General features: G+C 40.0%; 2 protein-coding genes across 4 annotated transcripts; one reads left to right on the top strand and one right to left on the bottom strand.

Annotated features, from left to right (window-relative positions):
- The first annotated feature begins 31,038 nt into the window (after nt 1-31,038).
- On the top strand, nt 31,039-59,671 carry SLC18A2 (solute carrier family 18 member A2). Of its 3 annotated transcripts, none has more exons than XM_065066899.1 (16): nt 31,039-31,219; nt 31,510-31,658; nt 33,238-33,589; nt 41,261-41,319; nt 42,891-42,974; nt 45,451-45,543; nt 45,978-46,067; nt 46,176-46,219; nt 46,295-46,355; nt 51,330-51,425; nt 54,274-54,352; nt 54,588-54,639; nt 55,055-55,118; nt 56,145-56,264; nt 56,553-56,686; nt 58,113-59,671. In XM_065066899.1, exons 2-16 carry the CDS (start codon nt 31,538-31,540, stop codon nt 58,221-58,223), a joined length of 1,560 nt encoding a protein of 519 aa, XP_064922971.1. In that variant the 5' UTR covers nt 31,039-31,219; nt 31,510-31,537; the 3' UTR covers nt 58,224-59,671. The 3 variants fall into 3 exon arrangements, with proteins under 3 accessions (XP_064922971.1, XP_064922973.1, XP_064922972.1); XM_065066901.1 differs by lacking the exon at nt 31,039-31,219 and adding an exon at nt 31,225-31,358; XM_065066900.1 differs by lacking the exon at nt 31,039-31,219 and having other exon boundaries at nt 31,381-31,658; nt 33,266-33,589.
- Nucleotides 59,672-61,574: 1,903 nt separating this feature from the next.
- On the bottom strand, nt 61,575-120,896 carry PDZD8 (PDZ domain containing 8). The gene is made up of 5 exons (XM_021295471.2): nt 119,846-120,896; nt 101,492-101,614; nt 96,219-96,321; nt 67,376-67,538; nt 61,575-66,202 (listed from the first exon to the last, which is right to left on the bottom strand). Exons 1-5 carry the CDS (start codon nt 120,742-120,744, stop codon nt 64,008-64,010), a joined length of 3,483 nt encoding a protein of 1,160 aa, XP_021151146.2. The 5' UTR covers nt 120,745-120,896; the 3' UTR covers nt 61,575-64,007.
- Between the last annotated feature and the right edge of the window lie 23,283 nt (nt 120,897-144,179).

Below are 144,179 nucleotides of genomic sequence, written 5' to 3'. Positions count from 1 at the left end.
TCCTGCTTCTCCGGGTTTTATCTTGTGATACGCCTAACATTGCCAGCACTAGTAAGAACTGCTCTTTATTTCATTTGACTTGTTTCTCTCATATCAGTGAGATCTCATTTATGAAGAGAGATTAATCTTGAATTCATCTCCTATAGATTTCTCATTGATGTGGTATCTTGATACCTTCACATTTTCTTTATGGACTTAGGGAATTTTGTCTGGACTTGCAATAAGGATTCTGCACAACATCATTCTAGTTATGACCAAGGGATGGCAGTAAACAGCTTTCCTTCATATAGAACCTGTCAGTTATGGGAGATGAAAATGTATTTTATAGGAAGAGAGAGAAAAAATCACATCACCGTGACCCTCTATAAAATGATGGTGCACCTGCCTCTTGAATACAATGCACAGATTTGGCCCTTTATCTTCATAGGATATGTAAAATTGGAAAATGTTTATAGGCCAGGTGAAAGGATGAACAAAGATAGGAAATTACTTCCATATGAGACACATAGAGTAGGTCTCTAGTCTGGAAAGAGGCAAGAGACTGAAAGAGAAATGTGTAACATCACAAGGGCGTGGAGGAATGGAATGATGGAATGATTTTTAAACATCTTTCATTATGAAAGTTAGGGCTTTCAAATGAATTTTGAATGTGGCAGATTTAAGAAAAGAAATGTAAAGAAGAGAAAATGGTACTTCACACAACACATTAGATCACATTAGATCAATGGGAGATTGGACAAAATCATAAAAAGAAAAACTTGGAAAACAATTAAATACAAATATAACAATTCGGGCTCAATAATCACTAAGTTCCAAATTGGAAGATGAGGAGCAAGAATCTCTATAGACTTTTCTTTCTTTGAGTTCTTCCTTTGCAACCTGCCATCTCTCAGAGACAGAATACTGGTCTTCATGGTGTTGTTCTGGTCTGATTTCAGTGCATGTAATGCACCAAAACAGATTCTTTCATAGCTAACAAAATATTCAGTACGTCTAATTTCTGAAGAGATGTTTAGTTTCACATTCGCATGCAAGGCAGACAAACCAGCACGTTCTGATGCTGCAAAACATATCACAAAAAAATGTGATTTAGGCAACACCTTACAACCAGCCTGCAGCAAACACAATGCAGTCATTTGTCTTGTGTTGTGAACCAAAAGGAGGGTGGAGAGCTGGACGACCACCCAAATGTCAGGGATAAAAAGGCATTTTTGTCTCCTAATCAGGTGCACTGAAACACTGGTCCCACACAAACAGGGATATACGGCCCTGATTTTGTTATTATCAAGGCTGGAAGCCTGTTCCTCTGAGGATGGAGCAGGATGCAGCAGTGTTGAGCTGGCAGTGACAGCAGCAGTTCAGAGTGCACGGCAGGATCTGAAAGTAGCTCAGTAAATACAGCCACAGACTTAATGAAAATGAAACAAAGTAGTGTACAGTGTCTCATTTAGTGAGCCTCAGGCATAAATATTTATGAGTTGACTGCTCTTATCATGGCTGAAATCCTAGAAGAATTCACTGCCTTTGCCCCAGAAGTTTTTATTCAATGAAATTGACGTGGAAATCAGCTTTGCTTGCATCAAAGCCATACAAAATATGGCTTTTCATAACTTTTTTCCATCACATGCTGCATGAGATGGTGGATTAGCTGTGAAGAGCTTCATGGAAGAACTTTTCTATCAGGAAAGAAGTGACTGATGGGGAAAGAGTTGCTTGATGTGTAACCCACAAAGGATATGAGTTATTACTGACCCAGCTGGAGATCTTTACAGATCAAATGCGCTTGACGCTGAAGGATGGTGGATCAATCACTCCTGATTGGGCCAAGATGGCAGCTGTCACAAGCACTTAGGAGTGGTGAGGAGGGTATTGCTGGTGTGGGAATTACAGAGGGAGGAATGGAGGAATGAGAGGAAGGGGTGGAAAATAATTTTGGGGTAGAAGGGTTAGAGGGAGAAAATGACAGCAACACAAAGTAAGGAGACGTCGTCTGTAAGGACATACATATGGCGAAGAAATGCTTGAGAGACTGAAAATATGGTGAGAGCTGGTGCCTTTGGCCTGGGGAAGGTTTGTGCAGCCAGCCCATGGTTGGAGAATCCTTCTTAGATCAGCACGGTGGTCGTGGTTGTTGGGCTCCAGCACAGGTCTTACCATCAGCAGCCATGGGGAGGGCAGAAGAGTCTGTGCAAGGAACCTCCTGAGAGATAAAACAGTGGCAGAAAGAAGATACAGCGATTGGACTAAAAATCCATTAATGAAACCATCAGAAATATTCCTCTTATTCTCTGCTTTGTCATTTAAAGAATGAAAACTCATTCAGAAGCATCTTTCACATGAGCAATATGTCTGAGGACTCAGGAAATTCTTAATGGGATGTAGGACTTGTCATCTGTGTGCCAGTAGTTCAGATGTAGTCCAGATTTTAGTGGGCTCAATGTTAATAACATCTGATAACACTTTGATGGCCTTTATGCTTTTTCAACTCGTTCCAGGTGGAGATGCACCCACATCACAAAAACACTCTCAGATAATGAATGCTAATAGCACGCGTGGAGGCAAAGGCTGAGATTCCAGCTGAGAGGAGTCCCTGCAGTCCCCTTTGCTTCCAGGTTCCCAGCATACCTTGTGATCTTAATTTCCAGACCACAGGGTGCATCAAATGTAGCATGTGTAGCTGTTGCACGCAATGCAAGTGTTTGTGAACCCAGAATGATGGGACTTGTTATTATCCCTGGTTTTCCTATACAGAACACTTCAATTTTTGTTCTTAGTTTTATTTTAATTGTTATTTTTATTTTCATTTTCAGGTATTATTATTATTGATTATTATAAATAATGTATTATTAATATAGTGTTAACGGTTATTATTGTTGTTATTATTAAGCATCTCCACAGGCTGTACTCAGCTGTTGTGCCAGGACATATTTTATCCTAAGTCCAACCTAAAGTATTATTAGGCCACCTTTCCCTTTCTTCTTTACCTTATGTACTACATTATATGGTAGATAAAAAAATGTTTCTCGGGCCATACAAAATGATAACCTACATTACACACAGACCAAGGGAGATCAAGTTGCTCAGGATAAATTTCCATTATCTTTGTCGAAGTACATAGGCACAGACGGTGACAGAAATACTCAAGATTTGCTCCATCACTCATAGCAAGTAATAGCTGCATGAAGACAACAGATCTCTCAAATATGAGGCCAACATTTTTTGGATAGTGGCCCGAGGTCCAAGTGCAAACCTTCATGGGCAATGAAGTCTGTGAACGCATTGCTTGTGCGTGCCAATAGCTGGTTGTCTGCACGTGGTACTCATTAGAGACTTTTAGGAAGTGCTTGGACAAATGTTAGTTGGCTTGTGAGCTCATGGTTTTGCATGTGAATCTAAGCCTTTTTTTTTTCTTTGAGTTAAAAATTCAGTCTCTCAGTAGATAAAAACTTAGTCCTTTCGAGGTTAGTTCAGCCCTTTTCAAGCTAATGAAGCTCCCAGTGTCTTGGCACAGCTAGAATCATCCCGACATCGAACTTGTGCATAAAACTATATGTCTGTGCATTTTCAAGAGGTACCAAAGGCCAGAGGAAATTGAAACAAATGGGCAAGAAGGGAAGAGAAAGTAAAGCAAGAAGAGTAGAGATTTGACAGTGAAAAATTAATTGCTATGTTAAGCATCTACTGATGAGAAATCAGTTGTCTAAAAACATTGACTCATTACATTATCTCCTTCCACAAATCCTGTGTGAACAGGAAAACTGAGAGAGAAGACACCACAAAATCAGCATATAAAATTGCCAACGTACTTGATGCGCTGCTGGAAGGCAGTTATTTGATCTGCCGTGCGATGCAGACTGTCATCATGCTCTCTGATCAGTGCCCTGCAGGGGAAAGCCACCCCTTTGCTGTCTTTAGTCACGTGTGACAAAAAGATTCGAGTAGTTGTGCCAGAGCTGGAGGTTGAGGCCCTGACTGGAAGTATAAGACACTTGCATTCTACAATTTCCCCACTTCATAGAATTCAGTGTATGTATGAAGCCTTCTGGCCACCAGCTTGGTATGATATTATTTAATTTGGTTTTAGGCTGGTTTTCTCTCACACAAACATCTAAAGTCACAGGAGAATATTGACTGCCTAGATTTCACTGATGCTTAACGGATAGTTTTCCAAGGACACTTGCCAGCCAAAAGCACACTGGATGATAGAGCTGGCTGATGTCCGGATGAAAACTTCTGATGACGCTTAAAAGAAGACTGAAGGAAACAGAAGTTTTAAATATATAATAGCAGTGTTTTCACAAGATGTTCTCAAAGCAAATTTGAATTTGTAGGAGGATTTTTTGGCTAAATTGCAAAATGTTAATGGTCAAAAAAGGACTTCAAGGCTTTAGCAATTTTGTCTTTCTGAGACAAAGAAGGGAAGGGCCTGAAAGATAAAGCTCTTTGTGATCCTCCCATCCTGTCACTATAGCTCCAGCTTCTCTCACAGAGACAGTGCCATGTCAGGTCACTCTGCTGATGAAACAGAATTGGCTTTCTCCAGGGTTGATTCCATATCTCCCAGGGAAAAAGCAAACTCTGGTTTAATCTACTTCAGACAAAGCAATATGTGATGTTCTTCTTGAAAGATGCTTCTCAAACAGTTTAAATAGTCTTATGTCCAGAGAGCTTTGTAGTTACTGGGAAGAAAAAAAAAAAGGCAAATGAAGGCTCATGAACTTTGCTTGGAGTTTAAGAGCAGGACGTGATTTGCTGTACTAAGATATACTGTCTGGGTCTGTAAATAAGAAGTACATGCTAGGGCTAACATTTGACAGCCAAGAGCAATTCTTTTCTCTCTGCTCTGAAACAGAAGCTATGCTGCCAAATTATTTTTACAGCAATTTGCTATACCAGTGAAACAAATACATTTTGTGCTCAAAGAGATTAAGGACTGGCATGTATACACGTTTTTACTTTATAGAAAAGCCACTTCAAATGCTACCTAAGAAGCGGAGAGCTGAATTCTGATCTTCTTGAAATCCGTGGCAAAGCTCACAGTGCCTTTAGTGAATCAGGTTTGGAAACAAGAGACAAATCTAATATATGTTGCCATGAATCCCTTTGATCCTGGTTTTAGAAGGCCTGTTTCATGCCTAAACTGCCATATCATGGAAAGTTCTAAACGGGCTAAATTCCTGATGGTTGATGCTTGTCTTCTCTTTTTCTGGTGAAAAGGGTGGCTATTTTTCTTCCATATCAGCAGTGACCCGCAATCAGGACATGGTTGTAGACTCTGGAGACAGGGAATCTTCTAAATGAAGAAAAAACAAGCTTTTCTTGGCCAAGAAGAGACAGACATTAAGATGTGTCTTGTACCTAAACCAAGCACTCTTGTGGTTATTCATTATTTTTCCCTTGGCCATGTTTTGTCCTTGGCTTTGGGCAGAGCTCCCCATCTCGGTTCCCAGCAATGGTCCAGCACGTCCTCGGGTCTCCAGGCATCCGAGACGCGTGATGTGCTCCCTGGGGCACCAAGGCTCACCCTGTGATGGGCCAGAGGTTCACTTTGTCCTTGGAAAAGCACGGAAATTCCCTCTGTTGGCCTTGTTTTCCACTGAAAGACAATAGGGAAACAGAAGCCCAGATATTCACAGTGCTATAAACACAGCAACTAAGGAAGTCATTTAACTCAGTCTCCAGGCAATTTTAAAATAGATTTTAGGGATCATATTCAAGTAAACACTTTGACCAACCCTTGAGCTTAATTGAAACCCAGTGTTTTTAAAATCAAGCATTTTATTTTTTTGTTGTTTATAAGCTTTTACTGATGGGAACAGGAAACAATGTTAGAAACTGTTCTCAGTATTTTTACTGTTTGGAAAATGGTGTCATAAAAAATCATTAGGGAGTCTGTTCCTGTAAAATTCTCCAGTCAGAAGGATTTGAAATGGTTGACTTTGGTAAAAGCTTCTTAGATCTAAAAATCCCACCTGCTTTTTAGTCTGAAAAGCATCACTGAGGAGCTATATAGCCTTTCAGAGTAGCTAAGTTACAAATAAGGAGCTCAAAAAATTTGGGCCCTGATTCTGATTTAACTTGCATCCATTTCAGAAGGAAGCAGCTCTGTCAAAGTCAGCAAAATCATTAAATTACAAACCCAGCATGGGATTAGAGTCAGACTCCTTGAATTCTGTTAATAATTATTATTGCTGGTGTTTATTATTTTTATTATGGCAGTTCCTTGGAGCATCTTACACAAGGACCTTAAGTACCCATCCTTTATCTTGGAGTCTCTAGCTGCACGCCTGCCGCAGCATGCGTCTCTCACTGGAACTAAAGCAGAGCTTATCGCTTCCTGCCTGTGCTGGCTAAGCAAGAAAGCAAAAATCTTTATGGCAAGTGTACAAATATGTGTCACAGGGTGATTGAGTAGGTCTGTGAAGCAGCTGCGGTATATTTCAAAAAATAAGAAACCTAGTGAAATAGGAGCCATGAACGCAGAAGCCTCATGCAACCCAACGTGATTTCATGACAAGGAAAGCCCGGTTGTCCTATTCCAGCTGTGTCACTTGACTCTACCAGCTGTGGTCCAGCTCATGGGCACTTGACCCAACCAATCAATCAGTCGATGCCTGACCAATGCATTGGTTTTGGGTGTTAGCATTTATAGATACCTATTGTGATCTCTACATAAACCTCTTGGAAGATTCCTGTAAATGTTAGGAAAAGCATGAGGTTGTCAGTCTCAGTTGTTAATTTAGCATTCAGCAATGATATAGATAGTTCTTGTTCAAGGTGCTTATAGCTACCTGGAGAGGTGGAAGAGCAGAGTAACCAAACACAGCAAGAATTTCACAAGCACAGAGTGAGTAAAACACTTTTCTCTTCTCTGGAGTGGGGAAAGAGAAATGTGATAAACTTTCAAAACTCCAAATAATTGAGCACATTTTATGAAACTGGACTAGAAGGCATGTATATCAGATAGGTGCTTATATAGAAGTGTTTATGGTAATATTATTGTATTGTAAAGATCATGTGATTTATAGCAAGACAATTGGTACTCATGAGTCCATGAGCATCACTTGTTCGCAGATGAGCACTGCCTTTGCACTGAGCTGGAGCAGGTGCAGGAAAGACATCAGTCAGGAGACCAACCACACTTGAATGTTTGTTATTTGGTGAGAGGAGACAAAGAGAGCTTGACAGAACCTCAGGGGAGGAGATATGTTTCAATTCACAGCCTGCCTGGCTCACTCTGTGATGCATATGTCAAAACTGGGCAGGAATATGTTAAACTGGGAGACACCTTCATAATAAGTCCCAGAGCCTTATAAACTTCTAGTGCTCATGAGCTCAGCAATTTCTGTATCTACATATTGAGCATAAGTTCTGCACTCCTGTAGGGTTCTGGTCTCTATGTTACTGGATGTGTCTTCCAATGATTTATCAGCACACTGTCCTTGTGGGTGCAGGAACTCCCATCTCTGTTCTATGGTTTTGAGGAAGTTTCTTTTGGAGAGGAAACAGAGGAATGGATAGACGAAATGATATTGCTTAGGGTTTGAATGCAAATATGGTGGGTGTTCATGTGAGCTTTGACATTCCGATGTCCTTCTGAAAGGAATCTCCCTGTGTAAAAAATGCCACAAGAGTATCTGCTTCTGGAGCTGGGGTCTTTGGTTACGGGAGGATGCTACCTGCCTTGCAGGTGAGTTACTTCCAAACCTTGCCTCCATTCTCATCTTTATGTGCCCTGTGACTGCTCCTGCTTCTGGATACTCAGTTTACCTTCTCTTCCCATGGCAATAAAAACGGAGGTGTCATAGTGTACTGTTATCTACCAAAACACTTTAGGAATGTCTGATTCATCATTCTTTCAGCTGAGAGCTCCTTAGCACACATGGGAGCTGTTGCTTCTGCCAGGCGGAGGGCAATCTTCACAAGGACACTGGAAACAAATAGGTTATGGCAACTAGTAAGTGCTTGAAGTCCTAGAAAGGCTTTCCAAGTCGGTGCTTATGCTCTGACATGTCTCAAAGACTATGTCTGAGTGGAGGATATTATTTGCAAAGACTCACTCTAGGTGATTTAGCAGGTCATGTGCTTACTTTGTAACATAAATGGAGTCATAAATATTAATAAGTATCTGGAGTCCTTGCCTAACAACTCTGTGCTAAGCACTATTTTTTTGACCTCAGCTTTTCTTTTTGTTCTGGAACCGGAGACTTTGGTGGAGACAATCCGCTAGGGAGGGCTGGCAGGCTCTTTGGGGTACCAGGGACCCCAACCCACTGACAGTATGCTTGTGTTTACAGACAGCACTTGTGGCTTGGTGGCTGGTTCTTGGAAACTCATTGACATGTGGTCATCATCAAGATGCAAATCTCAGCTGTTACCTCTGCCCCCCCAAAAGTTTTACATTTCCAATTGTCCTGAGGGACAGAACTTGTTTTCCTAATGGGTAAAGCTATACTTTCTATAGGTACCATATTGTCTTGATGAATGAATCTTTTGTGTGTGAAGACATCTATAGGCATCCATTAAATATAACCTGGAACTTTGCAGCCAAGCACCTCTCTCTCAAAGCTTCCTGGATGCTTTGCATCCTCTGACATGATTCAGCCGGGTGTCTGTGGTGAGAGGAAAAGATGCTCCTTGCATAGCTCAGGTAAACTCCCAAACTCACAATGACAGACACCAATTGCAAAACTCTTATTTTCTTCAAAGAAAAAACAAAGACCTTAAATGTGACCCTATCCCTGAATAATGCAGCTCCTGCCATTTCAGTTGTACTGCTAAAGTCCTGGGAGATGTCTCAGTGCATTTCAAAGACAATACTGTCATTTAAGCCAGTGGAATCAAGGCCTTTAATTGCCCTTTTCTCTGTAATTGTGTGTGATTTCCAACTACAGGCACTCCCTACATCTGCCTCAGTGTTCATTGCAACATTAATATGTAAAGTCATTCAGTGGAAAACAATACACAACAATAATACTCTATATTTCATATAGAGTATAGAAATAATGCTCTATATTTCATGAGTATCTTTCCAAACCTCCCTCAAAGCTAAGCAGTCATAATTATTTTATGAAGTGGGGCGAGGAGGGACGTGGAGGAGTGAATGGCATGAGGTCACCCATTGGCAGGGCTCCAGTAAGCTTCCAGCTCTGGGCTTCCAGTCCTTGAGCAGAGTTACTTCATCTCATAAAATTCATTTTTTAGTCCTTCTGAGTGCTGGACTCAGGGGTTCTTAGTTAACATTTCTGCTCCCTAGCCTAGACAAAGTTGGAGGAAAGAAAAGGAGGGGAATGACAGGTCATGTCTCATTGAGTTGACCTGAGAATAACCTGGAAACAGGGGATGCGGCAAATAGAGGTGGTTCTCCTGAGACAGGGGCACTGCTTCCAGACTTCCACCCTGACTTCAAAAGAGGAGGACCAAACACACTCATGCCTGAATCTGGGTGTCCCAACACAAGCCATCCTGGTTTTGGATTATGTTTTTCAGTATTACGGTTGCCACTGAAAAATACTAAAAATGTATTTATGGAAAATGATATTTCCCTTTTCTTCCTAGGGATGTCTTTTTCTTTCCATTCTTTAATCTGTAAGAATGATACTCTCTCTGTAACGTCCCTTTCACCATTCCATGTGTCTCTGGAGGAAAGTAAAACTGTTCTTAAGCAAAATGAAGAATGTGTAACGATGATTATGGTCTGACCTCCATAATCTCGGCCCTCAGAAGTGAGGTTGAACTGATGCCTTTTTTGGTAGTATTGTGGAATAACCGTCCTTCTGTTTTCCTTTTTTATGGATTCTGGTTTTTGTGCTTTTAATAGTGATAATATTAAATAAAAGTTGGGGGGAAAACGAATTTATGATTTTAAAACGATCATATTAGTGTAGGTAAGTTTGGTTTTTGCATTTCTTGTGTTCCCTTAGAGTACGATTGCAAGCGCCTTGTCTGTATTTTTATTCTTCAGGCTTGCTGATCATTTGGGCTGTGCACAGAAAATCCCTTTCACTCGTTACCTTAAGCCACTAGATGGTGCAACCAGACCTCGTTCCTTCGGGAGGCCAAACCCCATCGCCCGCACGGCTGGAGCTGGAGGGGCTGCCGGGGGGTGGCTTCAGTCGATCTTCCCGTTTGATCCAACACTGACACCGCCTTTGACACCGCCCCAGGATCGGGTCCTGCACGGCTGGTGTCCATCTGCTTTGGCTACCAGGGAATGACTTCGGAAATCTTGTGTAACATTAGGGACAAGGTTCTTTGCATAGGAATAGTGACATTTTCAAGTGGAAACTTTAGAACGAGTAGCAGTTGAATAAAGTTTAGGAAGGAAAGAATAACAAAGTACTTAAACTTTACATAGAAAAGTCCACCTGTTATTAGTTTTAAAGTGAGAAATGACCACAAAGGTCATTTACTGTGATGCCCTACATCTAACTACAGAGAACACAGATTTTAGGATGCTACTCATTAAATTATTATTTTAACCTTTCTTTTAGACAAAAATATATAGGATGCATCGAAACATCTCAAATTTCTTAATCATGGCCATATGAGTGTGTAAATTGAGGCACAGAAATCTTTAATCTGTTCAGCAGCTCAGGGCCAGAACCAGAAACAGCAGTTGGGTCTGTTGACTCCATGGTGGTGCTGACCCGCCCACATCTCCCCAATCCCTCTCCTGTTCCTCAGATGGTGAAAAAAGAGTTTCCTCCAGTGGAACCTGGAGATCGCTGCCCACAGCAGGGACAGAGGAGGTGACGAGGTGCCTGTTCATTAGCCAGACCCACCAAAACCAGACCCACCAAAACCAATATGTGAGGCAGACACAGAAAACCGAGGTCTTTGCAACTCTTGTTCATGTGTGAGGAAGGCTGAGAGAGGTACAACCATTGCCGCATAGCTCTGTGTGTTACAGGGAGAACCACTGGCTGACAGAAAGAAAACATGATCCAGAACTGGGTACTTTCTGCTCTATTTTTTATTTTGCATCACTTCGACTGAATGACCTCAAGCAAATTACAACCTTCCTTTGCTTCATTTGCCCTCATCCATTGAAGTGTGGTAATAATACCTTTGAGGACTGTGGCAAGGCCTAATATGCTGTTTGTTCAGCACAGGATAAAAGGTTTAATTAATACTGGAGAGCAAACTAGATTCTAATTCTTTGTTCTCAGAATTGATCTTTACAGGCCTTTCTAGTATTAGAAAATGAACACGGACAACATCTCAGACAGAAAGACTTATTTTGAAGCTTTTCTGTCTTAAAATTACAAAAAAAAATGGGCACAAAAAGGCAAAACAAACCACCTCACATCACACTAAAATAATGGTCAAATCAAACCCTAACAGTCAGAACAAGAAGACAGTCACATCATCAGGCATACCCTGTGTACAGCTCATGGTGGAGGACAGATAATCACCTCAGGAGTTCAAAAGAAATGTGTTTCTTATCATTTCAGAATTAGAAACTGAGCAAGAAAGGAGGTTTATTTTCTTAGAACAATAGTTTTCTCAAAATAAAGAAGCTGCAGGATCTCACCCTTTCTGCTTTCTGGAAATAGCTGAGGAACAAAGCTAATATGAGGTGGATGGGAATATGGTTACCCCAGGAGTATTTTTTGGACCAGGAGTGCACTTGAAAGTGACTCTCCTGCTTGTCCCCACTTGCTGCATTTGGGTTTGCACCCCAGAGTGGACAGGTGGATCCCTGGTGAACTGCAAGGTGCTCACCAGGAAAGAGCCCACAGCACTTCCATTGCTGATGGCTGCTGTGTTGACAGGAGCAAACCAGACTTAATCCAAAGTAAAACCCCTGAAACACAGACAGGATGGACAGGAGTCCCCATTTCCAGCTGTGCCACCCTGCAGATCTGCTCCTGCTGTGCTGCTTTACTTGATAACACAGACATGCAGTAACTGATGATGAATCCTGTTGGAAGCAAGGTCCAGGAGACTACCCTCTGAAGGTGATTACAAATGGTGATGTTCATCCTACCTAACCGGGCTGACAGGAGACAGAGGCATGTAGTCTGAGTTATATCAAGATCTCCTCTGCTGTGAGGGGAGAGAAACAGGCATTTCCAACCCATGTCTCAGCCCAGACATCTTCCTTCTTAATGGATAAAACCATGTGAGACTTTTCCATGCACACATTCTGGGAACCAGCTATGCTAAGACCATGATTTGATGTTGTAAAGTGCTGAGCATTGGTTACATGGCACTTACAGTCTTGTCCCTGCCTTGATTTTTCCTCCCTTACCCTTCCATCCCCCAACCCATCCAGCCCACCCCTGCCCAATGTCACCCTACACAGCTTGTTGTGGTGCTTCTGCTTGTGCAGCTGAGCTGGGAGCCAGATTAGCGAATGAGTCCAGTTGAACTATACTCCAAATGCAGAAGTTTCCTTTTCAGGCAGACCAGTTCCTCCATCCATTTCACACCACACACAAGAAAATGTCTTGAGGGGATGACGTTCTCACCACTAACCCTTAAAGCTGGTGTAACCATTGAGCACTTATAAATGTCACATAGCAGTCTGAGGATGAAATCTGTCATCTCTACTCAGTTTTTACAGTGAAATAATACCCCTGTGATAGCCCCCTCCATGCACACAATGTCTTTATTCTACTTTGGAGTCCTGGTCTTTGTTGGAAGCCTCCAAACATCATTTTTTGCTTTACAAGTTATCTCTGAAGCAAACTCATTTCCATCCCACCACAAGCAGTGATTTTCCTATTCTGCAGCTGGTCAATATTTGAATTGGCAAGAAGGTGGGTGTTCCAAAGGACAGATAATCTTTTGTTTGTTCTCTTCCCACCTTGCTCATACTCAGCCCAGACTTCTGCTTAAATGTCGCCAGTATCTCTTATTATTACTATTTTTAGTAGAATTTAAGTTTCAATGGTAGGGGCCACAGGGCCTGAATTATTTCAACTTATAGTCTTGGTAGCATGGCTGATTTTAACTACGTGAGGCAGATCTGATGTAAATAACACGAAATGTCAGCTCCTGCACCATAGCCCCATCCCAAAATAACACTGACCTTACCAGCCCTTTAAATGCTGCCCCGGCCGCTGAACTTTCCCTGCCCTGAACACAAGAGGAAATATAATGTATGGGGAAATATAACGGCTGCCAGCAATGGCAATAAATACATTGTGGATGGCTCCGTTGAAATTGGGAAGGTAAAGGAGATGTTAACCAGCGGCAACATGCTCTCGAGTGTCATTCCCGGGCCACGGAGTCCCGCGTGTGACCTTGGAGTACCTTTCCGTGATGTGGGGGGGAAACAGGCACAGGTCCTGCCTGTAACCCCATGATGCCTCTCTTGCCCCCCCACAGCCTGCACGTTTGCGGGATTTCTCTGTATTTGCTTCAGAAAGCTGGGACAGGGCGGATGCTGAACGTGCAGAGCGAACACAGTGGCCACCATGCTCCCCAACACCCATCCTCCCCACCTGCCTTTTCCTTTCTCCCCCTCGCCTCCCCTTGAGCAAATCTCACATCGGTTCACCCAGAAACCCCAGCAGAAATTACTGGTGCTTAGAGCAGCCTGAACTTGCCAATGAAGGCTTCAGAGACTGAGGAGAGCGATGGAGACCAGGGCGGCACCAGCTGCTGTGCCGACCAGGCTGCTCTGCAGATCCAGACCCACATGGAAGGGCGAATACTGACCCAAATTCACCTCCCCGACACAGATTTATCACTCTGGGCTTTGTCAACATCCCCATTTATGTTTGCACAAGCTGTATCTATGACTCTGTGATTCGGAGCTGCAACAGGACACATTTTGCCAGGCAGTGGTTATCGTCAGATAACAGTAAAAGAAAACAGAAGTGCAGTTCATACACAGGGGTTTGTACGTGTACAGAAAACAAAACCGAGTTTTAATTTTGCTATCTGCCCAATGAATGTTGCTTATTTTATCAGAAATAAAAAAGTGGACATCACTAAAAAAAATGCTTAAGAGTTATATCGAAGGAAGCAAGTTATTTTGGTGAATATTCATTAGCATTTCTCAATTAATTTTTTTCAAACAAACACAAATTTTAAAAAGAGCAACGTCTGTTCCCTAAAGGTACCATTTGAACACCTACCATCAAAGCATGGTGCTTTAAATAGTTTCATATATCCATACACAATTCCTGACAAGGCTTAAGTGACCCAGAAAGGAAATGTTTAACATTTAAAAGATGTCTTTGTTTCTGTTTATTGATCTCCTCTATACACTTCAGACCCAGTTCTTATTCTGTTTCCACAAGTTCTGTATATAGAACTGACAAACAGAAACAGAAGCGTGTTATCTATGTAGTCAAATAGACGTAAATCACATAGACAAGAGTTGATAATATCAGCAGGCATTAACACTGAATGGCTTATTGTCTCATAAACAAATTCAAATTAATTACAGTGTTTGATAAATATCAAGAAGGTGTGCTCTGCCTGTGCAATATCCACAAGGAGAAGTTCCAACCAGAGAATATTGCTTCTGTTTTTGTAAATATTTAAAATATAGCACTGCTAAATGGTTGATAGAAGTACTGTTTGTACTTAGCAATTCATATTCAGTTTACAATGGAATAAACTGCTCAGCTTGGTGCTCTCAAACAGAGCGGTGTTGCTAATAATAGTGATAAATCCCTAATGTTGTATTATTATGGTATCTTTATGGAGGTAGCTTGCAGAAACCCCAGTCCAGGCCTAGAAGACCTTTATGTTGTGCACTGCACAACTAAATAATATAAAGGTAAGGCCTGTCCCAAGTAGCTTATAATCTTCATCAAGCAGCAGAGAGGCAGGGAGAGTGACAGGAAGGAGCACAAGGGAAAAATGGCATCACCTAACCATCAAGCAGGCAGCAGCTTCTACCTGCTAGATGTTCGCCTGCTTGCCAAGATTTTTGTACTCAGCATAGGCTGAAAGGGGACAACACTATTTCTTTAATTCTTCTTTGGAGAATGCCTTTGGTGTCAAGAATAACAGGAAAGAAAGCACAAGATATTTCTTGAAACCATCACAAAATCTGAGCATCAGCAGCAGAGTGGAAGCATCCTGGTGGCACAGGAGCACCCAAGGACACATCTTTTAGACGAAGTTCTTAGGGACATGGTTTAGTGCTAGAGTTAGGTTAGGTTACAGTTGGACTCGATGATCCTGAGAGTCTCTTCCAACCAAAACGATTCTATGATCTTCACCCAGGCTCTGTGTCCACCTGCAGCAGCGAGGTTCCCTTTGTTACTCATGGACGTGACCACTGCACTTCCCAGCAGGTGCAGTAAATGCGATTAGTTGCCATGGATATCGATCCTGCCTTTAGAGTCTAACTTTGAAGTTGTTTTGGGTTATTTGGAAAACAAAGATGTACCATGATTCTTTGCCTTAACTATGATTGCAAATTATTTCTTTCATCCTTGATTCTCCCTTTATTACTTTCCTTTCTCTCTTTTATTTATTCTTGTGAAGAGACAGCCCATGCAAATATTGTGATTTGAAAGTATAGGTGATGGAGGCAAACTATTGAAAGCTCCTTTCATGTAGATGCAGGGTCTTGCAGAGCTAAATTAGAGGTCATTTTTTTTTTTGCAAAAAGTGGAAGCTGGAGTACCTGATTATTTTTGACAAAGAGAAAGCAGATGGGAAGAAAAACATATAATCTTTAATAACAGGTGAAATCAGAGGGATGTTCAAACTATGTTTGCATTCAGACTGAGACTGGGAACAGTCCAGAATTCAGAAGGTGCCCAGCTCATAGAAAACCAAGGTTTATTTACAAACACCTGGAGTTTGGAATTTCCAGAACTCATGAAGTTCACAGAAGCTTGATTCTCAGATCCTTGGCTTGGGTCTCCTCTCTTTGAAAGTGTGTGGGATCTGCTGCAATATACTTACATGACAATCTAAGAAGATAAAGAAAGAAAATAAAGTTTCTAGAATAACAGAAGTGTACTTGTTAGCTTAATGGAAGAGAAGATGCGGTGCTCTGTGAGATAATTTTGCATCCAAAAACTGCATCGAACGACCAAGGCTGCATTTGAATGACCCCAATCCAAACAAAGCATTATTTCACTATAGCCAGATGGCTGAGAGTGTGTTGTTTAATATTTAACACGAAATATAGCAGAAGGATGTGAGGGCTTTTGCAGTTACAAAGAAGGAAAGAAATTCCACTGGTTACCCTCGGGCCTGATCGATAGCCCTCTAGAAAAAGAGAAAAGCCTCTTCAGAAATAATGTTACTTACAGATTTTTTTCTACTGTAGATGCATGGTAGTGGTGTCCAGTAGATAGAAAAGAGGATGGGGAAATTTAGAGATAAAAACAAAGGTGTGGGCAAAATGCAGGCTGATCACTGAAACCTACATTTTCAAAAGAAATATGTAATTTTGGAAAATTATTGGTAACAGATATACAAAGTTGAACAACTATGCTCGTTAATATTTTGGTGCTTCATATTTTTTATCAGAAGCTTTTTATTATGGTAATTGTTCATGAGGTACTATTTCAATCATCCGACATTTCCCAAAAAAGGATTTTTAATGAGACTACCAGGAAAAGTTATTGGGAAAAACATTATTACACAGAAGCCAATTATCACCTTCATCAGTTCTTCACCTTCCTTACTGTAGGCGATCAAGATAGTTAATTATAATGATAATTACAGTCACAGACATAATTTGCAGCTTTCAGTGGATATATCTAACCCGGATTCCTCAGAGTGAAAAAGGCACAGAAAGAGAAGGAAAAAAATGCATTGAGATTTTTACTTATTTTAAAATCTAAAACCTTTTGTCCCCATATCAGAGACTTAAATAATGAACTAGACCAGACCAGCAGAGAAGATACTCATCTTTAGTACAAGTTTCTGTGCTGCTCTGTCCATTTCCATTTAAATCCAGGGTATGCCCTCAAAATGGTCAAAATGGGATTTATGCTTTAAATCTGTGTATAATTCTCGTGTGAAGCATCTGTGGTGCCTGGATTTCATCTCAATAACTGTAGTAATTTCTGAAAATGCAAAGCCTGCTTTCTTTATGTAACAATTTCCTTTGATAAAAATCAAACAAATGTAGCCTGTAAACCTGCAAGTGCTATTCTTGTCCATAACTTCACTCATATGATAGGAGCCCCTGGAAGCTAAAAATCAAGCAACTGTGTGCACATATTCATCAGCATAGAGCCATAAAGCTCAGTAAAGGACCTGAAAGTTGAAGGGAAGAGGTTATGAAAATGTGTCTCCATTAATTTAAGCAAATAAAGCAAACAAACTTTTTGAAAATGAAGATGAGGAAATCAGATAATGAATAACTATAAAGGCTCATTAGAACTTAGACGTGCTCCACTCAAATATGATTATGCTTAATATGATTTCATCAAATGTCACTGACGAGCTGGAAACTCATAATGATGAAACACTTTTCGCTCCTTCTGCCCTTCAGTGAGAAGGTCTCATGAGGCGTTATAAATATTGACAATGACTGACTCTTCCTGCAGGGGAAAATCTGGTGACTGGTAAATGTGGATGCTTAATCTAATCTAATACACAGCCTGGCCAGCGTCACACGTTGAGTACAAGATCAAGCCTCTTGACCCTGCACTGTATCGCTCAGCCGTGGTGTCTGCATCCCTCTCATCTACAGAAACCTGCTGCTGCCTGGACCTTGCTCCAGCACCCCCACATCAGCCGTAGATGGTCTGCAGGTTGACCTGCCGTACTTGGCACATGAGATCCTGGAGCAGAAGAGGAGCAGTGATGCTGTCCCATGCCTCTGATAACACACTGCTGGCAGGCATTTAAGCAGGTGGGACCTCTGGTGATGCACAGAGGTGGGATGGTATAATTCATCTCCACTTGTGTTATCGAATGCACATCTCATGTCTCAGGATGCTAAACATGTGTCAGATCTGAATATCTAACTGTGGAATATCCCTCCCCCAAAATATTTAAACTTTTCAGTGCTTAACTAACCTGTATTGTATCAAAAACTTCAATTGTGGTGAGCTGCCATGGAAAGCAGAGGAACTAGAGTGATTTACGACCACGGAAGAGCTGGCCCCGAGTATTTCATATGAAATTCGCTTTGTTCACACAGAAAAGCTGAAGGGGAAATTATATAAAATTGTCTATGTTATATAAAGTTGTATAAAGCTGGGATTTTATGACAAATAAGATATTCCATGCCACAGAAACCTGATTTTACATAACTTCTCTCCTTTTCAGAAAGGCAGTTATGTAGTAAAAGTTTAATACCCTTGATGTCATGCACAAGGAATCCCTTCACTCCCTTTGTAGAAACATTCTCCCACTCACAGGCTCTTCCCTGGATAAAGATGGATGTACTGCAGATTTTCAAATGCAGCATTCAGCAAATCACGGTTTTCCATTTCATGGCTTCTATGGTCTTATCCATCATGTTGCATTCTGCTATATCAAAGAAAAAAAAAATCCCCTGTTGCCAAACGAAGCCTTTTGAAGGCTTCCAGGGAAAGCTCTGGGCTCATCTTAGTTTTTACAGTTCATGGCTTCTCAGTCCGAACAAATGCATCTTTGGACTCAGTAGTAGCTTTACTATTTATAATCATGTTTTCAAAATGAAAGGGTTGAATTGCTCCTTCCCCTGACTCTAAGAAGCAACTTGGTACCACTTGTTGGCTCCCAATGATCAAGTGGAACCTCATGTGACAGATGCTGCAAATGCCCTTCTCCAGGAGAGAAAGCCATGAGGGCCCTTGCTCAACTCTTTTCCCACCAGCCTTGAGGCTGATGGAAGCATTTTCCTTGGTGATCCCACCTGCCTTACACCTCCGCACCCTCTTTCCCACATGCAAGACACAACTAATTAAGATTTCTTGCCATTATATCCATTAATTACTGGTTCATTGACCATCTGACACCATGGCAACTTCACTCCTCTTTCACAGTAGTATCAATATTTGAATACAGTGGCAAGAGGGGAGGCATACAAGGAAATATGAGTGTAAGAAAGCATTTTATTGAGCTGCTTTCCCCTGGAATATCCATGGAAATCCTCTAGCCTATGTACCACACAGAGTTCAACTTAGGACTCCTGTGGCCCTGAGAAGCTGTCACTGAGAGCAGATCTATCACCCTGGGAAAGATTTGGTCCTTAAAAGAGGAATGTCACACAAAAACGTGCAGCAAGCTCGCCAACAGCCAGAACTTTCTTCACTGCTTGGAGCCTCTGGCTCATGTTTGCTTTCTCCCTTCCTGAATGCATTTAAAATAGCTTCTGCTGAGCCAGAGTTCATTAATACTTTTACTCCTTGTGTCCCCATGGAGAATATCAAGAAAGATATCAGGGAAAGCTCGGTCAAGTGTGCTGCTACATAAATGTGCAGTTGCAACGCATATATTACATGAGGTTTCACATCTCTTTGTAAAGTAGGGTTGAAAATAAAACTACAGAGCACACTTTATATATACAATGTACCCACACCCACACATACTAATGTTTATATAGAAATGTGACATTACACATCCATGCTCATGGGCCCTTGCACATACTAAGCAGAATTATCTATCGCATTGAGACTGCACAAGGCTTACAAAAGCTCAAAACACAGACAGAATATAGGAAGTAGTGCAGCAAATTTTGGTGGCTTCCAACATAAAACGGTAACCTTTGTTTTTCAGTTATGTCAGCACATACCATACATGATGTATATGGACAAATCCTGCTATAGCTAATGGAAATATATCTATTAGCAGCACCAATTTATTCTCTTTTGATTTTTTGATTCTATAAAGCAAAATAAAATAAGAAGCAAAGCAGGCTTTATACCAAGGGAAATGCAATTTTGAATTTGAATGCATGGAATCAGTTTTCAGCATTGATCAGGAAAGTATAATGTGCTCAGTGTTTTGGGGGTTGATTAGTCTGTAAGACAGTGCAGTGCAATCAGCACAGTCTTAAGTTTGCCATTGGTGGTTCTTGTAGACCATGGAGCTAATTAGCCCCTCTGAAATTCCTGCTTGATCCCATGTGGATTTCTTTCTGAAAAAACTCAGAAAGTCAATATAAAATTTCTGGTTAGTGCTTTACATCTCATGTTTGCTCTTTATTTTTCAGTGTAGAATCAAGGAACAATATCACAGCCTTGAAGATTATTCACATGTTACACTTTGAAATGCATATGTTATTCTGATCTTTACTATTGCTGCCCTTAATAAGAAAAAAAGTAAAGGGTTTGTCATGCTTTGATTTTCTGTTGCTAATGTCTGTGCTGAAGAAAAAAGGATTTGTGAGCATCCCAGCATTTGTACCTTCAGGTCCAGGCTGAAATCACCACCAAGCACATGAACACTAGTGATGAAAACACTCTGTATTTCAGATCTTCAGAGAAACCAACAACTCTGCTTACAAAAGATCTAATGGTTGTACACCAGAGTCCTACTTTCTACTTATTCCTTTATCACTTCTTCCTTTTCCCCTTTCACCTCTTCCCCTGCCCTGCTTGCAATGTCCATAATTCACACACGCTATCTCAGGGGCTTTCTGTGAACAACCCTTGCAAAAATACTTTCTGCCAACTGCAGCCCAGACGCGCTGTCTCCGAATCAAGTCTTATACCCATGTTACAAACTCACTCTCACAATAATTTTCTTAGCAGGCTGACAACATGTTTTGTCTTCATCTTCAGATGCAAAAAATTACAGGCTGTGAAATCCCTCTGTGTCGTTCCCTCTGCTAGTGGTAAAGATCTGCCGGAGCTGAGTTCCCTTCCAAATGCGTAAACTGGGCTCCTCAGAAATACTCTAGCTAACTCTGCTCTAACCAGCTACCGTTGGATTATTTCTAGGCATTAAAAAGATTTTCTTCAAACAAACACATTTAGGATTTTCTAATAGCAATTTAAACCTAATCTGAGAATGTCTGGAAGTAGAAAATGACTTCTACATGCTGAGGATAGTGTTCCATTACCAGTAATTTATTGTCTTTAAGAGCATCATTGGAACATTTATTGACACAACAAAACACAGACATTTCTGGTTTATTGTAAAATCTCATTGCACTCAGCCATTTGTGACTAAGCACAGAAGTGTAATTTATATTCCCAGGCAGGGTTTCCTGTTTTTCCAAGTGTGTTTAGACTTATACGAAGATTGTATAATTCAAGAGACAAAAAAAAATCTCCCATTGAAAACAAATGCAAAAACGTAAGCACTCTTGGTAGAAGAAAATCGAGTCAGATCTTTAAAAAGGAACTTGGCTAAAGAAAGTTACAACAGCATTTCCAGCATTGTATGCAGACATCTAGGAAATTATGACACATTTGATGAAGTGAAGTATTTCAGTAATTCTAGATAATAATGGTGTTTCTGTCTATTAAGAATTATAATTCAATAAGCTAGGCTATAAACTTAGTTTGTGTCTATTTGCTTTACTCTAGGACAGATATTCCAGAGAAATGTAATTATTATTAAAAGGTTAAACAAGAGAACACTGTTGGGCAACATTTTAAAAAAATACTTAAATACATATTATTATTGCTAGCACATTTTAGGATCCAGTCTTGCAAATTCATGTCTTGAAGTCAGGGATTATATGTCTGAGTAACTACTAAGGCTGTGCAAGCATTAGAGCAGAAACCTTCCCTCAATTTCCTCTGTTAGCAACCGGCGAGGGAAGTCCCTGGATGGTTTTAAGCTACTTCAGATGCCTTCCAACATCCAGATGTTATTCTTGGTGTCTAAGAAGATGCTGAGTGATTCACATGTGTAGCTGAGGGCTTGTGCACCCCACATCACTGGTATTTTACTGCTGCAGACAATGTGTTTGCCACCATTTCTCGGCTGTCTATGACCTTCCTTTTCCCCAAAAACCCAGGTTCTGCAGTGCGAGTGGCTTGCTTCCACCCCAAATAGCTGGTGGTGCCAACCCAAAAAGCACAGGTTGATTTTCAGCAGCTGCTCAGATCTGCCTGTCAATTAATCTTGATTTTTGTCAGTCCATAAAGCTAGCAGAAGATTTTACTCTATTTCAATACTCCCCTTAGTTTCTCATATATTAATCCAGTGCTTCTGGAAACAAAACCTTACATATTGGATGCAAATGAGATGATCAGCTCTTAATGAGACCTGTAAAATTCAGTTCTGGATCCTCACTTTCCCAGAGTCCCATTAACACATGGATTTTGCAGTACAAATTAAGATCTTGGTACAATATTCAGAACAAACTCAGAACCAATTTTTGTAAGAATTCAGAGATGTCCAGTGTCAATTTTTAACCTTCAGAGACAGCTGTGTGTATTTTGTTAAATGTATTTATTTCTTGGTACCCTTTCTCCGACCAATCTACCCTTCAACCTGACCTTTATCATCTTGCAAAAGGGAAAACCACTGACTTTATATTTGTCTGGGAAAGCCACATTGCTCCTACTTTCAGAGTTGCACCTCCCTTGTTTTTTTCTGATGCTCATCAGAAATCTTCTGGCTTGTGGCCAGATGGTTTTAAATAAAAGAATACAAGCCGGTTATTCAGTGACACCCTTCATGGAAGACTTGAAAACATAACTTATATACATTAACCAAAAATGCTGTGGAAGGCTACAGGAGATTGAGTAAGGACTCTTACATGTTATACTGAGGGAGCAGGTGATTATATTTTGGGTTTATGGCTCGTTCCAAGTCATATGGGTTAGTGTAGAGAGAGGCAGCCACAGAGGGCAGTTCAGGCTGCAGAAAGCACAGCTGCCCTCTGAAAGCGCCCGTCACCCTTCCCTGAGCTCTCAGAGAGCCCAGAAGGGAAAGATGAAGGTGGTACAAACCTCTTCTCTTCTCTTCTCCTGCCATCTCACCATTCCCATAGGACCGAAATATTTTATCTAAGACCTTATCTTTCTGCAAAACGATAGAGATTACCTCCAGACCAGGCAGTTAACATTTCTAATTGACTGCATTTATATATAACATATTACGTACGGGTCTGAAGAGGTTTTATTTATGCCAGCAATGTAAATAAGGCCACACAAAAGCTTTTCATCTCTCAGCTAATCTAGTATCTTTGTTTCTGTATTATGGTTATTTGTTTTCTCACAAGCTCTGAATGTTTCTTTGTGCTCTTATCCAATAATTATTTTATTAGAATCCATAAGGCTGTTGCATCAGCCCAGCATATTCAGCCCAGGTGTTGCTAAAATTGTAATCTGTGGGAAGCAATCACAGCATTCGGCAGCCTGCAGATCATGCCTGCTCTGTGTGGTCAGTTTGTTTTTCATTATGAATTTTCCACGGGGTTTAATCCAGGATAATATATTTAGAGGTAGGTCTGGCAGGCAATTCAAGGATTTTAGGGTGGATTAACTTTCCACAAGGGGTGGGATTTGCTCTTAAATATTAATTAAGCAGGTCAACTTTTTGGATCTGGTTCCACAAATTGATGATGCTGCATTTGGGGGATTCTACTGTAACAGCATAATTCTTAAGCATGGAAAATGAAACCTTAATTTATTTTCATGACACTTAACTCATCTTTCAGAAAGACAAAGTCACAGCTTGGTTTAACCTTTTTACACAAGCAGAAGCCACCTGTGCAAAAACTGCGTTAAAGAACCAGGAATAACTCCACAATAAGTCCCAGGCATCCCATCGCTTGGTATAATAGCCCTGAAGTGATCACTGTGCCCTTGTGATGTGGGGTGCTGTCAGGTGCCAACAGCACCCACCCACCACATGGGAACCAGGGATCCCTCATGATAGTGCTCTTGTATTGCTGAGCCAGCCAGCAGGTCCTGAAAATGTTTGTCTTGATCATGCTGGAGGACTTTACAGTGAACAGGCTGTCAGGAAAAAAGCAAGCATGAAAATCCCCAACAGGAGAACCCAAACTACCACCTGGCTAAGGGTTTTACTAAGCCAGGACCCCTGGTACATCTTTCGGGGTCTTGTGACACACTGTGCTTTATTGTGACAACCCAGCAACTGAAATAAAATGCAACGAACAGGCAGAAGTGCTTCTTCATATGTTTTACCCTTCTGTCTCTCTTCTCTTTGGTTGCATGTCTGTCTTTGTGTGAAATGGAGGTTTAGAGATCTATGGGAAGACTGGAGCCGTCTCCTGACAGTTTCAAACATACGGAGGAAGAGGAAAGCCTTCCCTGGCCATCAGCTGTTTCCTCCTGCTGGAGGCAAATGTTTCATGTAAGGATCTTTGCTAAATCTTTACTTATGTCTTGAATGTATAGAGATACTTGGGTTGAGTTCAAGAACTCAGGACTGTTCCCTGTAACTGATCCAAGCCTAGAAAAAGCATTTCGATGCCCAGCAATCCTGCTTTATATGTTTCCACCTCTGCAGTTTCACCTCTTGTGTTTCGATACTTTTTTGGCTTCACGATTGTTGCCGTCTTCGAGCATTTCCCTTCTTCTACCTACAGCACAGCTGATGGTGAGTTCATGTCCCACTTCACACTTGCCTCATCTCGCTTTAGGATCTCTTTTGCTGCAAAACTAATTGGTGCTAAAGCAGGTAATGAGTTACATGCCAGCAGAAGCAAGTTGAATCCACCTTCTGATGTACAGCTCTGCTGTGGCAAAGGGCTTAAGATGTGTGTGAAAGCTGGCTAATCTTTTAACCAGTAGACAAACGTTAAAGGTTAACAACTACTTAAACCAAATTGATCTTAAGGCTCCCTGTACCCTTCTGGGTTACAGCACAGGCTGACACCTGGGCTGAAAAGCAGGAAGGCATTTGCCTCTGAAGCCCGGTCACTGAAGCAAAAGCTACTCCTTCCTTCCCCCCAGCCTGCTCACCCTCTGCTTTGCCTTCAGACATCTCAGAGCATGGGGCTCATGCATCATTACCCGAGTATCTGATGCACAGTGGCATCTTACGCACACACACATATACAATGCAGGCACACACACATGCGACCATTTATGTGCGTATAGAATCATAGAATGGTTTAGAAAGGGACATTTGAAGCTCATCCAGTGCCACCCCTGCCATGAGCAGGAACATCTTCACCCAGTTCAGGTTGCTCAGGGCCCCGTCCAGCCTGTTCTGGGCTGTCTCCAGGGATGGGGCATCCACCACCTCCCTGGGCAATCTGGGCCAGTGTTTTACTGCCCTTATTGTAAAAAATTTCTTACTCATGTCTAGTCTGAATCTCCTCTCCTATATTTTAAAACCATCTACCCCTTGTCCTATCACAACAGGTCCTGCTAAACAGTCTGTCCTCATCTTTCTTGTCGGCCCCTTCTAAGTACGAAAAGGCCACAATAAGGTCTCCATGGAGCTTCTCTTCTCCAGGGTGAACATCCCAGCTCTCACAGCCTGTTCTCATAGGAGAGAATATTTGTATAAATACAAACATATAACACATTCTTATTACTATCCATATTTCTTAATATATGGAGGTCACAGTTTGTGCCTGGAAGGGACTGTGTTTTCTTGCAAAGCCACCTAAAAGGCACCATTTTCAAAAGACATGTAAGCAGTCAATATAAACACAATTTACATGCAATGAGTGAATTCCTCTAAGCTTCAGGGACAGGAAAGATTTTTTGTCAGATGCCTTTTAGTTTGAGACAGATTTCTGAAGAAAATAATTAGGTTTGTAAAACTGAGGCCAGCATGTCTTCCCATTGATCACGGAGTTAACAGCGGGTTGCCCTGAGGGTTGTGTTCACTGCAAACAGAATACCAGCTTGGAAAGAACAGAAAAAACAAGGCATTATTTAGCCTGATTTTTTTTCAAGCTTTTAATGTGCTTGGCAGACCCTCTTTTACTGTCAGAGCAATGAAATGTGTCAGAGTTAGATCTCACCACCACTAACCTGTGGCCAGTAATACCAGAGTGGTTAGAAAAAGCCTGTTATGGAAAATGCTAAAAATAGCTTCCCTGGGCATCTTGCAGCACAATGGGTCTCCAGACAGAACCTGAGGAGACTCACGTTAAATGCTCAGCATCACACAGCTCTTGCTAGTGCTTCCTCTCAGGAAGGAAAAATATTCTGGGTGCAAAAAGCCAGCAGAAGAGGATGATGTTGTGGGGTGTGGGACTGAAGGGGACTGTCCTTCCCTCCTCTCGTGTCGTGGACAGGCAATAGCAACACAGCTCGGGAAGACAGGAGGAGAAATCAGGGACAGTGCTGGTTCCTGACCCCCCCTTTATCAGTCTGGGGTTTCTTTAGGTTATATTTGCAAGCAAGTCTAAAAGGCAAGGATGTACATCTGAGGCATACCAGGAAACCATTGCACTGATCAAGCATTGCTGGTGTTTGTTTTGTCATTACTTTAGCGGCTGTACCCATACATAGCTAAATATTTTCCCATATATAGCTAAATACCATTCTCACACTGTAACATGCTAGCTTAAGTATTACAGGCTTAGCTTAAGTATTACAGTCTATGCGTTTTCTTCAGGGGTTTAGATAAGGAGCAGGTTAACCAGTGATTTTTTACTCAACCACTTCTCTAACTCCAGAACAGCCAAATAGCCAAGTGGTTTTTTTTCTAATCTGAACAGCAAAATAGCTTAAAAAGTGAATTTTAAAGGAGAGGTGTTGTGCTGCAAAATAAAATTTCTCAGTTCGGAAATTCTCTAGCTTGTTGTTGGTGGTGAGTTTTATTGTGGTTGCTTTGTTTTGTATTTTGTTGGCTTATTTATTTATTTATTTTATTTTCCAGTGTGAATCGAACAGAGAAAACCTGAAGGGACTGTACCTCAAACTGCTGCTGCTACTTGTGTGTATAATATTAGTTCAGAATAAGTGACGTAACTTGAAAAACTTTGCTTTTAAACAGGTTAAAATATTTACTGCATAGAGATAGCCTATGCCATTATGTATTGTGGTCCAGGGTCGTCTCTATGACACATCTGTATGTTTGCTGAAGTCTATCACCTCCCATAAACACCACAGCAAAGCGTCACCTCTTTATCTTCATCTCCATCTCTCTGCCTAGTCCTTTTCCACTACAGCCTTCCTACATCTCTAAAACGCCTGCAACTCCTGTGGCTTCTTGGTGTGTGGGAAAATGGCTGCCCTGTGTTCCTACTTTAAAATTAACATTGTTGTTTCTGTGCAAAGCAGAGCGAGTGATGTTTTGCTTCTTTTTAGCAGAGGCACAGCAGCTCTGTGATACCTTTTCTTCCCCTACACACCCTCTCTCCACCCTGAGCCTTTCTAGCTTTAAAGATGAACCCCTCATAGTCTCAGACCTGGTTAACACACACAGACTTGTTCAGCTAAAGAAATGTTTTGCATTATAAATTAAGTGATAAGCGACCCTCTTAAAAGCAAAATTTCTCTATTTTTTCTCTCTCCTCTGAACATTACCTGCCACAGTGAACAATCCTATATCTAGAAATATATGCATTCACAGACAGACTCACTGTAGACTATATGGCAGAAGATTGAAACACAATTTATATCCTAAATGCCTGGAGGAAAGGAGATGCATTATTCAGTAGAACTAACTACCACGTGGTTTTACTGAGGAGTAATTAGTAGCATGGCTGTTAGGCACAAAGCAAAAAAAGTCTTGAAAGAGCTACAAAGGCTGAAAAAGCTGACTAAGTATATTACTCATTATTAGTAAAACATAAGCTGCCAGGTATGTCTTCCAACTAAAATTGTAAGAATTATTTATAGCAGGAATTTTCCCCAATAGCAGTAAGTGCAAATGACTAATTAATACAGAAAGCAAAGATAATTATTAATTATTGTAAATTAAACTCCAAACACTAAAAATAAATGTAAATCTTAAAAAGAGACAGCTTTAAAAGGGGTTGCTTTTCCCAAAGAAGCCAGCAATGTAGTGCATTTCTCAGTCTTGGTGGTGAGAAGCAGAAGGGTCCTTTCCTAAATTTCAGCACTTAAGGAACTTGTGGGCAAAGCAGCAAAATGTCCCTTCTCCCTGGTGCTTGTAACATTGTGCTGCTTCTCACGGCAGCATCCAGGATGTCTTGTCACAGAGGAACTTTCAGCTGACGTCAAAATGTTGACTGCTAAGCAGCAGTGTTCCCCACCATCATTTCCAGGCTGGTGATCATTTGCGGTAGAATCACATGTGAGTTTATGGCTATGTTATTTATTTGCATAGCTCACCTGGTTACACAAAGGTGATTCTCTGCATTCAGTCTGCCAAAGCCCAAGAATCACATAACAAGTTAAAACATTTTTTTCATCCACCAGTTATATGATGCTTTGTGCCTTCAGCCCACGTCCTAATGTCTTGGGGTGTTTCACTCAGAGGGAGATTTTATAAGTCCACAAAATTTTGTCTCCTAAATAAATATATGCTTTTGGAACCAATTTCGGAGGTCATAAATATTTCTTATTTAAAAATATCAAAGGGATAATATTATTAAATCTGGGTATAATAAGCATGCATATACTTTAAAGAATAGATAAATAAAAGGTGGAGACTTAACAAAGGAACTGGAGCTGACTAGCAGTTTTCAAAGCATGAAATTTTGCTCAGTTGTTCTGTTGAAAGCTCAAAATAACAACTGGAAAAAATCCCACAGCTTTTCTTCCCTCCTTTTTGACCAATTAACAATTAATTAATTAACAATTATATCATAGTAAAGAGTTCAATAGGAAAACCAAATAATCAGCAGCTGTGGCCCTACTACTTTTCTGCTTGTTCTCCAGTAGCCACAAATGTCACTGATTACAAATAAATAAGTATTAGTGAAGAAATAATTATTTGCCTGAATACAAATAATTACTTGCCTAAGCAGCAAACCTAGCAGGTTCCTGACTTGCTCACTTCCTAGAGGTGACTACAACTTAATCAGATAGATTAGTATAGCAATTGTATCTGTGCATGAGTGGGTATCTTCACATGCAAATATGTTCAAATTGTCTCATGGTTATCCATGCTAATAGTGCAGACATGATTTTGCATATATATTTTACCATTATTTATCAAACAGTCGGTTGGCTGAAAGCAAGAGAGATGGGGACAGTAGAAAAGAGGAGTGGTGGGAGGTCCAGCAAAGCAAAGTGGCCAGATGCTGTCAGTGTGAGCATCAGCACCACAGTGACAGGCGGTGAAGAGGGGAAGTTCCAAGAGAAGGGTCTGGAGGGGAGGCAGGAGGAAGGGGAGGTTCACCTTGTCACACAGGTGATGCAGAGAGAAGTAAGTTGTTTCTAGAATCATGTCCCTCATCAGAAATGACGGAAAAGCATTTTATTTCTCTCCACATCTGCTTTCTGACAGGTGACAGAGCCACCAGCACTGCTGTCAGTTAAACCTCCTGTGAAATGCTGGGCATACAGAACACCCAGACCCAACTTTTCCTGGTAGAATATTGTTATTGGCATTTCACCGACACATGAACAATCTTAATGCTGCTTCTGCTGCTGATCAGAGCCAGTGTTCCCCTTCTCCTATTGCACAAGTTCTCAACTTAGCGATGTAACTCATTGAATAAACACCTTCAGGATCTGATACTTGGAAGATGAAACATTTCTCCCCAGTTTGGTACAGTAGATCATACTTTTCTATTTCCTCCGCTACAGCAACAGAAGCTCTGTTTTGGAATTTTGATTTCAAACACAATTGTGCCCAGGTCCTGAAGTTGCTGGTTAAGAGAGTTTGGAAAAGACAAACTGTTTGTAAGCCATCATTCAAGAATCAATAGATTATTAATAGCCTTGGGTGATATCTGTCATGTACCAGTATAATAGGTCTCATATAAAAATAATATATTGCGGACTTGTCAAATAAAATCAAAGCTACCTATATGCAAACAAGGGAGAGATATGCTATCAGCATATCCTTTCCCACTTTCCATCATTTTTAGAAAAATCTGTGTGTAATCTATAACACACTGTACTGAAAATTTAGTCCCATTCCCAAGGCCTGTTAAACTTCACCCAGAGATGGATTAGGACCTAAGAGAACAATTTAGATCATACATGTTTATCTTTTACTGTTACTCACACTGGCAAAATTCCACAGTATAAATGTCTTTCATTATTCCTGAAACTGGGTGTTTGCAGCATGAAATGTGTGCTGCCACAGAAGCACCAGCATAAGTTTGAACATCGCTTCAGAAGAAACCTGCATTAGTAATGACAACGAATCACATTGAAAATGGACACCACTGAAATGGTTAGCACATCCAGCAGGCAATGGAGTGGAAGAAACTGTTTGTATAGTGACAATGTCACCAGCTTCAGTCTGACGTTTGGTTCTGGGACCATTAAACTCATAAAGAGACTCCCCTCACATTCAGGGGGCTTTACCGAAGAGAAGCTGCCAAATTAATGTATACATGATAAATGCTTTCAAACCACCTGCAAAACGAGGGGATATTTTTCAAGTTTTACATGCTTCTGCATGACAGGAGGGAGACGGACAACTAAGTGATGCATTGTTTAGAAGCAAAGTGCTTAGTTTATATTTAACTAATAATTAATAGGTGTATTGTAAGTAAGAAACTAAACAATTATAACTAACATCATCAATTATTTCTTAGTACAGATGTATTTCAAAATTTCCAAAAATTGTAATGCATATGTAATAATTATGTGAATATAAGCAATCCAGTCACTGGAGCACTTACGGAGGATGATCCCTGGTGTTCCCCAGTGCTGATAAAATAAAGAATGCTGCTTAACAGTATAATCGACTCTGCTGTTAAGTTTATTTCTCCATTTCAGTACCAAAAGTGAAGCTCAGTGAAGAGAGCCAAGTAAAGAACAGTTCACGAAGTTCAGTGTCGACTGACTAAAGTACTGTATTATGTGATATGAAAGCCGATGTTTAAAAAAAAAAAAAAGGCAGATCTTTGTTAAAACGTGTTTCTTGATTAGCTCAACACAGTTAATCTCTTTTCTAACACAGATTGAGAAGAAAAGGAATTCATAACGATGGCAAAAAAAAAAGTGCCACAGGCTGGGTACAACACTTGGGAGTCTCTGCAGAGCAAGCAAGAAAAACGAGCAAATTAAATGCCGAATGGTGCAAACTCCTCATTTTAAGAACAGAATCAGTGGCACCATTTCCGTTTGGTTCCTCATGCTGCCCGCGTGTTGAAGCACATGAGCAGTGACTTTTTACCCTTCCCTCTGTGTACCTGTTTCGGCACATCTGGCTGGGCACACAGCGGTGTTGGCGCAGCCCAGAGCTGCGGGCAGGGAGGAGCGGGCAGAGAGCCGCTGCGGGCAGAGAGCATCGCTACCCGGGGAGGGGACAGGAGGGGGTTTCCCCCCCTGCGCCGCTTCCAGCGCTCACACGGGGAGCAGAGGTGCCTCCTCCTTCTTCTCCTCCTTTTCCTCCTCCCCCTCCTCCTCCTCCCGGCTCCTGCCCTGCCGGCTGGCAGCGTGCGGCTGGCCGGGGACCTGCCCGGGAGCCGGGAGGAGCCGGGCCGGGCTGTGGGCAGCCGGGTGCGGAGGGGCGGGGAGCGCGGGGCGGGGCGCGGAGCGGAGCGGGGCCGGGGGCTCCAGCGCCCACAGAGCCACCGGCAACCCCGCGGAGCTGCCGCCCGGGGTCCCCGCCTTGTCCCCGTCACCCCTAATGGCCTTTGTCTCTCTGCAGCGGCAGCCGGCGGCGCAGGGACGGGGACATGGCTTGGGGCGAGCTCAGCCCCCTCCGCTGGCTCCGGGAGAGCCGCCAGTCCCGGAGACTCATCCTGCTCATCGTCTTCATCGCCTTGCTCCTGGACAACATGCTGCTGACGGTAGTCGGTAGGTAGGATGGGTTTTGTTTGGGGTTTGGTTTGTTTTCTTTTTTTTTTTTCGTTTTTTATTTTTCTTCCGATTTACTCCAGAAATAATCTCCGGTGACAGATGTACTCCCTGGATGCATGGTTAATGCATTCCAACCGAACATTTCCAAGCACTGATTTTTTACTAAATGAGAATGATACTCTAGGTGCTGCAAACGCTGCTATACACATCAAAATCTCGCTTTTATTTCTATGTTAATTGCAGGAATGGTATAAAAAAGTCTGTCTTTTTTTTTCTTTTTCCTACTAAAAGCCACCGGCACTTCACAGAACAACAGATAACAGTATTTTTAGCCCATCATCATTTTTTCTCCTGTGGTCATGTAACTGAAACAACAGGCTAGATAATGCTGGAGATGCCTGTTTCCTTGTGATAGTTCGTCTTTACCCTATGCTGGTCTTAAAATGCTAGGTTAGTAAGAAAACTATCTGACTGGGTTTTAAGAAAAGTCCTTCTATAAGTTGGTTTAATAAAATAACCAAGTTTTGATCAAAGTTGAAGATGCAACTTTTACTGGCTTCAGATGCATAGTGTCAAGTCTTAGGAATCTACTGAAATAAAATACTTGGATATTTTTCACCGGTAGTTTTTGAAGTCCTCATATTCAAATGTGCATACGGACATGAATTTTAATAAAATGGTTAAGAGAATCAAGGGGTTCATGGATGCACACAGACATACGCATGAATGCACATGCTTCTCTCAAAAGTGAATCAGGCTGTCCAGAGCTGCCTGTTGGATGTTACATGTATGCTACAAGCCCTAGAAATTATGGTAGTTTGCAGACTTATTGAAAGGAAGAGATAGATCCAAGACAAGGAGGGGCAACTCTGTCACTAGTGTTAAATTCAATAAACCTGATATCTGCTTCTACAGATTCTGAAATGCAAATTTCTGAGATATGTATTAATCCAATTAAATTTCAGGTAAGATGCTAAAGCATATAAAGCAAGCCCCTTCTGGATGATCTTTTCAATGTAAATTTAAAACAAATGAGGTATGCAAACATCAGTACATTAGTTCTGATTACTTAATATAAGAGTGCTGTGTTAGGGCTGCTGTTTACCAATAATTTTGTGGTTTATTTTAGAAATGTGTTTTATTACATTTCAAATATTTTGGTTTAACAATGGTTTCAATGCTTTTCTCATCGTTTATGTTTTCACAATCTAATAAATGGATTTGTGCAGTCACACGACAAAGAGGCTCTTCAGATGTGGGTTTTGATACTTTTATTTTGTTTTCTGACTGACGTTTGTATGGAAAAACTTGTATTTATCAAAACTGCCAAAAAATAAAGACTAATGCAAAAGAACTTTTGGTTTTAAACTGCACTTTTGAGTTATCGGTGTGATTTTTCCCATGAACAAATGCGTATTTTTGTTCTGTGTTTCCGGTGTTCAAAATTCTTACTAGTGTGCTGTGTAGGAAAGCCTTGTATTTCCTAATCAATGGCAAAGCAAACAAGAAAATTTGGTGATTCCCTTTACAAATAACCTGATAGTAAGATGCCAATATATTCTATTTGTTTTTCCAGTGCCAATAATTCCCAGTTACCTTTACAGCATCAAACATGAGAAAAATGCCACAGAAATCCAGACTACTAAGCCTAACGCGGTCTCAACAACGATGGACAATTTTCAGAGCATCTTTTCCTACTATGACAACTCCACGATGGTTACTGGAAACGAATCTGATAAGACACAGCCCAGAGAGTTGCATCATACTCAGACAGAACAAATGATAGTAAATGTGACTCCTTCCCCGTCTGATTGCCCCAAGGAAGATAAGGACCTGCTGAATGAAAACGTTCAAGTCGGTCTCTTGTTTGCTTCAAAAGCAACAGTGCAGCTAATCACTAACCCCTTCATAGGGCCGCTGACAAACAGGTATGTTATTTCTGCTACGTGACTCAGGATTTTGTATTGATGTTTTAGTCTGGACTAGTATCTCAAGCGAAGTATCTTTAATTCTATTGTGGCCCTGACTTCTGGCTGCCTTGCTTTATCTGGAGAAATAGTTTAGTGAATTACATTTGATGAACACGTCTTTTAAACGCCTACACCCTTTCCAAAATAAATTAGTAAGCTGCACATAAGCCATTTGATACATTCAATATCATACGTTTTTCCTTCAGCTCCTGAGGTCTCTGGTGCTTATAGAAACTTTTCCCTGGTGTTGAAATTTCTTCAGTACAGCTCTACTGACTCAAATGGTGCTACAGCTCAGTATTTACAAAGCACTGTGAATTGATGATGTATTTGTTACACCTGCGTTAGGCAAATGTGATATTGAAGCTGCAGGTGGGGCTCAGACCCCTCCCTTGCTCTCACAGAGACTCACAGCTCTTAGTGCCATTTGGTGTTCACCAGTTTGGAGTCACTTGAGGTAAGAATCAGTAGGAAATTCATGTGGACTTGAGTGAAAAATGAAAAAGTGTGAAACTTTGCTGATGCCGTATTCAGTGGATCACAGATTTCCACCAGTGCATGAACTAGCACAGCCTTCAAATTGTTCTCTCTAAATTCTTACATATTTATGATACCTGAAAGAAAATATGTTTAAATGGTACATCATAGAGAATCTACCTGAGCCAGGATCAAGGGTGTAAGGACCAATGTCAATGACTTATAACCCTTTTTCCTCAAAATCTAAGCACTAATGATGTATTCATAATATCATTTAAATTTATGTTATTAACACTTAATTTAATGTTATTGTTAGTGTTTTATGTAACTGCTCCCCACAGAAGCTCTCCCAAACCAAACAGATCAATCTCTGCAGGAAATAAACTCCAATAAAGTCCAGTCAGGTCACTAATTTTCATATTTCTTATTGAAACTATTTTTATAAAGAAGAAATTTTCCTTTCAGAAAACAACATGCTGCAGAAGTTTCTCCTTGTAAAACACTTTTGTTTCAGCAGTCAATGCTTATCAGGTGTGGCAATAACCAAAACAACCAACACCTTTTAGTGCTACATATTTCAGGTTTTGAAACCAAAACTACCTTTCTTAGATTTTACAGTTTATATATATTGCCTGAGTGTTTAATTTCAATCTGATAGAAGAGTGACCAACTGAGGGTTAAGTGGTGGTTTGAGGCACAGTGCTATGAATTCAAAAACCTGTATTCAATCTGTGGAACTGATCTATATACAAAAGCTTTAAGTGAGATAGACCGTTTCATTTCTCTCTCATTTCACCTTATCTCCTGCTGCATACCACCTACACAGATATAAGTACGCCATTGCAAAATTACTTTTCCACAAATATTGCTGTGAGTTGAGAACGAAACTAGATTTTTATTACCTGGATTTTCTGTATTGTTTTGTAAGGATGTGATAGCTCATCCACAGGCAAAGTAACATAACATCAAATAATATTTTCACAGTAGCTCTCTAGGTATTTTTCTAGATGTTCCTAAATGTCTAAATTATTGCCCTACTTATATTTACTTTGTTAGTATAAACTATTCCACAACCTGCCAAGCCAGGAGAGAGGCAATGGTAAGTTATTGATGGCTTTTTTGATAGTGCAGTTACATCATAGTGGAGACGCAGTCTCTGCTGTTGCTTGGGCTGTTGCTCTGCCTAAGGCAGAGGGTGCCTATCCGGTCGATGTCTCTCCATGTTCCTGCGCGTTTTGGGACTGGAGCCTGGTGCTGCCTGTGCTGAGGCGTGGGGTGAAACATCTCCCCCAGATCTGGCTGTGGGGCTGTAGATGTTCTTGTAGCATCTCCCTTTGCTGTTAGGAGCAGGGTGGGCAACTGTGTTCAGTTTTGGGTCCCTCACTACAAGAAAGACACTGAGGTGCTGGAGAGAGTTCAGAAAAGGGCAATGAAGCTGGTGAAGGGTCTGGAGCACAAGTGTGATGGGAGCAGCTGTGGGATCTGGGGGATTCAGCCTGAAGAACAGGCTGTTCTACAACTACCTGAAAGGAGGTTGTAGCATGGACAGGGTTGGTCTCTTCTCCCCAGCAACAAGCAACAGGACGAGAAATGGCCTGAAGTTACTCCAGGGGAGGTTTAGGTTGGATATTAGGAAAAATTTCTTCATGGAATGGGTTGTCGGGAATTGGAACAGGCTGCACAGGGCAGTGGTGGAGTCACCATCCCTGGAGATGCTTCAAAGACATGTAGATGAGGTTCTTAGGGACATGGTTTAATGCCAGTGTTAGGTTAATGGCTGGACTCGATGACCTTGAAGGTCTCTTCCAACCAAATGGTTCTATGATTCTACGAACATTAGTGCTGTGAGCTGAAATTTCCTGCTGGAAACCTCCTATAGGTTTATTTTCACATGGGATTGAGTGTGTGACCACAATCACAGGGGCAGGTTTGCGAGCTCAGACGCCCAACAAGTGAGAAAAGAAAAACAAGAAGTGCATCACCCCTGTGTCTTGTGCTACTGATTCTTCTCTCATACAGCAGAAATGAGTACCTTAGTGGAAAAGTGGCTTGAAATTAGATTTAAGGACTACTGGTTTTCTTTCATGCATTATTTGTTTCTTGGTACCAAGATCTGCCTTTCTTCTGAGAAATGTTTAGTGGAAAATATCAGTTAACACATTTATCAATTAACTGTAAAAGTCCTTGGCAAAAATCCCTCCTAAAGTTGACATTTCTTAATAACAATGTGTATATGATAAGTTAAAAAGCAGCGTGAAAATTGTGATTATTTAAATGAAACCGAAAATATCTGAGTTATCATTACAAAGACTCTTCCTTACCACTGATAAACTGTTTAGTGATAATCGTTATTGCCTTTACTACTTTTGCAAAATTTCATCAAAATACCGCAGCTCAAGGAGAACTGGTTGCTTAGTTCAAGATTAGTGTACTCAGTTTAAGATGCCCAGTTGGTTTCTTTTTCAAATAGGCAGCACACTGTGTTCGTGGTTTTTATTTTTCAGTCAAATATAGTTGTTCAGGAGCAGTTTAGATTTTTAATGGAGTACAGTTACTGGCTTTCAGTGTGCACTGGCTTGGAGTGCTTGAGTTTGTACAGGATTCAAGAGGATGCTCTATTCATATAAGTCTATGCGAATAACTATTCTAGGTTTTCTGGAGTTTTGTAGGCTGTTTTTTCCCTTTCTCTGTAGCTACTGGAGATGTAGATTTTCAAAAACAAATTTCAAAATTGGCTCGATTCAATAAGTCAATTCAGCTGAAAACATTTCTTATTTCAAGCACAGCTCTTTCATCAGAGTAACATACAAAACACACAGCTGGGTTAGTGAACCGGTTCGTAACTCGTGTAACAACACAATTTACCTTTCGTCTAACAAAGTTCTAGCAAAGAAAATGTTAGATGATGGCTTTGCAGTAGGATGTGACCACACGCTTCCCACTGTGTCACAGTTTCAGGGCAGAGCTGATAAGATTTGGTGACTCAGATGCACATCATGTTTTTGCTTGTGGTGAAATTGGTGAGAAACTGTACAGATAGCACAGCACTTGACACAGGGCACTTTGTGAGGAGGGTGTATTGGCAAAGGGAGATTGAAGGCTCTGCCTAATCCTTTCCAGCAAAGAAAATGAGCAAAAGGCTGCTGTGTTCTCTAACACAAGCTGATTTTCTCCATTAATTTTTCAGGCTCTTACCAAGCTCTGTGAATGGGGCTGTGAGTCCAGCTGTGCTTGCCCCACAATCCACTGGAGTCAATGAATGGCTCCCCTGCCATGTGTCTCCCTCCCTTCATTTGTCAGTCTGAAAAAAAAAAATAGCTTCAACCTCATGCTTATCTCTGTGAGGACTCAAAAACAATTAAAAAATGAACAGATCATCATTTCACCATCATTTTAGCAAGAAATCAATGGATTTGCAGCACTGTAATGGATGGATAATTAAGCTCTAATCATCCACAGCTGCTAAACTGGTCAGTGTAACCTTTATTTTACTGCTGCACAGGACCTGTCAATTGATGGTCTTATTGTAGGTTAACCTCATTAATGGGTACAATCCACTTCCAAACAGTCCTGCAATCTGAGGTCAACATGGCACTGAAAATGAGTTATTTAGGTGTTCTCCATCAGTGGCAGCCTTTCCTCTCCCTCCTTCATCTAATGACTTTGGCTTTTTCAGAAGTCAGCAACACTTGTAGGAAGCACTTCTAACTCTAGGTAGCCTTGATGAAACATGCTGGACTCTGCTTCAGATTGTCTTCAAGGGTTTTGAAAGGTGTGCCTGAGAAAATGGCACACTTGAGCATGGTAACAAGAAAAAAGAACAGAGATGAGAGGCTGTAGTATTCTTTTGTGTTACACACATGCAGAAGAACAAAGTGTAGAGGTAACTGTAATGGAGCATATCATGTCACGTCATGGCCAAGAAGTAGAAACTGCATATCCATGTGTTTCATGTGGCAAGAACATGAACAGCATAGGACCAAGGGACAGTCACTGAATAGTTGGCTGTTACAGGTAGTGCTTCTCTTTTTTGTGACTATTTATGTTATATAGTGTAATTATTCTGACCAACAGAAGCTTCCAGTTTGTGCTCTCTGATATCTGTTGGACAGATCAGGGAATGCAGCTGTAGATTAGACATTCTTGGTAGCACAACTGCCAACTAATTAGTGCTGCTATTTCAGGAGGAGGCAGGGTTTGCTAAGATTATGCAGGAAAAGACAATCTGCATATCTGAATGTCAGCTGGAAATGGGAAAGACTGTCCTCTGAGCAAGAGGAGACTTCCAGAGGTTCAGCAATCTCATGCAGGGGCAGCACACTGGAATTGGGCATCTCTAAATTGTGGGTGAACTGTCAGGCAATTTTTAGCTTTTCAGAGGATTATAATTACTTGTTTAATTCAGAACAAATATGCATGTCCTGTGCTGACCTGTATACCTTTGCATCATCTTGTATGATGGATCACTGGCAGTGCAGATGTTGGCTGAAAGGACTAGATGTGCCCACATGGATCTGGTTCTGAAATTATTAATTTCTGCATGGAGGAAAAGGTGCATGTTAGACCTTGGTATGTGTGATGAAGCATCATGGTCTGCTGGGCAGCAAGAGTAAGACTGAGCTCTGCTCCAGTTCTGCCCTCATCACCCTCTGCTGAGTGTCACTTCACACCTTGCTGGGACCCTGTTTGTCCAAGATGAAGGAGGAATAATACTTGCAGCTGCAAAAATTAAGAATGCCTTAACAGCATGTTATTAAGCACTAAAAGTGACTTCCAAAATGCTTGTTTTCTTACAGCTTTCAACCACCAGAAACTTTCCAAGTGTAGAATGCCTTCTGGAAGGCTAAAAATCTGCATCAGCTTGATAAAAGTATCATTTAGAACTAGTATGACAGCCCTTCTCTTTGTTTAACTCAGTAATGTTTATGGAAGATCTCATAGCTCGTGTCTCTGGTCTAGTGATAGAAACATGAATGTAGGAGCTACTTTGGATGGCATTTGTTTTCATGCAAATGACTGAATTTTAATTGTGTATTTGTAACAGAAATGACTTGCTATCTCATGGCCCCTGTGTCTACTCTAAGAATTGCTTGATTTCTGTACTGTAATCAGACTTCTCCTTCCACAATGCCCACCTTAAATACCTCTGGGGTGGCCTTGGCAGACACAACACTACTTCATCTTGCAATGGAAGAAGGCACAAGGTCATTCAGTGTTTGCTTTCATAGTACCGCAGAGGAAGACAATATTGCTCACCAGCAGCAGTAGCCATATCCACAGTTGTTGTTTTTTTAATCTGTACTTCTATCAGGGCTTTCTTTAATTGAAAAATTCAAAATCAAAGCAATTATGATCAAACTCTCTGTGGTCTATTCTGCCTGAGCTCTCCGGGAAGTGCCCACCTCAGCTCTGAGGCAGCAGATGGTAACAGAAGAGAATAATATGTTATTTCCTCGTGTACTTAGAAACATCAGAGAAGATCAGCATCCCATTGTGTAATACCTACTATACACATAGTAAGAGAAGAGACAGGCTTAGAAAAATCATCCGCTTTAAATAAAGTAGACAAAAAAGGTAGTTGTATTCTCTGACGGGCCAGATATTGAGGTGCAAATAGGTTAAAATTATTATCATAAGGTCACAGGGGAAGTCTGATAGTGCCAGGGTTTTAATTTGCTTTGGAGAAGTCGGTCCAGTTAAGTAACCATAAGAGTAACTAGTCTTCTTTGTTGGGTATTTCTAACACCCACTTACAAATTTCAACTACAAGAATTAGCACACTACAATTTTGTCGTATTTTTAATGTAGTGATGATATTTAAGGCAAAATTTTTCCACCCGCTCTTTATTAGAGATTTCTGCGACATGTATAAATGTGCATGCTAGGCTTCTTTAATTCATAAAACTCAACCAAATGTTAAAATGAGATATTTAATGAACATCGAGCTTTGCACTTCAAAAAGTTCTTCATTATCCATGGTCCTTAATTATATAAAAATTAAATTAGCAAATAAACAAAGCTTAGAATAATTAGGCTAGTTTACTTCTATTAGGACTGCTATAGTTAAACATTTTTAAAAAAAGAATTATAGACTCTTTCATTATCTGATAGACTTACTTAAGCCAATACTGCCTGTATAAATGCCCAATACTGTCAAATCTTTAGAAACTGAAGTCAATCAGTACTCCTTTGAAAAGCATCATCCATTGCTGAAGAATCTGGCCCTTAAATAATACAAATAAATTGAAATAATACAAATCAAATGCATGGTTAAAGAGTTTGTTCATTAAATAATACAAATACATTTAAGATGCAGAATATTATCAAGAAGAGGCTGTGAATAGAATGTGTTGAATAGAATATACAGACTGTCTTCAGACCCACCTGGGTATGGGTTTTGATTCTAGGGCAGATTTTTAACACTGTGAAAAACAGTATATTGTGAATTTTTTTGTTGAAATTTGATTTTTAGCTGCCAAAAACATGTGTTTGCCTGCCAGACAGAAAATCATTTATTTTCTAGAAAATACTTATAGCAACCAGGTGTTTCTACAGGCTGTTTAGAGTCCTGATGGAGAAGTGGGCTGATGAAGAAAGCTTTGATCTGCTCCATTTTTACTCCTACACATGGAAAGCAAAAATATTCTCAGGTTCTTTGGGACTCTTCCAGTGCTCCTGGCTGAGGGAAAACTCCCAACAAAGCTGATGACAAATTTTCCCAGTAAAAAAGCCTTTGATTTGACCATGTCTCATTACAGTCATTGTCTTGTGAGGATGGAAACAGATAAGCACTGAAACACTACTGGGATATTTCACAGCTCAGACAAATCTTCCCTTCTCAGATCCTTGGAAACCCCATGGCTGCTCAGAGATACTTTATTGGGTACAGTTATGGTGGAACAGGGCAATCAGATTCTAATGAGAGGGATTTCCAGGGATTTCAGATATAAAGTCTGGTGTGCCAGAAGAAAAGGCATCTGTAACATGAACAATTTGATCATGTGGTATATATATATATATAAATGTATATATTTCAAAGCCTATCAAGGAACTACAGGTGGGTTTTTTTGCAGTGTGTGTGCTCACGTAAATCTAACTCAAAATGTCAGTGACACAATCCCAAGAAACGTTAATGTTCATTTTGTTTTCCAGAATAGGATACCAGATCCCACTGTTTGCTGGCTTCTGCATCATGTTTGTGTCAACAATCAGTAAGTGTCTGGCCCAGATGCAACTTTTAAATAAATAATCTATAATAATAATCACTAGGAATTCTTCTTGTTGATGTAGAGGGACTGATTTCCAAGGGAAATTTAAGGGTAGCTGCTCCATGTGTATAGTGGTGCTGATGAGATCTGACAAGTACACTCTTACAAATGTGCTCTAAGGAATTCATCACCTTCCATCCCACCTTAGCAGGTCTCTTCCTCACCTGAACCTTTCTTGCAGGTTCTTGCAATCTGAAGCGGTGCTCAGACAGTTTTAATAAACTGATGGCAACGGGAGGGCGATCAGCCATGAGAAGGCTGTTTTGCAGGGTCCTTAACAACTAGATATCATAAGGGCTTATCGGAAAGATCATGAGGTTGCAGTGGCTCATGAGTAGAACATGAGTCAACAGTATCATCGTGTCGCTAAACATCGCTGTGGGATGCGCAAACAGGAGCACAGCCCGCGAGTCAGCTGAGATAATTCGTCTGCTCTAATGGCACTGATAAGGCTTCAGCTGCTGTTTTATGTTCAGTTTTGGCATGGCACTTGAAGCAGCGGCCCAGGTGGAAGGAGTACAAAGGAGAACATCAAGGACCATTAGAAGCTTGTGAGAAACAGCGAAAGAACTGGGTCTGCTTCAGAAGGCAGATGTAAGACACATCAGAGCCTATGAAAAAAAGGAGGGGAACAGTTTTCCATGTTCACTGTACCTAAGAGAAGGAATAACGAGCTCAAAACTCTATCATCAAGGGGACTGAAGTGCCAGAGAAGATTACCTTGTTTAGAGTCACTGACAACTCCGCATTTTAGGAACACATTAGACTAATTTTGGTTGGGATGGAGATTAGAATAGTAAGCCTAATTCATAGCAGAGGGGAGTATTGTTGATTTGCTGGCATACTTTCTTCCTTTTTCCCTGTCCACATGGGTAGGCAGTTTTGTAACAGCTGGTGAAAAGCCAGAGAGGCACAATGCTGCAGGGCAGGTGGATCTTGGTTTTAGTTGGTGTGTAACAGCTTCCCCCAGCTATAAACTATCTGGAAAAATTCCTTAGGTGGCCAACAGATTGGAGCTTTAAAAATATTTTAAAAACTCACTGTAGATTTAATGATACTGACCATGACACAGGCTCTACAGAGGTGTGCTTGTGCTTCTGGGACACTCTGCTTTCCAGTGTTGTGGGTGGGGAATTTAGTTGGAACTTCAGACTGGGCAGCCTCAAATGAAGGAGCACGGGGAGACAAGGCTGGGAAGAAAGGTCTTAGTGCTCCTTCTGTGTGCTGCTGAATCAGAGCGGGATGTAATCAGATTCTAAGTAATTAGTTAAAACTGCTTGTGTGCTTGAAGTCAGTGTTACCAGGAGGCTTAGACACCTGGGAGCAATTCAACACTGACACATCTAAATGCAATAAGGGAAAATAATGCAGTTAGCATTGAAAGTGGCACAAGTCACTGTAATCGCTTGAATAAATTGCATGAGTTTTTTTGTGATTGTTTCAAGAAATCTTAACTTTTTAACCTAGTTACAGTTAACCTAATTTTAAAAAATTATCTCTGTTTTTTTCTGTAGTGTTTGCCTTCTCAGGAAGCTACACGTTACTGTTTATTGCCAGGTCCCTTCAAGGAGTGGGTTCCTCTTGTTCTTCTGTGGCAGGTAAGAGAGGATAGGATACAATACAGATAACTGATTCTATCATTTTTAGTAATCTTCTAAATTGTGCTTTGCCTGCTGTTTCAATAATTAATATAAAAGTATTCAATTCAATCAGGTTCCCTACTTTTTCTGTCCCTTTCATATAAAGTAGCTCAAAAGCAAATGTCTCTTCAGACTTGCTTGGTATTTGGGTTGTGGTAAGGTACAGCACTAAATGAACTGCACTCTCCCTGGGATTTCTGTATGTGCGTCTTTAACATTTTAAATTCATTTTTAGCCATTTTAAAGGTCATCAGGAACTTATGTTGGTACTTCTTATAGTAGGGATAGCAGCTCTGCCTGTTACTGAAATTTCTGTTATAAAATGTTGTTTTCAAGGACTCACCATGCTGTCTGCCTGTTTGGACTGAGGTTACCTCTACTAGATTTCCAATGCAAGGTTATAAGTTTTTAATGAGTAGGTGAAATGCGGTATGGGTTTTCAGCCCAAATTATTCAACCATTTCTGAGACCGAGACTAGAGAAAATATGGGGTTTTTTTTAATGTCAGAACATTTCACAATCTTTCCTTCGAAAAATTCTCTGTGATGGCAGCAGGAATAACAGTTTAGCTTGGGAGGGGAGGTTAAAAGAGCTTTTTTTCAAGAATGTGTCTTTTGGCTTCCTCAGGAAAATTCCCCCTCCCCAGCTGGCCTGGTCTTTAAGCAGGGTTCACACACACTCCATAGAAACATAACAAGAATTTGGCAGCTGGATTCTTTGTAGGTTCCTTTTGCGAGGGTTTTGCTCCAGCAGCCCACATCTGGGCAGCTGGAGAGATGGAACACCCCAGGCTGAGCTTTTGAACTGGGAGCAAGAAGCAAATTATGCCTAAGATGGGTTTTAAGCTGTGCAGCAAGCACTAGTTAGGCAGAGATATTTAAATGTGGGTGAGAAATGGGAAGAGCGAGGCTGCAGCAAACCGAGCAGGCAGGGGCTGTGATGAGGAGCCAGGGATGGGGAAGACAAAGACAAGCAGGAGAGGTAGAGAGAAGGAAATCCATGGTTTTTTCTTTGCACAAGTTGAGGTTACAAGTCAAACTTTCCAAAGGGCAGTCATGCCAGAATCAAAATGATTTTTCAGCTTTGAGTCAGTCCCTGTGCAAGTATGTACTTTGAGATACAGTTTTTAGATGAGTACCTGGCTTTTTTTTTTTTTTTTTCCCACAAACAACCTGCAAAATAGAGCAGAAAAGGCCAAGAGATCACCTAGTGCACCCCCTTCCTGAAGGCAGGATCAGCTTTCTATCTGTCATTCCTCATGCACACTTGACAGACATGTCCTCAGAAGCCTCCAGAAATGCCCTCAGCATCTGGCTTTGTGCTTAACCACTTTTACTGGCAGGATGTTTTTTCTGATATCTCATGTAAACCTATTTCTTCTTCCCATACTTGAGAGAACAGGAAGAACCATTTCTTTTGTTTTATCTTTGTGGCTCTTTTTCATATTGCAAGACTATTATCACATCTCACATCAGCTTTCTCCTCTCTGGTTTTAAAATGAAAGTCCTGCAGCTGTTTCTTAGATATTTTTCTAAGCCTTTGCTCACCCTCATTGCTCTTCTCTGGACAGTCTCCAGTCTCTTCAACTGTTCATGCAAACAATTTGATGTCACCCACAATTTTCAATAAGCATATTAATCCACACAGGACATCTCTTCTTTTGATGCACATGTTGGATTGTATTCACTTCATGATCAATCATGCAATATTTTTTTACTTTTCTTTGTAGTCGTGGACCTTATTTACTGAGTCCTACTTAAACCTTGATTTGAAAACAGAATTATTAATTTCTGTGAGGAGTCTTCTGCAGGATTTACATCTACAGTGCCTGAGTGCTTCACAAAACCACAAATGAATTAGGCTTCATGTTTCCTTTTGTGAAATGAAGGTTCATTATCAAACGCAGAAGTGAGGCATGTGAAGACAAAGGTCAAAAGAATCTTTCCATTTTGGATGCTGTACTTAAAATACTCATAGTAATCAGCTCTGTGCAAAACCTGTCCCTGGCCACAGCTGTAGCTGTGAGTGGTCACCAGAACTTTGTGTCAACAGCCCAGAGTATGAATAACAGATGGGGAATACCTGTCAAAAGCTCTGCTTCACCCAGTTGAAAAGCATCATCTAAAAGCTCCGTGACAAAGTCAGGGACAAAGAATCTAGTAAATAAGGGCATTATTAAGTTATATGAATAATACCATACAATAGAACAAGGTCTTAGAATCCATTTACATTGCCAAACCACTTTTGCTTCAAAGTGAATTCTACAAGGAGGGAATATACACATTTATATTTATATATATACAGACACTTGTTGCCATCTTTGTATAATATTTAGTAGGGCTGGCAAATGATGACCATAAACTGGACTACACAGCTGCCTAATTTTGCATTGTATATTTTTCTTTTCTTTTTCTTTCCCTTTTTTTAAATTTAGGGATGGGCATGCTCGCCAGTGTATATACAGATGACGAAGAGAGAGGCAACGCAATGGGAATTGCACTCGGAGGCCTTGCTATGGGAGTATTAGGTCAGTGAGATGGAGGCTTTGCTAGCAAGAGAAACCACCTCCAGCCTTCCCTAAATCATGCACTTGCGATCCAGGAAAGCAGCAGAGGAGTCTCATCGAGTGCCATGTTATTGTAACGTCTCCTGATTAGATTAATGGTGCACGTTAAGAACAGTTTTTTCCCACAGCAACACGTTTCTTATGTGGATACATATGTCAGGCACAAATCTCAGATACTTGCTTTTTGTTTACTTGGAAGAATATTTTGGGAAGTGAAGAATATGGTTATTGTCATGATCAATGAGATCAATGAGCTATGTGTTTAGCGTTTTGTGGTGGTGGTGGTGTTTGCTTTTTTTAATTGAGCTGTTTGGTCACTGGGTGCCGCAGCAGGATGCCCAAACCCTTGCAGAGGATGTTTGTTCACATCTGTGTCCTTTCTTTCTCCCTGGCAGTGGGCCCACCTTTTGGGAGCGTCATGTATGAGTTTGTGGGGAAGAGTTCTCCGTTCCTGGTGCTGGCAGCACTTGCCCTCTTAGATGGAGGTCGGTAAATACAAAGAGTCAATATTGCCATGTAGAACATCCTTTTCATATTTCTACCACCTAACCCGCTCCTTGATGAAATGTTACAGTATTGATTTCTTTTCGCAGCTGTTCAATTATTTGTTCTGCAGCCATCCAGAGCACAAGCAGAAGTGAGTATTAACATAAAACATTCTAGGCAATGGATGACACTTTGCTTTTCCTAATCCCAGGCTTTTGTTTCATAGAGTCAGAAGGGAACACCATTGCTGACACTTTTGAAGGACCCATATATCATTATTGCAGCAGGTACCGGATCCTTTATCTTTTTCTTTAAACCATCTGCTGGTGTTATACCTGGCACTCTGGAATGCCTCAGGCTGAGCTGATTTAACAATATTGTCATTTGCTGTTTTCAATAACTTGAATCTCAAAGAAAAAAACCCAATCTGTTGGTAATACAATATGAATATACCAGTAGAAACATAATAGGCAGAAAGTTTGATATGTAGACGTCTTTCCAGCTGAGATGACAGGAACCACCTGTAGCTGCTTGCTAAGGCAATGACATGTGGCCATGAAACTATCTCTGAGGCAAGTGAATAGGGCCAAGGCTTTTGGAGGGAGGGATTTTCAGTTTTCGGATCACAGGTAGGCACAGGGAAGAACACTGAACTTTGTTTCTGTTTGAAGAGGGAGTTTGGTCTCCAGAGCATGGATTATATTTCAGAAAAGGTCTGTTTTGAATAGTGTTTGGAATTACATATATCATTTGTCTAATGAATATTTCTGTCTCAAGGGAAGTTTGCTTTTTTGCATTGCATTTTGTTGAGTATTTATTCTGAAATCTGTAATTAAGCCTGACCCTTTTAAGTGTTCACAAAATACCTGAAAACAAATAAGTAATGTTTTTTACAGTTTGGTTCCTTAGTGCTAACCTTCTCATCCAACAAAGCAATTCTTCCAGGCTTTTTTGGGTTCTCTGATTCTTGGTGGTCTTAGGGAATTACCATTCCCCTAACTCTTTGACGAGACACTTGGTCAAGCTGTCTGTGAAGTTATTCAAACGCCTTCGCTTGAGAAAATCTTGAACCATTAGAAAACCCTGCTGTAGAAGAAACGTATTTGAGTAGCAAAGACAGTACCTGTCATAAGAGCTCAGATCTATCATTCCTCTCATTCGGTACCTTGGCTCTTAGTGTTTACAGCAGGTGCTGCAAGGTGAGATTCATCTAACATTATTCTCCAGTCTCTCCTTTATACGCTGTCCTTGCCAAAGTCTAATCTGTGACAGAACTTAGTTTACATCACAAAATGTGACAAGGGGAGCAATTTTAAGTGGTACTTTGCTTGACTAAGACTTATCCACTCATGCCAAGCTAGTCTTAGCCAAGGAGGAAAAAAGGTACCAAGGGCCATGATGCCACTATTTTGACCATATCTGAAGTCTGCTGAGAGCAGGGATGGGCTTTGTTCCCACTTTTTAACACATCTACGTGGCATTTAATTTCTGCAGCTATTCTCTTTTCTGAAGCAGTTTTTGCTGATGTTACAGGGCTCTGTACAGCAGGGCTGCACAAACAGTCTCAGGGCAGCATAGTGAGGAAGATTGAGAGCTGGTTATCCTGGAATCAGGACAGTGTGTGTCAGAGAGACCTCACCTTGACTGCTGTGGCGCTTTTCCACTCCTTGCACTGCCAGTGCCTCCTGTTTCCCCTTCCCATCTTCAATCCAGAGTGGCTGGGCAAGAGCAGAGGAAGGGAAAGGAAATATGTACAGAGAAGCAGAAACATAAAGACCTTCTCTGCATCCACACAGGATGACTTGTCTCCCTCCCACCAGGCATCAGCACCCAAGATAAAAGAAAGTCCCTGTGGTGGGATATTGGAGGGGTCAGGTGCAGCACTCATGGTCTTTGCCTCCCAGGACAGACTTTGACAGTACAGATGATGCTGATGTTCTCTAACCTCAGCCTCTTATCTCCCTGCTTTATTTCCCTTGCACACCGAATTTGGTCTTTTCAGAGATTAATACCAAATAACAGCTATAAATTCAGCCTTTTATCTGACCTACCAGTGTCCAAATGCAGCTTTCTTGATGCACCAGGAATACACTGTTTAAATTTTAATTCCTTCAGTTGGGAAGTTGTTGCTTTTTACAGTGAAAAAGGTCTGAAAATTTCATTTGCTCTCCTTCACCTCAAGGAGTTCCGTGTTTTCCTTGATCTGTTTTCTAGGATGGGAACTTCTGATCCTGAGATTTACAGGGAAGGGTGGTCAAGCAGGTGGTTGGGCCAGTGGAGTTAGCTCCGTGCTCTGACACCTTGAGGCAATCAGTTGAGGCATCATGCCACATTTCTCCATATCTAAGCCAGGATAACACATCTTCTACTTCACAAGGATGCTGTGAACGTAAATGTCCCACACTGTGTAGGACGTTCAGATACAACGATTAGGGAGAAGGTTAAAAGTCCCATTGGGTTTGCAGTGCTCAGGAAGATTAGAGGTTTTGGATGGCTTTTAAGACATTTAACGACCTAATTAAAATACTGACTGTGGGCTGGCTTGTTAACCACAAGTAAAAAACAGGGATATTTTAGGCATGCTGCAAATGGACTAACAGTTTAAGTGTTTCTTGCTCTGTTGATTTAGGTACACTAATTTCATGGTATAAATTCAGATTCAATTTCCTGAGCGTGCGTCACACACTTGAGTCATAATTGTATTCTCAAAGCACAAGCACTTTCTGACCGATTTTGCTTATCTATAGGACAATATTAGTCTTTAACACAAGATGTCTTGAACTCAAACATGAGGTTCCTCTCTCTCTGAAAGTGTGGATTTTTCCCTTAATAACCCATGTTGCCTTTGAGTTAATAATGTTGACTGTCACGTCCACTCACCAGTCCAGGTGGGGAGGTTACGAAGACGTGGGCATCAGGAGGATGGGACCAGATGATATGGCAAACTTGTATGAAAACCTCTGTAAGAGAAAGGAAATATGAGCAAATATAGACTCTGCCTTCTATGTGGATTGTGTCAGAGGTGATGCTTCAAAGTCAGTGCCATCAGTATTCTCTGAAAAGAAATGTGACTGACACTTTTTGCCATTGCTGGTTGGAGCTCAGTGAATGAAGTAAGTCACTGTCATTCTTGCAGCCAGACCTCAGTGGCAGAGATTAAAGAAACACCAGATGATACCAGCTGACAAAGTTGCATGGACAGAAGAATTAGTTTAAATTACCAGATGCAAACCCCGGAGTTCAGACAGATATTATGATGAGCACATGGTTTCTTGAGAAGGGTTACAACAGCTTTTTCATGGAAAAATACCAGTGACGTCTACAGCACTCTGCCAGGAGCTGAGTGGGTTCTCAGCTGCCGAGGTGGGATCCAGCTGGAAGGTTGCAATTCCACACCTTTTGGCCCATGTAGGACACTAAGTCTAATTTAAAGAAAAAACTATAGAGGAACTTATGCCCTTGAGATGTGGCCATTTAAAGAGAGGTCCGTGCAAGACAGAGGAAAAAAATAATTTATCTTCTTTTGGGGAAACTTAAGGTAGCACAGTCTTTATTGGACTTTGCCCTGAGTTTGCAGAGTACCAGCTCAGGCCTTCACTTTTCACTTGGGGTACATCCTAAATATCTGAAGTACCCCTATCACCACATACCTGAGTACTTTGGTAAGCTCTGATGATGCTCCCTGACCTAATGAGAAGCAGTTATGACACACATGCTCATACCCACCTGTTTCTCATTTCTTTGTGAAACTTGTTAAGAGCAGGACCGTTGCTATTTAAGCCATTTCTGCTAGGATGCTCCTGCTTCCTCTGGCTGCACTTTGTGTGGCTTGAAATGTGGTTTTTCTTTCCCAACACTGAGGAAGCTGCTTGAGCGTGGCTGATTTTGGCTCGGAAGAGGGCAGCCCTGAGGTGTTTAACTGAGGCTCCTCACAGCCACTGCGCTGGTGGGAGCTTGCAGCAGAGTGGAAAGGTTGGCTTTAGATCTAACCTTTCATCTTTAAGGTAAAGCAGCGCTGAACTGTTGCCACTTGCCCCAGGAAGGGAGTGAGCCAGCTAGCCTGTGAGTTCATTTTAGGAATCATAGATACACAGTCTAATATATTCTGACAGGTTTGAGCAAGGAATGACATCAGTTGCTCCTTTTGTTTTGAACTGTATGATGAAGAACTTGTTCCATGAAAATAACGTTTCTCTGACTGCAGAAAAATTGGGCTTTTTTCTTAAAGAAACAATCTCTGAAATTTAGAAAAATTTCTAGACTCTTACAGACATTATAAACATTAGGGAGAAAAGCGGGAGCACAGGCTTGAGGTTGTCGCTTCTAGCAGTGACTTCCAAGCTCCCTTGAAAATGATTTTGTAAGGGATTAGCAGAGGCAATGTGTTGCTCTGCATTAAGCTTTGACTGCCTCAGGGTCTTTTGATCAAGTGGAAAAGGCGTTTTGAATCCAAAGAAATACCATTGAGTTAAATAATCCCTGCACTAAAGTGAAGTGCGCTACTGAGGATAGAGGAACTTGACACAAACCCAGCGGAGTCTTGATCTGCAGGCAGTGGCACAGGGCAGAGCTGAGCCGTGGGCAAGACTGAGTCAGCACTTCCATCTCTTGTTACCCTCTGTGTCTGGGTGACTAAAGGTCCAGAAATTCAAAAGAGATCTGGAAGCATTTGAAATTCATAGGGCTGGGCAAGCTCAGCCAAACCTACGCTTTGCAGCATGGATTTAACTGGCTGCTAGCTAGAGGATCTCGACGTGAAATTCCCTTTTGCAGGGTACAGACATCTCTGTGGCTGCCTCTTGGTATTTTTAGGATCGGGGCCACCACATCTCATCATCGTCATTCTCAGATGGTGGAGGCACAGGGTCAGAGCCAGTGCCTGTTACACAAGAGGGCTCTGGTTTTGCCCCAGGAGACTAGATAAAGACCAAAAGATCATAGTTTTAGGTAATCATTTGTACAACAGTCAGACCTCCTGAACTTCTAAATGTCATCAAGCTCACTGCAAACTTTCACATTATGAAAATAGCTTAACCTTTATTGTAGAATTTCTAGGAGAATAACAATATATAGAAGGTTTTCTTCAGTGATTTTACTTTCTGTTCTATTTAACATTAATCAGCAACTGATGCATGAAAAATAGAACTGTAAAAAGTGCAATGATTTACATAAAGTCATCCATTCTCTGCATGCCTTTTTGTTCACGGTCAAAAGAAATAATTACTACTACTTTTTTTTTCCCCTCCCTTTCTTTCTCTAAGGATCAATCTGCTTTGCAAACATGGCTATTGCTATGCTTGAACCAGCTTTACCCATCTGGATGATGGAGACCATGTGCTCAAAAAAATGGCAGCTTGGTAAAGTACAGCATATTTTTTGCATCTCTATATTTTATCTAATGACTGTCTTAATTCTGGTGCTGTTAAAGATGGTCTCCTTATGCTTCAGGGTGTATTTTTTTTTAACTGTCTTTAAATTGCCAGTGTTGTACCAGTACAATTGCAAACATTGGTCTGTAAGAAAAGTAGGTAGTGGATTGATGTTATTGCAACTGAGGCTCCAATAAGGGGCAACACTTGCATTGCAGGGAGAAATAGATGGAGGCAGCCATGGCACTGGGCTTGTCCTGCCTCCTTCAGGAGCCTCAGCAGCAAATCTGGCAGCGAGTGTTGACTGTGAGCTGCAGAGCCAGCCCAGTGGGGCAAAACGATGTGTTTGGGGTTTTTCTCAGAGGGTATCCTTCCACAGTTCCAGCTTTGAATTGCCAGAGGCTGGCACCCACAGAAACCTGCAGCAGGGCCCTGTGTTTGGTGCAGAGCATGTCCATGCCAACACATGCTCCTTCCAGGGCTGTTCCTGGTAATGTGTGGAAAAAGGATGGACTTTACTGGAAATGTAGCCACCAAGGGCATGAGGAGCCCTTGAATCTGAAAGATTTGACATCCTTTCAGTGATTACTTAGTCATCCCATGCAACAGAAAGCAATGGGCGAGCCCCAATTTGGACCACGTTATAACCTGTAACATGGTCTTGGGAAAACTGTCCACAGGCAAACTGGGAATGTGTTCTGTGTATCGGGTTAGACTAGACACTAAAACTGGGGTAGTTTGTTTTTTTTTTTCCTCTTGTTCTTCTCAAAAAGAAAGCAAGAAAGAAAGATGGACTGCAAAATGGACTGACTTTGAGTGTGGGGCTGTGTGCAGTAGGTTGATGTGAATTGTCCTGGCTGGGAGGTGGCTGTCGTGTACCACAAGGTGTAGTGTTGATCCTCTGTATCTGTCTGACTGATGTTTACCCTTTTAATAGTTTGTAGAGAAGAGTTGTTACCATTACAAACACAAAGCATATTTGATAAAGACTATTCTGGATTGTGTCATTTCATTAGGGTATTTTTTAATATTGATATGTGGCATTTGAAAGAAACTGAAAAATTCTTCATGAAAATTATGTGAGCATCCGACTAATAGCCCTACTATCTTAGTGCAGGTGTCCCTGTGCCATAAAGCAAGCACAAACCTTCGTTCTTATTAATGCAAACCCAGGTCTAGAGTGGCCATATCTATCAGTCCTTGATGTGCTGCTGTGCTGTTGAACATGGTAATAAGTGCTAGCCTGTAATATAGCAAAATTAATGCACAAACTTAAGCATTTTAAACCCCATGAAGAAAAAGAAAGATTGCTTATCTACCTCCCTCACTAGAGCTTCATATTGCTGGTGCAACGGAAATGAGATTTGGAAATCTCTTCATTGAACAGAGGTTCCTTAAAGAAAAATACCCATTTTAAATAAAAAATGATATAAATAGTTTACTCCATTATGCTTTGTCTGATTTGACAGCATTAATTAAAAATTTTAAGCCTCTTAAATTATTCCTTGAACTGCAGGGTTTTAAGCAAATGATTATACAGCTGTTTGAAGCGTGGTCTGCAGAAGGTCTAAAGAACCTTAATTTGATCAATTAATGTTACTGTGCATAAAGCTTATTTGGAATATTGTGGTTCTGCTTCAGTATACTCCAGCTTACACACCAACCTGCAAGTCTTATTTAAAAAGGCTTTACAGTATTTTTTTTTCCTCGTCATAAAGGTCTGCTGTATGTGACCATTTGGGCACATGTAAAAAGGGAGCTCCAAGCAGTACCAAAGTAGCTGCGGTTACACAGGTGAAAATGTTTCCCCAGCATCACCACTGTAACTCACAAGGATTTTAATCACAGGATATTGCTGGGCTAAAAATTACCTCTCTCTTTTTTTTTTCCTTATGAATATCAGAGAGATAAGAAGGAAGATGGATAGGCAGGAAATGAGAAAATCTGTGTTGCCTTGGTGAAAGATGAGGAGCATATACACTTAAAGGAAATGGTTTGATCATGTACCATAATGTCCAGGCTGCTTTCTAAATCTGAATTATCTGATTTAACAGTGACCAAATGGAGGGATTGTCTTGGCATGTGCTAATTTGTCAGGCTTTCTTAGCTTGTCAGGTTTCTCAGTTTTATTTTTCTTAAGAAGATGATGAATTTAATGGGAACAACAGAAATATTTCCCTTCCTCTGCCTCTCGATATTTTTATTTTTCTTCTCCTCGAGGGCAGCCCCTGTTCTCACACACACCTGCATCCTCCTCCGTGCTGTCCCTTAGTATTTCATAGAACCATTTTTGTTGGAAAAGACCTTTAAGATCATCGAGTCCAACCTTTGACATTTCTCCTCTGGCTGGGTCCTGCTCTGCAGCTCCTGTGTGAGAGGATGAATCCTCAAACACAGATTGTAATTGAATTTTAAGCCCAAGAGGGGGACCGTGACTTGCAAAGCCACAGCAGCTGTCCTGCTGTCCCCTCCTCCCGGGGGATCCCCCACCCCTGACCATTTTGGGCATCTGCTCCCTAAGCCACGCAACCAAGAAAGAGTCACTTTCCTTGACTTGTTGCTCTTTGTTGTTCCGTCCCCTCTCCCACACCAGTTCTTGTAGCTGATGCTGTAAAAACGCTTTTCAAAGGCATCACATCACTCCTGCATTTCATAGATGATGTCCTTAGATTTCATGAAAAGGCTGCAAGAAACCGGATATTTGATTTTTTTGGGCTATGCACAAAGACTCTATTAGATGTGTTCAAATCAAAATCACAGCATCTGGAATTTATTAGTTTCTTCTAACACTTTGATAAAGTCATTGCTGATAAAACGTCTCGTTCATATTTTTCAGGTGTTGCTTTTCTTCCAGCTAGTATCTCTTATCTCATTGGGACTAATCTTTTTGGAATACTTGCGCACAAAATGGGAAGGTATGCTTAATTTAAAAATACTAATAATCTTTCAGTCTGTTCGTGTACCATTTCCAGGGCAGTTTATTGATGATGGAAATTATTAAAGTTTGTTCTATAGTAGTGAAATCACTTTTTAAAGATGTCGCTACCTTGGTTGTAGCACTTGGCACTGCAGACATGACTTTGAAACATTGAGGATCAGTCCTAACATCTCAGTATCACCCATCTCTGAGTGACATCTCTTTTTTGACAGGTGGCTTTGTGCTTTACTTGGGATGCTAATCGTGGGAATAAGTATTTTATGCGTAAGTAGAAGATCATATATCTTTCAGACCATCTAAATGTTAATGCGTTCACCTTCAAATACATGCCTTCCCATGAGATTCTGCTGAAGTTTCTGCTTTATGATACATTATTAAACAATACGTAGTTAATAGGTTCCAGATCACTTTTGAGTGCTTTCGAATTTCAGTGCTTTAATTATTTTGAAGGAAGGCTGGATTTGAAAGGAGGATGATCCTTTTTTTTGAGCTGTCATTCAGCAGTTTATTCTTGCTCATAATAATGTGTCAGTAGCCCAGAACAAGAATCAAACTCCTAACTTGCACATCTGTACCAAGTGTCCCAAAATTACTCTGATAATTTATCTTAGAAAAAGAAAACTAACCTCATTAGCATGTGCAGTGTGACTTAATTAAATGCCTGAAATTTCCTTTATAGGTACCGTTTGCTAAAAACATTTATGGACTTATAGCACCAAATTTTGGAGTTGGATTTGCCATAGGTAAGAAAAATTACAATGATTTCTTACAGTGTGTTACTTATGTAGAAATGCTTTTATATGAAGTTACATGGAAAATCAGTTTTGTTGCCATTCCGCTCTGACAGTAGTAAAGCCTGAGCTGTGGCCCAAACTGGTAGGTAAAGCAAGGACTAAAGGACGGTGCCCAAGCTGCTGTTAGACAAGCTGGATTCCAAATTCTGCCCAGAATTGCTCCCTTGACCTAAACAAATCTTGCAAACTGTCCATGAGTTTTGTTCCTTGTTTTCAGAAAAAAAAACAACACACAGCTCAAGACCCAAAGTCTTTCCTGTTGTAGGAAATATTTAAATAGATATTTTAATAGAAAAACAACAAAACAACAAAACAAAAAAACACAACAACAACAACAACCAAAACCACAAACAAACCAACCAGAACAGTCTCAATTTATTTTTCACCAAATCAGGATTCCCAAACCCACACACGTGTTCTGGAGCATCTTCAAGCACGAGGGATGCGTAATTACAAGTTACAGGCACAACTGCAAACCCCCAATATCTCGGCAGTTTTGTCAGCTGCCTTGTGCTGTTTCTTGCTAGCAATGCAAGTGTGGCTCAAGAGACCTGGTCAAATCACTGTAAATAATCTTGATTGACTGGAGGTTAATGCTGTCTTTTAGGCCTACAGTAAGTGTAAGTTCATACAAAATAATTTTCCCCTAAATGAAAGGTACTTGGTTGGTGATGAGAAAAAGGAGCCTTTGCAGAGACACTGGGAAGCGGCTGATACACTCTAAGTTCACATCTCTCTTGTCCTACGTCACATGTATACATCTATACATGTCCAAATGTGCCCTCAGACACACTAAAGACCTTATAAAGAACGGATAATACAGTCTATTTTAAGATTAATATTTTGCTTATTAAAGAACAAGCATCCCTTTAGTTGCGTTTGCATCCCTTTCAGGATGTACTTGGCCAAAACATTAAAATAAAAAACAGAAAAGGCGGTATTTTCCTGAAATATGTTTCCTTCCCTCACGACCAGGAATGGTGGACTCCTCCATGATGCCAATTATGGGCTACCTCGTAGATCTGCGCCATGTGTCCGTCTACGGCAGCGTGTACGCGATAGCTGATGTTGCCTTTTGCATGGGCTTTGCCATAGGTAAGTCTGGCCTTTTCCTGCCTATAATGCACTGATAGTTAAGAGAAATATGCTGAGATGGTTGGGGTGAGTCCCAGTGGCACCTGCAGCCTTTATGAGCTGGGGTGGTTGTTTCCTGTAAGAAATCAGAAGCAGAGGGTAAGGACACAGAGAATTAAAAACGTCTTCACATTCCTCAAATCAATTTGTAAAGTGGGAGTTTTGTATCTAAAATTACTGTTGTTTAAAGTGACTGCTGAAAATTTTATGTCTGAGCAGTATTCAGAAAAAGCGTCTTATTTATATAAGGTCCTTCTGCCGGTGGTGCCATTGCAAAGGCCATTGGGTTTCCATGGCTCATGACAATTATAGGAATTGTGGATATCCTCTTCGCTCCTCTGTGCTTTTTCCTTCGAAGTCCACCTGCCAAAGAGGAGAAAATGGTAAGCATAGCGTGGTTCCTTTAGTTTGTTGTTGTTACGCATCTTTGCTTTTAACTTCCCCAAAATGGGACCAGCAGAGTTTATTTCACCCTCCTGCATCGCCTGTTTTCTTCATGGTCTTCTACAGTATATACGTTTTCCTCTATACCTTATAGTGTGTACAGTATATACATTTTTTTAATATGTTCTTCCTCTTCTTTGCTTCTCCGCACAGATCAACCACCCTTACAAATTAATGGCTTCTCTTATCCTATCTGTACCACAGGTCTTACCCTGACTCTTTCTTTTTTAATATAATTTAATTTTCTAGAGCAGGCAGTAGAGCCCAGACACCGTATAAGCATCTGTATAAGGTGTATATGGTGTATACGAATGATGTTTGGCCAAGTCCCCAATCTTGCCCAGTCCCCTGCAACCTGCAGTGGGTATTGAGGAATGTTTTCCCTTTCACACAATGTCCTTTATCTGCTCCCCAACTCTGCTGTGACAAGACTTGCTGTTCCTATAGATTTATATCAGGTCAGGCTCAAAACCCCCCTTACTGCAGGAGGGGACCCATTGAATTATTCCCTATTCATTCAGCAACCAGACATTCATTCAGCTCCTGAAGGAATTACAAGGCAGCACAATCCCTGTTGTGATTCCAGGGTTGGAAAAGTCTTGGAAAGCAAAACCAAACCTTTGCTGCAACTTCTGCCACCGCCTGTAGGTTTTGCCTACCCAGCACTTCTTCCTTGCTCATACTGAACGAGGTTGACTTGGGTGTAAACTGTAGTTACTAAATTTTAATTGGGTGAAAAGAAAATGTCACTCTGCCTGGCCATAGTGTTACTGTGCAGGGCACATCTCTGCAAGGGAAGGCCAGAACGTGCTGCTCACGCTTTGTATGGGCAAGAGCCGAACAGAAGGTGCAAAAAAGAATCTCGCTGAAGTAGTGGCATATGTGAGGCCAGAGACCTTTTGTTTTGCACATATTTGGACTGTAGAGTCCCTGAGATTCCAGTTAATCCATCCTCATAACCTTTGTAGGCTACACTGATTTATTTTTTGTTTTTAACACTGACTAAGGCTGAGGGAAAGAGATTAAAAAAAAGCTGCTGTTGTTTGCTTGGAGATATGAAGTTTATTGTGTGCTTTCCTGCTCACTGACAGGGTTGCACATGTAACACAGTAATTGCCAAAGGGACAGCATCTATCCCCATTGACTAAACACCTTCCACACTGTCTGTGCCCCCCAAAATAACTTGAAATGTAAAGTGGCATTGAACTGATGTCCTGTTTCTTTTGGGTTTGAAGAGTCAAAAAGAGGGACCCCATTTTGTGTTCTTAATTAACTAAAAAACAAGCTTAATCACACTCAACATGAAAAAAGTGAGGGAGTTAAGCTAAGCAGAAAAGTGAATATTCACGCTCTGTTTTCTTCCAGGCAATACTCATGGATCACAACTGCCCTGTGAAAACAAAGATGTACACCCAGAACAACATCCAGTCCTACCCCATGGGCGATGAAGAAGAGGAATATGAAAGTGATGAATAACGTGAAAAAGCCATATATTTTGGTGTACAAAATGCAGTGTTTCATGTGAAACATCTCATCCAGAAATAGGTTTTAGTTGTACTGTACATTTAATAGTGAAATGGTCAAAAAAACCAAAGGTATATTATTCATCACCCATGGTTATAAAGCAGACTGCTAGCTGCCTTATAAGGGAGGGAAAAGCTTTTATAGAGGATTTGTATAGTGTTAATCTTTATTTTGTGTATTTAATTTTATTGAATATTACACTCTATTTTTTGATTAAATGTGTAGTATAAGTCTGTATAAACATGTGAATTTTAACTATTTTTCAAAGTCAACTCATTGACAAGGTATTTCATATTTTGGTTGGAGTCATGAGTTACTGGCAAAAGCTTGGTCTGTCTTATCAAATTAAAAGGAAAAAGAAAATAAGCAAAGCTCAAACTGTCCAATTTGCACCCATCTAAACTGTACCCTTGCAAGTAAATCCACAGGAGCTGAAGGCTGGAATTCACTATGAGGTTTTTGATCAACTTCAGATCATCTATTAGTAAAGTAAAAGGCAAATATTTCCTGATTTCAAAAGTGAGCTCTCCTTGAAGCACTGGGGGAAGTAGTATTCTGAGCAGATGAGTCTATAGCTATTAGTCACTACCATTTAATGAAGTTTAAACTAACCACTTGTTTAATATGAAGCCCCCAACCAACCACACAACATCAGGTAAACGAGTAGGTATGAATGCTCCTTTCCCATCCAGAGGAAAAAAGAACAGCATGAAAATAGTTTTTGTTATTTCTGTATTTTTAATCTTTTGTTTTTAACATAACTTTATTTTAGATGCATCTTAAGTGACTGGTTAAGAAAAGCTGCAGTGTCACAGCATTTAGTCTTAGCATGTACTGAAAAACGATAACTTAAGCAGTTCAAACAAAAACCAATTTTACATGTATTTGCATACATACCTAGAAATTCAACATATATTTCTTTTTTAAAAAATGAATTAAAATATCAACTTTGCTAAAAATAATGAAAAAAATGACCAATATTGCCAATATTTCTTACCATTGGGGGCCACAGCCTAACACAGGAAAGGCAATGATGTGTTAGGCAGCCCCAATCTGCACTGAGAAAAATCAGACTTGGAAAGAAAGAGGTTTAAAAACAATCCCAGTGTCCTTATCAACTGTGGTGTACCTTTTCATTTGTCAAATTAAAATCTTTATGTGCCTTCTTTCATGTAATTGCAGATGTTTCATGTACTACAGCATAGATATTATGTTTACACATAGTTTTGTAAAGTATACATACTAGAGTCAGAGAATATGAAAAAATATAGTGGATCAGAGTTCAAGTATTGCTTTCTCAATAATTATGCATCCAGACCACATTAAAGTTATGTAAAAGAAGTCCATAATCTATTGTAATAAAGTAAAAACAACAATAAAAACTCCCCCTCATGATTTGCCTTATGCATTGTTGTTTACTCTATATTAAGGAGGTAAAGGCCAACCACTATTTCAGGTCATGGGAAAAGATTCCTCAGTTCTAGTCCATTTGTAACCCAGGACAAACATTTTCATTCCAGTTCATAAACAGCTGCAACTGCATTAAGCAAGTGTGGTATCTTCCAAAAATCCACCTGGTATGTGGCTGCTGGTCTGAGATTTAACTTTTGGGAAAGAGATAAGGCCAAATGTGCAGGACTGGGGACACCCCTGTATATAGGCTGTTTCAAAATGATGGACACAGTTTGATAACCCTACACTGCTGAAATTGAGTTCGTCTTCTTGAAACATCCCGTATTGTTTAAATAAGGGTGAAGATTATGACAAAAAAGCATAAGAGGCTTAAACGGTGCAAAAGGCCCAGCAATACATCCTGTGGTTGACTTGAAAAATCCACTTACAGATGTTTGTAGGGGTGTATCTTCAATTCTTTTGAACAAAACAGATGGAAATCCTCCCTGCAAAGCTGGGAGGGGTTGGGAGACAGACATTAAATACAGTATATGTTGAGTACTTCACTGCCCCTGAATAAGTAACAATTGCACATATCACTGGTTATTTACATTAAATTCAGACTGTAATGTTGTACAACGCTCAGATACTTGAAACTTTGCCTCAGAAGAAGTTATTTTACTTAGCTTCACTGAACACTTTTGGTCAACATCAACTTGTTAATCCAACTAAGTTTGATATACCAATGTTAGAATTCTAAATTATCACACAACATGTTCATTAATTTGCCAGGTGATTAATAAATGTACTGCCTAAATTCACAAATACAAAAAGAATGCAAACATAGCAATTTATATATATTAAAAGGCACAGAATGACTTACTTCATGGCTTGGCTTTGTGCTTTTGAGCACATCAAAATTAAGGAAGAGTTCCCATTAGTCTGCAACACCAAACGAGCACGAGGAGGCCCTAGGACAGAAGAAATGATCACGTTCCTCTTCTGCATATGAAGCCTGGTTTCCACTGGGGCCTCACAGACCAGTACCTGACCCCAGTTTGCCCAGTAAAACCAGAAGACAGAGTTAAGTGCCACACACCCCCATGTTGGGACTTTGTACACCACCCCCACCCCAAAAAAAACCACCACCATCTAACAGTTTTTATACATTTTAGATTTTCTGTGTCATTAAGGAATAAGTAATCAAACACAACCCCTTTTTTCCTGACAGGGAATAACTTTAGTCACAGGAAGTAAAACAAAATTGATTCTTTCATATTTTATATATTCTTATCTGTGTCATTTCAAGTGTGATAAAGTCACTCAGTGCATTTGCTCCCGCACCTTAGTCCTCCCCTGTAGCTGTAAACTTCCATGCATATTTTACTTCAAATCTGAGGAGAAAAACACAAGAACAAGGAATTATAAGGAAAAACTGCTTAATTAAAAATGAGCTAGTAAACCAGAAGGGACATGTTTAGTTATCCATTAACATTTCATGAAGGACAGGGCAAGTCAGTAGAATTTTGCTTGGGCAGTTTTTTCCTCTAATGTAACCAGTGGTGACCATTATCACTAATAATTGAAGGGCAATATCTGAGCAGTGCTTGGAGGCCTTAAAAAAAGGCCAAAACACAAACATCCATTTAATGAGATTATCTACCTACACAAAGAACCAACTGGAATCACCAATTTGAAAGAAATCTACATCTACTAGAAAACTGTATAGAACATAAATGCATATCCAAACAAAGAATGCATAAAAGCCCAATGAATCCAGCAACTGGTAGTTTTATTTAATGCAAAATTTGTGGTTTTCTTCCAAAGATCTTTTCTTTAAGCAGTGGCTTTAAATGACGAAATACCGCAGTACAAATGTTTTTAAAAAAATATTAACACAACGCAAAGAAGTTGATAATTTAGCAAAACTATTTTATTAAAGCTTATTCTCATGATAAAATAATAGCCAACAAAATCATATTAGGCAGATCTTCTGCAACTGTGTGTAGCTGCCACCTATTCCGATATTATTAAGTCAAGATATTCTTGTTTTCTGTGGTATTCTTTATTTTCGGCTATTTACAATCAAGCACGAAGCAAAGATTACACCAGGAATGTAGTATTACAATTTTCCCCTTGAGATTCACCGTTTATTGTAATTAATGCCAGATTGGAATTTTCTGTTTTCCTTCTTACCACTAAAAATACAATTATTTTGCCCTTTTCCCATTCAGTATATTTAAAAATATTGCACTATGTTCAATTTATCTCTTACAATCATCATTAGCAATCCTATACGAGGAAAACTATATCCAGCTTTTCCTGCCCACTGTATTACACAAATACATTTAAAACCTTGAATGCAGCTTTTAAATCAGTATTTGCTTTGTTTTCACAGCTCCTTCACGTGTACCAGGGCTTAAATGAAGTACTTGGATATATTTGAAAACCTCTATAGTAGCCCACAAGAGCGAACACTGATGGAGATTGACCGCAGATCACCACCAATGAATGCAGATCAAGCCACCGCGAAAATGGAGTGGGGAAGTCTTAATACGCATCTCAAGCAAGTACAGGTTAAATAACTTTTAGTCAATAAGGGAAGCTAATTTTGTGCGATTATTTGCTGAAGCTTAATTTCCAAAGTGTGGCACATGCCCGTTTTAGCATGGATAGTGTTTTCCATACATCGACTAAATAAGTATCAACTGCCCAGAACTCACAAAAAAGTGCAAGTAGTTGCATGAGTGGAAGTAACCGTTTCCTTTAGAAGCACAAGTACGCTTTTCCATCTGTGAAAACCACTGCTTCTCAATTTTGCCCATCACAAAATAAACTGAGAAGCAAATTGAATCGAGAGGTACATTACAGACTGCCTGAAAATTTAAATGAGTTATTTTACCATCTTAGATTTAACTCCATTTCTACAAAGGCATTTTCTTTTCTACTACCAGTGATAATGACACCAGTATCCAACACAGTACCTAAAATAAAGATGATATTTTATATGGCATTTCTATACACAGAGGATGAAACAAAGACATGTTTACAGGACATAAATAAGAACAACAGCCTTAGCCAGGTGATGCTAAGATCCACAGTTTACACGTAGCACAAGACCAGATAGTTCTTTGCAAAAGCTGCTGGCTGAAATTCTTCCTCATCTCTACTGGACTCACTTATTTTGACTCCAATGAAACATGTTATATACACTATAGGACATTTTTCTGACAAAGATGATCCTTCTGCTCAGACTCTCTCGTCTGAGAAGCTGAATGCGACTTACCACTATATGATTACTCAAAAGTGTTGAGAGAACACATTTAGCTATTTTGTAAATTATTTTGTACCTTAAGCTTTCTGAAATGATAAGATAAAGTCTGCAGCAAAATACTATTTTTTCTTAAGTTACTTAAACCATCATTCCATGCTTTTTCATAGAATGCAATGAAACCTCCAACTCCTATGAAGAACAATTTTCCTCTGTCAGCTTATCAGATAATACAACAATACTTAAACATACAATTTTTTCTGAAAGGCAACCAGCCTCTTACTTCAAAAATATTCCTAATTAAATTATTACGAGATATTGGTATGTACTTTGATATCTAGTATTATTCAACCAGGATACAATAGCCCAAATTTCTAAGGAGGATTTCTTTTTTATAGCATAGCATTACTATATTTCATGTTAATTACAAACTATGAAAAGTTATTGTATTTAACAAAAATATGAAAACAAATGATATGCAATGTTAACTTCAGGAAATATTAATAACAGACAAAATGAAAGACCTTTTGTTTGCTTTCATGATATGTTTGGCAAAAAAATACACAACCATCCAGAAGATGTACAGTAACAGCGATCAACGTTTTAAAGCCTGGTCCCTCACTGACTTCTGTGTCAGTCATCAGCTCAGGTATGGAACAAGCTTATCATTTCTTCGTCATACAATGGAAACCAAACATTTTGAAAATCCTGGCAGTGTCCTGTTGAAAACATTAACGCAAAAATAAAAGGTGGGGGAAGAGGGCAAGTAATACATTAAGGACACCACACATTGTGAAATGATAAGGTTACATAATTAGAAAAAGTAAAAATAACTTATTAAAAATAAATTTCCAATATAAACCCCAAAATGCAGTTTTAACCAGCCAGCTTAACAAAATGATGGTGCTGTAGCTGGAGAAGAACCATTATTAGCTGTACTCTTACACAGGCAAATAACTGTGGAGAAGCAGGACATGTACATTATACCAGTGTTTTAATTTCATTTGTGTGTTTGTAATTAAGTGCAAAGTATTATTTTCGTCCATTTTTTTCAATGCCTAAATATGTAAATATCAGTCTACCGATTGAGGTGGATCAACTGCTTCTTCCGATACGATGTTGATTGTTGGCGCCTCCGTCAGACTGACATCTTCATTTTCCACTTCTTCTGCTACATTGGGTTCCTCCGAATCTTTCGTCACCCTTTTGGCCTGTCGCTCCACCGACAAGTTCTCCAAAGACTCGATATCCTCAATGCCCGCTCTGTAGTGGATCATCAGCAGCGTCAGGGCCTGCAGTCTTTCCCCTGACTTGGCCAGCGCAGCAGAAATCAACGCTTTTTTCCTTGCGTCGGTTGCCTCTCTTTCTTCTTTAACAAGCGAATTATTGTTTTCCAGCTCATGATCTATCTCATTCTGCAGCTTATCCAACATAAACTCCAATTTCTGAAAACGCTCCTCTGTGGGTAAACTTCTGTAGAGATCGCGTCCAATTTCTTTAACGGCGATGAAGACGCTGTCGTCCAGACCACCCTCCTTTCGGACCAACTTTATCCCGGTACCTGTCGCACGCTTGGAAGGGCTGCTCGGCCCGCTGATTTCAGTATCGCTGCTTTCATTATCAGAAGTGTTTGGTGTGTGCTTTGGTGAAGGTTCTACCACCTCTGTTCCTGGGTCAGAAAGGCGAGCTTTGGGGACTTGACGAAGGTTTAAGAAGCGGGTGCTTGTATTGAAGAATTGCCTGGTGAAACCTGCAGTTCTGTTAATGGATTTGGATTCGGAATCGACACGAGAGGATGCGGCTTGGGGAGCCGCCTGTCCTTCCACTCCACCTCCCACAGTTCGATCAAGTCGCTTTTCAGCTTCTACACAAAAAGGTGTCTCAGTAAGACATTTTTCTTGACATTTTTTGTGGCAAACGTAAGCACAGAGCATACACTGTGAAGCTGCTTTAGTCCATACTTTCTTTTTGCAGTAATCACACCAAGTTGGATTCTGAAAGTGAGTATCTTGAAACTTATGCTTGTTCTCTGGGAGAACAACTGGCCCCAAATAAGAATCCTCCTTCTGAACTGCACGAGCTTCTTCTTCCAATGGACATTCGTTTTCTTTCTCCAGGAGAAAGCTTGAATCATCCGCTTCACCTTCTTTTAAACATTTGAAGTGTAAAGTTACATCGCCATAACGAAATTTTTCATCAAATCCTTTAAGTGTTGTCAAATTCCTCAATGCTGTTCTAGTGACTGCTGCTTTCGGTCGAGGAGCAGCCAGCTTAAATGTTCTAGTATATTCCATTGAGGATGTAGCTATACAATCGAAAGCAATTTCTTCAAGTTTTATGCTTGCATATCCTAAGCAGATAAAACAACCTACTTTGAGAGGGTCTCTGCACCACAGTGCAACATTAAGGTATTTATGGTGTCCTTCTACTTCGAATAGACAGGAGGATGTTCTTGTCCTTGGCCATCGGCCTTGCAGGACTTTATAAGGAATTTCTGGTGATTCCCATGTGTGATGATCATCTCCACCATCTTTGTAACTGCGTGCATTTTCTGAAAGTCCATCTTTTAAATTATCTTGTTTTGGTGCTGTTATAACTTTCGATACCATTGGGTCTTCTGTTTGATCATTATTCTTTACTACTTTCTCCGTACATTTATCTCCGTTATTTGTAGGTGGAGGTGGCCTCTCTGGTTTTTCAGAAGATACACCTGCAGTTTCCCCCAGATTTTGAGTTTCACTAGTAGGCAAAATAGTCTTACTTTGTGGCCTAGGTGGCACAGGAGGCTTAGTACTGGATCCTTGGGATTGTTTACCTGATTGCTGTGATGCATCTGAACTCTCACTAGTTTTGGGTGTTGACACTTTAGCTGCATCTTTTTCTTGTGTTTTCGATGTTGTCTGATAACTTCCTAATGGTATTTTTCGATTCAGAATCGGAGATATAGTTCCGAGTGGTTTAGCAGCAAGCATTACTGCCGAACGTTTGGGACTCGGAATTGTTGGCAGTTCTTCTTTTTGTTCAGGTGATTCAGAAGCTAATTCCTCAAATTCTGAATCAAAATCTCTGTTATCAACATCAGCTGATAAACCAGCTTGGTCATCTTCTGGCTGTGTCAAGAACGCAGAGTCTTCCAGTTGTCCAAATCCATCCTGCAGTGCTGAACCGTGCTGATTGTAGCCCACGGGCCTTTCATAAAAGACTACAACTCTGTCCCCAGCCTGTCGAATGAGCTTCAACACTTGCACAGTGGATGTTATTTTAACACCTATAAAAAAAGGACAAAAACTGTTAGATTTGAAAACATGGTAACAATTTAAATGGCCAAAACCAGTTGACAAATACATTTAGATCTTTAGTAGTGAGCAACAGTATTATTACCACTAACAGAGGAAATAAATTATGACAGAAGAGCTGAACTTAAGTGAAACAGCTGGATCATTTGCCTACTATAATGTTTAATTTACTCCCACAATAGTCAGCAGAATAGAGAAAACATGCATTATTTCTTAACGATCATAAACAGGCTCCTATCTGCTCCTTCCACTAAGCTGATTAGCCACTGTTCTCATTAATGGTTTATTTGTCCTTCTGTCCACTCTCCTATTCTTAAGTTTAATGCTGTAATATTTCCACTATCAGTTTCTCATTATGATCTAATTTTCTGTTGGTGATATGGTCCATATAAAACATAAGTATTGAAACAGTCTGATTTTAAGTTGTAGAACATAAGTTAGTATCAATTCACTTCGTAACTTCCAGCAATTTCAACAGAATCTTTATTAGAAACCCATAACCCCTTCCCTCACAAAAGTCAAGGATAATGCTGCATTGAGGAAAAACTGATCTGCCAGTTACAATTTAAATATGAGACTCTCAGAGTAGATTTCTAAAAAAATACATAGGCTCCTACATGTCAAAGCTCACAAAAATGGATACTAAACCAAAAAAATACTATTGAATATTCAGCAGATCTTCTTGGGTCATTTTGACATGTCAGACAACATACTCAAAAGTATGTTTCTACTATTTTTTCCTTACTCTACTTCATACATTTATGTTATCTGCTGAGTATGCAAGCCTAGGATGTAAAATATTATGGTTTTCTTTGTAAACTAAGGACATTTTGTAACATCACTGGAAGAAACTAAGTAGAGAACCTCACAGCATCACTACTAGAGCAGTTAAAACATATTTACATTCAAATGTTTATTCAACTTTATTTTTGCTTTTACCTTGCAAAGACTAAATAAATATGAAAGGAAATGAATCAAGTGAATGATAGCCTTAAGTGGCCATAAATAACACAAATGTTGGCTTTTATTATGAGTGCTGGGCATAACTGTAATTGTTGAGAAAGGCAGTCTGGTTGAACTGCCTGCAGACACGTCCACCCCATTTGTAAGACGACCCTAAATTTGAACGCTGCCATATTACTCACTGCCAATTGCCAGCAGTCTGTCTCCCCTCTGTAGATCAGCAGCTGCAGCGGGTGAGTTCGGAGTCACGGTTTCGATGACAACGTGTCCTGCATCGTCTTCCTTGGACTGCACGAGGCGGAGCGTGAGCCCAACGCTTTGCAGGTTCCCTTTCACTAGCTCTGCCTAGAATGAAAGAAATTAGGAGTTAAGAGTATGTTGATTAGGCTCGTTGCAGGAATTCATGGTTACTAATGGTCTTGTTTAGAATAAAATTACATTAGGACATCCATTGCCTTCAGGGAGCAGATCATCACAGAACGGATTCACTATTAGTCTACACCTTGGGAGAAAGACAGAACTAAATGTCACCAGTTCTGAAGAACCAAATATGCCAAAACTATAAAGCAGTGCAAGGAATTGTCAGCAAAATAAATATATATACATGTATATTTATATATTTGTACACCTGTTCAATAGTATATATACTAACAATACTGAGCTAGCCTGTGCAAATACAGCTCAGCAGGAATAGCAATACGTGGCTCATTTTCACCAAAAGCCCCAGTCCTAACAAAGCTACAAACACAACCTCATCTCCCATTTTATCAGAAAGTTCTATTAAAAGGAGCACTATACCATTAACCTAGGTCTCACTTTGAATATACCACATTTATGTTATAAAAACCTGTTCCTACAAGGAGCTCTTCAGTAGTCTATGCAAAAGGTGTTTGGAGTTAAAAAGCTATTATGTGCTTACACATTGCTAAAGTATTGTTTAGAACAAACCTAAATTAACAACAGCCTAAGACTTTCCTTCAAAGGCTCAGAACCCTTTCTTCATACTTATATTGCAAGATAAAATTTAACTCAAAAACCTCAAATATCATCTTCTTAAAGAAATAACTGAGATACAATCTCTGCAGTAGAGTTTCACCCCACACTCATGCAGGGATCTATTATTGAAGAATAAATCTACCTAGTGACCCATTGCTTACACATGTCAGTGTCTGAGATCTTTGACAACTTTTTTCTTAAAAAAAAGACTGTCCTTAATTAATGAAAAGCAAACAAACCAACACCAAAGCCAAAACGTCAAAACACCGAAACACACCGCACAACTTTACTAAAGGACATTCCTTCTGGACTGTTTCACATGACACCGTATTGTTACTCCAAAGTCTGTTTGAAAGGGGAACTCGGTCTGTTTCAGCTCGGAGAAGAAATAAAAATGCTATACTAATTATCAATTTGCTTCAGAACAGCATTGAGTTTGAAGAAGCAAACTTGTATTAACTTTCTAAGCTTTGCCACTAACCTCCTGCATTTCCCATTATCACTTAAAGAGAATATTTTCTCTCAAGCTTTGTTAGCATGTCTATTATAAATGCCCAGTAATGTAGGCAAGAGTAAGACAATCACATATAAGCTCAGCTGTAATACCAAGATTAAAGGTTCCTCTCTAATGCAAACAAATAAATAACTGCCTACAGAAACAATTGTGGTAGGTTTGTTTGGTTTTTTTTGATTAAAATTAAGGTTATTCCCATTTACACCAAAAACCTCTGATGCATAATTAAACAGTTCACCGCTCCAAAACTGTGTTAAAAAACAAAGAAAAAAAATAGAAATACCTGTGGAAGGAAAGAGATTTATTTTAAGGAAAAGAATTATCACCCTGCTTTAGTCGCTTATTTATAGATAATATGGCTTTAAGTTAGTCCACGAATGTTGGACATGCTGTATGGAAACACCATGAACAATTATTACAATTTAAAACACTAATATTTTAACTGTCAGGAACACAAATGATGTGAATTTGCTGTGGCAGAATACGAACCTGCAACAAAAATTCCTTCCAAAATCACTCCCCTATGTAGTTCTGCATATTATTATCAAACAAAGAGGTCATTATTCCTGGGATTTGCCAGAGTCTAAGCACTCAAATCTCAATTTCTTACGATTTTTTTCCTTAAAAGTCTTGCTCTAAATGATTCAGGTTGGAAAGAGACTTCCAAATCCTTCTGTTTGAATAGATAATGAAACTATCGTAATGATGATCAGAAAGTAAACTCCCAGTTAAGGAATGCTGACAAACATTCATATTACAGAGACTGAAAGGGAAACTATCAGCATTTTTTATCCTGCCTTTCATTAGTCCACTGAATTATAAAGCCCTTATGGGAGAGAATTTCAGGAAAGAAATGGATCATTAAGCAGGAGAAACAAACACACACACCTCAAACACAATTATTTTTTTCTTAACACCAAGCTATTCTGGTCATTTAATTACACTCCTTTAGTGATACATCTATTTTGACAATATAGAGTTTCTTCCAAAATCCTGTATAAATTCTGGATCTTAATGCCCAGAACTGGCGTTAATTAATTAGACATTTTACAGGCATGGCTCACACAAGATGGACAGTCTTAGTTTTGCATCATTGCTGTAAGTATTTTTGCAACATGAGGCAACTCTTGTGCAACTCTTGAGCAGACCAGAAAAATAACCAAGTGCTGAAGGCCACTGGCCACCATAACACTTGTATAGGAGCCACCTCATGCAAACCTACTTTCCTTTACAGCTGGATTTTCTCATCCAGTCAAAGAGCGGCACACAGAAGCACTAATGTTTCTAAAGATCCGTTCCTCAGAAAGCAGCGAGTCCTGTTTGAAAAAGAGAATGTCGGAAGGAAAATAGGAGCTGGTACGGCAGCATCTAGTAGTTTGAAGAAAGGCAGCAGTGAGCTCTGACCACAGCAAACTGCACAATGAGCAAAATATGGGAAAAAGGCATAATTAAGAAGGGGGGAAAAAAAAAAAAAAAGGTTACCAAAAGCTTTCTTACAGTTTGTCAGTACAGACCCTCGTCCTCGGCAGCTTCCTTTGACTCCAAAGACAACTTTGCGCAGAGCTCGGCAGTGGGTGACTTCACAGTGAAAATATTTCTCTACTGTAAAACACCCTGGAAGCCTCCGAGGTGACCCCCAGCATTTCACCTTTCCCTCCTCCTCAGGGCGAGACCACAGAAAAGAACCGATGGACGGCTGGGACCAAGGACACGTCGGTATCTCTGCACATTTGGCTCCCATGCAGGGACACCGACCACGGATCGCAGCCCGTACGACCTGTATGCAAGAAGACTCCTGATATTCCGTCAGGATCTGACGGAAAGCATTTTTTTTGGAAGGAAAACGCCTTTGAACATAACAAGCAAAGCTCATCTCAGATTTTTATTAACTTTGGCTGCAGTCGCAAGCTCCCTCACAAAGTAAATTCATTTTATTTATCAACCCAAACCAGATGAATAGTTCCCTTGATTTTTCTTTCTGGCAACTCCAGGTTTCACCAAGTAACACCACAATATCTCAGGCTGCAGTGCAGGTAAATACTATTTCAAGCTCTCAAACACCCCCCCAGCCCAACAAGTTCACTCACAAACCCAAGCATCTTCATACACCCAGCACAGCTACTTTATGCCTTTCTGCCTCTCCCTCAAATTAAATCTTGATAGTAAATGTGAAGAGCCAAATATCTACTGGAACATGAAACATCATAAGGACAAAAAAATATATCTATATATAAATCTATAAATATATATAAATATATATAAATATATATAAATATATATAAATATATATAAATATATATAAATATATATAAATATATATAAGCTAAATGACATAGATGTTAGAAGAAAATTGCTGATAATGAACAGACATTGTTTGCTATAAGGGAGAAAAATTAACAGCTATGCCTAGGAGAAAGGGGAATTGTAACCAGCTACCTATACCTTCTTAGAGCAAGTTTATTTTAATTTGATCTAATTAATAGGTCTGTTTTACTAGTTCTTGCAAACCTTCGTAGTTACTTTAAGGAGAAAGACAAAGCAAATAATACCATATGCTTGTCAGTGAAAGGCATAAATTCAGAGTAACTTATACTGAACCGTGTCATAGAACTCAGAAAATATACCTTTTCATGAAAAGGTGAGCAATTCCCAGACTATTTATGAAATACTTGTTGAGACTAAGATGCAGCAGAACAGCAATTACTGCCTTAGGGGAAAAAAAAAAAAGTAATTTCCTTCATATTTTATTATTCAGGAAAACAGCAACAACAAAGAAGAGGACACAAGATGTCCTTTTACATTAAAATTAATATATTATTTTGATGTGAGGCTGTGAATGCCTGACTTTTACAGAACAAAGTCTATAAGCATTGATTTCACAATACAGGCTGTAGTTCATTTATATGCAGTGTGTGAGCTGTGGAACAGAACCCACCGATACCTTCCGCTCAGTATTGGAATTACGCTCTGGAAATACAATGAAGCAGAAAATTATGCCTCATAGCCTTTCCTTACCTCAGCCTTGTCATTTTGAAAGCCTAGCAGATGTTGGATGTCAGTGAAAAATCGATTTCTTCAACCTTTTTTAACATACTGATACTGAATAACACAGCAAAGTGATAATTCTGAAGTTTATAGCGTGCTAATACCATTTAAATGGATGAATATTTAGACTAGTGTCAATACAGGATGCAGTTTTAATCTTCAAATACTTCATTAAATTATCGCTCTGAAACAATCTGCAAATACAAAGGGATGATAAATAAACATCCCTCATAGGCAACAGACAACTATGATGCCATCTCATTTACTATGTGCTTCCAAAACCGTACCTACAAAGTTATTTTTGAATACACAGGCACTTCCATTCAGAATTTTAAAGACAACACATAATAAATAAGATTCATCTATAAATATGAAAATCACAACATCTGGAAAAGTATATATGATAATCTCTTACTAGTTGTGTAACATAATTTAGCTAAACTTTAGAAACTATTAGATGCATACAAAAATAAAAAGTAACAAAATTAAGCCACAGCATGATAATTAGAGCATAAGGCTTTTGCTTTTAAGCCAAATGACTTATTTTCACGAAATAAAACAGAAATTGTTGTTTGAAAGCTTTCTTTTATTCTCTAACTAGCATTTCATATTTGTGTAACTGTTTATTAACATTAACATAATAAAGCTTTGTTAAAAACAAGTAGTAAGTATTTTACATTCTTTTGAATAAACACTAAGAAAAGGTTGATCACTCAAACACATAAATGTCACTTCATTGACTTTACATCAACTACAGAACAATATTTCTCCACCTATTTCTTATTCCCTATCAATGATATTTAACATACTGTATATATCACAGATTGACACCATGACAGTGTTGTACTATAGACAAAAAACCCTTAATTTTTTCCAGCTCATTAGAATTACTACAGTGGTTCCCATGTATTCTTGGAAGGTATGGTCTGCTGTGTTTTGGGGAAAAAAGAAGAGACAATGTCTGTGAATACGCCTGTAAAGTATCACTTTCTTCCAGACAACCCTGCATGCTGAGAGGAAAGGAAGGAATATTTCACGCCAAAAAAACCCCAAAACATTGAAGTATAAAACTAGGAAGATAATGCTTCTATTCTGAAGGCTCGGATATATGTATTATTAAAAAAAAGGTTTGGGCGTATATCTTTAAAATATGGATTTTAACATTATTGCTTTTTTCAGCCCTATTATTGAATGCAGTAATATGACCTGCACAGCAAAGCGACTGCTCGATTACTTATACAGAGAGGAGTCAGTGAGAGGAAACAGGTATCACCAATCTCACGGTACGCTCCTTAGTAACATGACTCAAAAAGGGGAAAAATAAAGAAAGGCAACTGTTCTGAACATTCCGAGGATTTCCATCTATGCTTTAGAGAAGTTGATGTTTCCCTTCTCTCAGTGACACAGCCCTGAAGCCCAAAACTACGGGGCCAGAGCACCACAAGCCTTCTCCAATTTCTTCTCCATTCCTCCCCTCCCCACAGCAGAACAACCCCTGAAATGTTCTGGGGAAATAATCAAGAAAAACTTTCACAGAAATAGTCTTGATGACAGAAACCCTTTAATTTCCCAGGCACAAAGAAAACTCCCAACAGAGAGAGGAGAAAGTTTTCTGAGCATCCGAGAGCTTGTCGTGTTCTTGGGATGCTTAGATGCTCAGCAGTCAATAAGATATGTATTGATTATTAGTTGTAAACTGTGTTCTCTCTTATGCCATACACATATGTAGGTGTATTAGATACATACACATGGTTGCACAAAAATCGGTTAATAATAATTTAAAAAAAACAAAATTGGTTCATAAACTCTGTGTGTTGTGTGCATTCAAATATACTGCAAAACCAGATACAAACCCAGAAAGAAGAAACCCAGGAACTGGCTACCAAAATTCTCATGTGCCTCCCACTCCTCCATCTTTTTGTTTCCTTCAGCAGTGAAAACAAACAATGAGAAGAAACTTTTCTCTGTAAGACTTCGTTCTACACAGAAAATTGACTCTTTTTAACAGTTATTTTCTTTTCTACTAGAAACAGATATTAATTACAAACCACTATTAAAAAGCCTAATGCAAAAGACTACATACTAGCTACTTAAAACATCAGTATATTTCATACCTAGAAGCCGTACTGTGTTCTAAGAAACAAACATATATTAGGAAACACATATACACACTTGGAAATTAGTTTTCTGTTTTGCGGATTATTTTGTTCATAGATTGTGTTTCCTAAAACTGCTTGATTAAAAATCTGATTTTTCTTTCCAGAATTGAACCTAAATCTTTAGATGTAAAGTTGTTACTGCTCCAAAACCTGTATCAAGACTTCCATGACAATAATTACCACACTTTTTCTTGCTATGCGATGCTCCCTCCATACCAAAGAACCATACAGCTTTGACAGAGGAACCCCATAGCCATAGCAGAAGGCATCAGCAGCTGATGCTCAGACCCACACACCTTCCCATTCCTGCTGCCCTTTGCTAAGAGCAATAAAACCAACCAACCCAAACCCCCACAAGCACACAACACATGAAACACCTTTCCCTTCAAAAGACCCGGTACATTTACTGGCATCTGGAAATGGCCAGTGAGCAATCAGTTCTTACAATCTCCTGTCATCAAAATATAGAAAAGTATATGCTGACTTCAAACCTGTTAGTCCATATCGGATGCCCAACGAGTCGGCCCAAGATGAATTATCCCACTTGGATATTGAGGTAGCACTAAATCTTAGCACAGGTAAGTTAGTACTGCTGATCGTGTCAGGTGCATATTTTCTGCTGCTTTAAGAGAGTACATCTCTGATTTTCACCATTTTCCACTGTTATTAATCTCTTCCTGTCCATATCAAATATCTTTGCACACGACAGAATTTTCTGCAAGCGATGCTTGAAGGAGTTTTTAAGGGACAGGATTTCCCACGAATGAGTATGTCACATTTTAGCCACACCAACTAAACAAATATTGGTTGGTTTTTAACGTGGCGCACACTTTGTTTAATCAAATGGCATCGTTAATGAAAAAGTCTGTACAGAAAATGTGTCACAGAGAAACGAGACTCATAAGGAATGGACTCGGTGCCTCTGCTTTCCCAGCAAGGTCTGGAATAGTCACCAGCTTTGCTTTTTGTGGAATATTGGGAACAGAAGAGATTTTTAATAACAATAAAACAGTGAAAAAATGGAACTTGGATGTTAGACCTTTTGCTGTTAGATTTTCCAGCTGTGTAAATTGTGGTCTGGGGAGACAACTATCTCAGACAAAGGATGTAGTCTTCATGATTTTATTCTTTTTAAAAATAAACTTAGTTATGGATAAATTTATCAAGATACTCTTTACTAGTCATCCCATATAGTAAGCTAGTGGGCCTCATTTTCTGTTCTACATGACATCTTGTAAAAACCAAAAAATATAAGTTACAAAATATGACGGTAATTTCATTCTGAAGTGAGTTACATATTGGAGGAAGAGTGTATTTAAAATAATCATTCATTAAGGCCACAATACCACAAATGTTACGCACATGTTTAACTTTATCTGAAGTATTTGTGACAATTTGTGATAGTTAAACATCTGCATGTCCCCCCAATGAGCACTAAAAACACTTGACACCAGTAAAATCCAGAACAGGCTAGTTAGACAACAAAATAGGAGCTACATCTTATTTTCAGCAGTACTTCTGACACATTGCACGTACTATTTTACTAAGCTATGACTGAAAACTGTACTTTCCAGTTGTACAGGGAAACAGGTTGTGTGACATGCAGAAAGTCGGCTGTTCAGCAATTATCACGAATTGCTGAGGCATTCTTGCTGAACAGCAATTACATGAGCTGAATGGAGGAGTTAAAGACAAACAAGGCAGCAGAAAACCTGCATTTAACTTCAAAGTGTCAGAAGCAGGTAAACCGCAGACCTTTGGTTTTATGTGGAGCTCTTCTTTGGAGAGCAATTTAGTACAAACACCAATGTAGCTGCTCTTTAAGTGCTCTTATTCACTGACATCCTTTTAGTCTTTATTAAACCCAACTGTGATGATTTCCTTTGGCCCTGAAAAAAATTGAAAAGATTGATTTTTTTTTTCCTTAAATCTTATATCACCATTTATGTCTTTGATAGAACAAAGGCTTCCTCCAATATTGCTTAAGCATGACTCAGTCATCACATAAATAGTTCTTAAAAAACTCAGGTAGTCTAATAGCAAATACTGAAATATGGTTAATGAAACTGGATATTAAAAGAAAAAACAAAGTTCATTAATAATACAGTGTGTGACACTGAACCAATAAAAAGTTTATGTAGTTAATGATTTTCTTTGCATAAGGTTTTATGAATTGCTGCAATGCAAATTGCAGATATAGGAGATTAATGAGAGCGTAAGAGTTTGTGCATTGTGAGCGTGTGCCCGTGAGGTCAGTCAGCCCAGGGTTTCATTCGGCTCTTCTGAGGGGGAAGGAAGAAAATGAAAAACATATTCAAGCGTATATGTTAAGAGTAAAGCCTCTAAACCAGCTAGTAATGACTTATATTTGCATTGAAGTATCCAATTAATATCTATAAAACAGGTACTATTAATCTTCGTGTAATAAATTCAAAAAGTTAGACTATTGGATAAAAGTTCTTGGTAATGGAGATAATATTCATGGTGAAAAACTTTGTTTTCCACGCAGAAAAAGTGCTTTACAATTCTGACTGTCATACCCAGCAGCATTAACCACCTGATTACTGACACGGATATTGCCATCAAAACTAAAAATATGGAAAGTTATTATCCACTGTAGCTACAGTAATATGCATCACAAATGCCAGTTTCCATGGAAGTAAAATACACAATACTGCTTTCTAATGCATACCAATCATAACTCTTAGATCTTACTAATGGGCTTAAAAGTCACATTTTAAAAGGCTTACAGTTTTGAAGGAAAAATGTTGCTGGAAAGAAAAAGTGAATTATTTATAGGCTGATTTTATTCTAAAGCAGAAATGTTTTCTGTAGAGCAACAGCGATGCCAATTGCAGACAGTTCCATCTGGAGCACAGCACATCTTCTGAAATGTGCCGGAGCTGCACAAATACTCCTTGCCTGGAAATCTTCAGCAAAACCTTGGGATTTGAGAGGGGAGCAGAATCACGGCTGGAAGTGCTCTGAGGAGGAGCCCGGTGCTGCCCAGGTTGGGGCAGGGCTGGGGGGTCCCAGCTCATCCCCAGCTCTCACCCTTCCACCACCCCCACCCAAACAGCATGATCACATTCACCTTTCTACCAGAGCTGAGAAAAACAAGTGGTATCGCTTCTTATTAAAGACGTGATGTAGCTAAACGATTACTTACAAAACAGTGTGCAAAAATATGTTAGAAAAGCATACTCTTACAAACAAAACATTATTATTTCAGGTAACACAAATGACACCCTTCGTAATAATGTAGTCAAAGCAACAGGGACCTCAAATGTACCTAGAACCAACAGTTTGAAATATCAGAGGACCGAAATAGACACAGTTATTTCTGCACTGCATAAACATACCATCTTCTTGACAACTGTTAACATTTCTCACCAATATTAACAGCTAGATGGCTATTAAAGAAAAGCACAGGCACAAATAATATCTGTCACGAACCGATCACTTTTCAGGCTCCTGTGTTGCCACGGAACTAGCTAAACCTATACGAACTAAAGCAGATGCAGTCAAAAGATTCATCATCATAACAGCTCCACAGAGATTAAACAGAAGGTCCGTCTGTACCAAAACGAAGCTCCTGTCACATACAACCTCCAAACCCCACCCTTTCCCTGGTAAAAACCAGGAGATCACTTTTCCTCTGTAATTCAACATTAACAAGGCCAGAAGAGATGAGGATTTATATGCAGCTTATTCTGAATAGCTGCTATAAGGCAGCCAAGGTTTTGTATATAATCATCTTTCTCGACATAGCAAAGCAGCCAAACCACACCGAGTTGTTTTCAATTAAAGTTCTGGACAAAACATTGCAGTACAAACACACAACTACATAACCAGTAAAGATTTCCACGACCATACATCTATTTCTGGTTATTTTGTTGAACACATCACATCAAATCAATTTGTTTATGGTTATAGGGCACAAGTCGCTGCCAGGCAGTGAAACAGCAGCTCCATGTCACATCTAATTAGAAGCACCAAGACAACAGCACACCTAGAAGCCAGATTTTCATACTGTTACCATCCATCACTTATAAAAATTGCCACAACTATTAAACTGAAAATAAATAAATAAATCTTTACACCAACTAAATCAAATACTGACAATTCATTTTGCAAAACAAATCAATACCTACCAGTATTTGCTTTGCACTTGAAGAATATTCTATGTTTTTTTTACCCCCCAAACACACAAAGATCACTTCCCAATATATCTGAAGAATTATTTAGAAAGTTAACATTAGCTGTAAATTGGAACCAACATGCTATCAAGCTTTGCAATCTCACTTCTATAAATGCTCCATAAAGATCCAAAGGTCTCAGTCTTTCACAGAACAGTTTGGAAAGGACCCTTGCGTTGCATCTTTTTCTCCGTGTAATCAATGTGATCATATAACTGGCTAACAACCTATCCCCTATAGTTGGATATCTAAGTCACAAGAAAACAGAACTGGTGTAACTACCTAGAGATATTCATATCCTCCATTTCTAGGATATGAAAAGGCTTATTACAATGGATGGTCTAAAATAAAACCAAACAAAACCCACTTCGCTATGCTGCAAAGATTTCCGCTAACCATTTGCTCCTGGGATTGTGCATCACCGTGAAGCTCAGCCATGTTTCTGGCAGAAATCCCTCCCATGATTTACCTCCCATCATGTATTTCTGGAGGTAACAGAATACACCAAAAAACAATTTTAGACCCCAAACCACTAGCACTGAAGCATTCAGAAGTGCTAAAATACCCCTCCAGAAACAGCTTGTTATGAGTTGAAAAAACATAATTGCAAGAGGAACAAGGCACCCAGAGTGGAAGTAAAAGTTCATCCATTTTGGCTGGTGGTTTTAAAATACCTTCTGGCTCAGGGAAGCAATGTACTCCAGTCCCTCATCTCCCTGTGGTAAGGTAAGTAAAAGAATGAACAGGAAATTATGTCAAACCTAAAAACTACTACTTTTACTTCAGCACTCACTATAACTTCATATACCCTGGGTTTATGTGCTATTATTTTTTAAATTAGCAACAGATCGTATTGATTGCTGGTGAAATATATGAGAAAAATAGCCAGCAAACTTCATAATGCAACATCTTTCCCTTTCCCCTTCTCTCCGCCACCAGAAACGGGGCTTGAGACCGCAACCAATTACCTTCAGCAAAGAATTTACAACTCCTTTGATTTAAAAACCAACAAAGAATTAGTCAATACCATAGAATGCATGCAAAATAAATATATTTTTAAAATAAATCATACTGAACTGGGAGGGGGGAGAAGACTGTCAAATGGACAGGCACAACAGCAGCTGTTCTTAAGTAGAACTTATTTGTTTAGTTAAAAGTGGTAAATATTTATAAGGTGGCAAAGACCTTTCTACATATTACAGGGATGGAATCTGCATCAGTGCTGAAACCATGAGTTAGTTATTTGATTTCTGAACTACAAATAATTCAGTTTACTTAATAATTTGAATGAGCTTCAGCAAATAAAAAAAACACTGAAAATTGCATCCAAGAAGATGATGAAAACAATCTGTGCAATATAATTTCTATACTTGATATCAGGCTGTGATACTATCCTGAGCATCACTGTAAGGCTGTTGGTGGAACGGCCCAAAAATGTCACTGTTCATAAATAGCACATTTAATACCAAGTATTTTAAGTCTGAGGTTTCTCTTAAATTGATACTTTAAATATTTGACTTGAAAATGTACATGTTTAAGCGATTACGGCTCTGTAGAAAAAACAAATGTGCGATGTGATAAATGATGTAATACTTTACAGTAAAAAAAAAAATAAATACAGCAAAGCTTCAGGATACAAAATTAGAAATTTAATCATTAACTTGCTCCCGATTTGTTATGCAGTCACTGAACTCCCATTACAGTTCACGAGAACAATAGATGTGTTAACTCAAAAAAATGTTTGCTTTCACAGCCTCTGCAACAAACTAAAAAGCCTAAGAAAAAAGGACCTGAAACATATTCAGTCAGAGTTTAGGGGGAAAAAAACAGTAAACACACTGTGAATGTAGAAATAGGGAGGAAAGGAAGGATGGAGATGCACAAAAAAATAGATCTGGATTCGAGAACTGCAATCTGCAAGTCCCCGGGTGCAGTACCATGGCACAACACTCCTAATTCTCACATTCCCACAATCTCTGATTATTAAAACTTTATTTGATTTGATTCAACTATCAAGAAACCCATTGCTTACACTCAGATTTTCAACTACCTATTTGTGTACAATGTCACATTTGGATACTGACCACCATGCACATACTACAATATATTCTACTGGAGAAAAGTATAAAGAATTGTCTTTTTTGAGAGACAAAAAAGACCATTTGAGGAGCTAGAAAAGAGAAAAACTATCAGCATGGTGCTCTATTTTTTTACTCAGGAATCTGTTAGCCTGCAATGCCAGAAGACAATCATAATGAATAAACATGTGTGTTCATCATGCACAGCTTGCCCTTCTTGATGAACTCTCAAAGTTCACAAAAATAGCCTTTGACTTCAATACTTTAATACCATTTGAAGAAGAGCACTGCAAGATAATTAAAACCAAGTTAATTCTACATTGCTAAGTCATACCAGCAGCAAAAAATGGGCTGTAATTTAGATGTTTTTGGAAGAAGCATAATTGATTTTTTTTCCTCCCATTTTCATACAAGCACACACTGCTGAGTTGAACTGGAAATGTTATTTTGCATGCAAGTTAGGCCAAGATTAAAAACAACATGCAAGGATCATGACTTATGTATGATACTGAAATAAAGTAGTATGCTGTCTGTAACTATCAAAAGAGCTATGGCTTTATTAGATAGAGAGTGAAAGTGTTTACTTCCATGGAAAATAGACTTTTTTTGTAAGGGTCCTTCTCCATGGCAGCTGTCAGTGCTGCGGTTCACAGAGACAATCACAGGGAAGAAGTGGTGAGATCCAGCCCTGCCCAAAGGGGAGCGGAGGGGTACAGGGAGGTCCCACAGCAACAGGACCCTCTGGGCAGCCAGGTCACCCCATCCGGGTGGGCGACCCCATTGTGGTGTGGGGCCCCAGAGCAAATTCACCCCTATGGAAAACCAGAGATGCTGACCTGGGCTTGCATTGTCCCAACAAGATACAGCTGCAAATAGCAAAGCTCTGATGAGGACACAGGATTAATGGAGAGGCTAGAGCTGAACTGCCTCCTTGGTTTAAGCCTCAGCCTGCTTAAATACTCACTTTTTTTTTTTTTAAACAGAAGTTCAAACCCACAGATTTTACAAATCACTGTACTTTCTTCAAAAAGAGTATCGTGCAGCTACACAGATCCTCATGGGGATACAAAAAGGGACACATACTTAAACAAATACTAAGATGAGACCCTTTGAATGAGTAATAAGACACTTTGCAATGGGTATCAAACTTATGTCTCTGGATTTAATTAAGTAACACTTGCTCAGTTGACATTACCTCGACACATCGTGGCTAAATATTTTCTGAAATAGTCAAATAATACCAAAAAAAAACAAAATCACAATACTGGCAATAACATATTAAAAATTAATCCTTACACTAGATAAGAGCCCAGCAAACAGTCATATTCTACCAAGTATCAAGATAAATGGCAGTAATACTCAGAGAATGGAAGTAAAGGATATGTTGGGGGAAAGGATGAAGCGATAGATACTGCAGAAAAGCACGTCTGCACGTCTAGTGCACTCATTTGACTCTGGCATATCAGCCACACTCCCCCTCTTAGCCAAGTCATTGCTTTCAAGTGTTTCTGGCCAACTGATGGTCATTAGCTGCCTGCTCCTTCAGCATTCTCACCTGCTGTTCTCTCTGTAATAGATGATATGTAGAAACACATGATACCCACAGACAGATAAAGGGATGACTACCATACACTTCAAGTTCATTATCTACTTGCAAAATTTCTATGTCTTAAGTAATGGTTGGCTAGCACTCTATTTTGCATTTATGCTGTTGCCTCAATAGAAATTCCACCTTTAAAAAACAAAAAAACACCAAACACCCCCCCCAAAAAAAACCCCCACAAACAACAACAAAACTCAAACCCAATCTATCTAGTCTAGAGACCAAAGAAATTATACTCCTGTACCTTGGATTTACCAACACGTAATGCTCAAAGCTTACCCAGTAATCTGTAGGACTGCTCGATACCAGCCAGCAAGCAGCACACAGCAAGAAGAAGAAAAAATCTAGCTTGAAGAATTCCTTTCTGAAGCTGGTAAAATTATTCTCCAATAATACTTAGAAATAAAAAAAAAAATACAAAAAAGTGCCACATTTCAACATCAAAGATTTCTTTTCTGATTTGATATAGATAGAAGAAAGGAATATGCTTGCACTTCTGTTCTACTACCGCCCAGGATACAATCAGTCAAGACCTATATATTAATAGCATCTTTCCCTAAACTGTTCCTCCTGCAGCCACAGCAACATTCCTCGCTTCTCTTCCACTGTAGCTTTAAAATACTTATTTCAGTATTTGAAGAGTTGCACAGTGGGCTGGGGGATTGGCACTATCAAGGAAGTTCTCTTTGCTCAACTAGGTTATTTTTTGAACATGCAGAAAGCATATATTCTGGCCAGGACACATTTCCAATGCCTTTATAGATTTCTTCTTTCAGCTGTCAAAACACACCCAGAAGTGAAATTTGTCTCTGTGAAAGTAAATTGTGTGATCTTAGCTAGAATCAGATTCTTTACTTTCTGATAAATCTCGTCTACTTTCATTCCAATTATTCGATATGAGAGAATATTGCTTTAACGACCTTTTGCAAAATTACTTCCTCCTCATTGCTATTTTTAAAGTTCAGGAATTAATTACAATTCTTGGTCACCTCAATCATATGTAACCAAGACGGTGGTTCCTAATGCACTTCTGCACATCAGTTGGCAAGAATCCAAATGTCTTTGCTCACAACAGCAGCCAACAGTTCATTCCTATTTATTAGAAACATATTTTTAGAATACACGTTATTTCAGATTCTCTTCCAATAACAAAAGCTTCAACAACTGTAGTGGAAATAGAAATCTCTATCAAACCTGGCCAAAAAACCCCAGTTTGTCTAAACAAAGAATTCTTTGCTCCAATACTGTTTAAAAGGAATACAAATCCACTGTAAATGTTCTCATGCTTTGGCTAAACACCCGTTGTAGCCAGACTGGAAAAGTTTAATAAGGCATACAAAAATACTACATTTTATACTGTTTTCTCTCTCTACCAGGTCTGTAAGCTCAGGCATAGCCTTAAAGAAATTTTGTTACAGTTTTTAGGCTAAAGCTGCCTCCAACACAAAGAAATTTTACTCCATCTGAATCCATCCCTATAGAAATAGCCTTAGACTGGTCTCGAGACTAAATCACTTTTTACTAACTATTTTTACTTACCCAGTTGAAATGAGTTCAGATAGCTCTGCGGCCCTCCCTCCCCGTGTAATTGTGTAGTCTGTCTTGTACTATTTAGTGAGGAAAAAAACTTGGAACCGAAAGACTTGTTAAGCAGCTGGTAGTGCCTGGCTGGTCCTGAGCAGTCTAGGACAGCTTAGTCCTGACCTGGCTGGAGTTAGGACCAGATTACCTCCAGAGATCCCTTCCACTCTACATTACTCTGACTCTGGTCTAATAACCAAACTGACATCTTGCTGTCCTGGTTTTGTTAAAAACAAGTTTCTCTTTTAGTGATTTTGCCTGTCAGCTAAAGCTTCATATGAGCTGCATTTTCCTGGAGAACCAGACACATGTTTTGGTAAACCTAGCAATGGAATGCGAAGTTATTGATAAGCATGGATGGACATCTCGCAAGAGGGGCAACGAGAAACAGGTGACCAAGAAACTGACCAACTGTGTATAACATTCCATTCACGTGAATACTTCATATAAAAGTGGGAGATCACGAGGATCTCGTCTCCCTTTTCCTTTTTCCCTTCTGCTTATGGCCGACATTAGGAGAGGACCTTGCTAGTCGTCCCTGCGAACTGAGGCCTAGTGAGAGACTGAATCCAGCTCCGGTTGGCTGCAGAGTCCAGTCCAGGACTTTGGGTGCTGGCTCTGCAGTTGCTGAGACTTTCAAGATTGGTTTTGTATATTTTGTATTATTTTCTCTATTCTTATTAGTAGCATTAGTAAAACATTGTTAATTTTTCCAACTCTCTTCTCTCTGTCCTTCTTTCCCTCCCAATCGCCTCTCCTGAGTGGGAAGGGGGGAGAGGGAGGGGCAAAAAGAGGGAAGTTGGGGGGGAGAGGAGGTTAACAACACATCTGCCAGGGTTTTATTGTCACCCCGCAATCTAAACCCTCAACACTTGTCCAGATATCATTTAAATCTTATTTGGAATTTTATATATATATATATATATGTATATATATATATATAAAAGAAATGCTTGAAATTGAGCCAATATTTCTGCTGAAGCCAGCTGTTTCACATTTCTGATTTCCTGGGAGGTTCTATAACCTATAGATAGCATGCATTAATCAGGTTCTTTAAAGAATCCATACTAGCCAAATATTTACAGCTACTCTACTCCCATGACCTTACTACCCCTATGACTTAGCTGGCAGTATTATTCTTGTCATCCATCCTCTGCTCTCTGTTTATGCAGCTGAATTGATGCAGTTATTCATCATCACACCTGGTCTCCTGCACTGACCTAATAGTCATTATTTGCTCTCTGTTACTACTGTGCCTGCTTTCTCCTTTAATAATTAACAGATATTAGATATCTAAGTGTGGTTTAGAGATCTGGTTTGGCTAAGTAATACACTTTGTAGCACCTAAGGTACTTTCCTTACTGGAAGCTTTCAAAGAAATTCCAGCTAACTGAACTCCATTTTTTTTCCCTGAGCACCTTATTTTTGCTCACTGACACAGCTGCATAACTCACAAGGCTCTTTCCGTGGCCATCCTGAGCTCCCAGGAACACAGAGTGCAGTATTTCATTCCTAACACCTTAGCCTGCCTAAGTGGAGAGCCTTCTTCACGTCAAAACTGCATGTCAGGCCCATCCATATCAGCCTTGAACAAACAAAACCAAAACCCTTCTCATCAACCACCTCCTCACTACCTCTCCCTCACTTTTCTGGACTTTAACAGGATGGCACCACTAAGAAAACTCAGCAGCATCCTCAAAATTCTCATCTCATCAATACTCAGTGCTGGACTTCACTCCTTCAAAGTGAAGCCACAGTTTGAAGACATACCAAATGACGATTGACGCAAAGGCAGCTGCTTCGTTTTAGGTATCACAAGAAATCAAGTTACCTCAATAAAAGAATTTATTCAGCTGCACATTATTGCTACAGTTTCTTTTCCATTTTGAGCTCTCTTATGGGATCTGAGTCATATATATCAAATCTATACTGTCTTGCCCACAGTTTCACTGTCCAAATTACTTAACATATGAACAGCCCTCCAAGCTTTTTCTCCTATGCTGATCTGTGAAACGCTTTCCTTCTGTATCTCTAGCCTTTTACATAAAATGACTTCTGCATCAGTCTTGATGCATAATCTAAATTCATTGACAAGCAACCTACCTCCCTGCCAGCCCACAGGAGGTAAAGTTGGACCCGGGCTTTGATTCATGGTTGGTCTGGGAGGACAGACCAGAAGCAAAACCCCAGGAAAACTTCCACGATGCATACAGTGTAGAAGTCGTGTCCTCAGCCCCCAGGCTGTACCGCTTATTAATGCGGGGGTAACCTAAGAATCCTGCTGTCAACATAGTCTGTGATATGCACATACATTTTCCAAATTGTCCTCCATTTATTTTTATATATAAATATTGATAGAGGACAACTTTATCGATAATCAATACACAGGTCACAGATCCAAAAATTACGTGTAAAAGCATGGTATACACGAGTATGTAAACATCCATCAACACCTTTGTCACATGGTGTTTTTCATACGCTTCTAAGAACGGGCTGTAGATCTCAAATAGATTTTTTACCACACACTTCACAGAAACACCCTGTGACTGAACAGCAACTTATCTAAGCCAGTTACTTGTTACAGACTTAACTAGTTCACTGCAATCACACAAAGTATGTTTCCCTCTCTACTTATTACAAATGTGCATCTGATTTGAGACCAAAGAAAAATCACTGGTTTGAGAGGGGGAGAGATTACTGTGGAGATGGACCACGTTTGTGTTATGAAGTTATGAATGCTGTAATCCTATGCTCACTTCACATGTAGTTCACCTTGTTATGTAAAGTGATTGTATTTTTAGTTCAGAAGCTGCTGTACAGCCTGTTCTTACTATAATCTCAAAGATGTGTGATTTAACGACCAAGGAACCTAGAAATAGGTTTCTACAATTGCTCCGATAAACATAATCTTTGTATTTCTCGAGGCTTCGGAGTTGTAAACACTGGTGAACTTCCAATAAGCCAAGCCAAATTTCTCAGGAGACATTTACTGTATTTATAAGTATCTACATTTTTTAAACGCACAGTCAATTTGTTAGCCATGAGACTTCCATTTAACAGAAGAACAACTGATGTTTTCCATTTTATATATATACACACACAAATGAATATATATTAAGTGCATTTATTTACATATATATATGTACAACTCAAAAATATATATGCAATTTATATATGTATTTGTTTAGATTCGAAAAACTTTATGGCTGCTTTTATAATTAAAAAAAACCTTTCTGCATATCTGGCCTCAGATTTCTAAGGGATTTTATTGTTTTGTTTTCTTCCATCAGCTAGGGAAAATACATAGCTTCAATTAACATCAAATGGAACTAAGGCTACGCAGGCATGATACTTGTTCCAAACTAAGCACCTAAAAATGGAAACAGATGACATCACTAAAGATCTGAAGATACTGACTTTTGGTTAAAATATTAGCAAAGACATTCATAGTTCAAAGGTTCTATGATCTTACCAAAACTTTAATGGAGACAGCCTTTTAACCGACTGCATTAAGGGAAATGCTCCATTTTCTATCGATGACTCACTACTGATTACTTCCGATATGTAGGTGTCCTTTGCAGAACAGTCTGTTACATCTAAGCTTAATACTCTGGAATGACCTTTTAGTCATTTCATTTGTATGACGGGAATCAGCAATTCCATTTTCGATCCCCAAGGCTTTTCCAGGGCAATTGCTATGCTGCCCACTCATATTACTTTCTCATTTTTATTTGCCATCATTATAAAGCATTTGGAGAACACGCGCCGCACTTGCATCACAAAATGCTTGCTTTTTTTTAATTACTGAATTTAAAATGTTTAGTCACCCTTTAAAAAAAGCAAGAAGAATCACTTATCCTGCACTATTACCTTAACATGTACTTTTGTCCATAAAGCAAGATTTCACTCCTGCTGTTCTACAGACATGGAATAGCCAGTGACTACTGAAAATAATGACAACATATAAATCCTCCAAATCCCATTCTCATTCACTGTTGCCTCCAGATGTTGAACTTCATCCTGACTGACCCATAAGCATCTCTAGCAACACTGAGAGACAAACAGGTAATTTCTGCTTCAGCTTATGACTGAAGACGGAGAAAGGACGAAAAAGAAAAATAGTCATTTTGATACAATGCTCAGTTAAATAATTACAGCATTCTAGAAAGGTAAGATATGACACATGTAACAACATTGCATCACCTTTAGTTGAAGCATCTGAACCACTTAACTCATTTGGCTTCATAAAAGTATTATAGCAACATCACATAGGATTGCACTCAGAGTAAGGGAATTCTTCCCACAAAATGAATGGCTATCTTTGCAGTTACTCAGTTTTTGTGCCTGTATTTTGACACTTGCACCACAAAATTTAAGACAACTAGATATCAACTACTTGTGGTGTATGAAAATTAATTTCCTTCCCACTGAAGGGCATCAAATACCTACATTAAAGAACCATGAGTTCATTAGTTAAATCTTCAACAATAACTATATAGCACATATAGATAATAATTATTAAATATTAAGGGTCCTTAAAAAAAAAAATCTTCATTACAAATTTAAATTTATTCCTGATATTTAGCCTGATGATGCTTCTTGTTTAAGCTAATGCAGCTTCTATATTTACGCTCTTACTACAAAATGAAAAGTAGAAACTTTCCAGGAGACCAACCTATAACAGCTTTACTGTATATCACCAAAAGGTCCGCCAAACTTATCCATCATTTTCAGTGATCTGGCATGAGTTAAAGACTCTGTGAAGTCTCCAAGCCCAATATGCCAATTTGGGGGAAAACAAACAAAAAAGAAGCCCAACAAACAAACAAATAAACCCCCATCAACCACACAACACCAAGCAAGCAAGCCACATAGGAATGGTATAACCAATTTGGTCAAAATCCTACTAAAATAAGTTAACTTCTCCTGGACATCCATTTGCACACAAACTTGCTCTGCTCCTTCTGTAGCACAGCCCATAGCAGCAATAAGTAGCGTAAAGAACAAGCACAGCTAAAGCTTAACAGCAGCATTTGACATATGGCAGGAGAGCATGGGAAGGTATCTGACAACCTATAGAGAGTAAACCCAAAATTAAATGCACAATCGAACTGCAGGCTCTTGATAAACTTATAGTAAAAAGCTACTCAGACTTTGAAAACGGGGAACAAAGCAGCTAATTTAAGTGGTATTCAGGACTTTTCTCAGTAGTTATTACAGAACTTCGGAGTGTATAAACAGGTAAATTGTCTATACTTGGAACCAAGGGCAATAACAGACTACTGAAGGCACTAAAGGGTCATAAGTTTAACATTAGCTGTTCTGCAACAACTACAAGCACTTGCCCATCCTTTGACAGTCTGCACAACTACAATATCATTTTCTCCTCCTTAATTGCAAGATGAACTTCCAGATGATGAATTTACTTGTGGGAATAACTCACAGCCAAGTTACCACTGAGCAACCTGCAGTCAGAAACAAACACCCCTACACTTCATCATGCGTCAAACCCCTACATGTCTCAGACGTTACAAGTTACCTGGTTTTAGGAGATCATATAGGCACCAAGTGCCAGTACCTCACCATTTCTTAACAAGTATTTTCACTCACAGCCACTGACACCTTTTCTGAGGCACTTTCTATCTCAACCCGCTCAGCTTTCTCTTTACGTTGGTACAAACCAGAAAGCATATTTTTGTTCAGTAATTAAACATTTGAACACAGATGCTCTTCTTATTTGTTGTTTTATGAAAACAATGGTTTTTGACACACACAACAGTTTACTTGGTCAGGTCATGATTTGGTACAGAAACATTACAACATCACTAAAACTCATACAAATCGGTAAATTAGTTTCAATCCAACTATTACCTCATTAATAGGAACAGATCCCAATCTCTCTAAAGTGAAAAAAAGCCCTCAGTGCATTAAGAAGAGGTTAACTTCAAACATATATTTTCTCAGAGCACCTTTATAAAAGTAAACTAGAAGACTGAAGAAAACAAAACAAAGCACAAAGCAAACTATAAACCACTGAGAATGACAACAGCTTATTTTTCCAAAGGTGGTTTTGGGTATCTAAGTCATCCCCCTCCCACTCCAGCCACGTGCAGCAGTCACCAACCCAAGCTACTGGCTCATCTGGCCATACAATTTTGCCATAGGACGTAATAAAATAGTTCAGAAATATACTGAATTACCCAGAAACCACTTTGTTTACTCTGATCAATAAAACACTGTTATCTCTATTACAATAGGCCATACTGTTTACACAAACAAAGTTGCCTTTCATGCATCAACCATCTATTTATTTAGCGAGATCAGCTATCACTGTAAATCAATTTCTTTGCAAATGAGAAACACAGCTGCTGGTAAACCTACATTAAACGCTTTCCTGCATCCAATATTTGGACATGTAGCAGAACAGATGACAATGATACCAAAAAGAAAAGTCATTAGCACCACATCTCGTGGCCCAGTGAAACAGTGTGCCTGTCTCAGCCTTCACAAGCATTTTTAAGGAAAAGATATCATTTAGTGTTTACTTAATAATTGTTCTTTATTTTAAATACAAAGTTGTAAGTTAAATTAGGCCAAGAAAAGCTTACAATTGCTATTCAAACTGGGTACTATAAGGAGGATAGAGGAGGATATAAGGAAGATATAGAAGACAGGCAAATAAAAGGTAACTCAAGGAATTTGTACTACAGAGTAGTTATAACATGAGCAACCTTCAAGGAAAAAAACACACAGCAAAAATGAATGTTGTTTATCAGCTCTGTAAAAAGCATTAAAAGAACAGAACTAATCCCTGATGAATCCTAAAGTTGTATACTTTTTTGTCCTAGAACAGTCATGCAGAGAGGGCTCACAAAGGTGAATTCACCCACCGCTGTCATCTCAAGGGCAGCACCTCCTTCATGACCCTGTGATGAGTCAGGAGGCCAGTACTAAATGTTCAGACAATGCAACACCCTGAAAAACATCAACTTCAAAGACCCCAGCTGAATAGACAGCAACACCAATGACAGCTGCAGTCCAATTTGGTTACAAAATCTAATGGAGATTTAGACTGGAATTAAGTGGCTTCAAAACAGACATATTCCACTATAGGAGACAAGTGTCTGCCTGCAGAAGAACCTCTCTTCCCCAATTCGAGTACCAGGATGAGTTCTTGTAGTTGGGCACGGGGAAGCACAAGCCCACACACAGAGCATTAAGCCCTGCTTATTATTTATTTTATTCACTCATCTTTTCATCTGGTATTTTACATTTGAAACTCAGCAAGTCAGATCCATCTCAAGCATCAATCTGCAGCATTCAATTTCAAGCATGGCCTTAAGAAAGAAGGTGCATGTGAGGGAAGTTACAGGCTTGGATGCACGTGATGCATTTGGTACCATCTGCTGCCAAATGCGGTAAAGTGTGGTGAGCGCTGCTCTTACCTGTCCCAGGTGAGGCTGTGCATGCCCCAAGATGCAGGACACCAGAGCTTCTCAATGGTTTACAAGCAGGCAAGAAGTTATCGGGTCAGTTAGTGACTAGAGAGATGACACCTAGTTTTAAACAACTACCTGAATATACATGCGCTACAAAAAAAAGGCTGTTAGTGTTATTTCTTTGTTGTGTTTTTGGTTTGGTTCTTCTAATGTTCACATTCAATAGCCTAAGCAGTGAAGAATTACAGTGCATTTCCACAGAAAGTCTCTCACTGAATCACAGAAAAGCTTCCTGAAGCCCCAAGTCAAAAAGCTTAAATGTTGAAGATGAGGCAGAAAAAATCCTGATGGCCTTCAAGTTTATTTGAAAGACGGATTACCGAGTGTTATGTAAGGCACAAATCTCAGAACTATTCCCCATTGTATTTACAAATATTATCAAATTTTACAAGATCATGAATTTTCATAAAAAGTGACATTTTCAAAAAGCTTCTCTTGCTTTAATCCTCCTCCTTTCTTGTGATAGGATTAAGTGCTGAAATGGCAGGCTGTTAAATAAGGACACTGAAATGCCAACTGTGAGGCATTTAACTCCATGTATTTACAAATTAACGTTTCACAGTTGCTTGAAATTTTGACATTATAGTTTAGTATCTTCAGGCAAGTCATTTCAGATGTTGCTGGATTTGATTTATATTATTGCTCATTTTACATTCATATGTTATGGTACTGGAATACCTTTAAGTTTTCCTTAATCCCCGATAAAGGAAATTTAGTTTTATGAAAGGCTGAGGAATATTGCATTGTTTTTATAAACAGGTACCAACCAGCCTGCCTACAGCACTTTCAAAACTACCATTAAATTTACCTATAAAAGGCCATAGCCATCAAGATAACCTCACCAAAACAAGTGGAGATCACAGCCTATATATGTGTATGCATACATATGCACAAATTCAGCACGCAATACTGAAAGACGGTGTCACTGGTCCCCACCTTCAGTTACTCCAGTGCTGACCACAATGTTCAGAATGAACTGGAGAATCAATGTCAAGCAGAATTCCTGAAAGAGTGGTAGGATGCTTATCTTAATTCTTTCTACTATTAGGTTACTTCACAGCATATCTTTGTGCTCCTGAGACAACAGCTACAAAAGTCCTGTGGGCTACTAGATGTGGAACTTTAGATGGAAATTTTTCCTTTGCAGAATAAGAAATGCAATTTCTGTACTGCTAAAGTTAGCATGTATAGAAAGGATTCAAAAAATAAAATCCACACCAAACAAAACCAACACTCACTACCTTCAGGAATATAAAACTGTGGCTACTCCTACAGTACCACCTTAGACAACATATTACTTAAAACCTGAATTTAAAGGCATTGATTATTTCAAGATCAGTAATAATTCTCTTGTGCTCCTGAACTTATATTAAAAAAACCCTCAAAAAAAACCCTACAACCCTCCAAACAAAAAACCAACCCCAAAAAACCAAAAAGCCAACCAAACAAAAAAACCCCCATACACACATACAAAAAAACCAAACCCAGACTTAGAAGAAAACTTGGAATGGTTACATTTTGTTTTGCAGTTGAGTACCTCTCCCCCATTACTTTACATTCCTACAACTGCTAAAGAACAGAAACCATTTACAGTTTGCACGTGCTTCCTGGGTATAACAGTATTAGGAGGTAAGAATCTATTTGCAATAGTTTCTACAAATTGTAGAAAACTAATTTACCTGTCAATCAGTACCTAAAGAATGGCTGCCTAAAGGAAATCAGTACCTAAAGAAATGAGTACCAAGATAGAGCAGTTCATACAAACCAATGTCCTCGTTCCTATACAACTACAGCCTCAATTCATTCCCTACCCTACTGGAAGCAGTGCAGAGTGCCAGTGCTCACCCCACTCGGGACAGCCGAGCATCCCTGGGGCATTGCACAGGTACTTACACCTGCAAAGCTGCCTCAAGTCTCCATTACTAACACCCCAAGGGCATTTCTGTGTCCATTCTTGTGCTACTTTCAAGGAAGTCAGACTATATTTTCACAGAGCAACTTCAGTTTCTGCTGAAAAATTACATTATTCTTTCAGAACACTGGACATGAAGTGCTGGCACAGGTAAAGCAAACAGCAAGTGTAACAAGGTCAAGGGTGCGCCCTAAACAGACGTGCTCCAAGGGAAAACAGAACAACTCCTTCCACTTGTAGAAATCCATCTGGTTTTGCTAACTGGCAGTTCTGTGGACATAGCCATCCACATTTACAACACAGCCTGCATTTAATATCTACAAACATATACCTAATTATTTAGACATAACTAATTATTTAGTCATAGAACACCTGTCTAGTAATCCAATGCTGCTAATGCTGTCTAATTACTACATCCTATCCATAAGTAATTAAGTTTTACATAGCAATGCGGTGATTAATGTTAATTAGTAGTACATGCTGCTGGAATTAAGACATTTAAGCATGTTTACATGTGTCACATGGGAATGTGCCACATCACGACTCTCAAGCTTTATTGGTGTTTCAGATTGATTTGATAAACAGCTTAAAGCCTGAGACACCTTGTATTAAAACAGACACTTCAATAATGCCCCAGGTATGTTCCATAACACAGCATTGTCTTTTTTCAAAGACAATTTTGACACCTACTAATATTCCATAAATAATGAGATCAGATTAAAGTCTCGCCAAAATTCATTATGAAGTATTAAACCCGTCTAATCTTTTATCACTACTACTAACATAATAAAAAGAATGAAAATGCCAGGAAATACAGAAAGTTATGAGAATTTTCCTCAGGAGTTTTGCAGAACATAGTCTGAATCACAGGATCTATTCTCATGCCTGTATGAGACTCTTACAAATTAGACACTTTTAAACCAGAACAAAGGTATCTACTTTTTATTTAAACTTAGTCTATCATCTCTCCTCTGTAGTTTCTGAAGCTGTTATTCATTCTAACAACTTCATCTCAATTATTGCACACGTGGGCATTAAAAGATATCAGATATTGAGCACTGCAATCAGCTGCCTTGTGGTTAACACTGCGTTAGAGCTAAAAATCGTGATTAATGATAGAAGTAAACATTTTGCTTGGAAAATATCACAATGTCTTTTCTTTATAGATTCCTATTCAGCTATTCACACAGTTACCATTTCTCATAAAAATAACTAAGCTCCAATGTTAAGTATGTCAGCAACACTTTCGTCAAGAGTCTTTGGTGATATTCTTGCCACACAGCAAGATCTCCTAATATTTTGTAACTTAACTTGCATATTTAACCTGATTTCCTGAGGAAGAGACTTCCATGATTTCACTACATCTGCTGAATGTAAGTTGAAAAGCAAAAAGTAGTTCTGCAAGCCGCTCATTTTCACTTTCCATATTCAACCATACCAAGACTTTCAAAAGTAACATATTAAAATTATGTTACCTGTCTGGTGGCCTAAAGTTCAATGTGGTTGAGCACACTCAGCGCATCACAGCTAGAGATGCAGCAGCTCAGATGCAGGAGCCTCTGCTCTCTGGCAGGCGGCGTTTGAACGGCCCTTACTGAAGGTCTGCAAGACAGACGCATAGAAAACCCTTCCATACATTGCAGGCCAGATTTCCAAAAGCTTAAGAAATTTTAAAAAGCTGCCACTTTGTTTTAGATGCTGAGACAGAAGATAAATTCTGGATAGTCTCACCCTGAGTACTTGTCTGTAGTTTTAAAAAGGAGCTATTCCACCCTCCATCAGTTCAGTCCTGCTGCCATCTGCTGTCACAAACACCCTGGTGCTACGCTGCCTGCAGAGTGTTTTTTCTTTCCAGAGTGTAAAAGAACATATTCCAGTATCGCTATTCAAAACTATCTAAAAAATAAGTGCAAATTGGTTTGTCCAGAGAAGCGTAAGGGTAAATCAGCACACTGCCACCTCCATTGCTAAAGCATCGACCCTCCAGATCCATGTATGGTTGCATCCACAGCTTATCCCAACACGAGGGTCATCCACGTGAGCAAGTATTAGCAGGATCGGGTCTAGATTCTGAAACCGTGTATGGGTTTTGATTATTATTATTAGGAAAGGGCTATGGCTATGAACTGGCCAGACTACTAAGGCTGAATTGCACCTACCTTATTCTTATGTGATCACGCAAAGAAGCTTAAACCGTTAGATTAAAACAAACTAGAAAAAGTTAAAGAAAATTTAAAACTGCTGCATAAATTAAACAAGGTCTGAAAATGAATTACTCAAATGTACCTCCTGCCTAGTTCCAGAGTTAAGTGAACTCATTAATTCCTCTCACTGGAACACTGGAACACTTTAAACCATCACCTTTGGTGGCTCCAGCAGCTTCACCTGGCTGGAGCTGCTGCCATCGCACCCCTTTCTCCTTCCCAGTGGCACTGGAGCCACCAGACAGCAAAGTCAACTGGGGGAGCTGGCCTGGAGAAATGGTAACCACACACCCACCATGGGCTGCATTAGGAGCAGGGCGAGAGGCCAAAGCAGAGACAGCTCAAGAACAGAGTCCTGAGCTGCCAATACAGCAGCTAAAACAACAAAAAGAGGCTGTCTTTTGCTCAGCCATACACCCTTTCAGGCAAAACATAATATACAGTAAGCTGAAAACAAGTATCATAGCATTTGTCACAAGGGGTATTTAAAACAATGCAAAGTGGAATTTAATTGCAGAAACTGAATGAAATGGTGAAATTCTGGATTCGTGCTGCTCCAATGGAAAAATGACACTGGTCTCCAAATACAACTCCAGTCAGATATATTATAACAAAGGCATGGGGCTTAAGCTACTTGCTGTGAGACAGCAGAGAGTAAATCAGAGGACACTGACCTTTGTTCCAGTGATTTCTTCGCATGAAACCAGTTGTTAAAGTGTTTTTAAAGCTTCTAGTTTTGTTGTTTTTTTTTTTCAATAGGCACATTACTTATTGCTCAGCATAAGCCCAATTCAATTTGATGACTAACACAATAACACACTAATATCAAACTGAAAGGCTTCCTTCCTACATTGCACCTCTGAAGAAAAAAGGTAACTCATCCTTCCCACATACACAAAGAGGCAACTTGTAGGCTGTATGCTGCTGAACTCATGTTATCAAGTGCAACAATTAGTTAAAGATTAACTTACAGTACCACCAGCACCACTACTTTCTATCTTTGCAGACATCTGTAAAAGTATTTTTCTTTAGCAGACAGGATAGGATCCGTACACTCTAAAAAATACTGAATATCCATGGGGGTTTGAGTCTCTTTTGTTTGGTTTTGTGTGGTTTTTGTTGTATTTCTCTTCCCTGCTATATCACCCATTTGATTGTCTAGAAGGAGCATATCTTAGGAAAATGTATTAAGAGCATAAGATATTGCAACATGCAAAGATTATACCCTTTTTTACCGTTTTAATTGAACTTCTTGATTTTTCTTCCCAAACATTACTGCTCAGCTCCATTGTGCAATGGACATTCGCTTCTCTTTCGTAGGATCCAAATATAAGTAACCTGAAATAGAAAAGCCTATAGTAAGAATTGTAATACTATTACATATATCCCAGGTATCATATTAAAATCACTCTATTATTATGAGCGCGTACGCACAGAGAAGTCCAAAAAAAAAAGATTCCATAAGCACAGCTCTACATCAAAGGAAAGACACTGCCACCCTCTAGTGGAAGAACTCCAAAAATATCAAATATAACTGAAAACCAAAAACAGCCACAAGAGTCTTCCACTCTAGTCCTAAACTTCATAATACACTGCAGCATTTCTTGGTTCAGGAGCGTTACTGTAGATTAAAGTCACAGTTTACTAATGCTTACGTTGCTATTTCACTAAATTGGAAACCTCTTATATCTGTAATTTTTTTGTAACACTCATAACAAATGAAAGAGCGGTTCTTCATTCACAACACCCTATTACAGAAGGCTATAAAGCTTTTTAGGCAGATAACAGTACTATAAAAGAAAAAACAAACTAACCAAACCAATAACCTTTAGGCTATAGAACAGAAACAAAGTTGTACACAGCTTATCCCACAGTAGCTGGACGTAGATATATTTTGGAATAAAAACTTCCAACAAATCTTCTCTTTTGAAAGAGGCAGTAGATTTTAATTCCCTCCCCAAACTTCCCATACACATTTCACCCAAAGTGTCTCATTTGTGATTGTGAAGTGTTACACAACCTTTTAGATGATCCAGACAAAAGCTGTCAGAAAAATATGTCAATTTTCTCTGTTCATCTTGATGTTGCTAAATAATGTTTCTAGGCTAAATATTTATGATCAAAAAGCGCCTAGCCTTCCAGATGCGGAAATAAGTAGTAGACATACTCTGAAGATTAAGTAAAGCTATTGAAAATAACTTTCACCAACAATTAGAATTGGTAAAATCAAGCCGACCCCGGGGAAAACACCTCTCTGGCTATGCCAGTTCTCCAGCCTGCACTGCAGCAAGGAGAGGTAAATAAAGATTTGTTTTCTATGCCTCTCTAGAAAGATTTTGTCTAACTGGCTTTTAGCTGAGTACATGAACGCATGGGGGAGATGCTGGGGGAAGATCCCATTTGGGTTGGTACCCAGCACACCTGATGTGCCAAGTGCCGGTTGGTCTTGGCTCAATCAGCGGCTGTGTCCTGCAAGGCCTCGTGCTCCAGGGAAACTCCACAACCAGCAGCTGCCAACCCCATCTCCAGCTTGACCTTCAGCGCTCATTTGTCTAGACACTATTGATTTGATTACTATAAGCAGAAATCCAGCCTCAGAACCAACTTTGTACTTTGTCTGGACAAGACTAAGTTGGTTCAAGGTTACTTGAACTGACAAACTCAAGCCACCTTCACTTATTTTTAAGGCATCCCCAGCAACCCTCTGTGGCTTATCCATTCTGCTTTTTGGTAGTCACTTCTGAGTAACACAGTTTTTCCTCTGTCTGCCACAATCTGTCACACATTGATATCAGCCAAGTCATTAAAGCTTTTCCACGGCTGGTCACTGGTTGCATACATTGCATTTCATCTTATGGTCACCTAACTTCACAAGACGCAGGGAAGGGACTTATGAGCAATTATCATCAGTGTTGACAGGGCAGTAGAAATTCTCCCCCAGCTTTGCAAAGGAGAGAGAAGCAAAGTGGGACACAGAAGGGGAAGAAAAAAGGCAGACAACAAAGCTGATAGACCAAAGACAGTTACTCAAAGCATTCAGAGATACAGAAAAGACAGACACACTCTGCAGGGAATTTTTCCAGGAGCACTTACTGTTCCTCTAAAATATCAGCACAAGCTATTTGGCTGTTTTGTACTGGTGGCAGCTAAGATAGAACAGGACAAGAGGTAGCTCCCGGCAGGAAGAAAACATCATTTTCAGCCAGAACCTTAACATAAAAGTCACACGGAAAGCAATTAACCGTAATGAGATTTCACCTTACATTAGGTTACCAACACTCAACTTGAAAAAAAACATACTGCAAAACAACAAAACTATACGTTTAAATTTTAAAGAGCAGCACTGGCCTGTGGACACTGTGCTGGAGTTTGGAATCCAATTTCAGAAAAACAAAAAGGGGACATTTTAATTGCTACTATACTATAGAAATCTTTGTTTGAATAACACCTCCAGTAGCATGCAAACAAAGGGACTATATTCCATAACACAGCTACAGATAAAGATTGACATTAAGATTGTTATAACACACTCAAAACAACTGAACATTAAGGAGATATCTATACCCCGTTGAGTCAAGAACTTCAGCAAGTCTTTCTAGTCTTTGGGAAAGGAGGATGAATAACACAGCTATTGAGTTTCCTGCTTTTTGTAGGATGATGCTAAAGAACTGATCCGCAAATCTAAAAACAATCCAGTGTGTGCAGGCAAAGTTCACACCAACCTTCAGTAACATTATTTATTACCAGATACATAAAAGCAAGCTGAATTTATTTCCTTTACAACTCTTCCTTAATTCTTTTAATTTCAACTCTGGCCTCTGTTTGTATTTTAGGAGCTGAAATTAGCAGAATATTCACCAATTTTTAAGAATGTCAAAAGCAGATTCAATATTCACATACTTAAATAAGGTGCTGCTGCCAAACACTGGAGTCCACTTGAAAACAAAAGGAAAAGAACCCATAAAACTCTAAATTTGAAAAGTCAGTCTTGGTAACATTAGGTTATCTGCGCTGTTTTACTAAATTAGTATCTTAGGAAAATTTCCTTGTCCACAAAGGTTATCTACTGAAACAAATGCTGATTTACAAAGCCCACTTGATGACAGTTTTGGAAGACTGTTGTCACCTAATATAATCACAGTTTATAGGTTTTAAGAGTTTCTTCACAGTGTATATTTAAAAACAAATCAACAAACCCACCACAAACAAAAACACCCCCCCCACAGAGCACATAAAAGCAGCATGTTACTTTGTTTTTCCTCAAAAATGTAAGTGAATGAGAGAGAACAGCATTTTTGCAACGGCTGAGTTCTGTGAGGGTGTTGCACTTGTACAAGAACTTACATTTTTAACAGGTCAGACAAAAATTTGCAAAACATATTCCTTACTATTTACACCAAAGTTCCCATCCTTTAATTCAATTTTCAAAATGTACAAAATACATTTTTTTCTTTCAATAGCATGACAGCAAGAAAATTAATATGGTCAAGCCTGCAATTAGAAAGGAAACAAGTGCAAAAAATTTAAGTATTTGGTCACGTGAATAATATAATGAAATCAAACTAGACATTTAGGATATACAAAAAGCTTGCTAAGTGTTTTATCACTATAGTTTCACCATTGTATTTCAGACTTAAGCAGAAGTAGCAGAACTGTTACAAGACTAGACAGAATACAACATCAGCGGTCAAGAATCCTACACCAAATTCTGTACACAAGTCAAAGATTAGTTACTGTACCAAAAGAGAATATCAAAACTTTCTGGGGCACCGAGCAAAACCACAAAACACAGCAAAATTAAAGTGATCTTTCATTTCTGGAACGAGAATGTGTGGAGCACTGCATTGCCAAAGAACCGCTGAGAATGGTCCCAGCACCTTCACACCAACTCACATAGAGAGGTGAGAGAAAGGGGAAATGTCATTATTACTTGTGTATATTGTATATTTCTTTTTTTACTACCAAAATCCTCTTTCAGCTTCTGCCTCGTCACCATCCTCAGGTACAAACTAAGCAAGAGTATCTACTCATAGGGGGAGAGCAGTTGTAGTTTAGTTCAAAAAAGGATGGGATGGGTGGAAGATCTGAGGAATGACCATGGGACGCAGCGTCAGACATCTAGACTGAGAAGTGCCCGTTGAGATACAGTTTAAGTGTGTGTTGAGAAACTCAAGCTGCACAAAATAGCCAGATTAAGTCAGACCTGAAGCTTAAAAGACCTGACAAGCCAGCAACTGCCTCCTCTCTCAGCCATCTGATAAGCATCTGTGACAGCTGGAAATACTGAGAGGTCAGATGATGATGTCAAACTCGGCAATCTGGCTTCTAAAAGGTAACGGAAAGAAACACAACGCTAGTGATATCTTGGTGATGTTAGACAGCATTGCAGATTCAGGAAAGCTATAGTATTTAAAAACATCGCTTTCCAAACCTAAAAAACCAAACCCTAGCTGCACATGACTTAAGGTAGTTATTTTGAGCCCTCTGATAATAACTGAACAGAAATTGGAGACTGACTATAGAGAGAGATCACAAGTTCCCTTAATACGGGTGAAGAGGAAACATGCAGAACAGCCAAGAGGCGTGCGGAGTCATTTCGTATTCGTGGATCGTTCACAGATAACATATCACAAAACTAGGGAAACAGGTAAGCAGCAATTTTATTACCATAAATAATCACTGCTGTGGCCCACACAATCCTTCGAAGCAGAAGAATATTTTCTTCTGATAAACCACATTAGTATAGCAAATAACAGTTCAAACAGTTGTACGAGGCTACAGAAAAAAAATGGAAAACAGAGCTCATGGTAATACAAGCACTGAAAAGAACAGGTTAAAGAACCTTGCTGCAAAAGAGTTTAGTTCATAAAAAGCAGAACGGCATATGAGCAGATCAAAGTCTAAGCACTGCTAGGATAAGATCTAACATAAACCAAGAACTAAGAGGTCTGACAAAAAAAACCCCAAGAACCCACACACCTTTTCTCCAGCTTTAAAAAGAATGTTATTTCTTTTCTCCAATGAAGTAGATTTTATTTCTTTATTTCTTTCAATTATTTTGTTCAATACCAAGACAATAAATAATGCCTTATAAAAGTTATTTGGATTCAACTAAGTAGGACTGAATGAAGCAATTATTTCTTTTTGCTTACAACATAATACAATAGGATAATTACAACATTTATACTGTCCTGGAAAGATTCACAGTTTGGTGTGCCAAAAAAACAAACCAACCAAACAAAAACACACACAGGAGGCACAGATCAGCTTGTAACCAGGCAAAATTCAAACGAAAGGCAAATGCATGTGCCCACACACCATGCAGAAGTGCCTGAGAAACTTAGTGAAACTGTTCGTTTTTGCTTAAAAATACACATTTCTTGATTAGAGCTTAATCACAACACCGAAGCTGCTACTTCTTGAATCAGAACAGGCCTACAATTACAACAAATTTAAAGAGACGCCTGTACTTGCTTAGTCAAAGTGAGCAAAAGACCACAAAACGTACCTCGTACATTCAATTAACGTGACTTTTAGTCGACCTTCTGCCAGTAGAATATCCTGTATACAGAGGTCTCGGTCTTCATATTCATCAGGAGGCAACACTTGAAATGGAAAAAATGGCTTAAACCTGAAAAATATAGAAGAGATTTATCTTAATTCAAATGCCACAAACACCACTAACACACAGAAATTAAAGGCAACAGGATTACATTGAAACTTGAACACCCTTAAAGAGAAATAATGTCATTCCTACATATTTGTTGGTCATAAGGAACAAGTAGAAGCTACTAAAGCTTTTGAATGCAGAAAACTGGAGAACATATAAATAAAGATAATTCCACAACAATAAATTTGAGTTATATTTACCAGTGCAGATAATTTTGAGGAAGTGGTAAGCTGATCAAGTCATGGAATATGTTTATGATTGTAAATGTGATTTAATGCAAGAGTCCTTTTGCTGTAAATATCTTAGCAGGTCTTTAAGTTTTAAGTTCATCTGTATAAAACATCACAGCACTGAAAGGCGAAAATGTAGCAAGATGCTAAAGCGTAAATTTTTATGACATTGCTGTACTTAGAGGACTGGCAGACCCTGATGAACAGTACACTTCAGTTACACAGATTGATACTTCCCTCATCTTGTGAAAAACACTTGGTTGCTCTTTTGAACCAGTCTTCTTCAGTTAACATAAAGATATTCTAAAGGTATTCTAAATGTTTGCCCTGAAGCTTTATTTCCGTCATCGCCGCATGTGATTCACAGGAAAAGCAGTTCGTGTTCGAGATAGTAAGATATTTACCCGTTATCTCACCACATAATTCTCCCTCTTTGATTAGAATATGCTGAGTTATAAATACCAATTTCAGTTTTCAGTGATAGTGCTTCAGCGCTGGCCGCAGCCGCGATCTGACTCAGACACGCAACCCTAACAGCAACACGACCCTTTCTATTTGCAAAGCAGAAAGATATCACGGAATCTGCGCCAGCATTTACATAAAGTATTTGAAAAAGCACTTGCAGGGTACTCCTCCTCTCTGTTTTTATTTATTGCTCCCATTTCCTAGCACTGCCCCATGCCTTGGTTTTCGTCCCCTGGCCCCAACACGGCCTCCCAGCGATTATTTCTGTTGAAGACTTACAAATAGCAGGACACCAGCCCCATCGCCTGCAGGATGTATCTGCCATTTCATGAGAAAGGAGCCTTTCATAAGGACTGTTTGCTCAACCAGACGCATCTGCTTGTCACATTCAGAGATCACAATATGTTCAGGAAACAGTCACATGGATCTGAACCGAGGAGTTTTAGAGATGCAAATAAATAATGAAGCGCCCTTTAAGTGCCGGCACACTCGTTGGGAGGGAGCCCGGTGCCCCGATTCCAGACACTTGGTTTCTGGACGAGCATCAGCCTCATACAGAGCCATGAGAAAGACATTTCTTTTGTTCTCCTTGTGAATAAATACAACTCAACACTCCAGCTCTTTTCCTAAAATCCAATTCAACTCCTAACTTTAATTTGGTTCCAAGTTTTCTCCCTCATTAACTCCACCAGGAAGGAACAGGCTTCAAATTGGTCAAGTCAAAACATTTAAGTTAAAGAAAATAAACCGAATAAATTATTTACGTCTACGTATGAAAAATGTGAAGTGATTAAATCACATCAGCCACTCTTTAGGCTTATAAGCATGCCATAAACAACCAACCCAAAACATTCCTACTTGGTTTGATGTTTTGCTCATAATCTTCCTTTATAGTTCTTGAATTAAAGGCATAGTCAGCATCACAAGAATGGGGAAAATACCACCAAGACAACCCCATTATTTTCACTTTACAGATTCCTGAGACCTGCAGCCACTGCAGGGCTTGGCCACCTCCCCTCAGCACGAGCAAGGGTACCTGCTCCTTTCAGAAATCATTTCTACCACCTCAAAATACAGATTCTAGCTCAGATGTTGTTAGGCAAAAGGGAAGAGTTAGGCAACCGCACTGGAAAATAATGCCAAGTTTTGAGTGAGTAGATACTTGTAGGTTGTTTAAGGTTTGGTTTAGTTTTTTGTTTATTTGTTTGGGTTTTGTTGTTGTTGCTTTCCCAGCACAAATAAACAACATTGCAATTAGTACTAGCAACTGCCCATATACCTTGTCCCAAAAATCTATTAAAAAAAAAAAGGTTTTCCACAGGAATCTCAAACTAATGAGCATCACTGGGAGCTTCAGTGAACTACAGAAACAAGATATCTGGAAGGCAGAACAAAGAAAGAGGGTCCATTAGGTTACCATCACCTCTCCAAATTTCTGGAATACCAGGCTTACAAGTGTTAGTAATGATCAGGTCTTTCCCCTACAAATACCATAAAACAGCCTGCTGGCTATTTAACAAAATCACACTGCAACCTTCTGCTGCAGCATGGAATGACAAAATGATCCTCGGTACAAGACACTTTGTGGTAGATTAAGACAATGTTTACTATAATTTTGATTTCTAGTATCAAAATAGACATTTTAAAGTTAATACAACAGTGAATACAAGAGGAAAAAATCTAAAATACCAATAAAATATATATATATATATATACACAGACAATAATATACAATAGGCAAAACACTTAGCTATATATGCTGGACTGTGCAGCACTGGTTAAATTTTCTACAAATATGGGATGAAAAGCAGTCTCAACATTTTTAATTTACAACAAGCACTTATGTTGACATTCTTAACACTGAAACTAATTTGCAAAATCCTTAGCAAAAAAACCCTAACACATTACCTACTTCCACTGGCATTAGTAACATGCAAACAGCTAAATATCTCACAATAAGTGCATTTTTAGTGTTTGAGTGCTGCTCTAAAGTCTTCCAATTTTATAACACAGCACTTATCTGTTTAGGGTAATTTACTAAGAGCTTGTACATTTCCAAAATTGAACATCGGACAAATTACTATTTCAAGTAGATTTCAATCATCTAATAGTTAAATGAACTGTTGATGGACTATTTAAATACAAGATAATCCAAATCTATTTGGAAAGATAAAACCACACACAAGGCAACCAGCAATTCACGCAGGCATCCCAGGTTCTCCCATCTTTTTTCCCTGTGACAGGGTGTCTGTGAGCTACTCTACCTTCTAAAAACCCACTACTATAATACAGAACTTATTTTATTAAATACCTTGTGCAAATAACCTTGCTGTAATTTCTGTAACAGCTTTAAGAGTGTGTTTTGCTACCCTCTAATAATTAGTCCATCTTTAAAGAGTGAAAGTCCACCAATAAATTCCTTAAGAGAAATTCATTATACTGATGACGAAAGAAAAGATCATGCAGCCTACCAATAAACCTCCATTCTAAAAGTCCATAAAGTAACCTGGACAGTAAAATAAATGCCTGATTTTCTCTCATCTGGCTCTCTGACCAGATGCTCATCACAGGATTCTCAGTTCCCTCTCTTAACTTCAACCAGTAGCCAAAAAAGTTATATAAAATCGGTGGACATCTGTCAGTAGAGAACAAGCCCATAACAAATGGTTCACAATCGGTCCATTCCATTTCAAGCCGTGACAATGGCATGGGAAAATCCAGGAGATGCTCCTGACAGTACAACAGTTGAGAAAATGTTACCAAAAGGCACTTAGGAGAAATATAGTACCAGTTTAAACCAGGTTCTCCAAGGCAGATTTTCATTGCAACTATATTAGGCCCCTTTCGAGTAGTGTCTGATGCTGCTACCTCCTTATTCAAAAAGGTCAAAAGGCAAAATTCATGCTCGTGTCACAAGTCCTTGACCAACAAAGCAGGACAACACCAACCCAATCCATATATCCAAAAGCCTCCTTTTCAATTCCAAAGCTGCCAAATGATACTAAACAACTATCAGATGCAAGGTAGGTTTTGTGGGGGAGAGATTTTTTAATTGTCTTTAAACCACATTTGTTAAGCCTTGGTAAACTCTTCATGTTCCCCAGAAGAACAATATAGGCGCACCATAACTACTGTAGAAGAAAAAAAACCCACACCTTATGTCCCTGTCTCAAAATTCTGTTTGAATATGTGATGCTATTAAAGCCTTTAAAAGTATCTTAGATGCTTAGAGTATGTTATCAATTTGTTTTTAAATTAGTCTCCCTCCCCAAATTGATCATCTTATTTGTCCAGAAGTCTAAAATGCCAATAGCACACTTATGAAAATGTTAAAAAACTAACATTTCAATTTAATAATATGAAGAGGAATAACCACAAACAAAGTGAAATTTTAGCAAGCGAAAAAAACACAAACTATAAAGAATAATATTTAAAAGCAGCTGTCAAGTAGCAAAAGTGTTTCTTTACAAACAAGAACAAAAAAATCATTTCACATGAGAAATTGCATCAGATGATAACACTGAAAGATAATTAAGATAAAGTTATTCAATGAATATACAGGATTAAAATTATGGGTATAGTAGCATAATACTGAACTCTTCCACATGCAAAGCACAGCAAACCCGTTCCCAGACACCATGCATGGAAAACCTTCCCACTCCATTCCTGCCGCATTTCAGAGTCACTTCAGCGGCTCAATCGCTCTCCTCTCATCACCACTTCACTCAAAGTCAGAAAATCAAAGCTGCATCTGAAGAAAGAACCAAACTCCAAACAAATCAAGTTAGTTCCCTTCATTTCGGGTGTTTTCAGCCCCTGAATAACACTATTCTTCCTTCTCAGTCCTGTGGAACTCACCTACTTGGAACAACACTGTAATTCAGTGGTTTAGTTTTAGAAATGTCTGACCTATATTCCCGTTTCATATTCAGTACTCTGTGATGATTGTTTTGTAGTCCTCAAGCCAGCTTGTAACAGAGGAAAGGAATCTTTTATACCTTAGTTTCAGTTAATTAATCTATTACCGAAATTAACTGCTCCCACCAGTATGTACTTAACTACAATAATTTTAGTTACATGACAAACTATTAAGAACAGGGAAAAAGAAAAATTCACTATCTGGCCAGCGATAAAGAAGCCCCTACATGTTTCTGTTTGTTGCATCTGTTAAGAATATCCAGAATTACAGGGCAAAAATAATTGTTAAGGGCTAAATACAGACGGGAACAAACTGTGAAAGGTCTTAGTAGCCCATTCCCTAACTGGAGAAGCAGAAAGACTTACGGCTTCATTTCTAAAAGCAGGACCGAGTTAGGATTTTGTAGAGGTTTTACAAAGTAGTAAGAACACTTTCCTAGAAGAAGCTCTGGGAAAAGTTGTAAATTATTTTCTGGGTTTCTAAAGGAACTCTGATGTCTAAAGCAGTTGTCTAAAAATTACTGGATATGTGTTTAAGACCACATTAATCACTTGTATTATATGAATTCCAGCACTACTTTACTGCCGTAAAATAAGATGAAACTTTGTCAGGTTTATGAAAATTTTAATTGAGTTACATTAACCATTTAAACCTTAATAAACAAGGCAAAAAGACTTCAAGTCTCAGGAGAGCCCATCAGCTAAAAAAACAAGTATGTTTATTATAAGGCTACACTGTGAACATAGCTAGACTTCAGGTTTTGTTTACAACTCTAAGTAAAAATTAAATCAAAATCTAAATTCAGACTGTGTTTAGTAAAGCATCAATATACTTTCCGAAATGCTACTGTATGCAAAGATTCTGGTATCTAAAATATTTTTAAAAGAATAACTGCTGAATGTATTTTCAGTTTGGGGAGGACTCGAAAGGTTCAACCAACTACAGAACACAACTCAGCCATTTCTACATTGCCTTTTTAATCTGATTCACAGAACTACAACCCATGAGCTTATTAAATACATATATTTGAAAAAAAGTGATAGACACCAGATATTTTAAGTCATAAAAAAGTTTTCTATTCTTACATTGTGTGTAACTTCAGATGAAGTTTACTCCTACAAAAATTCTAGAATATTACAACCCACTCCTAAAAAGGGAATGATCACATTAATAACATTTTAAAAGTACTTATGAGCAAACATTGGAGGCTCATTAGGTATTATAATGCAAACAGCTTATATCATTCTTCACACTGAAGATAAAAGAACAGAATTCATCCTTAGTTTGAAAAAAATATCAGGGACAAAAAAAAGTTCCACCACTGTTTTCACTGATTTCACAAGGCAAAAAGCTGCAGAAGTGTCTTAGTATTCACAGACAGAGCACTTGAGCAATTCAAACTATACTCTTATTCAGTATAGAAATATAATTTCAGTTTTACCAACACCCATGAAAATTTGGCTTACAAATAACCTGGAAAACACTGTGATGAGAGAGTAGGTTTATTTTCTAGGCAGTTTCATGGAAAAGTGCAAATCGGTTCTAGCACTCCACCCACTGTGTTACAGGATATTCTGCCACAGGCATGTGGGAGGCTCATACACATAAGTTCTCAATATATGAACAGTCACTTTTTAAATCAAGACCTCAAAAAAAAAGAGGCGGCAGCAAAGACTCTTTTTTTTCTTCAAAGATGTTTCACACATTTCCAGATTCTTATTATGGTGATATCAGTATCCGTGAGGTATATCTCCAATCAGACAGTTAAAACAAGCCCTTTTATAACTTTAAGACCCACTCTACAAGAACAGATAAAAGAATAAATGTGAATAGTCAAGTAGCTCCTTCCAAAAAGGCCAGTAGAATATTTTTTTCTGCTTATATGACAGAAGTCATTGTAAATACAGCCAGGAAAGACTTAAAGACTTTACACTGCTGTCTGTATTGAAATAGCCACAAGTGAAAAAAGAAATCTTGAATCAGGTTTATCAAAACTGCTTTCTTATCAGCACAAACAAGACCAATTTGACCATGCACAGACTTTTTTGCATTTCAGGAATACTAGTTTCCCAAATTCTAAATTCCGTAGCTGCTGAAATAGCTTAGTTCACGCAGTCAATGCAAGCTTGATCTCCTTAAGCTTCCACGTGGTAGTGGTTTTTTTTAAATTGTATGTGACCAAGCTGAAAGCCAGCTGTTGGTTCTAATTAAGAGAAAGAGATCAAAATCCTGATATATTTCAGTCTCAGACTGGACAAAGACAAAATTTCCCTGTCTGACCAGAAAGCCTGAATCGTCGTGGCTCTGCTCCAAATGGGACACGAGACGCAGAATACGTTCTTGTTCACGTAGAGCTGGAAGAGAGGCAGCCCTACCAGCAAGCAGCTTTTAGGCTTTCAAGGAGAAAATAGCAGGAGGAACCCCCTGAAAACGAACAAATTTGAGCCACCCCAAAATTCTACCTTCAGCCAGTTCGATTAGAGTTTAGTTCCCGTAAGTGATGCTAACAAACTTCTCACTTGAGCATTATATTCTCCCATAAGGAGGTCTCAAGTCTCTCTACAAATATCATCTCTGCAATCCAGTCAGAGGAAAATGATGTTCTAATAGAAGCCTGAAGTCCATACACATAGCTCGTTCATCGAGCTCAAGAGTTTTAATCCTCTGCTCTGAACACTAACCTGCATCCATACAAAAACTGACAACATTCTCTTAGATCACCCAGAAAATGTGTCACTGCTGGAAACAGTCCGTCAGCTGTAAACCAAAAGTGAAAAAATATCTGTATTTGTTATGAATTTGAAACATGATGGCTTTCCAAGGTTTATCCTTACTCCTCCAGTCAGCTTCAAAAGTACTGAAACTACAGAAGCTTTTCCTCTACGTTTATCTAGTCATCTCTAAGACAAAAAATGGTCCAATTCACACCCTTAAAGTCTTCCAAAGTGTTGGAGACAGTGTCACTCAGCATTAGGAGGAGCATTTTCAAAGCTGAGATGACTGGTTCACCCTGAAATTGTAAATAGCAGGAATCAGAGCTCAGCTTTTCTGACTGCAGTGCTGGGGACTGATGGGGACATACCACGATACACACTTGCCAACCGTCTTCCAAGCAAATGTGTCACCATTTGAGAGTAACAGCATTTTATTAATGGGCTTGTGCTGTAAACAGGGTTACCTAACACCTGGACATGACCTGTGGCACCACTGTTGACCGGCAAATACAGGAGGGGATTGCAAGATTAATTAACAGGACAGGTCCCTGCACTTTGCAACTCCTGCAAGCTGAAGCCGGGACTGGGATTCCATTTGAAAGACACAGCTGCTCAAATTACCATAACCTTCTCCCACACCATCCCCACCATGAATTTGGATATTTTCTCTAATTTGCCCTTCTTTCAAAGGAACAGGAAGAATAAAAAGGGAGAGAAAAAAAACCTGAGCTTTTGTAGTATTGTTTTAAAACAATAACCATGACATTGCTGTTCCCACCTCACCTCCCCTTGTAATCCACTGGGCTCTCCGCCTGGCAACATTAGAATCTGTTTTGTTTATTGCATTAAGTTTTGTTAGCAAGCATGCAGAGTAATTCTTTACAAAAAATACAAACTGTTGTGAAGCTTTCAGAGTTACACTGCATCATTTCCACTGTTGAATTACTTAGGAATTATTCACCCAGCCAGATCATTCATAGCAGAGATTCAAACAACTCCATGCAGCCTTTTGCCATGTCACTGCAACACTATGATCTTCCATTTCTACTGTTCCTATTTTAGCTCAGGCAAACAAGAATAATGGTTTAAGTAATTTGCTACACAAATGACATTCATGTAAAAGTCCATTTTGGTTCTTACTACACAATGGCTTACACTTAAAATACTATATAAAAGTATATTTGACAGGATATTTCTCAAAGGTTTTAGCACCATTTAAAGTATTTTACATTTGTGGTATTAGTTATTGTAATTAGTAGTATCTTCACTTCAGTGACACTTGCAAACAAAATGTGACATTGTACTTAATACCATTATAAAACCAAATTGCAGTATTTATAGACATTTCCTTCTGAATGGGCATTTTTCATAACTGTTGCCATTAAAACTGAGAAAGGAAAATATACTGAAAGTTAGCATTACGAATGATAAGAGAGTAATGAACAAAGTATAATCTGTGGGTGTCTAATGGAAATTATAACATTTATTAATTTCTGTCCCATATTAAAATTTTGTAAATTTAATCTCAAATTGTCCTTATAACTTTTATCATTCAAGCAGCACAAAATTGCTAAAAAAAAGTTTACCCGAAAGACTATCCTAATTTAATTTTATGCTAGTCAAATCAGGTAATTAATTACTGTCTGAGTATGTGTAACAGTCTGATTATCATCAGCTGCTCTCTGTAATACAGTCTTTATTGCAGACAGATTTTTACAACATCTGATAAACCTTGAAAAATGGGAAAATTATGTCATGAAAAATACACAGTGACACAAAATAGCTTTAATGGAGAGGGCTGGGTGCCCTGCTCCTCACAGACTGTTGCACTGAACTACAGTGTAGCTGCAAGCTGAACAGAGGAATTAAGAAACTATGAAAGTTGTTCCCATGTAGTTTTAAGGCTAACATGAATTTAAACAGCTAAGTGGGGTGGGGAATGAAGTAGCTCTCCAGAGCCCAACCCAGAGTTGAAAACAATTTCTGCCTTTCATTGCACAAAAAATAAGTGTTTTCCTGTCTTTCTCCTCTGCTACACCCAGCAACCCCTTGGCAGCATTCATAGCCATCTATGGCCACAGGTCTATTAATAAAATGCTGCCAGGTCCTGCAGTAAAGAGAGATGCTCTGGGCTGCCAAAGCCAACTCAGCATGTCCCCACCTCGATAGGCAGAGCCACTTCAGAGCACCCGCACCCTGACACCACATACACAACCAGTTCACTGTTGGTTGGGCACTTCAGTCCTACTGCAGAAACTTCCTTTGCAACACGAACAAATCCATCAACTGAAGTCTTCACCGCAGATTTTTTTTTTTCCCCACTAATTTACTAGATACACTGGCTGGGATCACTGAACATCCTGAATTGTAGCCTGGAGTTGACTGGCTTGTGAAACAACTGTTAGACAGCGAAGGTAAATGACAACAGGAAAAGTTTCCAAAACTTACATGGATCTTCCTCATGCCCCTCAACCGAGATGAACACACCAGCAGTAAGTTCTTTAGCTTAACCAGAAACTCAGTGACTGCAGCAGAAACTGCTCAAGAAATTATTTATAAATTCTGTGTTCAGTTTAGTATTGCACAATGAACCTGACAAATGTTTATAAAATAGTGACTCTCAAATCTCCTTCACACCAGCTGGCACCCATACTCACTTCCAAAACGGGAATTTAACCACGGTTATGAACAAGTACTCCTCAGCCCTCAAACATCAAAACAAACACTTTCAAGAGAGCATTTTTTCTTACTTGTATAAAATACTGATATTCATGTATCACAGAATCACATTTATAATACTGGATCATTGCTTTCTTCTGGATAAAAGCACTGTTTGGGATCATCATGTAGAGGTTTTTATAGTTCCACAATTAATAGGTTTTAGCACACCTGGGTAGCACAAATTATTAACTTAACAAACCGCATAGGTATGTAACATTCTCTCCATACTCATTTTAGACAATAAATCTTATTAATCATAGAAGAAGTTTTAAAATTTAAAAGTCTTTTCCTACTCTCTAAAGAACAATAATATCAAGAAAAATCAAATGTTGAAATGGTTTTAAATCAAACAAGTGTGAACATGAACTGTAAACACAGGAGCACATCGGGTGACTTAAGGCAATCTCTGCAGGAATGCAGAACAAGCGGTTTCCCATAGAAACCCAGCAACATGAAAGGACTGACTCCAGTCAGGAAATCAGCAGCCCAAGACTAAGCTTCACCATCCCTACAGCACCACACTGTTTCCACCACAACTGCTAAAACCTATTGTCTTTGCTCAGGCTGCTTATTTAAGTATCATTTCCTAACGAAAATATTGACTATTTCACATGCTTAATATATATAAAATGGGTTCTAGAAGAGACTCATGCATTTTGACATCCAACATGCTATTGAGAGCTCTATCAGCTACCCGTTTCTACAGGTAAATTCTGTGCCTCTGTTCCCTGAAGTAATGTCCCGCAAGAAAAATCCAGTGTTCAGTTTTGTGTGACAGGTGGGGAAATATTAGCCACACTAGCTATCCACAGCAACTAAAAATCATAATACAACCTATAGAAGGTGATTCAGATTAGCCCGACTCTAGTGCTCAAACACATCTACCTGCTCCAACAGATGGGATCAGAGCCAAACTCAGACATTTGTTGGATGCCTACAGTCCAGCAATGTGATTAACTCCTGTATGCCCTGTATTTCCTTTGAAAAGAAAGGTTACCTTTCAAAAAATGAAAAAGTACTAATGCTTATTTCATATTTTAAACAAAATAAATTAAAGCTATACAAATTACGACAACTGAATAAAAAGAAGTACTTGTTCACACTGAGCAGCCAGATCAGATTTCAGGTGAGCAGCAGAGTGAGGTCTCAATTCTAGGGCACGCAAACACCATGATGTACCAAATAAATCTTATTGGATTTTTTCAGAGCCTTCATTCACTATCCACATGAAAGAAGGTCACTTCAGGACTATGTAATTTTTAAACACAAAACAAAGGTGTTAAATGAGGTAATTTTCTTTCCATTATTATTGCACAAAGAATCTTTTATACGCTGTTTCAAGCACGAGAAGTTGAAGGAGGCTTTATTTTCCCATCAGACCAATTAACCTTAATGCTTATGGGATGGATTGCTACCTACAGCAAACACAAACAGTAATCAGCATAACTTATTCTTCTGTCTTAATCTCTCCCTTCAACTGAGGGATCTTTTTTTTGTCCCTAACTATACCCATGGTCTCCCAGTTTCCCCACTAATCCATCTCAAGTCGGAAAGAAAAACAAAGTAACAGCTGCTGACTAATCATAAGAAAAGGCTCACTCTAACCTGAAAAGAATGCCACCTGTGTACTGAGAGATGTCCAAAAAGTAGCTGGTCATTCATTCACTCTGACTTTATAATGAAAAATTTCAAACCAGCATTCTTTCAGAATTACATCTTTCCAGAGAGAAGGCCTGTGAAGGGCTGGAGCTGGGGAAGAGACCAAAAGATTTCAAAACCCCTAGAACCAATAGGTTTTGAACTTGATATCTACATAAGGTGATTTACATTCATGTTTTGTAACACATATGTGTTTCTTCGGCTTAAATATTTAGTGAACCTCCAGACATAATGTATATCTGAGACAGACCACTCCTAAAGTAAAGACAGTAAAAAGCTCCACACTACAAAAAGCTTACTTTTACACATGTAGCACCCTTGAAGAAATGAAAATATTTAGCGTTCTGGGGTTTAGTTTTGTTTACTGTGTGTCAGGTTGCTTATAGATCCATTTATCTAACTCCTGTATGAGTAAGAAAAACTACTTGTCCATGCATAACAATCTTCCAAGCATGAAACTACTGTCTACAGACAGATCTGCTGGTTCCAATTATCACCACATTGCCATTAGCAGAACAAGTCTTTGTGCTGGCATCAGAGCATTAACTCTCTGGAACAGTCTGACAACCCACAAGGCTCACAGTGCTGCTTTACCAGCCATTTTTGCAGAGCAGAAAAGGACTCAGATCCTGGGTTGTTGATGTTGTTGGTTTAGGTTTGGGTTTTTTTGTTTGCTTTTAAATGCTTCTGTATACTTGAAGATTTGTGCACTTTGAACAGGCATGGCATTAAAAAAAAGGCAAAAAAGCATTTTTTTTCAGCAGCAACAGGAATGAGAATTTCAAACAGGAGTGCCTGACAGCTTTAACTAATAAGAGAGATTCGTATCAGAAGCACAGTAGAAATTCACTCAGAAGAAGAATCTCCATATCCTCTCCCTTTGCAGAAGCTGTAGAGAAAGTAGGTGTCTCTACTGGCTGCTGATTTCTGAAGTTAAGACAAGCTCACAATCTCAATCTCTACCATTGTTTCTGAGTATAACCTCATCATATGAATAATATATACCTTTTTAAATTATACTTTTTCCAATACCTCTATTACTATATTATGAAAGCATTTCTATTATAAAACACACTTCAAATCAATAGCTACTTATATTACTACCTAAGTTTTCAAAAAATAAGAAACTGCTGTGTAACACTCAAAGTGCATTCTCTAATGGTAAGTTAAAATAGGCTTGTCTAATGGTTCTTCCCAGTGAAATTCAATATAGCCCCAGCTTCCAAATAAAGCATGGAATTATTTAACGTGACTAACTATATTGCAAATGATCAGTTCTAAGGATAGTTTGTGTTGAAAGAGACCTCAGGAGGTCATCTAAATACCTGATATAGAAATGTTAGAAGTAACCCTTTGTGAGATTACTATTCCACTCTGTAGTAGCGTGTCTTACAATAAAGCAAAGTATAGTTTCTCCAGCAGGCTAGTATCAATACAAAATATTAGCTTTTTTTAGTGTAACAAACTCAGAAAACAAGTGTTCTTGAAATGTACAGAACTGCCGCACTGCTTAGGCAACACCTAATCTGCTTAGGATCTAATGGATGAACTTGCAAGACCCCACATTTAGGAAAAAAAAAGGCAAAAAAACCCACACAACACAGCAGCTGCTAGATTTTTTTACCCTATTAAGAAATACTGTGAAATTAATTCTGGAAGGAGACTAGATTGCGAGTACTTCCTCCTCACCTTTTACATACACACAAATTGTTTTGTATCTTCGTGACGGCAAAGGGTATTTTTATTCTCTAGAAAGAGCCCAAAAGCCAAAGCTCTCCAAAACATATGCAAAGCAAGATCAGGACCTGTTCAACACAGCTAGATAATACAGCATAATTAGTGTACCTATATACCTGATAGGATGGCGGAGAACATCAAGGTTGCCACCAATAAGCAGCTTAATACTAGGTTAATGAGCAAGCTATAGCTTGTAAGAGAAGTAATGGAGATGAACCCACGACTACTGCAACAGCACCAGCGAGCAAGGGGATAAACTCCTGAAATAGTCTTTACTCCATTTCTAAATAATAAATGCTAAGGCAATGCTAGCAAGTACAGCTTTGTGCTAACCACCTTATCCTACTATTAAAAAGGACAAGATATAGAGAGTTAAAACCAATATGAACAATGTCTACAATACTTCTAAAGAACTGTTTGAGTGTATACACGAAAAATAAAAGCTGGATAGAGGCCTCTAGATAAACTCCACTCTATGCTGATAATTATCTACCACCCTGTTCTAGTGAAAGAAACCTACATGAAAAATCCAGTGTCAAGTCAAGCCAATGGGCAACACCGACTAAATGTGGTTCCTGAGAGTACCAGCATTAGAGATGCTGGGATAGTGAGAAAAGTGGTGGGTCGGTGGCCACCCTGCACAACACCAATAGTCGACATCATGAACAACCAACAGGGAAGTCAAGGCTTTCCATGCTCATTCCCAAGCTCTATACAACTCATCTTAGAACTAAAAAAAGGTATAATTTAACTAGTTAATGCAAGTCACAATACAGTTGGGGATTGTGTAGAGCCAAATAAATGATACCTACAACTCTCCATTACCTTACTGAAGTTAGGGCTAGTTATAAAAATCCATCTTGACTCACAGTTACCTAGTTTCTCAAGAGTGCAGCAGAACTCTTGTGTATTGGAGAAGGAAAAAAACCCCACAACACGTCATTTTAGATCTTCCTCACATCTGAACAGGAAACTTCTGACAGACCACAATGCTTTCAGAAAAGCTGTGTGCATTTCTATTACAAAGCAACAAATACATTAAGATTAAAGTTAGCTACAAGACACCAGTAACCCTCACTATTACCAATTGAATAGCATGCACAAATCTGTTAGCAATGATGTCTAAAAAATTTAAAAATAAAAGTCTACCATTCCCTGAATTTTACCAGCAGCCTTGCTTCCAGAGATTTAACCAAATTCTACTACACAAGATAATAATTGCCATTCAATGGCAGAGCAGCTTCAAAATAGGTTGTTTTGCCACACACAAATGCATTCTTAAAGCACCAAACAAAAGTGATTACACACTATTAGAATAAAACACAAATTACTATTTGTTTAGACATAACGTGCATCCCTCCTTTTACAATTAGTAAGCAATTGCTTTTATAGAGAAAATTGTACATAAAACACTAAACAAACTTTAAAATGCACTAATCAGTTTCTACTGCCTCCCTTCATATGCATTTAAGAGCACATCAGGAATGCAAGATGCCTTTTTCTGCTTTCAAGCTACAGTTACACACATTGCACAAAGTCACTCCTAGTGATGGATGATACAAAACAAGATCTCACTAATTTCTGCTTTGCTACATAGAATTTTGCACATAACTGGAAAGAATACAAAACTATGTGTGTAGTAATTTGGCTGTAGCAACAAACAATACATGTGTGATGACACCACGCTTATTTTTTTTAATGCAGTATTTTACAATTAAATATGAGGGAAGAGGGTGTGTCCTTTACAGGAACTTACTTATAGGATATTCAAAATCATCTGTGAGCAAAAGTTCTTCTGCCATTCGCTACCAAGTAAGAACTTCTATGAGTTGCCTAATACAAAAGGCAAAGAAAACTATATATTTTAATGCTACTTAGCACCTTGAAACAAGATAAAACTTCTTTGTGGACTTCAATCTGGAAGCTAGCAGGGTTACAAAGTTCCCCTTTAACCAGCTAAAATAATTTCCTGAGCTCCAAGTGTGTTTGTTTACAAGGTTGTAATTACTGTTATTCAAAGATTTATTTATGAAGTTACTTGAGCAAGAGCAGGGAGACATCAAAAAGGTTTTGAACTACACATGGAAGCAAACACTGACTATGTACTTAGACAAAAGACATATACGGCATAGGAAAAAAATGGGGAGAGGATAAGCACATTCCCTGTAGATGAGAAATTGTTAAAGCTTTAAGTAAGGTAACAGGTCATTAAGCAGTTGTGAAACCCTCCTGACTTCTGCCTATACATTCTTTGCTAAGGAAAATATTAACATACCGTAATCCCAAGCCAATGTATTCTTACAAATTCTTCTAAAAAATACCAAATTGTCATCTTATCAGCAGGGCGCTTGATTTTCCAAATCACTTCTCTATATCAGCTAAATCATAACATCTCAACTATGCCACCACATAAAAGTCTGTTGTTACCACTGAGCTGTTAGCAAGTTTTGCTTGTCTAGGGATCTACCTGCATAAACTGATACATGCATGTGGAGAATACGTGTTTTCAGTCTGTGTTCCACAAAACCATGGGCAACTGTGGACAGCTAGAGGTTCACAGACAGCTACAGGTTTCCATGCAGGGTCCGTGTTTCCACTTGAAGATTTAAAGGCAAAGTTCGAGACGGGACACCACTGACCCATCTTCCTTCCTTAAGACAATTCATTAATGCGCATTAAGCTTAGTGTCCTGCCTTCCCCCTTTACAACACAGTGGGTCAGAATGACATGTTTAGAACACAGTATAATATTTAAATGCCAAAAGCACCATATGGAGGGTTTGACAATGTTGCATTGAACATTTGCCACCCTATGCTACCAACCTACTATCTAGTGTAGAAAACAGACACGACACTATTCCCTTCTCAAGCATTCACAAATTCCCAACTCCTTATAACTTAAAGGGAACATAGTAAAATAACAGTTCATTCTTAGTTTTACGATAATTTATGTAGCTTTATAATAACTTATGCTTCCTATAATGAGCTCAGTGTCAGTTACCTTCTATCCTCACCCTTCTTCCCATTTCTGTCACAAACATCGTGCCCTGCTTCTTTCCTTATTCTCCCCTCCAGTCCCTTTAACATGTCAGTGACTCACACATGCCTTATCCATTCTTTCTGGTACAGAAAGTTTGAGAAATATGTGAAAAACTCGTTACCTCTAAATGATGAGAGTGCCCTGCTGCCCAAGTGCATCTCCCTGAGGAAGAATAAAGATGACAATCCTCCTCTCCTGAAGGGGAGGAGCACATCATCATTGGTTCCACAGGCACCCTAAAAACTTGTCTACAGAGTGTAAAGATTGTTTGCTCTACTTGCCCTCTGTAGGTAGGCCAAGAGTGCTACTTCAGGCTCTTCTCCACGGTTAACAGCTTCAGTCTCTTTCCAACACAGTGAGAGAATGGAAGCAAACTTGCTCTTGACAGCTGCCCTGCTGCCCAGGATTGCTGTCTTCCAGAGAGCAATTCAATACCTCAAAACCTGAGAGGATCACCACGTTACTCGAAGAAGCTACTCATTGCCCTGTCAGGGCTTTCCAAGTCTTGGATATTTTACATGTTCACTTTCATGAGAACTCCTAAGAGTTCTATTGCAGAAGAACTGTCTGAAGGAGCTGTAAGAATTACATCACTGCAAAGCTAATTACACTGCAAAATTCAAATAGGCATTTTCAGTTACTCATCTCTGATGAATTTCAGAGAAAATGCTTACTGCAGAAGAATGCGGTAAACAAAATAAAAATCCTTACCTAACACACAACACAAGCTACAAAGAATAAACAAAAGAGAAATGAAACATGGTATCCTAAGAGTGGTAAGACACATGACAGAAAGAGAACATGGGACCTGAACAAGGAATGGTGGGACATTCAACTAAGGGTGGAATCAAAGTAAAGATGCCTCTTCTGCTACAGAAATCACAGAACGGTTGGGGTTGGAAGGGACCCCTCGAGATCATCTAGTGCAACCACCCTGCAGGTTCACCTACAGGAGGTTGCAAAGGATCGTGTCCAGGTGGGTTTTGTATATCTCCAGAGGAGAGCCCATGAATATCACTGAACATTTCATTATATTCACTATATAATGCAGTTTGTACTGCAGTGTGTCCATTTATAAAAGAAAACATACAAAAAATCTTAGAGGCCCCTCAAAGTTTTACTTACCACAACAGTGGCAATACCTCCCTTAACAGCTTTTAGATTTCTCCAGTTACTGTAGAAATTCAGCAAACCAGAAAGGAAGAGGACACCATCTCTCATGGGATCTCAAAAATACTCCCTAGAGAGTGAACTTTATTCCTTCTCACATTAAGTAACAACCACCTTGCCTCTATAGGTAAGCATAAGCCACAAATCTCATCCAGGTGGCTCACCGGTGGCAGAAGCCTGGGAGAAGGACACCCCAAACTGTACACATTATCCACAGAGCCACCCTTCTATCTTTTACAAGGAGGGATATCACAGTCCTGTTGTTAGACACCTAACAGGATCCCGGCATTTTTTGATATCTACTAATTCTGCCATTTAGTTACATGTCCGGGGCACGCCACAATCTCACAGTGCAATGGGTTCTTCACCTATTATAAATTGAAATCCATACTTACCTTAATGGAAAGCTTTCTACATCAGACAAGCAATGTACAAGCTGTAGAAATGCCAAAAGCAATCTGTTTTTATTTACTAAGAGCAGAACAGCAATTCTAATGGACACCACCAAAAGTAACATCAAGGACATGGGCCGTCTTACCTGATTTTATAGTTGGGTAAGGTGTGCTTGCGCTTAATCACTTTCCTGAACTGGTTCACAATGATTGAATTGAGCTGATGCACCGTCCTCCCTTCAAACAGCGACTTGGCTTCGATCAGTATCAGTGGGTCATCCATAAAGGAGAAGGACCAGTGCGTGAAGGGCCGGCGTGTGAAGACCAGCTTCAGCCTCCCCATCACCCGGGAGATCTTGACGAAGAGGTAGGCCGACTTGCCAAAGACCAGGTCGGCATCGATGGCCAAGTGGAAGCCACCGTTGTACTCCAGGTCCACCTCAAAGCCCAGCTCCTCCGGGCAACCCTCTTCATTGCAGAGCACCGGCCGAATAAGCTTGACCGACTTGAAGACAGGCAGGACGTTGCCGAGACAGACATCTCTGAGGCTGAGCCCCTCCAGCACCTTCCCCGCCACCTTGGTCTGCAGCAGCTCCTCGAACTCCACCTTGATCTTCTTGGTGACCCAGTCCCTGACCAGGGCCGTGTCCCTGAGCTCCCTGAAGAGGAAGAGGAAGATGGCATTGAGGAACTGGCACGTCTCCTCCCGGGGACAGGGGTCCGCAGGGGGCTCCGGCTGCTGCTGAAGTGGCGGCTGTTTGGCGCTGGGCTCCGGGCCCGGGGCGGCGGCGGGAGCCGCGGCGGCCGGCGCTGAGGCCGGGGCAGCTCCGGGGACCGGCTCCGGAGCCGCCTGGCTGCCGGCCGGCTCCGAGCCTTGCAGGTATTCCCTGAGGGTGGAGTCGGGCGCGACGCGGGTGTAGATGGTGCCGGGGAAGCCCGTCGCGGGGGGCTCCGGCTCCCTCCTGTACAGCAGCAGGAGCTGCAGCAGGAGCGTGAGGAAGCAGCCGGCCAGCGCCGAGAGCAGGATCACATAGACCAACAGCATCCTCGCCGCCCCGCGCCCCGAGCGCGCTGCCCTCACCGCGCCGCCGCCACGGCGGGGGCCGCGCCCGCAGGCCGGCGTTTAACGGCGGCGGCCGCCCGAGGCCGCCTCATCCGGGTCCCCCCACCGCCCTCTCCGCGGCGGCGGGCAGGGGGCGGGGCGAAGGGCTGTGCCAGCCAACGGGAGGCGCGGCGCTCCCCTCCGCGCGATCCCATTGGTAGAGACGGGAAGGCTTCGCCGGATACGTCACGGCACAGCGCGGTGTGGCGTCACAGCGCGAAGGGCGCATGCGCGGGCGGTGAGGCTCCGCGGCCGCGCTGTGGGCGGGCCAGGTGGGGGGCCGGGTACAGGTACACGGCACCTCGGGAACTGTCTTCAGAGCGGGACAGGGCTCTGTGGCCACCGCCTGTGAACGGGAGGGGCCGTGAGCGCTGTTTTGGGTGCCTCGCCATGAGGACACCGGGTGGGCAGTTCACCTGAGCACCCCCGGGTGCCGTTCTATCAGTCGGGGGTGTCCGGGCCGCCGTCCGCCGCAGCACTGAAGGCAGCGCTGCCAAGCGAGGGGCCGGGGCCGGTGACCCGTTGGTTCGGGCACTGGGTTGCTCGAGGAATGTCCGAGGAGTGACAGGAGAGAAGGGACGTTTAGTCTCGTCAGGTAGATGCTGATTGTTTTAGCCAAATTGCCAATCGGCAAAGCAACAATGTCTGTTTTCCTGTCACTTCCTAGAACCTCTTCTGCGTCTTCTGCTGCCAGGAGTTACTTTCAGCAAATCTTGAAAACATTACATAGATAACATTTTATTTAAGCTCTGCAGTAATTGGTGATAATATATTAATCTCTTTCCATCCTCTTCAGCTATTTAATATTGCTTGAAAGCTGCCATTGAATAAATGAAGTAAAAAAACCCCAAACCAAAACAAACAAAACCAAACATATGGAGGAAAGGAATACAAAGCAAAGAAAGCTGAGAACTTTGTACAGTGTCTTGGTGTTCAGCCTGCGATGTACATGAGATCATTTCTCACTGTGTGGGACTGAGCTCCTGTGACAATCAAGGACATCGGAATTTCTTTGTGCCCCAGGCTGTGACTTGTTGAAGTTGGAGGGGTGAAGAGTGGGTGTCTCACCTCCCAAAATGTGCACAGCCCTTTTGGGGGAGGCAACAGGTGTAATGCGGGCAGGAGACACAGGCAACAGCAGCCCATCAAACCAAGGAGCAGGAAGATTGGGCATTTATAAAAAATGCTTTAAAAGCAGTGAAGAAGGATAGAAGGAGCATGACATGAGGCAGGACTACGATGAGTGGGAAGAACATGTATAGAGGCTTCGGGAAGCATGGTTTGGGACATTTTGAGAGACTAACCCAGAAGACCCGTTATGTTAAAATTTGTTTTACAGAAGTGTTATATCGAAGAACCATATTTTTACTGGTGAATATAAACATCCTTTAAAATTGCTGCTCCAATGCAACAAACTCATTTAAAAGCCCAATTAAAACTGTATGTACTGCTGAAGAATGCATTATGACAGCTGCACATTGTTTTTCCAGGTGCTTCCCTCTGTCAGGCGTAGCCTTTTGTTTTGATCTTGAAATAGAAGATTTTTAATTTCTGAAAGGCAGCAACAATTCAGGCAAAAGTTACGTAAATGATAAAGCTTGGTGGTTTTTACACCTGTTTTCATTTTTAGTTAAATATCTATCTAAAAGGTCTTAGATAATGTTACATTTTAACAAAATAAAAGAAAATGCAGGCTCATATTGTTGGCTATGTTTTTCCCAACCTCCAGAATGACTTAAAAACGCAAACAAGAGGAGAAGAAAATGTAAAATTTAAATGCCAGGAAGGTAAAAGTCCTCTTCCCCTTCCCCTTTTGTGAAGTCTGCGGGGTGGGAGGATTGAAAAGCTTAATGATGCAGCGCTGTGGTTTGAAACTGGAGATGGAGAGTATGAATTTTTTATAGGTCTTGTGACTGAAAGCTGAAATGCCTGGCTGTTTAACAGAGCATTCTATAGAAATACCAGAGAGGTCATTAGTCCAACACTTGAACTGCTCTGTTATGGGTCTTTACCGTGGTTATACAGGCATATGCAGTAGGAATGGAAAGGTTTTTGATTTGCAACTAAATGGCTTTTCAGATAAGGAGTAATATGTTCAGAAAGGCAACAGCAGCCTTGGTTTTGAGTCAGGAGGAACAGCAGGAGAAAAAAAAAATAAAATAAAAAGTAATGTTGCATATGTCTCAATTGAGTATTTTCTTGTGTTAAACAAGCAGAATAGGAGATTTGGCACATTTTGTGCACCTGATGTCAGCTTAAGAGCCTCTGAAACGTTCAGCTCAGTAATCGCTTTTCTCCTCTCCCAGGACTGTTTTCAAGAGGAGCTGTGTTATCTTAAAGACACCTTATGAAGCAAGAATTTGGTGTGTTAGCATTTCCAATGAGAATGAAAGAATGAAGGAAAATAGCAGCAAATGCGTTAATATGAATACAAAAAGGCCGTGCAAAAATGTTATATAACATAAAATAGGATTGAAATAAGAGAGAAAAGAAAATTATTTAAATTTACCAGGTAGAGGAGAAAAATAAATCATCTTAATACCATCTAAAAATGGCCTTTAAGAACACACTTTACTTTGGCTTCAGTTTTGAAGTTGCTATTTGCATTCTCTGGAAGTCTGGATAAATAGAAAGGTGTATGTAATTGCACTCTGGTTACACAGAGCTTTGTAAAACTCTGTAGAATATCTTCAACTCACTTTGAACAGCTGGAAATTATTAAGTAGTATGCAAGGCATGCAAAAAAGAAGAAAAGATAGAGCCTGTATGTGTATTTGATCTTTTTAGAAAGTACTAGAGTGTATTAAAAGGGATATTTCACCTACATTTAAACAAGGAAAATACTATTTCTTTCACAAATCAGCTTAGGATGGGATGGCAACAAAGCTCTAAGTGTAGAGCTTCTAAACCACCTTTTGCCATTTTGCAGGAGATTGCAACAGTGATACTGTAGGAAGATTGCAAAATATAGAGCCCAATAATTTATAATAGAGAACAAGTAGCACAAGTTCACAGCAGGGACGTGTGTTTGAGCCAGTTCTCCTTTTCTAAACAAGGAGTAGTGGCACCCAGGGAACATTTGTTTTATTCATCTTATTCACGACTGATCCAAGGATGTTTGGGTTTAGGAGCATTTGTAGTTACCCCAAACAGTAGAACCTGTCAAAGGGACACACTCTATGGTTCATGTCATGGTACTGAGGAAAGAAATGCCCGTATCAGAAGCTTAGAAAAGCAGTTACAGGTGTGCATTGGGTTTTGTTTGGCTTTCTTTTTTCAGAACTGCCAAGCAGTCCAGATTATTTTTCAAAGCAGAAGTGCTGGGTCATTTTGTAATGAGTGGGTTTTGTAATTTTGTTCATCACTGGACTGGAGTCGTTGCTTGCTTTTGTAATATCTGTTGGCAAAATGATTTTGTTCTTTCCTGGGCCTCCTATTGTTTTTGTATTACGTGTCTTAGAGACCAAAATTAGATTATCATTCTCATGGTGCTGCATGAAACAGGATTTAGAAAGTGATTAGGTAAATTCATGAGGAAAAAAAAAAATCCGTTGAAAGCTATGCAATACAAAAATTGCTGGAAGTTACAGTGGTGACAGACTGCTGGGGGGTGTCCTTTTCTTTTAATTGTCCTCATGCATCTACAATTTCAGACAGGATACACTGCACAGAGAGCAGCCGATCTGGTCCAGTTATGAAGATAGGCTAAAAAAAACAGAAATGCAGTGATCAGGACCGCTTCCGGCTCTAGTTCTGAACTCTGCCAAGCACAATATCATCAGGTGATCCTACATTTTTTTGGAGTGAACCTCTTTAAAAATACTGAGGCTTTAGAGCATATGAGGTTTCCTTTGATGCCCTCTAAATTCCTTTTTTATTTTTTCCTTTTTAAATTCTGCTTCAGAAGGGGCCGGTTGCAGTCTGAGTTGGCTTCTAGTGCTGGCAAGAAAGGGTCCAGCCCACCTCCAGCTGGTCCCTGGGATGATTTCGGTTCAGCTCACCTGGGGAAACTCCCCTGTCGCGACACCCCAGAGCCCATTCCTTGCACAGGGGACCATCCATCTCTTGTGGCTCAGCATTCATTTCCAAAGCCTTCAAGTACATTTCACTGCCATGAGCTAAGTTCAAGTTTCTTCACTTCCATGAGATTAAAAATTCAGTTTGAGTGATATTTAGATTATATTGGTGCTATAGAGAACCACCAGCCTGAATGAATTGTTGGATCTGTTGAGTTGAGTGCATCCATTCATCCTGCTGAAAAATCTGAACCCCCAGCTTTTAGCTATTTTTAAAGATGACAACTGAGAATTTTAGGAAACTTTATTCTTACGCTAGAAATGACTGGCCATATGAATTCAGAAAAGGAAGCTAGGCCTATGTTTTCAGGATCGGAATGCATCTTAAATGCTGCTTTTTGGTTGGATCCTACCTGAGGTGTCTAAACCTCAGTTTTCAGAGCTAAAGAGAAACTACAGAGGTTATTGTGAAATTGTGGGTCCTGTGTGTAGCAGGAAAAAAATCTGTTGGTGGCCCAAAGGTGTGGATGCCCCAAATGGACATTCAAATGGACTTCTGAAAAAAGAGGCTTTTAACATTGTGTCTCAACTTACAGATCAAATATGATCTGTCTCACAACAGGGATACTCTGGTTGGTTATGAAACAGCTTTGCAGTCTTACATGCAACAAGTAAATTGCTTGAGTTGGTTAGTAATCGTGGCTTAGCGCCCAGTCTGGATCAGAATGTGTCAAAACGAGAGTGAGGGTTTGCATCCAAGGTTTAGTTTGGCCCAAATACAAATCCAGTATTTTGACTGAAGCTCATCTTCAATTATCATCAAAAGTATGTTCTGCTTGTTTAATCAAAAGCTTAACATTTTGGATGTAAAGGTGCTTTGGGTACTTACTTCAAGAGGCTCATGCTCTAGCTTAAAGTATCCTGGGTCTTAATTAGGGATTCTGTTGCTATCTCACCCAGACCCTGGCTTTTATTATATCAGGAAACAACATCCTCCATGTAGCAACTGTGGGGCTGAGATAACTTGTTTCAGATTAAAAAAAAAAAAAAAGGCAAAAAAAAGCCATTTTAAATGTAAATATAACAAAACCAGTCTTTTTATATTACCAGTATCCAGGCAAACCGAAGATTTCCTTTATTATTTGCCTGCTGTTACTTCTTAAGTCCAGGAACTGTTCTTTAATTCTCAGATGCAAATGAAGTTTGTCACATGTATTTTGCTTCTTACTGCATTTGCTTTGCTGGTTTCTGGTATTCATGTAAATGCTAGCTTGCTTAAGCTTTAGAAGGTGATGTTTGGGATACTTATTATCACATTTGTCATTCAGTCTTCACTGAAATACTTTTTCTTTACATATGCTGAAGCAGATTCCCCAACCCTGGTAAGAACTACTGGCAGCCTCCCTGAGGCCCCCTTGCATGTTTCCAAATAATCTTTCTCAGAGTGGAGATTGTTCTAGCTACATCCCCTAATACATTTCAGGCATAATTACACTATGATCAATATGTTCTAGGTGTTCTGCAACCTCACATTATTTTTTTTAATACTTGGCTCACTTCCTGGATTAGTCCAGAGCAGCCCCTGCTTGATGGAGAGGCTTGAAAAAACTGCATTTAAAAAGCATTTTTGAGTTTGTAGGAAGATTCAATGGCTAAAGAGTTAATACACACTTCAGGGATGAGCGTCGTTTTTGAGATGAGGGTCCCCGTGAGGCTTTGTGCCTCCCTTGCCCTTCATTAAAAGTGCAATTCCCTGCATTGCTCTGCAGGTAGCTGGTTGTTCTCATGGCTGACACAGCTGCTGGGCTGGAGTTTCTGCCTCTGGTCCTGGCAGCAGCCGGTCACAGATCATCTGCTCTGTCTCGTTAGCCTCTGGATAAGCTCAGCCAAATCAGGCCACTGCGAGAAGCTTCTTCCTTCTGCTGGAGGTCACCACCCCTGCGGTAAGGTCAGAGCTGGACACGTGTCCGTGCTGCAGCCATTTCGGTGCAGAGCCGAGACTCTTTATTTGCCTTTATGGCCATGAAGCGGGGTGGGGGGGGGCTGAAAGGGCTGCAGGGTGGAGTGGGAAAGAACCGCCTGGAACTTCAGCAATCCGAGCCTGAGATCCGTATCCTCGTCTCGGGAGAGCGCTTACTTGTGCAAATACTCAGTAATCCAATTTCAGCAGCGACAGTCTTGGGATCGGTGATGTGCTGTGGCAGCTCTTGGGTTTCTGTAGCTGCTCGCAGCTCCCGTGTATCCTGACACTGGCTCAGCTGGAAAGAAAAACTAAATAAAGAGGCAGTAAAGGATTTGAGGGAAGCTGCCCCAATTCTCCAAGCCAGACAGAGTATCTCAGAGGTTTCTTGGTAAAAGAAGATTCTGGGATTTCTCCATTATTCACTTTTGCATCTCTGATTGCCCCTTAAGTTTCATACATGGTATCAAGCCACTGAAAAGGGATAAAAAGGATTTCGCTGATCAAGCTGACATCTCTTGAGTCTCTGGAAAAGGTGTGGTGTGTGTTAAGTGTGATGGGAAGGCAGAATCCACATAGGGCTGTATGTGAAAACTAAAAACTGTACATCTAAGCATATATAAATGTGTTTGTGGAGCTGAACCTTTCACAAATGCCCGAAGAGATCCTTTCATTTTTCCCTCCTTGTTTGGTCAGCCCTCCCAACCTAACAGTTTAAACTGAAGTGAAAATAACTTGTTTCAGGGAGTTGAAGCCAGACCAGGCATTTTGATGTAAATAAATCTGGGGGGTGGAAAATATCTATTTTAGAGGTGAGTCTGACAAGCACTGAGTAACAAAACAGTCCCCTCAGTTCCCACCACAGAGCTGGAAGATGGCCATTTCAGCTCCATTCCTTGCATGAACTCAAGGCCATTTGAGCGTGGAAAAGTAGACTGGCTCTTTCTTGCATGATCTTTGTATTGGCAGGAAGCTTGGGAAAGGTAAATGGAAACAGTTATTTACATATTCTCATTTCTGTACCTTCCTACTAACAGGTTTTTACAACAGTCTTCCCATGCCTGTATTGATGTTTCTGCACTCAGCAAATGAAAACATGCATGTGGACTCCTGTGAATATTCTTTACACATGTAGTTTTATTCCCTTCACAACTTATTTTTGCACAAAAGTAGCTTTTCTTCAGGAGACAGCCCAAAGACTATGTTTAATGACAAATAATAATCATTGCACAGATGTCTGGACTATGTATTGTAATACATTACATATGTATGCGCCTGTGATATATATACCTATCAATCTGGGCTACATATTTGTAATAACATAAGTTACTCTGTTCAACTACGTAGGACAAACAGCTATATTACTGAAATCTCTATAAATACCATTAGTAACACGTTTCAGCTGAGAAAGCATAACGCTACAATTCCTGTCTTTTTCCCGTTGGAGTTTATTTAATAGTCTGGTTTCATACTGCGCTGTCTGCGCTGCTTCTGTTGGGAGTCTGTTCAGAGCAAGGCAAACACCAGCCAGATTCAAATTCACCCAGAAACACGACCTCACGTTTCACACTCAAAAAGTGACATTCGAAATGTCAGAAGCAACTTGTAGTTTCACAAACATTTTGCAAGTTGGAAAAGCGTATTATTTCTGTAGTAACAGAGAGATCTGGCCTTATCCTTTGATGCTGAGCCTGGGCCATAACTTTTTCACATTTTCTATGTGTCTGTGCACAAGACACTGCAGGGAAATGGGGTAAGTGAACTGACTACACAAAGTATCAAAAATAATCAAGAAGAATAATTATGAAAAATATTAGGGGTGGGGCTTGTTCTACTGCTTGGATTATCAGTAAAAATAGATAGAAACCTCAGGCAGAGGTGTCATTTAAATCAGTGTTCTTCATGTTCACTTCCAAACTACCGGCAGGGAAAAAAAAATCAAATCCCTCATAACTGGAGAATAATTTCCCCGTTTTTGGGCAAACCGTACTCTTGTAGCTTCATTAAACCAGAAGGCAAAACTCGTGGATATTCATACAGTTTTTGTTCTGTTCAATTTCCAATCTTTTTTCCCAAGCACTCGGTGATGCTGAGGATACTGCATTGGCTGAGAAGGTGAAATTCTAGTCTGCAGGCTAAAAGAAGCGAGGAGTTTGTCTCTTGTCCTCGGTATTGCAGCAAATTAGGAATTCCTCCCACTACCAGCCTACAACTTTTCAGTTATTCCAATGATTTTAGAAGCATGTCTCTGGAACTGCAGCTGCCTGAAATGCAGCCTGTACACTTCAATTTGAATTTACTTATTGAGCTCTCTGTCTAACAAATGGAAAAACTGAAGTAAATATTTTCAATATGAAATTTAAAACTTCTCTGAAATAAGCCCTAAAGAAGCTTGGCTTCCTGAATAATTTCTGCTAGAATTTGTCATCTGTGTAGGGTTATTTAATCCGAGTCAATATTAAAAAAATAAAAAGCCAGGAAGATGAAAACTGTCATATAAAAAGTGAAACTGAAGTTCTGTGAGGGCTGTGTTTCCAAAAACTGTTATTTTTATTGGAATAGGTAAAGCTTAGAATATGGTAATGAAAACTTGGAGGTCTTTTGCCAAGATTTTGAGTTAACTGCTTTTGATCAGCAACGTTTTCTCAAAGCATTTTTAAAAAGCAGCCCATGTAACTACATGAGCACCAGCAATACGTTTCTCTCCTTCACTGCTGTGACCTAATTGACTAGGCTTAAAGACAAATAAAATCTTTAATGCAGTCAATACAGTTTTTGTTTGAATGCCATGTGTTGAAACTACTCAGATTTAACTGGGAGCACTCCAAATGTGTGCACTGCCAGCCCTACAAATGATAGCCCTTATTTTTATAATAGGATTGCTGCATTTATCACCCCAATTACAATGATCCTAAGCACTTCTGCTTTAGAAAAGGAAGAAGATATTAAGCAAGGGACATCAATAGGGGTGAGAAACTGTTAATGGAGTACTAAAACTGCAAATTTACAAACTTTTAAGAGTCGAAATACAGAATAAACCTCCTGTTGACTGTCATTTAGTTCCACAACCTGTGTGCTCCTACATACCATCTCGTACAAGTGGGAGTATTGTCAGCTTCTACTAGTCTGAGAGAGAAATGCTACCTACATGAAATTGAATCTATGCACATCACATACAATGGCTATAATAAAGGTCTCCGTAGCAACATTAAGAACAGTTATTTTTAAATGTTCTACCTTAGTCTCATGTTCATGCTTTTTAAATACAGCTATTAACTGTTTCCACTGCAGGTGCTGCCGTGAGCTTGTCATCCAACAAAACTCCTTTGTCAAGGCTTGAAAAGATGATCCGTGCCTTGTTTTGTGCAGATCACCACAGGCTTGCTTTCCTTTCCAGTCAGTCAACATCCACTCAATATCGCATAATTATTTATCAACATGCAACTGGTCTGGAAAATGAACCTGTAAGAGCTCCCTCTTCTCTTGGTGGGAGGAGGAGGCCTATGGGAGTAGAAAAGATCTAAGGGGGAAAACATGAGCAGGTTGCGGCCAAAGATCGCTAAAACTGGTAGCACATAAACAATGGGAAAAAGGTAGAAAATTAGAGACTGGGGAGGCACATCATGCTTGCGAGTGGGGCTGGGGGAGGCAGGACGAGAAGGGAAGGTGGTGATGAGGAGAAGGAAGCTAGAGAGCATCTCCCCAAGCCTCCGAGAACATTGGTGCAGGTGCTGCAGCAGAGGAGCCGTTGCAGGGTCAGAGCTTGGTTAAGAGAGGAAGAACAATGGAAAACAGTTGGGTTTATCTTTGGGATCAGAAGTGGTGGCTTCTGAAGGAGGAGCAGGAAGGATGATAATACTTTTCTGAGAAAGGAAGCAGCATGTCAGTTTTTCTTGAGTTCCCCTTCTTCAGACCTGTTTCCCCAGAGCTTCATCCCCTGCTGATTCCAGCATAAAGACCAAGTTAAGGCTGGTATGGATGCCCAAACGTCCTCATACCCAGCATTTTTCTTTGTTAACTCAGGGTAATACTGTTGCTTTCCCATGGTTTCTTACCCCTGCAGAAAGCAAAGCAGCCTGCAGGGAGAATGCAGATTTCAGACAGGTAAAACAGGTAGAGAGAGGACTAAGCTCAGCCCTGTGCTTGGCGTGGCAATGGAGCTTCATTTCTGGAAGGAACAGAACACTCTTCCTTTTCACTGAGAGCTTCTTAAGAGACAACGAGCAAGAGCCAATAATAGGAATAATTTATATGCTGCCATACACAGGAATGATATAGGAGTAATAGAGGCATATACTGCAAAACTCTTGGATTGCATTAATAATATATAAATATACATACTGGGTAAAAAAACAACCAACCAAACACACAAACGCACTAAAAAACCTCCTAAGTTTGTTAATAGAATTCTGAGATGCTAATCTTTGTTTCGTTAGCTTAAAAGATAGTCTGGCAATGTCGTTTGTACCATGCAGAAATGATCTACTTTGGAGGGAGCACGAGCAGAGGAGCGTGAGAGCGTACTCATCCATTACCTGCTCTATTAATACACACACGCCTCTGCTCAATCTCTGGAGCAGCTTAGGCACAAAGGATGTCAAAAGCAGGGGAAGAGAATCGCAGGTAAACGCGTATAAATTACATGGTAGGAAGGATGGCAGGGAAAAAAAATGAGTGGGATTTTGACAAGAGGTCTTGCCAAGAACAGGGTGTCCATGGATGGATAAAAGGAGTGAGCTCTGTCCCATGCTAAATCTCTTTAAGAGAGACCAGAGATCTTTAACAGAGATATATATGCAAAGAGATGCATTGGTGCAACAAAATTGCCTGGAGTGGGGGGAGCTGATATATTTGGGGGTTCCTCTCTTTCCTTATTATTAGGAAGGGAGCACAGATTTCTTTTGCTAATTACAGCTCTGTTCTGGATGACGATTATCTAGGAAGTTCTCCTTCGGACTATATCCCCCTACGCTGTTTTGCTGGGAAAGCCTGGGAGAGAGCCCGTCAATGGCAATTTGGCCGGGCTGCCTGTATCTCTAGGGAAAGAGGAGGCATCAGCAGCGATGTGAATGCTCAGTGTAATCAGTAGGGCTACCAGCCAAGCAGGTGGGGGAGGAGGGAAGTATCTGAAGATTTAGGACCAACTGCAAGGTCTGTTCAGGATCCGTGCCAAAGAGCAGCTGGACAGGCTGCTAGCTGAAGCCTGTTATGCCACTGCGGTTCATAACCAAGGTAATTGTCTGTGTTTGATTTTACACAGGAGATTTGTGGGCTTTAATACTTCCTCTGCACCAGTTGCTCAGCGTATCTGATACTGTAACATGAGCTTGCTGGCTTTCTTGTTGGTTAAAAGGGCACCGTCAAGGACATTTTCAAAGTATATGCCAAGTTATTTGTGAAGCCCTCTCAGAACAGTGAAAATATTGCTTTTCCACAAGGCCAAGTTCTTCTTTGCTTCCTACAGTTACTGTCATCAGTGTGACTCTTCCCACAGTAACTTTCTTTTTAGCAACTTTTATGGGAAAGGTGCATTTACTGGGAGAGACTGTTCACTTGGCACAAGATAGGTGTCATTAAGAGCAATCACAGGTTCAAATTTAGGTGAAGGAGAAGGTCATAGGTGCAATGAAGATTTAAAAACAAGTTAATGCTGCTCTACTACACACTGTCTACTTTTACCTTCTACTTCCCCATGTTTAACTTCCAGTAGCATTAGCAGTAATATCACAGTCTATGGTGGGTTTGAATTTTGCATTTGTTTTGTTGTTTTGCTTTTTTGACACAAGTGTTGTCTACAGAAATAGGTTTTGGTTAGAATTCAGCAGCGCAGCCCTGTCTTCCCCTCCCTACACATCACTCTGGCTCAAAATATTGCTCCTGTGTTATTCTGTGTCTGGGCTTCAACTTGCCCAGCTTCTAGGGTGGTTTTGCTTTGAATCTTTTGCATCTCGTAATTTGAGGAGGGTATTGTAATGATTTGGATACCAAGCATGGAGAGAAGGACAGCCCTGCCCTAACTCTCACCACAGACCTCAGCCGAGACACTTCACATCTCCAGAAGGTATGTTATTACCTGAATCCTCTTTAAGGCTCTTCAAGCCTTAAAGTCACACCTGTAAGATCAGGATAAGTGTACTTACTGAAGTTACAAGCTGTTTAGATAACTTGGTCATATAGGCACATCTGGTGCAGCTGGAATAAATATCCTTAACCTTCATCCTCATGTGTGAGCTGGGTGTAGCTGTTGTTGGAGGCCATGGCTGGAGGAAAGTGCATTACGCTCTATCGAAGGACCGCAGAGCAAGTGAGGGCGCTGCGGTAGCTCATACTACATTTTCTTTCCCTGTGGCTTGGTGACTCATCTTTCACACTTCCTTATTATCCCATTTACCGACAATACAAAGTACCCTTTTCTAATAGAGAAGCATTTAGAAATACTGGGGTTTTGGTAAACAGCAGAAAAATGGTTCTTGGTAGCCATTAAGAGTTTGTATTCACAGCTTTTCTTCATACAAATGCATGTCTTTTCCCTAGCCCACTGCTTACCTAACTGTTAATAGTTTCAGCAATACCACTGATGTACTTAGTGCTTCTCTAGTCCATAATTTGTGATGGATGGTGAGAATTTGCCATATCTGATTCTTAGCATCTGAAGATTTTGTGCTCAATAAATCTCATGGGGTTTTTTTCTTATTTTTGTCTGAGAACGAAACTACTAATGACTTTTCTGAGATGGCCTTGGTTTGTTCTGCTCTAGCTGGTGCCTGTTTGCTGATTAGCTCATCTAAGGAAATTAAGTCTGCATTGGTCTGGCAGACTGTGTGTATGTTCTTGTGCACTGTGACAAAGTAGCAGGTGGAGAACTTGAAAAGCATAGCCTGTTATTTGTAAATGTAATAAAGATGCCAAAGAGTAACTTGCAAGGTTTTGCTGGACTAGTAGATCCAAACAGGTTATCGCTAATTAGATACTGTAGGCTAACACAGCTGAGTGGATGAAAAAGCACGTAGAGGATAGTCGTAATAAAAGAAAATACATTTTCCTGCAAGGAAGAATGGAGGGAAGCTTCTGTCTTCTCATACTGCAGATACTGGGGTTTGAGATTTTATATTCTACGTTTTTTTTGTTGATGTTTTGTCTTTTGTTTGTATTGTTTTAAAAGTAAGCCCGGAATATGTTATTCCAGGGCTTTCCTTCAGTGCCTCAGTAGTTAACCACATAGAGACATATAGCTGCATCCCTCAGGTTTCCTGTGGCATTAAAAGCCTCACTGAATAACCAGCACAATAAAAATACACAACCTTTTTTACAGCTTCTTCTGGAGACTGAGGAGTATTCTTAGCTTGAAGAGAGAATACAGTCTAAAGCTTCATCCTCACAGGTCTTTGGGACATGGAGCTCTAAAACTTAGTTCTTTTTGAACAGCAGAGGATGCAAAGCCAACCCATACAAAACGGATCAGCATCTGCATGTCAGTGTGTAAAACAGAACAGCAAAGAACATGAGATCATTAGATCTCGCCAAGGTTTGTTCAGTCAGGCTTCCTGTAATGTGATACTAAATCTAGCAACAGAGAAATACTGGAAAACCAAAGTGCAAATCCTTCACAGGCAATAATGTGCCATTATATCTTGTCTAAATGGTTGGTTTCACTGCTACTTATTGATGTTAACAGGAAAGTTTTGTAGTTGTCTAGGCAAACTCAAGCAACTTTTACAATGAAAAGGATTTTTAGCTTCTTCCTTTTTTGCCTGCAGATTGAGCCCTGATAGAGCTAGAATCAGTGCAAGGAGACTCGAACTCGTGCATAAAAATATGCAGCATGAGTTGCCTTTTTTCATCTATGGCTAATGATGCAGCTGCTACCATGGCCAGGGAGCACAGCCCTCATTTCTTGACAATTTTGGAAGAGCATGAGTACATTTCCTATCACACAACTGAGTTCCCTTACCTCTAGGTAATTAAAGCTACAATGAACTCTTTTCTAGAGAGGTCCTAAGAGGACAGCTGAGAGGAAATAAAAGATAGCCAGTGAACTCTGCACTTGCCTGCATTCAAAAGAGCCTGAGACAGGTCCACTTAAAACCAGATAAGAATCCCATTCACCCTCACTCCCCTTGGGTGATCCACTTGTGGTGTCACCACCAAAGAACAAGTCACCTATTTCCTGGTGTCTCAATACCTGAGACTTTTCTGGACAGAAGCACATTTTTTTTACCATAATAGGGAGTTTTTTACCTTATCAGTCCCTCTGTGTTAATCATATGTCTTCACTGGGAACTGGGTTGGTCTTTTTACATGGGCTGCAGAACAGACTTGGGGTCAGTGCTGTATTTGCTCCTCAAGGTATATCCTTGTACTTTGTTCGGATTTCCAGTGCGTAAAGTGTCAGAACTTTCCAGCAAAGGGATGAAGAAATCCTGTAGGTAAGGAAAAGCAACAGGTCAGGAATTGCTTCTCCTTCTACAAACACGGTTTTATTTTCTGGTGGAAGGGTTGGGAGCATGAGGCAAAGGGCAAGCTCCAGCCTTCCTGAGGTGATTGCATTGCTAACAGTCACCCCTACTTTGGCCTAGTACTTGACTTACAAGTATCTACATGAGACCAGATACCAACGGAGTTTTATTGTTTCAGCCCTTGTCAATGGATTTGGGCAACACTGTAATGTTAATTTACTTATTTTTGATGCAGGCAAGCTGTCAAAAAAGAAATAAAACTCTATTTTCCTCCAACAAAACTTACTTTCTAGAAAGCTCAAGGAGTTCCACCTTTATTTTTGCTACAGGAATGTATGGCCTTTTTTCTTTTCAGCCAGCAGCCACCCTCCATACATATTACCTCTTTTGCACATGGGTCACCTGAGGACCTTTTCCTGCCAGGGATTTGAAAGATTAATAACAATAATAGCAAGTACTCCAACCACCCCTTTTAAGGAAACCTGTCAAACCTACAAATCTCAAACCTCTGAGGAAGCAAATCTCAGTATTTGCTCTGAATTCAGCCAAGTTTAATCCTATTACTTTCTATTAACCCCTGTTAGACTTACACTGCCTCATAAAGACTCTGCTAGAGACCAGTATTCTCACTTACTCCCTTTTTCCTTCCTTTCAGCCAACCTGCTCTGTTTCCCAGCCTGGCACCAATGACATAAAGCTTTCAATTTTTAATTTCTTCTGTGCAGCCTGATGTTTTTCTCACGTTATCCTGACGTCTGGCAGTGTCAATCTGTTAACTCTCTCCTAGCTCATAGGATGTTTCATATCTCATGTCAGTGGGGTAGCCAGGTAGTAGCTCACATATAGTAGCTCGGAGCATCTATGGACACAGGCACTGCTTGCTTTCCTCTTCTGTTTCCTTAGCAGGAATTGGGCTTCTAGATAATGATGAACTTCTTGGTCTGTTCAGTATATTAGGAGGAGAGAGGTGGTAATTTTACTGCTGCAGTATTAGTTATGTCCTTGGGTATCTCTTGGGAAGTCAGCCCAAAATTTTCTGAAATGAGCAGAATCTGGATTTTCTGAAGTACACACCTCTGTTAGAAATGAATATGAATTATCTATGATATGATTGTTAGTAAATACCAGCTGAGTATAAATACTTGCATGTGTTTGGTGCTTTACCATTGAATAATATGATCTTGCTGCCATCTGTGTCCTATTTGTAGTCTTAGCATCTTTTAATCCCAAAAGAAGACTAAGCATTGCCAATTAAGTAAACAAGCATTACAAGAAATGGGAGGAGGAGATAAATGACAGCCATCCTGACATTCACAAAACAAAAAATAACGTGCCAGAAATGCCAGTCATCATACTGTCATTAAGCAACCATCCTCAACAGACAAGCAGGATGTTTTATCAGGCTGCTATCTCAGATAAAGCATCAGCAGGACCTGAAGGTCTGGCTTATGTGCCTCTGCTTTTTAGTTTCAATACGTATGTTTTTAGACTCTGTACATTTTGTCATTCCTCAAAGTATCCATATTCTAAGTGTAAACATGAGTAGTGAGCAGGGAGTTTACGTCCCATAGATGTGCAAAATTTGTTGCTCAAGCACCTAAATATAATACCTGGCTCAAGTGCAAATCAAGTACACAGTGCTACAAACCAGGCAAGAGCATTACCAAAGCCTGGGGCTCAAAAGTGAGCTCCTGCAGTGTAATGAGTTACTCAGTGGAGCCAGATGCTCTCAGCCTGTCACATATTTGAGGAAAAATGTGTTCATTTAGAAGACAGGGAAAAAAAAAGGATTTAAGATAATGCATTTTTGCCATGTATTTGTGAGGGTCTAGAAGTATGCATGTGGTTGAAACCACAGCATCAACAAACACACAGTATCTCTCCAACCAATGGTAACTTGACTATCTCTCCCAACCCTGAGCTGAACCGCAGCAGTCGCTTCAGATTAGAATTGAGCGAAAGGCACGAGGCTGTCAAAGGGGGTGTAAATTCAACTTCTTAAATTGCAAGCGAGATCAAGTGAGAAACACTATTTTACCAAGGATTTACTTTGTGGAGTCACAGCGTCAGCACTTTACTAAAGAAAAGCCTATTGTCTCTGAGAGAGAGCCGAGCGCTTCTTAGTGCATATTTAGTCAGTAAAATAGATTCTTTGCCTGGCTCATGCTGGGCTGTTCTGACCACACGCTAGGCCGGTGGGTATTTTTCTAACACACCAAGAAAGAGAAGCAAGGTCTTCTCCAAGTTCCCCGAGTCGTACAAACCAGCTGATTCACTTGTCAGTGGCCTGGTGTGTATTCCCCATCAGGAGCTAAGCCACTCTGCAACCCTGGATCAGCAAGAAGTAGAGTGGCTGCGATCCAAGGCAGGGCTCCTGTGTCTGCTCACTCAAGGTCAGGGAGCTATTTGGACACTTGAAGTATGCGCTTTGCTGTATTTAGCACACTGGATTGGAACACCGTGATAGCATGAAAAAGGAAAAAAAAAAATGTGATGTAGAAAAAATCACTTCTGATGTAGGATTGCCAAGTTGGACTTGGACTACCTGGATCTAGTGGCCATTTCTAAATCTCTGGAAATAATGCTATGAGAGTTTCAATCAGTATCTGTGCTGGGAAACTCTGTGTTTCATACACATTTCCCTGCAAAAAAGGAAGCATTATTAGCAGTTCCCTCACTCTGTCATATATAAACCACAATGTCTGTACAGCTCTGTGCAGTGCAGATAGCCCCTTTGCTCAGGCAGCATTACCAGAAGAAACCAAACAGATAAACAAACCACCTGAGAGCCACAAAGCCCTTTGAAAAAGAATGATAAACCAAGCTGCCAACCTACACAGGCAACCCAAGTTCTTCCATAAGACCTTTCACTCACCTCAAAATACCTGGTCGAGTGAATTAAGCTTCTTATAAAGGCCAGCCCCAATGGGAGGGAACGTACTTCACTGTGTGGGTCAGAGCAGAGCAATAGCTTCAAGGACAAGAAGCTGTTGCACTAGCCCTCAAAAAGATGATTTGGGCAGATATGGTGTTTTTCTTCACTCATTGAACTTATAAAAACTGCATACGTTTTTTTGCATACAGAAGTCTTTTAAGATACATGTAACTAGTAGTAAATCCAGATCATTCTATTACAACCCAAAATTACTGTAGCTGTCTCAATTTGTGGCCACTGGATGTCACTACTGATCCATTTCAGAGGACCAGCAGATTTTTTATGATAGCAAAACAAAAACCCTCCTAATTTAGAGAAAATGGAATATTATTTTACTTCTTATTATTGTTTATGAGAACTTGTCAGCTCATTTTCCTAAGTCGGCGTAGCAAGCCTGTCACCCTGTCTGGAAGGAGCACAGGCACAAACTGTTTTCTTGCTCCATCTCCTCAAGGAAGAGACCTCAGCATCAAGGAGAAGAAACTGCAGCTTCTAAAGTGATGGCATCACATCAAGGCCAGCGTAGAGCAGGATCATCTCCGTGCAGCCTGGGCTTATGGGCTGGGGGAGCCAAGAGACAGGCAGGTGTGGATGCTGGGACCCCATGAGAAGGTGTGGGTGCTGGGACCCTGCTTTCCTGGGGCTGGTACTAAGGGCCAGCTTATCACAGCCCTCTTTCCCTGCCTCTTCTATGGGGACAGTGTAGATCTGCTTGTTTTCTTGTGGATAAAAGACTGATCACGTGTATTACAAATATTAAAAAGCAGTGGAGACACGGCACCTGCTAGGTCACTAAAGAGTTCTCTATAGATCCATCCCACTGTGTCAGACTCTTGCATAGACATCAGGGGGGAGGCAGGTCTGCTTCTCAGAAGCAGTGAAGGAGTGAAGCAGCCTTGCAGTGAAGGAGGTAGCAGATGAGAGGACAAAAAGATTATTTTCGGTGATATCTTTGCTCTGCTTTGCTGGCATCTCCACAGACAAGAGGGGAGGCAATCTGATAGGAACAGATGAAATGTGGCACTGGGGCAGGAAGAGAGGTGCCATTGAGATTTGGACATGAGACTGGGGTTTTATGGAAAGGAAAGAGAGGTTAAGGAGATTCTGCAACAATCACATCATGAAACCAGGAATCGGCCTTGCTTCTCGGAGACCTTTGGGCAGATGATGTACATTTACACCCTCAGTGCAGTGCTCTGGAGAGCCTGACAGCACGGACCAGCCCGACCGGTGGAGCGCTCTGCTGAACGCTCTGCCAGTCCACTCTGCACCGCCTGAGTCCCAACTCATGCCGAGGTTGCTTGGCACTTCCCAGGAGAAGGTTCCGTCTCCCATGTGGTAGAGCTTCACTAAACACTCATCATTCAAGCTGAAAATTTCTGTTAGGATTTCTGCCTCAAGCTGAAAAACAAGGGGATAAAGCTATTAACCTATTTTACTTTTTTTAAGAAAGAAAAAGAAAAAGAAAATAGAAATCATATATACACAATAGAGGCTTCTAGAGAGTAAAAATTAGACTCTTCCAGGATTTGTCCCCTTAGGCAGGCAGGGGTCCTCAAGCCATTTAAAGGCTGGGTGACAGCTTGGGAGGAGAAAGGAAACCAGGACTGGGCAGCTAGAGGGATGGAGAGTTGATTTTACACCCAAGGTGGAATTACGTTGTTACAGGCATCCCAAAATTACTGCCTTTGAGCTCCTCCTTGCCACCCTGAAGTGTTTTGAATGTAATTTTTGGAGTGGATATCTTCCCCTTGTGAACCAGTTTGTGGTGGGCTGTTTTTCAGGGTGGTTCAGGTATTTTCAAAAGCTGAAGACTTCTGAGCTCCAGGGTTCCTGAGCTCCATTATAGGCCTCGAGGAGCTGAGCATGGCCTTAAATCCTCCTCACCCAACCCAGGAGCTTGATCCAGTGTGGATTACATCAGCTTGATAAATTCCTTGCAGTGACGTAGCCAGATAAAGATAGCGGTGACTGACACCCCGTGTTCTAACGGAGCTGTGGATCTAACGGGACTGAGCTGGGATTCTCCCCATCACCAGGCTCTGCAGCAGCCAACCAGCCCTCTGAGCTCATCGGAAACCTGAGAAACTGATCTGATTTCTGCTGGGAGGTTAATTTTTTATTTAATCAGTCTCGCATTTTGCCAGTGTAAAAATGTCCTCTCTGAAATTTCCAACCCGTTTCAGTGAGAGCTAAAGGATAACCCAAGGTCTTCTGCACAGATCTTCTTTGCCTCCTATTTCCTTACACGTGGAGCCTTATTAGTGCCATGGAGAAATGGCGTTACCTGCACAGCTGTATCTGTGTCATGAGAAATGAAAGAAGTACTTACATGTAACAGCAGAGAGGGTAGACAGAGCAGGTACTTAATCAGCTGACTTTGCTCAGAAAAAGTAGCAGCAGGACCAAGCACATGGGATCCATCTTTTTCCTCTGCTAGTGGGAAAACTACTTTCTTTTTTCAGATGAGTTATCCAGTGAAGTACAGCTCACTTTGCCAGTGTGACTGGGAGTTTGGCTGGAGGGAGGAAGAGAAAAAAGAAAGAAAAAGGAAAAGGAAGAGAAAAAAGGCAAAGGCAAAGGCAAAGGCAAAGGCAAAGGCAAAGGCAAAGGGGAGGAGAGGAGAGGAGAGGAGAGGAGAGGAGAGGAGAGGAGAGGAGAGGAGAGGAGAGGAGAGGAGAGGAGAGGAGAGGAGAGGAGAGGAGAGGAGAGGAGAGGAGAGGAGAGGAGAGGAGAGGAGAGGAGAGGAGAGGAGAGGAGAGGAGAGGAGAGGAGAGGAGAGGAGAGGAGAGGAGAGGAGAGGAGAGGAGAGGAGAGGAGAGGAGAGGAGAGGAGAGGAGGGGAGGGGAGGGGAGGGGAGGGGAGAGGAGGAGAAAGAAGGAGGAGAAGGAGAAGGAGAAAGATGAAGGAGAAGGAGAAGGAGAAGGAGAAGGAGAAGGAGAAGGAGAAGAGACAAAAAAACACCACCACCGAAAGAAGAGGCAAAATGCCATTTTGGCCAAAATTGCTCCATCCTTCCAGACCCTGGATTTCTTTATGTACCCTGGCAGAGCCATTGCAATCCCAATACATTGCAATGCCTATAGGGCTAAAAGCTTTTTAATACAGAAATAAACAAACAAGGCGAATGGATATTTGGAGCCAAAGTCAGCAACCTTTATTCTGTGCCAGTACATCTTTTAACTCTCCAGGTAGTCTCACTGGTTTCAGTAGGATTTACTTGCAGAGTAAGAAGCTGCTCGGCCTGAGGGAGGGAACCTGATCACTTGTTTTCAGCTGAAGATGTAAACTTTGGGGCAAGGATCATTTTGATTTTGCAGAGGCTCAGTTTGGCTCTTGCTCAAGCTAGGGGAAAAGGTGACCATTCTGTAAAGCAGCGTATTGCAGGAAAGCCATTTATCAGTCCAAACCAGGAGACAGAATATCAAATATAAATCATCTTTTCATCAGCTTCATTTCACAATTGCACTATATATCAGGCTAGTAAAGTTGAATTTTCCTAACAAGAAAGCAGAGAGGGAAGGATCTAGACAGGGCTTTCTGAGACATATTGGCAAGATCCTTCCGTCCCCGCTCCCCGAACTCCTTAGCATCAGCTGCGTGCTCTCTCTGCTTTCCTGGAAGTGTTGCTTTGTCCTGTAGAAACTCAAATACCTATGATAATATGTGAGGAGTTCTTACCAGCTCTTTTTATGAGCATTATGAAAGATACCAGATGATTATCTGAGGCCTTCCCACCAAACCCACGGCTTCAGGGAGATGCACAGAGGCTGGTGAGATAAGGAAATCCTGTGGCCAGAAGCTTTTGGAGAGAGCAGATTCTCCTCCCACTTGCAGAGACCACACTTAAATATTTGTGGTATCATAAATATGCTCTTTAGTGTGTGCACTAATAGATCTCTGGAGCACATCTGGGTTTGGTGGCTCTGGACCCTTTGACTTGTGCATGAAGGCAAGGTAAGAAATGTCCAGTGTTTGTGTGCTGGGGTGTGCTGGGGATGTTGGGTGGGTGTCTGCTGGGCTCAGTGCCATTCAGATTGACCCCATCCAGCTAATAATGCAACCTACCACCTCCACAGCTGTGGGAGCTCGAAAAGAAGACTTTTCTATCGCTAACCTGGATGAATATAGCTTAAATATTAGATATAGGGAGGAAAAGTTACTACCATAGGGAGAAAACTTAGCAAAACAGACCTCTAATGCCTTATAGGTTGTGTAGCCACTTACGCGTGCGGGAAATGGACACAAGATATTATCAAATACTATTATACAAACATAGCTGATAGTGCCCTGCTTTCCCTCAATACAGCAATTTTATGCTAAAGGGTGTCACTTATGTAACATGGTGCTAAAGCCTCCATCTGAAGTCTTAATTCCCTTATTAAAGGCATATTAAAACTCCTCCTTGGGGAGGAGAACTTCTCTATTTCCCCATGCTCTTGCTCTCCCATGCTGCTCATGGCTTTGGAGAAGACTGTTCATTCTCGAAAGTTGAGATCCTTCCTAAGAAAAGCAAAGTTAAAGACATGCTATAGGCTTTATGTGTAGAGGTTTGGTGTAACAAGACCACAAGACCAGGGGGAGAGGGCCTGAGGTTGTTTTTAATGATTTCCTTCATGTCAAAAGGAAAGTTTAAATGGATTTCTGTGCCCTAAATGTGAGAGCAGAAGAAGTGATTTCTGTTTAAGTAGGTGTTAGGAGGTGGGAAAGAGCGTTGTAATAACAACCTGTCTCATAAGCCGAGGAAGTGAGATGTTGAATCTGTATCCAAACAAAGAGCAAACCTGAGTCACAAGAACACTTTGTATTTCTAGGACAGCTTTCATCAGAAAATTTCAGTGTGTTTTACCAACCCAGAGAGCCAGGGGTAAACATACAAGCTTACACCAAGTCCAGCTTTCCTCGGTGATGTCATGGAGCCAGACAGTTAAGGAGCACAGAGCAAGGGACTGTTCCAGTGTGAGTAAAAGAACAGAATTTGGCCCCACATGCTTAACTTTCACATATTCCTTCCCTCGTAAACTAAGCTTTCGTTCCACTTTATAGATGGGTAACTGATGCACAGAGATCCCAGGGAGTTTGTCCAAAGTCACAAATTGAGGAAGTTAATGAAAAAGGACCCCAGAGTTTTGACTTTGTGCTCTAACCCCAAGGAAAACTTAATTTGGCACTAGCAGCTGCTTGATCTTCAGGGCTTCTGCATGAACAGGGAGTAGTTTGCTTAATGAAATAATATCCCAGGCACACATGAAGAGCAATTACTTGCTCTCATATAAACTCTCATGTATTCATCTAGAAAAAATGCTCATGACTCAGTCATCTGGGACGGTTCAAGCTACTCACCCTCCAGCATGAGGCGTAGGCATTACAGTGGTGAAGTTAAAAAGGAAGACACATGACCTCAATTACTCACAAGGAGTCAAATTATGATCTCAGATACAGTGGTATAAATCCAGAGTCATTCCCCCCTGAAGTAATTGGCATCATACTGTATTTCTTTAACATACGGGAAATCAGAGCAGAGTCTATAATCTCAGTATGTCTGTGGAGCTTTATTCAGAGAATGACTATGCTCTCCAGCAATGGAGGTTTGTGATGGTGAAAAATAAGGTTGGAAAATGTACTAAGTTAGAAAAATGTGCCAGTCTTCCCTGTAGCAAGAGCAACAAATTTTTACCTAATTTTAACCATGTATTTAATAAGGACTTCACTTTTTTATCAGGTTTTCTCAATTTTTTATGAACAGTGTAAGTTAACTGATACACAGAAAGGCTTCGTAAGGGCCTGTCCAGTTGATCTCTTTCCTTAATTCCTCATTCTTTCTCTGGATATCATAAATGATGAGGTAGGAAGGCTTTGTCTGGTCCAAAAGGTGAAGAAAATGATGAACTTACAAATTTACAGATGGAGTGTGACTACAACCACAGATCTAGAATTAGGGACATTGCAAGTTCAGAGAAAAGAATGATTAATGTAACAATCACTATGAACTGTCCCGGTGGGACATCTGA

Source organism: Columba livia, chromosome 6 (genome assembly GCF_036013475.1).
Source record: "Columba livia isolate bColLiv1 breed racing homer chromosome 6, bColLiv1.pat.W.v2, whole genome shotgun sequence".
In the NCBI taxonomy this organism is placed as follows: Eukaryota; Metazoa; Chordata; class Aves; order Columbiformes; family Columbidae; genus Columba; species Columba livia.
The sequence above is the reverse complement of the archived record's forward strand: the minus strand, read 5'-3'. Positions and strand labels throughout refer to the sequence as shown.

Bases quoted from the DNA above. Each gene is read 5' to 3' on its own strand.
- SLC18A2 (XM_065066900.1), top strand. From the start codon at position 31,489: ATGGCCTTTGTCTCTCTGCAGCGGCAGCCGGCGGCGCAGGGACGGGGA. The intron at 45,544-45,977 runs GTCAGTGAGATG...TCTCCCTGGCAG, and splicing joins CCTTGCTATGGGAGTATTAG to TGGGCCCACCTTTTGGGAGC. The intron at 56,687-58,112 runs GTAAGCATAGCG...GTTTTCTTCCAG, and splicing joins CTGCCAAAGAGGAGAAAATG to GCAATACTCATGGATCACAA.
- PDZD8 (XM_021295471.2), bottom strand. From the start codon at position 120,744: ATGCTGTTGGTCTATGTGATCCTGCTCTCGGCGCTGGCCGGCTGCTTC. The intron at 67,539-96,218 runs GTAAAAAAGGGT...CTTTCATTCTAG, and splicing joins CAAGAAGTTCAATTAAAACG to GCAGAGCTAGTGAAAGGGAA. The intron at 66,203-67,375 runs GTGAGTAATATG...CTTTTTTTATAG, and splicing joins CAGACTGCTGGCAATTGGCA to GTGTTAAAATAACATCCACT.